This window comes from Lontra canadensis, unplaced genomic scaffold (genome assembly GCF_010015895.1).
Source record: "Lontra canadensis isolate GAN:19392208 unplaced genomic scaffold, GSC_riverotter_1.0 scaffold60, whole genome shotgun sequence".
Classification (NCBI taxonomy): Eukaryota; Metazoa; Chordata; class Mammalia; order Carnivora; family Mustelidae; genus Lontra; species Lontra canadensis.
Genome location: NW_022631054.1, coordinates 4,986,945 through 5,117,005, shown reverse-complemented (window position 1 = coordinate 5,117,005; position 130,061 = coordinate 4,986,945). Strand labels below are relative to the sequence as shown.

Sequence of the window (130,061 nt, the reverse complement as noted above, 5' to 3'; positions counted from 1 at the left end):
CGCAGATCTTTGCAGAGCTAACTCCCTTCAGGTGTTAGCTCACACATTCCTCTCCTCAGGCTCCCTTGCCCACTCGATCTAAAGTCTAGCACCCATTTTCGGGCATGCTGTAACACAGTACCCTGCTCTATTCTTTACTATCACTTTCTCATAGCATGGGTCACTATGTGATTTTTCATGTTTATCTACTGTGTGCCTCACTGCAGTGACACACTAGAACGTCACCTTTGCTAGCCCTACCCATGACCGTACAGCCAGGGCTCAGGACAGAGCCCAGACACCGGAAGGCACTCAAAATATTTTTTGAATGAATGAATGAAACCACAAGCACTGTACAAGCCACTTTCACATATTTTAACTTCTGTAACTCTCATGAGACTCAAAGGTTAAGAGGCTTGCATCAGATCACAGATTGGAGGCTGCAGAACTGGAATTCAAACCCAGGTTGCTGACTCCAAGCCTAATACTGTATTACTGGGAAGGAGCTGCTGAGGACACCGGCATTCTTCCCTGGTGTCTCTCGACCTACTCCTCTAAGTCTATCCCCGCCCCCCTTTTTGGTCCCCATCAAGATCCAGGCTCCATAGCAGCCTTACGTGTCAATGATGTACTTGATGTTGTCATGCAGAGTGATGTCATCCCGGCCCTTGTAGGGTTGGATATGGAAGGCCACCTGCCACAAACAGAGGAGGTACTGGTCAGGTGAGTATCTGCCCACAAGCCACAACCCATAATAAGGCTCATGCTCCACTGGGGCTTGGAGGAGGAGGCTTGGCAACAGTGGGCATAACAGAGATAAAAGCAGCCACTGCCCTTAGGGTCGGAAAAAGAGGAGCAAGAAGCCTGGCCACCTCCCACAGCAGGGCATCTGGGAATCATTCCCATGGGATGTCACTGGATGGCTAATTGGTTTAAGCTTATGTGCCAGCTCCATATGATTGGCACTAGCTATCTGAAACCATGGGAACAAGCGTGCTGAAGCTGTCCGGCGAAGGTGCTCTGATCTGTTAACATGTCAGTGATGGGCTCAGGAATAGGGATGGGGCTCAGCTCTGCTGTTTCTTTTCCTTCACCCCAGGAGAGGGGAATAACTTATTTGGTTCATTTGGGGAAAATAACTGGACATGTTTAGCTCCACCCCATCATCTTGAAAGTGCACCTGCCTGTCTATACTCCCCTCCTTGAGGCCCAGCACTGCCTCCTATTAGGGATCTGAGACGTTTGGCGCTTGCCTGCCCTCTATCCAGAGTCAGGGTCTCCAACCTAACCTCTATCACAGTGATACTTATTCAGTCTTCCCATTTCTCCTAAATTTAGTTTTCCCAGTTTTTCCCCCCAAAATTCAAGAGAATAAGAGGGACAGGTGCTATTTATTAGAACCGCACCCCCAACACCACGCTTGCTGTGTATCTGCCATATGTGGGCTAAAGCCAAAAACTAACCCTGTGGGCAAAGAAGGGGAAATCTCCAGAATGGGCCAAAGAGCACCTGACGTATTCTTGGACACTCACCTGGATGTTGTACTGATGGGCGGTGTCGAGAATGGCGGGTACCAGGTCATCTGAGGGTTCCCCATTATCATCAGCCATACCAGGTGGGTACCAGGACAAGACCAGGACGCCTGAGTCACAACACAGAAGCTACTTCAGAGACACACAGTACCCCCGCAACAGAGATGCATTTCCTCCCAGACTGTCTCCAACTGCAAAATGGTTTCTGAATGAAACCTTGAGCGAGGCTCCTGCCAGCTTCACTTCCTGCAGATCGAATCCCAGAGTCTAGCTTCCCGGAGCTGTCCACGCCCACGGTGCTGAAGCACAGCGCCAGCGGGAACCTTTGCACATCAGGCAGGGAAGGAGCCTGAGAAAAGTCAGGAGGACGCGGGCTTCCGCTTGCATCGGCAAGCAGTAGAACAAAAGGAAATGAGTGGATAATGCCACACCCATCTGGAAGCCACAGTACTCTCTGGAGAAGAAGGACACCTCTAAGTTCCCGCAGGGAGAGGAGCCCCATGCGGAAGTCCCCTCATGCCTTCCGAGGGAAATAACATTTGCCTCGACTGCCTCTTCAGACTGTAAAATCCTGAGGAATAGCCTCTGTGGTACTTCTCTGTGAATACTTCCCACCATTGTCTCTGTCATTCAAACACCCCCTCCCCATTCACTAACCATCTCTAGATAAATTGAAATGTGTTCTAAAATCCAGGAGAATTCAGTGACACAGTCTGAAGGAAGTGAGCTTCCCCACCCAAGCCTGCCTACAAAAGAGTCTCCCAGGGACCTCTTTGCAACCAGAGTACTTGAAGAAAAGCTCCTGCCACCCCTCACCCCACCCCCCAATGCAAACAGCTGGGTTCGTCATGCAATATGGGCAAACTTTGTTTCTGCAGCCAGCAAGAACTGGAAGGGTTGCTGCCCTATCCTGTATCTGGTGTGAAAGCATTGCCATCCTAGGCATGGCTCCTCTGAACCCCATTCCTACAGAGTCAGGATGCCCAGTCCTCACTTACCCAAGCCTAGAAGCCCAAGAGATGAAGACTTTCTCCCTCTCCTTGCTGTCCCTACTTGGGACAGCTCGGAGCAAATGCCTTCTTCCACTGGCCCTCCAGGCAGCTCCGCCCTATGAAAGGGCCCTGCTGTGAGGGGTCAGGTGGCAGAGATGGAGGAGTCTTAATACTAGGAGGGGGGAGGGCGCCGCGTGGTAAGTGCTGAATGAAAATAGAAGGGAGGGAGTAGGAAGCCAGGCTGAAGGGTGAGTGGGACCAGAGTCCCGGTGACAGGACCAGCGGGAGATGGGGTGTGAAAACTGAGGAAGGGTGAGACTGGGGAACAGGGCCTCCCCGGGGGTGGGGGGAACTCACCGATGGCGGCTTCCTTGAGCTGGGTCATGTGCTCCCGCAGCACCTCGGGGTCCCGGGAGCTGTAGGGCCCCAGCTCCGGGTAGAAGCTGGAGCCCAAGTCGTCGGGAGGACTATGGCGGCCGCGGGGATAGCTGGCCGAGATCTTGGGGTCCCAGTGCGGCACCATGACGTGGTCCCAGTGAATGTAGTGGCCCTCACGCCGCGGGCTCCCGTACCACGAGTAGTAGAAGGCGTGCAGGTCCGAGTAGACGCGCAGACTCTGCCCGGGGGCGGGCTCGGCCTCCGCGGGGGCCGGGCCCGGGGGACTGCCCGGGCCAGCGGTGCGGGGCGGCGGCTGCGGCGGGGGCGGCGCGGCGGGGGCGGCCGGGGCCCGGGCGGCGGGCGCGGGGGCTCCCTCCGGGCGTCGCTCAAAGGGCGCCAGCTCCAGGCCGGGGCCCAGCGCCGGCAGTCCGTCCGGAGCCTTGAGCGTGCGCAGGCCCATGAGGGTGCCGAAGGCGAAGAGCAGCACCAAGAACAGCGCGATGCAGGCGCGGCGCCGCCGCCGGGCCATGGCGGCCCCTGCGCTCCCCGCGGCCCGCCCGGCTACCTCCCCGCCCGCCACGCCATGGCTGCCCGCCCGGCTCCCGCGCGCCGCGCTGCCCGCGCGCGTCCCAGGGAGACGGCGAAGCCGAGCGCGGAGCACGGCGTGGGCGGCTCCCCGCCTCTCCCCCGCAGTGCGGGCGGGCCCGGCACACAGCGAATGCAGATGGCGCAGACCAAGTGGTCAGGAGCCGAGGGGGGAGTGGACGAGAGGAGAGGCAGAGTAGCAGAGCTGCGAGTTCCCGGAGCCAAAGGAGCAGGGGCCTGGTCAAGCTGCGCGGCTCGAGGAGCACTTGTCGCCTTTGGGCCCGGGCCAGTGGCGTAGAGGCACGCAGTGGGGAAGGCGGAATGCCCTCCCTCCGGAGCCCAGGAGAAGGTCGCGGCGGCGCCGCCGGAGGGCGTGGGAGCAGGGCCTGGGTGTGGAAGAATGCGACTGTCAGTGTCCGTCTCTCTCTCCGAGGATCTCCTTGCCCGCTTATCCCTCTTCACTGACCACTGACAGCCTCGGTACTGATCTCAGGGACCTCCCTTCCTTGCATTTGGCATCCCCCATCCCTTGGACCCTGTCTCACACCCCAGGCACCCTCTGAAGCTTGCGGCGCCTGGGAAACCCAGGGGTCAGACGTTTCAGACACTGGCTAGTGCGTGGAAAGACGAGGGAGACGGTGACTTGCACAAAATCACATGCACCCGGCCTAAGCCCAAGGGTCGGGACCCTAGAGTGAGATTTTGTCACTGCCCAGACCGCGGGGTCCGAGGCCTGTAGTCCAGAGCTGTTTGTCCTCGGACAAACTCCTAGAATCGGTGAGGACTAAATGAGAGTTACCCAAAGGCCCTTTATACAGGGCCCGACAAAGTGAGCACTCGGTCCATGTTGGCATTCTTTCTGGACTCGGCTCCAGAGGGCAGGCCCTGGGTCGTTATTTACCCTTCTAGATTCCAAGGCGGCGGCTACAAGAGCAGGGTCTGACCCTGAGGTCCCAGGGCTGTCTGCTGCCTGACGACCAGTCTCTGGTCTGATAGTCTATAGGCAGTGGTAACTTTTTCACTCGACACTGAGTTCCTACTGTGCATTATTCCTTATTTCATTTATTCAGAAAATAGTTTTGCTTATTGCCTGCCTCCTTCACTGGTCATAAGAACAGCAATCTTGTTTCAGCAGCTGCTCTGGCCCCAGCGTCTATGACAGAGTTTGGCATAATAGTAAGCACCTGCTTCTTCTTTCTTATGCGAAAGAATTGTAGGAAAACCAGGAAGAGGAGGAGCAAAGTTGGGAAATGTGGGTAGGTCTGGAGCCCAGGAAAGTGAGTTTGAGAGAATTCATAGTAGTAAGTGTGAATTAAGTAGGATGCCTACATCGCCAAGCAGGAGACACCTGATTCAAACTGGCTTATGCAATATGGAAATGTATCATCTCACAGCGCAGGAAATCCAGTGGTAGTGCAGAGTGAGAGGATTTCCCGGTTCAACAATGTCATTAGGAACCTGAGACACTTCCGTCTTGCTGTTCTGCTGTGCCAACCATTGACTTCATACCGAAGCTGGGTCCCCTCATGTCACAGAATGACACAGGGACAACTGAGGCAGTGTTCTCCCCTTTCCTATCCAACAGGCAACAGTAAGACTGATTTCTCTTTCCCAGAAGTCCTAAGCAAGGTTCTCCTTAAATCTCACCAGTTTGATCTGATTAAGTCCTGTTCCTCCCAAACGAATTGTTGCCAAGGGAGATGAAACTACCATAACTAGTTTAGATTAAATGTTTGGAAAGGATTAAATGTTGGGGAGAAGACCATGACATCTGCCATGGAATTAGATGACTCTGGAAATGAATAAGAATGGGAAGAGAAAAAGAGTAAGGATGGAACTTTCAGGAACCCCAACATTTATGCATTGGGCAGAGGAGGGAGAGCATATGAGGGAAGCTGAGGAGAATCAGGAAAGAGGAAGCAATGAGGTAGTTTTTGGTTTGGGGGGGAATGTTGTTGTGCGTTGATGAGGTCCGGAGCCGACGGCCAAGAAGGAATTCTTGACATGTCTTTGGAGCAAAATGGTGGTTTTATTAAAGCACAGGGACAGGACCCATGGGCAGAAAGAGCTGCTCCCTGCTGCCCCGGGGATGTGAGGGGCAGTGATTATATACCTTGGAGTTGGGAAAGTAAAACTAAGGGAAGTTCCAAAAGGACTTTCATATGCTGAAGGAGACTTGCAGGATCCTGGAGGAATGTTATAATCTGTCTATTTCAAGCATTTGTCAACGGGCTGCAGGTTATAAGGACATTTAATTTATCTACATTTCCTTCTGCCTTTGTTCCCCACATCAGTAAGAGAAGTGATAGTGGATGCTAAAGGTTTTAGAAAATGAGTGGAGCTTTCCCCATCTCTCAGTCCTTCCCCTGTTTCTGGTAATGCCCTGCAATATAATGGTGGCCCTGGAGGCCCTGACACACCACCCGGCTGTATGGTTTGATCCAGGGCTAGAACCCTGACCCACAAGGAACCAGTGAGAGTGCCCTGTTTCCCACTGTACCAATCATGGACACCAACCCAAGGGTCATCAATTACAATCCTCCTCTGGGACTTTTCTCTCTGGTGTTGAAGGTAGATTCCATCTTTCTCTCTAAAAATAATACCTTTAGGGAAGGAACAAGAAACAGAGAGGAACTTAGTGGTATTGGATTTGCAATTTCGGTTTTTCTTGAGGCCTGGTTTCAATGTGAAACAGTGAAATAATCTTCTAGTAAATTAACCTTTCGTCTGAGCAAGATGATTTCATGGAGTCGACTTTGCCGGTTGCCCGTCAGTTTCAAGCGGAGATTGATAAAGGGACATAGAAACAGGGTGGGCATTTGGAAGGTAATCATAGGAAACAAGAACAAGGACTTGAGGAGAATGGGACAAAAAAGAAACAAGAGTCAAACAAGGGAAGGGTACATTACAGAGGTTGCTGCTACAGCTAATGGGGCTTTGAGTCTGCCTTCTAAGAAGTGTACAAATGCCTCCCAGAATTAAAAGCCTACAGCTAAAGCAATTATCTACTGGCCCCTGTCATCCACGGGGTGAGTGTTTTCCTCAGGGCTGTTAACTTCCTTGCCCTTCTGGTTGCCTTTGTGCCAGGTAGGCTCCCGTGATGTCAGAGAAGGTCCTGAAGGCAGGCATAAAGACAGGCAGACACATAGTAGGCTCGAAGGGGGATGTTACCAGGTAGAGGTAAGTCCACGCTTAGCAGACCTGTGCACCCTAACTGCACGGTCCAGAAAAAAGGACTAGAGACTTAGCAGCTTCAAACAGCAGGAAAGTGTACTATCTCACAGTTTCTGGAAGTCAGAAGTCCAGGCACAGTGTAGCTCAGCTGGTTTTCTACTTAGTCTCCCAAGACCAGAATCAAAGTGTTGGCAGGACTCTGCTCCTTTGTGGAGGTTTTAGGAATGGATTCTGCATCCCAGATGGTTGGCACGGAAGCTCAGTTCTGTGGAATTGTAGAACTCAAGTTCCCACTTCTTTGCTGGCTGTCAGGTGGGGGGGGTCTTTCTCACCTTCAAGAGTCTGCCTGCATTTCCTGATTTGTGGCTGCCTTCTTCCATTTTCAAAGCCAGCTACGTCAGGCTCAGCCCTCACACACTGAATCTCTCTGACTTCCTCTTCTACTTGTAAGAGCTCCTGTGACACATCAGGCCCCGTTGGATACACCAGGATAATGTCTCTGTTTTAAGGCCTACTGATTAGTAGCCTTAATCCCAGCTACAAAGTCCCTTCCTAGCAGTAACTATACTAGTATTTGGAGAATAACCCAAGGACAAGAATCTCAGGAGCAGGGACATCAGAATTCTTCTTACCTCGGAAACTGTCGCTGGATTCAAAGTGAGCCAAGGCTCTGTGACTTGTGGCTTCAAGGTTGTCGGCTGTACTCACTCTATCAGTTAGAACGAGTTGGGCTGTAAATAAGAAGGGAGATAGCTAAATATGGCTGAAAGCAGTGCTTCTCCAACTTGAACATCAAGTCAGTCCTTGGGGGATTGTCTTAAAATGCAGATCCTGATTCAGTGGGTCAGGAGTGAGGCTCGAGACTCTGCATTTCTAATAAGATCTCAGGTGGTGCTGATTCTGGTAGCCTCAGACCACATTTTTGTCCTTAAAGTACAGTGAGCTTATGACCCCACATTTTTTAAAAGATTTTATTTATTTATTTGACAGACAGAGATCACAAATAGGCAGAGAGGCAGGCAGAGAGAGAGGGAGAAACAGGCCCCCCGCTGAGCAGAAAGCCTGATGTGGGGCTCGATCCCAGGACCCCGGGATCCTGACCTGAGCCGAAGGCACAGACTTTAACCCACTCAGCCACCCAGGCACCCCATGACCCCACATTTTGAAGAGTCTTTAGATAGGGTTGTTTTTGAGATGGTTAACCCAGTGTTTCAAAGACACTGGGGCATCACATTGTCTTCCTTAGGTTTCTTAGGCCTTCCCCTCATGGTTGAAAAAGGATGGCAGCAATTCCAAGCATCAGATTCTGACCTAACAATATCCAGATGCAGAAGAGGAAATGTCTGTCTTATTTTTTCTTTTAGGAAAAGAGGTGACATACCCCAAGGATGTGGAATTAGAATAGCACTGGGAGCAAGAAGACAGGGGAGGGTTGCCTCCAAACTTCTGAGGGAAAATAGCTTTGAACCTAGAATTCTATAACCAATTTAACAAGTGTGAAGGGAGAATAAAGACATTTTTAGGTATCCAAGGTCTCAGTTTTTTTTTCCCCTATGCTCTCTTTCTTAGGAAGCCACCAAAAGATATAATGAGAAGATAAATTTTAAAAGGTAAGGAGAAACTTGGGATCTAGCAAAAAGGAAATCTAGGGGGCGCCTGGGTGGCTCAGTGGGTTAAGGCCTCTGCTCAGGTCATGATCCCAGGGTCCTGGGATCGAGCCCCACATCTGGGCTCTCTGCTCCACGGGGAGCCTGCTTCCCCCTCTCTCTCTGCCTGCCTCTCTGCCTACTTGTGATCTCTGTCAAATAAATAAATAAAATCTTTAAAAAAAAAAAGGAAATCTAAGACAGAAGAAAAGCATGGGAGGAGCCCCAGGTTGACAGCTGGGCAAGTGCAAAGAGCAGTCTGCCCCTATAGGAGTGGAAAGATTCCCTAGGGCAGGTGTGTCCAGGGAATGCCTGAAATTGATAGATATCCTGGGATACAACCCAGTCCCAACTTTCTTCTGTGGCTGTATCATTGTTTTAGGTTAAATCACCAGTAGACACATTATATTCAATAATACTTTCCACTATTGAACCAAATATGAACTATGATTATACTTCCTTTCTTGTATAATTTTTGTTCTCCTGGAATTAATAATTCCCCTTTTCCCCATTATTTGTTTTATATGTCCTTATTAGTTATTTTTCCTAAACTCTTCAACACACTTATAGAAATCCTTTGAATACTGTCTTCTACATAGTTCCCATATGAAGATGTCTGTTAATCAATGACAAAGACAGAGTGGTCAAATGATGATAAGGGCTGTAGAGAAAAGTGAGACATGTACGTGTAGGGGGAGGAAGCCCAGGGTAGAGAAATTATGTAATTTTTGTAGGCTGATCAGGGAAGACTTCCCTACGAGGGTGACCTGAATGGAGAGGGGAAGGAAACTATGCAGGCATTTGGAGAAAGAGAGTTCTGGGAAGAGAGAGCAGCAAGTTCAAAGTCCTGGCATAGTTCTAGGTACTGAACATACAACAGTGAACGAAGCAGGTCAGATCCATGCCTTGATGAAGTTTGCATATAATACCACGGTGACCAGAGCAACTACCAGGGCGGAGGAGGCTTCTGGCAAGTAGAGGTTATCTCCATTTCCTGCTGCCCAGTTTGGTGCAATGGAATTAAATAAAAGACAGGAATTGGAGTGCCTGCTCCTTTACACACACACACACACACACACACACACTTAAATGGCCATTTTGTCTGATCATGGCTTTTGGACCAGTAACAGACCTTTGAACCAAGTTAGACCATCAGATTCCTCCCCCAAGAATTCACCAAAATTGGCTGTGGGGAGGCAAGCGGAAAGGCCATGTAGGCCAGGGACACAGCAGAAGGCAGAGTAGACATGAGAAGCTAGGTAGACCATGAAAAGCCAACATCATGGGGAGACCAGAGTTTAAGAGCAGATGTCATGAGGAGGCTCAGGTGAGCGGTTTGTCTACAAAAGGGAAAATGCAGTAACTATGCCCCAAGAAGAAGAAACCAGAGATAATTTGACCTCAGGAGGAAAGAGGAAGAGAGAGAAAGAAAAGTCCTTTAAAAAAAAAGAAGGAGAAAAAGAAGGAGGAGGAGGAGGAGGAGGAGAAGGAGGAGGAGGAGGAGGAGGAGAAGAAGAAGAAGAAGAAGAAGAAGGAGAAGGAGAAGGAGAGGAGAAATCAGCTGCCTCAGTATCTGGCAGCTTTCAGACCTGCTTCGTTTGCCACCAGGTCATCCAGTTCATTCTTTGTACATATTTCCATCACCTGGTAAGTCCTCTTTCCTTCACTTGAGTAGATTTAAATGTTTCTCTCTGCGGCAGACAGACCGTAGCATGATCCCCATGATTCCTTTTCCCTGGTGTACATGTCTTTCTGAAATCCCTTCCCCCTGCATGTGGGTGGGAAATGTGACTTGCTGCTAACCAGTAGAAAAGAGCAAAAGTGAGAAATTCTGTAGATATAATTAAGGTTCCAGATCAGGGAGTCTGAGTTCACTGAAAGGGAGATTATTCTGACTTAATCATGAGAAAGGCCCTTAACGCAAGGACTGGGTGCCCCTGAGGTGATAAGAGTCTTATAGGCTTGAGGAAGTGAGCAGCCACTTTAGGAAGCTCCTATGGCAGGGAGCTTTGGGCAAGCCTCCAACCAACAGCGAGCAAAAATCCAGCCTCCTCAGTCCTACAGTCATAAGGACTCACACTTTGCCCACAATGTGAATGAGCTTGGAAGCGAACTCTTTCCTAGTTGAGCCTCTGATGAGAATGCACCTTGCCAAAACCTTGATTGTCTGCTGTGAGACCCCGAGCAAAGGACCCACTTAGGCTGTGCCCCATGGAAAATGTGAGATATTATTATATATATTCTTTTAAGCTGCCAAGTTTGTGGTAATTTGTTAGTACAGCATAGAAAAGTAACACACCGTCCTTCCAACCAACTTTGACCAAACAAATGGGCTTGAAATTTTTAATCAGGATGTCCAGTTTCTAATCTAAGCTTTGCAGTAGTTTTCTTGGACCCAGGCAAATGTCTTTCCCTCTCTGGGCCTCAGGTTCCTCATCTGTACAAAGGGCAAGTGGACTAGTGGAGCTCTGATGTCCTTTTCAGATGCAATGCTTTGGTTGTTGTCCCTGACCACTGTCCTCTTGTGGAGTGGTGTATGTTGACTTCATTTTTCCTCTCAGAGGGCTCCAAAACAAAATTACTGCCCCCATCTGGGGGTGTAAATCCTAACTCATTGTTTGGTCTCCCAATTTACCCACAGTCCTTTTGTGAAACCATGCAGCATCCCCCTGCTGGGCCCATTAATATAAATGTTGGGGGGCAGGTAAGGAGTGAGGAAGGGACTGTATTTGAATCATTGTCTATGGTCTATAGTCGGAACTGCATTGTATGAAAGGATACAACTCTTTCTTTTAACCCTTGATCACCATAGGACCTCTTCCAGGAGTTGTATTTTTTTTTCTTCCAGGAGTTTTGAATGAGCTAAGGAAGATGTTATGTAGGAGAGAAGGGAAATAAGAGAGCAAAGGAGAGAGACAGAGACAGAAAGAGACACACAGAAAGAGAGAAATGGATAGATGCTATTTTGTTTTATTTTCATTTTAAGATCTTATTTTTTAAAAATAGTCTCTATACCCAACATGGGGCTTGAACTCACAACCACTAGATCAAGAGTCATAGGCTCTACAGACTGAGCCAGCCAGGCAGCCCAGATAGATGCTATTTTAAAGATAAAACAACTGAGAAATTACTGGGAAGGTAGAAAAAGAATTTTTTAAAAAATCTAACTTAAAAAAAAAGATTTTATTTATTTGAGAATGAAAGAGAGAGAGAGCATAAGAAGGGGAAGGTCAGAGGGAGAAGCAGACTCCCCAGGACTCCAGGATCATGACCTGAGCCACAGGCAGTTGCATAACCAACTGAGCCACCCAGGCGCCCTAGAAAAAGAATTCGTTACACAATTTTCAAGTAATGTCATACATTAATAAAAGACATACAGTTGACTCTTGAACAACACAACTTGAGCTGCATAGGTCTACTTATTCATGGATTTTTTTTCCCTAATAATATACTGGAAAACTTTTTGGAGATTTGTGTCCATTTGAAAAAAAACTCACAAACAAACCGCATAGCTTAGACATATCAAAAAAATTTAAAGTTGGGTATGTCATGTATTCAGAAAACATATGTAGATATTAGTGTATTTTATCATTTACTACCATAAAATATACACACACTTATTATAAAAGTTAAAACTGGGGCACCTGGGTGGCTCAGTGGGTTAAAGCCTCTGCCTTCGGCTCAGGTCATGATCTCAGGGTTGTGGGATCGAACCCCGCATCGGGCTCTGCTCAGCAGGGAGCCTGCTTCCCTTCCTCTCTCTCTGCCTGCCTCTCTGCCTACTTGTGATCTCTGTCTGTCAAATGAATAAATAAAAATCTTTTTAAAAAAAGTTAAAACTTGGGGTGCCTGGGTGGCTCAACAGTTGGGTGACTGACTCTTGGTTTTAGCTCAGGTCGTGACCTCAGTGTTGAGTCTGCTTGGGAGTCATTCTTTCTTTCTTTTTTAAAGATTTATTTATTTATTTTACAGAGAAAGAGAGAATGCAAGTGGGAGGAGGGGCAGAGAGAGAGACTCTCAGGCAGATTCTCCCCTGAGCATGGAGCCCATCATGGGACTTGATCTCAGGACACTGAGATCATGACCTGAGCTGAGATCCAGAGTTGGCCACTTAACCTACTGAGCCACCCAGGCTCTCCATATGCTTGAGATTTTTTTTCCCTTTCCTCTCCCTCTGCTCCTCCCCCTGTTTGTGGGCTCTCTCTCTCTCTCAAATGAATAAACAAAATCTTTTTAAAAAATTAAAACTAATCAAAACTCACACAAACACAGACCATTTGTGACACCAGAGAAATGTAAACAAAGATAAAGACACAGTATAAATCATAACTGCATAAAATTAACTGTATGCATACTGTACTATCCCAATAATTTTGTAGCTGCCTCCTGTCGCAGTGAGCCCAAGTGTTGCAAATATCTGCTTAAAACAGCATGTGATCGTAGAATAAACTCGTGGTTGCCCAAGGAGAAAGAGGGGTGGGGATGGGTAAAATGTGTAAAGGGGAGTGGGAGATAGAGGCTTCCAGGTATGGAACGAGTAAGTCAAAGGGATGAAAGATACAGTATAGGGAATTAGAGTTAATAGTATTGTATTAACATTGTATGGTGATGGGTGGTAGCTACCATTGTGGTGAGCACAGCATAACTACAGAGTTGTGGAACTGTTATGTTGTACACCCGAAACGTATGTAACATTGTGTGTCAACTCTACTTCAAGTTTTAAAAAGCAACATGTGATTGATGCTAATCATCTCTGAGTAAGATTGGTCTCTCCAGTAGATTGGGTATCGCAGTAGAAAATGATCTCTGGGGGCGCCTGGGTGGCTCAGTGGGTTAAAGACTGCCTTCGGCTCAGGTCATGATCCCAAGGTCCTGGGATCGAGCCCCGCATCGGGCTCTCTGCTCAGCGGGGAGCCTGCTTCCTCCTCTCTCTCTGCCTGCCTCTCTGCCTGCTTGTGATCTCTGTCTGTCAAATTAAAAAAAAATTATTAAAAAAAATTAAAAAAAGAAAATGATCTCTGATGGTTCTTGTGTATTTCTTCTGTTTAGGGCAATACTGTAAACTTTGAATATCACTAGGGGACCCAGCCACTAGTGATGCTGGGAGAGTTCCCCAGAAGAAAAGTCATGACATTACAAGAAAAAAGTTGAATTGCTTGATATGTACCGTAGATGGAGGTCTGCCGCTATGGTTGCCCTCCATTTCAAGATAAATGAATCCACTGTAAATACTATTGTTAAAAAAAAAAAATAAGGAAAGGAAATTTGTGGAGCAGTCACTGTAGCTGTGCCAGCAAGCCCAAAAACCTTGCATTTCTTGCAAAGTAGCTTTTTATCTCATATTGAAAAATGCAGCTTTTATGTGAGTGCAGGATTGCTATAAGAAAGTTGTACCTGGGGACGCCTGGGTGGCTCAGTTGGTTAAGCGGCTGCCTTCGGCTCAGGTCATGATCCCGGCGTCCTGGGATCGAGTCCCACATCGGGCTCCTTGCTCGGCAGGGAGCCTGCTTCTCCCTCTGCCTCTGCCTGCCTCTCTGTCTGCCTGTGCTCGCTCGCTCTCTCTCCCTCTGTCTCTGACAAATAAATAAATAAAATCTTTAAAAAAAATAAAAAAAAGAAAGTTGTACCTGTAGAGTCTAATATAATTTGAAAAAAGTGAAGTCGTTAAATGACAACTTGAAGCAAAAGAAAGGTAAAGGATCTTAAGTTGGAGAATTTAATGCCAGCAAAGGATGGTTTGATAATTTTAGGAAGAGGTTTGGCTTTAAAAATGTCAAGATAAAAGGAGAAGCAGCGTCTGCCAACCAAGAGGCAGCAGACAAGTTCCCAGATGCCATTAGGAAAACTATTGAGAAGAAATGGTATCTGTCTGAACAGGTTTTTAATGTAGATGAAAGTGCCCTATTCTGGGGGGGGAGGGGAAATCCACGAAGGACATTTATTAGTAAGAAAGAGAAGCAAGCACCAGGACTTGAGGCAGAAAGGGATAGGTCAACTCTACTGTTTTGTGCAAATGCAGTTAGGTTTGTGATCAGGACTGCCTTCCTATATAAAGCTGCTAATACCTGAGCCTTAAAGAAAAAAGATAAACTGTGATTGCTAGTCTTTTGATTGTACAATAAGAAGGCATGGGCAATGAGAACACTTTCTTCTGGATTGGTTTCATTGATGTATTGTCAGGAAGTGTCTTGCCAGTAGGACTGCCTTTTGAAGTTCTTTTGATATTGGACAATGCCCCTGGCCACCCCAAATCCCTTGAGTTCAATGCCAAAGGCATCCAAGGGGTGTACTTGCCCCCAAACACAACATCTTGTATTCAGCCTCTACATCAGGGAGTCATAAGGACCTTTAAGGCTCATTATACATGGTACCCTACAGAAAGAATTGTTAGTGCTATGGAAGAGAACCCCAAGGAAGAGAATGCCATGAACGTCTGGAAGGGGTTACACCACTACAGATGCCATCCCTGTTATTGAAAAGCTGTGAAAGCCATCAAACCTGAAACAATAAATTCCTGGTGGAGAAAACTGTGCCCAGATGTTTTATATAACTTCACAAGATTTACGAGAGCCAGTCAAGGAAATCATGAAAAAGATTGTGAACATGGCACGGGAGCCTGGGTGGCTCAGTAGGTTAAGCATCTGCCTTTGACTCAGGTCAGGATCCCGGGGTCCACGGATTGAGCCCTGCATCAGGCTCCTTTCTCAGCAAGGAGTCTGCTTCTCCCTCTCTCCTCTACCCCTGCTTGTGCTCTCTCTCAGTCTCTCTTTAAATAAATGGTAGAGTAAACAAATAAAATCTTTAAAAAGAAAGATTGTGAATATGACAAAAAAGGTGATGGGCGAAGGATTTAAACATATGGATCTTGGAGAAATTCAAGACACCACACCAGAAGAACTAACAGAAGATGACTTGATCCAGATCCATACTTCCGAACCAGGTCCAGACAACGGGGAAGACATAGAAGAAGCAGTACCAGACAAAAGACATCAGACAACCTGGCAGAAAGGCTTGATTATCCAAGACAGCTTTTGACTTCTTTCATTACATGGATCTTTCTATAATCCCAGCACCGGAACCAAAGCGAATGGTGGAAAAAAGATTAGCACCCTTCAGAAACATTTTTAGAGACATGAAAAGGCAAAAAAAGGGCTAGACAGAAATTACTATGTATTTCTGCAAAGTCGCACAGAGTGCACCCATCTCCCCTGCATCCCATTCCACTTCCTCCACCCCTTCCACTTCTGCCACCTCTGAGACAGCAAGACCAAGCCCTCCTCCTCTCCTCCTCTCCAGCCTACTCAACATGCAGGCCATGAAGATGAAGAGCTTTATGATGACTCACTTCCACTTCATAAATAACAAATAACCATCATGCTATATAGTTAATAAGCTGATCTGTTGTGTGCATGTGTGTGTCTTTTTAAATTTTTTTTAAAGATTTTATTTATTTATTTATTTGTCAGAGAGAGAGAGAGAGAGAGCATGCCAGCGAGAGAACACAAGCAGGCAGAGCTGCAGGCAGAGGCAGAGAGAGAAGCAGGCTCCCCACTGAGCAAGGAGCCCGATTGGGGACTCGATCCCAGGACCCTGGGATCATGACCTGAGCTGAAGGCAGCGGCTTAACCAACTGAGCCACCCAGGCGTCCCTGCATGTGTGTGTCTTTGTGTGAATATCTATTAACTGTAAGACAGGAGAGTCTTTTCTCTCCCTCTTATCATAGACGTTTTTGGAATGGAGTCATATGCTTGATTTTTGTGTCATTGTCACCATCATCACCTAAGTATCTGTCACATAGAATTCTGCATGCAAGACTTGTGTGGAAGTGGACAGCCTATCCTTATGGAGTCGTATGACCAGTGATGTTTAATATACAATTAATAACATGTTCATTTTCCTCATTGTTTTATAACTTTGCTTTCAAAGAATTACATTATTGTACAGTATGCCTTTCTGTCTCTTGTAACTGGAAAAACTGAGTATCCGCCTATCATAGGTATGTGGGTTTTTAAAAATGTAACAGTGTGTCTAATACTGTATTACGAATATGACAGTGATACTGTATGCCATAAAAATTTTGTAATGATTCATTCATTAGTGTATAGGCTAGGTTACCATGAAGCAATCATATTGATTACACTAGGCTACCATAAAACAATCATATTGCTGCTTCTTCATTATCAATGCATGAATCATTATACCCGTAAATAAATCTGAATGTCTTTTTCACATTATCTTTTCATGTCTAATGTTAGTAAAACATATCATATCTACAGTGTTTATGTCATATAATAGGATATAGATGCAGGTACTGACAGATGATTCATCTTGTAAACAGACAACATAAACTTACAGTATCAATAAATACAGTACAGTTCTATAAATGTATTTTCTCTTTCTTATGATTTTCTTAATAACATTTCTTTCCTCTAGCTTACTGTATTGAAAAAATACAGTATATAATACATATAACATACAAAATATCTGTTAATCAACAGTTTGTGTTAGGGCCCCTTGGTGGTGCAGTCAGTTAAGTATCTGACTCTTGGTTTTGACTCAGGTCCTGATCTCAGGGTGGTGGGTTCAAGCCCCACAATGGGCTCCACGCTCAGTGTGGAGTCAGCTTGGGACTCGTTCTCTCTTTCCCTCTGCCCCTCCCTCCTCTCTAAAATAAATAAATAAATAAATAAGTCTTTAAAAAATACAGTTTGTGTTGTTGGTAAGGCTTCTGGTCAAAAGTTATACACAGATTTTCAGTGGTACAGGGGTTGGCATCCCTTATGCCAGTATGTTCAAGGGGTGACTGTATTTTCCTCTAAGGAGCTGGGGAGTTCCTATAACAGATAGTGTGCCCACCAAATATTCCTTGTGTTCCCCTACAACTCCCATTCTCCTTGAAATAAGAACAGAACAATGTGAATGGACCCCCAGCCAATGATCTTTGAGCAGAAATGACTTGTGTTACTTCTGAGCTGAGAGAGTTAAGAATTCTGCGTGTCTTGGGGCACCTGGGTGGTTTAGTCAGTTAAGTGTCTGCCTTCAGCTCAGGTCATGATTCCAGGGTCCTGGGATGGAGCCCCGCATCGGGCAGCCTGCTCAGCAAGAAGCCTGCTTCTCACTCTCCCACTCCTCCTACTTGTGCTCTGTGTCAAATATATAAATAAAGCATTTTTTAAGATTTTTAAAAATTTTATTTGACAGAGAGAGATCACAAGTATGCAGAGGCAGGCAGAGAGAGGTGGCGGGGAGAGCAGAACCCCCGCTGAGCAGAGACCCCCCCCCCCAATGCGGGCCTCGATCCCAGGACCTGAGATCATGACCTGAGCTGAAGACAGAGGTTTTTACCCACTGAGTCACCCAGGCACCCTAAATAAAACATTTAAAAAAAAAAGAATTTTGTGGGGCGCCTGGGTGGCTCAGTGGGTTAAAGCCTTTGCATCTGGCTCAGGTCATGATCCCAGGGTCTTGGGCTCGAACCCCGCATTGGGCTCTCTGGTCAGCAAGGAGCCTTCTTCCCTTCCTCTCTCTCTCTGCCTGCCTCACGGCCTACTTGTGCTCTCTGTCAAATAAATAAATAAATAAATAAATAAAGAATTTTGTGTGTCTTATACACCTTCCTCTTCCCCCATCACATGTCCTAATTCTACAGGGTCAACATGTTAAAGCTTCTGTCAGTTTCTTCCCCCTGAAGACAGGGAATGAAGCAGAATCCCCACTAAGATACACTGAATATGTAATGAAAGCTAAAAATAAATTTGTTGAATTAGGTCATCGGAATTTGGGGGGATTTATCTGTTGCAGCAGCAAGCAGTTAATTACACCAAGTGATACTCTTTTTTTTTTTTTACTATTTATCTTTATCTTTATTTTTATTCATTTTATTTTTTAATTTAAATTTTAGGTAGTTTACATACAGTGCAATGTTGTTTTCTGGAGCAGAATTCAGTGATTCATTACTTACATATAACACCCAGTGTTCCTCACAAGTGCCCTCCTTAATCCCCAACACCCATCTAGCCCATCCCTCATCCACCTTCCTCCATCAACCGTCAGTTTGTTCTCTATCATTAAGAGTTGCTTACGGTTTGTTTCTCTCTCTCCTTTTCCTCTTCCCTGCCTTCCAGTAAGTTCATCTGTTTTCTTTCTTAAAGTCCACATATGAGTGATCACATACATTATTTGTCTTTCTCTGACTGACTTATTTTGCTTAACATAATACACTTGACCTCCAACCACATTGTTGCAAAGGGCAAGATTTCATTCTTTTTGATGGCTGAGTAATATTCCGTTGTAGATATACAGCATCTTCTTTATCCATTCATCGGTTGATGGACGTTTGGGCTATTGTTGATAATGCCGAGTGATACTCTTGTGCTATGTTCATATCACTGGGTACACCTTTTCTTCCATGTTCATTCTTTTGCCCTAATTCTCTTTTCTCGGATTCCCAAGAATCAGTTTTATACTGCAGATGTGGAGTGTGGTGTGATGTGCTTTTATATACTTTAAGGCTATGTTACTAGGTGTAAACAAATTTAGAATTGTTATATCTTCCTAGTTTATTGACATTTTATTCATTACATAGCATCTAATAATGCTTTTTGCCTTAAAGTCTAATTTGTATAATATTAGTTTTGCTTCACTGATTGTCTTTTAGTTACCACTTGTATAACATGTCTTTTAAAATATCCAAACCCTTATATGTAAGAGTTTTAATATTTCTTTGTTTTTGAGTTTTGTCTGTTTGTTTTAGAGTTTGTTTAGAGAGGGGGTTATGTAGGGGTAGAGGGAGAGGGAGAGGGAGAGAGAGACTCTCAAGCAGGCTCCATGCCCCACATTGAGCCCAACATGGGACTCAATCTCATGATCTTTAGATCATGACCAAAGCCAAAATCAAGAGTCCAATGCCCAACCAACTCAGCCTCCCAGGAACCCCTATATATACAATTTTTTTTATAGCAGTATAGAGTTGCTTTCTAAAAACCAATTTGACAATTTTTATTTTTAATAGGGGTATTTACTTCACTTACATTTAATAGCTATTTATATGTTTGAGTTTCAAGATATTACGGTATTTGTTTTCTTTTTCTCCCACATGTTCTATGTTCCTTTTTCCTCTCATCTTTTAAATCTTTTTGAGGGGCACCTAGGTGGCTCAGTTGGTTAAGTGTCTGCCTTTGGCTCAGGTCATGATCCCAGGGTCTTGGGATTGAGCCCCAAATCCCATCCAGCTCTTTGCTTGGCAGGGACCCTGTTTCTCCCTCTTCCTCTGCTTGCTGTTCCCCCTGCTTGAGCTTTCTCTCTCTCTCTCTCTCTCTCAAATAAATAAATAAAGTCTTTTTTAAAATTTTTTTTTAAGATTTCATTTATTTATTCGACAGAGAGAAAGAGATCATAAGTAGGCAGAGAGGAAGGCAGAGAGAGATGGGGGGAATAGGCTCCCCGCTGAGCAGGGAGCCCGATGCGGGGCTCAATCCCAGGACTCTGGGATCACGACCTGAGCTGAAGGCAGAGGCTTAACCCACTGAGCCACCCATGTGCCCCATAAATAAAGTCTTTTAAAAAACTTTTTTGGATTGGTTTTATTATTCCATTATTTTCCTACAGTAGCTTGTTAGTGATATACATATTTATTATTTTTCCATGATTACCATGGTGATTATAGCATGCATTCTTGACTTATTAAAGTTTAATTTAAATTAATTCTTAAGCCATTTCCTGAACAATGTAAGGATCTTAAAATGCTTTAACTCTATTCGCCCGTTCCCCCAGTGTGTACTATTTTACATATGCTTAAAACTCTGCAAGACATTATTGCTTTATACAGTCATTGCTCATTTACTTTTACCCATATATTTATCTTTTTCTGTTGCTCTTTGTTTCTTCCTGCAGAATCATGCTTCCTTTTGGTCTATTTTCATTCTGCTTAAAAAAGTCCCCTTAGTATTTCTTTTAGTGTGGCTCTATGGATGAAATTTTTTTCTCAGGGTTTGATTGTTTGAAAACATATATCTTTCTTTCATTTTTGAAGGATATTTTCACTGGGTATAGAATTTTAGATTAACCATATTTTCTTTCAGCACTTTAAAGATACTATTCTATCATTTTCTTGATTTTATCATTTATGCTGGGGAGTCAGTTGTTAGTCTTAATATTCTTCCTTTGAAGGTAATGTGTATTTTTTCTCACTCAAGCTGCTTTTAGGTTTTATTTTCTTTGTCTTTGGTTTTTTTTTTAGCAGTTTTATTATGAGGTGTTTAGGTGTTATTTTCTTTGCATTAATCCTGCTTGGGATTGGTGACACTTCTTGCATATATGTCTTGATGTCTTTCATCAGTTTTAGAAATTTTTCAATTACTGTCTCTTCAGATATTGCTTCTTTCCCATTCTCTCTTCTGTCTTTCTAATTCCATATATTGAGGCTTATTCAGCATGTCCTGTATGTCTCCTAGTCTCTTATCTATAATTTTCTATTCTTTTCTCTCTCTATGCACTTCAGTATGGATATTTTATACTGACCGATCTTCTAGTTTATTAACTCTAGAATTAGTTCTGTCTAATCTTACATTAGATCCATCTATTGGGTTACATACAGTTACTGTATTTTTTTAGTTCTAGGATCTCAACTGCATTCCTTTTTAGAATATCCAAATTTGGTGATTAGCTGATACTCTACCACAATCCCAAGCTAATCATTGCTCTTGTATGCAGATCAACCTCATTCAGTTACTCTAATAAAATAGAGTAAATAAAACTAAGAAAATATCATTTTTGTTTAAGCCAGTTTTGGTTAGGTTTCCAGCTACATACAACTGAAAAATCTTTTTTTTAAAGATATTATTTATTTATCTATTTGACAGGGAGAGAGAGAGATCACAAGCAGGCAGAGAGGCAGGCAGAGAGAGAGGAGGAAACAGCCTCCCCGCTGAGCAGAGAGCCTGATGCGGGGCTCGATCCCAGGACCCTGGGATCATGACCTGAGCTGAAGGCAGAGGCTTTAACCCACTGAGCCACCCAGGCGCCCCACAACTGAAAAATCTTACCAAAGTATTGAGATCTCTCTCTTCACCATGTCAAGACGGCTGCTGCAACTTCAGGTGTCAGATGCAGGCATGACATACGGAAAAGTGAGATGTTGCCTGTTACGCAATTAAAAAAAAAAAAAAGATTTCTTTTTTTTTTCTTGAGAGAGAGGGGAGAGTCAGAGGGAGAAGCAGACTCCCCACTGAGCAGGGGCCCCGATGTGGGGCCAAGACTCCTGGGTCATGACTCTAGCCGAAGGCAGTCACTTAACCAAATGAACCTCCCAGGTACCCCTATGCAATTCTTTTTATTAGGAGAGAAAACCTTTTCTAGAATCCCTAATTCAGAAGGCCAGGGTTATATCACATACCCATGCCTATGCTAACTCTGACAAATGGAATGGGATGACAACGATTAGCCAATAACAATCTTTACTCATCCCTGAACTTGGAAAGAGGCTCATCTTCTCTGAGCAAAGGACTATGAACATCCAAACAAAATTGGGGCTTTCTCAGCAATGAAAAATATGAAAGGAAAAAGATATTGGGTAATCAACAGTGTTTACCTCACTAACGACTATATTCATTTTCTGTAAAATTGTGTGTGTGTTCATAGAAAAGATCAGGAAGGGTACATATCAATCTGTTAACAGGTTTAAAATTTGAAATGGGATTATGTGGGGATGGTATATCTTTACTTTTGGATATCTTTATGGATATCTTTAGTTTTTACTTATAAAATTTTTTTAAAACAACTTCATTTTTATAGAGCCCAACTTTGAAAAAGATTTTATTTATTTATTTATTTGACAGAGAGAGAGAGAGAGAGAGAGATCACAAGTAGGCAGAGAGGCAGAGAGAGAGGAGGAAGCAGGCTCCCCACTGAGCAGAGAGCCCGATGCATGCCTCAATCCCAAGACCCCAGGATCATGACCTGAGCAGAAGGCAGAGGCTTAACCCACTGAGCTACCCAGGCACCCTTACTTATAAAATTTTTATGAGTTTATTCTGGTCATTTAAATTTTAAAAGGCTGTTTCAATCTTAAAATGAGCTCATCAGAAATGAAATTAGGATTTTAAAATAAGTCAGAAAAATGTATGTTGACAGATCCCATTCCAAGCCCTGGCCCTTAGTATAGTCACTGAGGTGCCCCTGGCAGGTTTATCCCTACTGGGAATTTGGAGGCACAAGGCTATCAGAGCCTGATGCCGTCAAATATTTAAACCATCCAACTGTCTCCCCTTAAACTCTCAAAGCAACCTTCACATCATAAACTGGCTTCCTGTGAAAATTTTTTCCTACAAGGGAAGAATTTGCTGGACATGGCAATGTGAGAATTCTGACTCTCTTGCAGTTCCATTTCTCATTGTGTATTAATTCATTGGTTCTTTGGCTCAGATAGCAGGATCAGAGCTGAGTTAGTTACGATCTACTTTCCAACCCTCCAACACATAGGTTCTTTCTTAATGCTGTTAAAGTCAAGTTTACGATCCTGGACCATGATTAATTCACCAAATAAGTGTCACCTCTGAGGCCACTTGGCAGCTGGCCAGCCAGCCTTCCCTCATGACGCTCCTGTCTCCTCAAGCACATTTCTTTCAGGATCTTGTGCTTCCTAACCACATTCATCTCAACAGACTGTCTCCTTCTTTATCCTTCATTATTTTCCTCTATGACTGTCTCCCTAATTCTATCTCTCTTTCCTCCTATCTCACCATCTAACCTTCCTTTATCCTTTCCTTTTTTCTTTCTGTTTTTTACCTTAATTAACCATGAGGTTAAATAATAAAATATACCAGAACTATGTGCCAAATGCCACATGCTGGGCCGTACAAATAAATTATACTCTGACTTCACAATAATTCTGAAATGTGTTCATTCTTATTTCACAGAGGAGAAAGTAGAGTATCATAAAGTCTAAATGGTTGTATTTGATAATGAAAGGTTTCTGCTGCTTAATTTTCAAAGTCAATATATTAAATGTTTTACATTTCCTTTATCTTAGAAAAATACAATTCAAACATTTGTATATAACCTCCATCTTATTTTTGCCTGTGAGCGTATTGTCCTAGAAAACAATTCGCCTTGGGTGAATTATTAAGCTTTTCTTAAGCTTGGAAAAGGTGATAGAATAGAAGAGGAAAGAGACAAATTAGAAATGTCCCTTTGAGCAGTAGTGAGTAGTGCTCACCAGTGCTCTTTGCTCCCTCTTTGTCTTCTTTGTTGAGGACAGGACTTGACCCTGATTTCTCTGAAGAAATCTTAGTCTTCTCCATGGAGGAGATGACCTTTTCTGTTCAGCCAGGATGGATGTACTTTCTGGATTTGTGCAAAAAGAAGAGATAAAATGTTCAGCCCCTTAATTTGTAACCTCCAGTAGCTTGGAGATGCTGTAAAGTTGGATTTGCTCCTTGGAAGATCACTTCAACTATTTGGATGTTGAATGAACCTGCTCAACTCCAGCAGGTGTTCTCCACATCATTCTGCAGACAGTGAAGTAGAAGAAGAGAGAAGGATTCTTTCTCTACTGCCTCATATGGGGTTTGGGAGGAGAGGAAGAGAAAATAGGAGTCTCCAGATGGGTTCCAGGTCCCTCCACTCCTACTCCATGGAATAAAGCTGCTTGTCTTCTGGAGGCTCACATGGTTGGATCTAGGTTATAGTCTGGAGCAACACGCAGCAAGCCCTGGACTGAGGATTGGAGCAGGGCAGAGGACAGGTCCCAAGTCCGGTTGAAAATGGAGGGTCCAGACTTTAGTGGGTTCAGTACCATGGACAGAAAATTTAAAAGTTACTAATAACTTAAAGTTATTAGTAACTTTAAGTGCTGGCTTAGTTTCCTTCTAAGGCCCTTTTGAATATCTTCACATAGGTGTTTATTCCACCGTCACCTGGTAGAGAGTCTGCCTTGGAGTATCTCTTAAAGTTTTGCTGGTTTGCATACCTCCTCGTACACTGAGGCTTCTCCGTTCTGGTTTTATTATAAATGAATTGCTCAAAGGAAGAAATAAAAGAATTGTTTCAATTCTTCTTTTCCTCTTCTTTCCCCCATTGCTGGGCTCTCAATCTGGCAAATTCCCCAAGGCGTAAGGAGCTTGCATGTATGTGTGGTGGAAGTGGTGGTGGTGGTGGGGAACCAGACTCCTGACAGCCAGAGGTTTGTTGGGGCATTCTATATGGCTTTCCCCAGATAATTTCCCCCATATGCTTGGCTCCTGGAAGATCCTTTCCAGGCTCACGAGGAGTCTGCATTTTGTATTAGCACATAAAGGTCAGAAGCTCCAGGTTGAAGTCCCTGGCGCTCAGGTAAGAAGCCATAACTAGTGCCTTAAGACTGCATAGGGGATGGGGCAGTGGAGTGAGGACTCATTTTGAAATGAAAGGAGTCCTGGGTCTCTAAGCAGGTTCTAAAAATACCAACTCCCAACGCTGGGGGTAGAGGGGGAGGGGAAAACCAACCGTGAGAAGAATAAAGATGAAAAGAGGTGGGGGTGTGAGAGCCCTTCTTCAGGTAGATCTGATTTCAAAGACCCCGCCTGCATCCAAGAACCTGCTGGATGCCACACCTCCTTCTGCTTCCTCAGCCGGTGCGGTTTCCGAGCCCCAGCCTCTCCTGATAACCTTTCTTTCTACCTACAAAGGAGTCCAGCGCCTCCCAGCCACTCCTACTGGGGCTGTCCAGTAAGTATGTCTGTGAGTGAACAAGTTTTCGTATACACATACTAGATGCGCGTGTGTAGGCACACACACACACACACACACACACACAAATGACACACGAAAGCGGCTTGTAAGTGAGCAGAATTCCACTATGCCACGAATTTTCATAATTCTCCGTGCTCAAGGAGATATGGACTGTGGCAGAGACAGAGATTCACCCAGGTATTTTCAGCACAGAGCATGGCACTGAGGGAGTCTTGGTTGGGAAGGTAGGGAACACACATATACAAAACGCACAGTCAAGCCACGCAGGTCATGGAGACACAGGACTCAATGATTTTCAAGGGTTCTCCAGGTACTTTTGCTTCCAAAGCAGAGGGGCTGGGTCCCCCAAGAAAAGAGCACTGAAAAGCTACAGGGTGGGTGGAGCTTTGTCTGCTCAAGTTCAGCCCAGATGGTGGCGCTCAATAGCCGCCTCCCTCGTCCTGGAGGGCTTCAGCCCTTCCCACCACCAACGCCTTAAACCCTCAGCTTGCACATAAATGACCTTCACTAGATAGAGGTCGTGTTCCACGTTTCCTTGCAGCTTCTCCAGCGCTGGTTGAACTCTGTGAGGCTTGGTCCGCCTGCCTCGCAGGCGCCTCGGAATCTTGGCCACTGAGCTCTTCACGAGTACCCTGGGATGGGCGGAGAGGGATTGTCAAAGGGTGGGGGGTGGGGCACTCCAGGCTCTGAGCAGACCCGGGAAATGGGTAGTTGTGCAGAGTGCTGCCTGTGTGCTGGCAGCAAGAGCAAGAACCCGAGGAACCAAACGTTCGTGCAAAATCTACCACCAACCCCATCCAGGCGTCCACACGTTTTCCCAACCTTGGTCTGCTGGTACGGTGGGACTCCGTCTCCCACTTTGCTCTCCTTTCTCGAGTAGCTCCAGGGTCGGGCTTGGCCCCTTCCTGCAGCCGGTGTGTGTGTGGGGGGGGGGGGGGGGGAGGAGAGAGAAGGAGGCGGGACCGAGCCAGGAGACGCCAGGAGCCGCAGACATAGGAAGAAGCCAAGAGCTGGGAGATTGAGGAACTCCCCTGGGCTTGGGGTCAGGACATCAGGCTTGAAAATCCCTTGCAAGTCCTGGGAACAAGGGAGCTTCAAGGCTAGCTCAGAGGCTGCAAGTGTCGCTGCCTCCCCGAGGTGCATTCGTCCTTAAGCCACGCCCATATTGTCTACTTCTCGGGAATGAGAGGCTAAGGTTTCGCGCTCTGGGCCATCGCCGCGGGCTCATCTTCCTCCCCAGGAGCCAGGCTAGCGCTCAGCGCTGCCCCACCCCCACGTTTGGAGACTGGCGGGACCCCTTCCTTCCCCCTTCCATTTAGCTGTTCCGCCCCTGGCCTATGAAACTCCACCCCTCTACCTTCTGCTGGGGAGGATTGGTGGACCTCCCGCGGCGGTGCCTGGTGATTGGTCCCCGTGGATGATGGTAACCAGCGAGATCCCGCCCCCAGAAGGCGCTAGGGTCTGGGGGCACTGCTCAGCTGTGCTGGGGCTGGCGCGGCTTGAGCCGCCGCCGCACTGACAGCTCGGTCTGCGGACCATGGAGACCGGCGCCGGCCCATATCCGCTGCGCCTGTTCGTCTGCCTGATGCCGCTCTGTCTGGCGTTGCTTTTGGGACCAGGGAGGCCCGGGACGGCTGAGGAAGGTGAGGAGAGTGGTGGCTGTTCTTGGAGCTTGGGATGCCAGAAGATAAGGGGCTGGAGAACTGGGGTTCTGAGGAAAGGAGTCGTATAGAGAGACTGGAGTCTGTATTGGGATTTGAAGCAAGCGGGCAGCAGGAAGCAAAGAACTAAAGAGACAGAGAAAACGGTAGCTAAGCAATGGGAAAGAGAGAGGTATTGAGGAGATCGGGCTAGAGACCTGGGAGGCCAGGGAAGAAAGAGCCCAGGAACCGTGGGAGCCAGAAGCGGCGGTTCAGGGGCCGGTGAGACGGACAGGCTGAGCGATTGGAGGTGGGAGGTGTGGGGGCGGGGAGATGAAGAGAGCAGAGGAGACAGGGAGATGTGGAGGTGAGATCGAAGTACGGGACGACGGTATGGAGCCCGAATAGCGAGGCAGGAGGTGGGGCGCTCTTATCGGGAAGGGGTGGCTGGGGCCGAGAGCAACCCGACTTGCTGGCGAGGGAACTGTCCGCAGTGCTGAATTTGGAGCGGTGACCACCCGACGCGGTCCGCGTTGCTGGGCTTGGGGTTGCCTGCGGTACCAGAGCCCGCGTCTTGCCTCTGATTCTGGATTTGGGGGAGCTGCACACTGAACTGAATCCAGAGGCATCATATCCAGGTGCAGAATCCTGAGGAGCTGGAATTTGAAGCGCTGATCAGGGGGTTGGGGAGCCGGATCTCTGAGGCTTTCCACTATGCAATTCCGATGTGCTGTCAGTTATACCCAAATCGGGAGAGCTGTCAGCGGTCCTGCTTACAGTCTCCGATGCCTCTGAAGCCAACCCTCTTAGAGACCCTCTCCTTGGAGCCCCGCCCCCTTGTTTAAGCTCCAGCTTTGTAATCTTCCAAGACTTCAAGATAGCCAGGGTTCCTGCCTCTGAGCTGTTGTTGTGCCGTCCAGACCAGTGCTTCTTTGGGACTGACACTGATAGCAGAGGAGAGAAGAGATTTTTATTTCTCCTGCTACTGGAAGAGTCTCTCCACTCATTTCCCCTAGAGCCCCTGGGAGTCAAACTAAGAAGGTTCAAGCCTGTTCCATCTTTGGTGACTTCAGATCTCAGAAGAGCCCCTGAATATGAGTGAATTCAGGATGTATGCAGAAATCCTTTAATATACTCACTTTCTCCCTCTTCTTGGCACTCTAGTTGTAATTTAGGGAGCCTAGGAAGGCAGGAAGATGGCTCACTGACAACACCACCTCCATCTTAGAGACAATCTTAGAGTACTTCCATGAACTTTGTGGCAGGCTGAATAATGACTCTCCAAATATGTCCACACCCTAATCCCCAGAACCTGTGAATGTTATTCCAAAAGGCAAAAGACTTTGCAGATATGGGTAGGGATCCTGAGATGAAGAGGTTATCCTGGATTATTTGGATAGCCCCGAGGTAATCACAATGGTCCTTAGAAGAGGATGCAGGAGGAGTCAGAGCCAAAGGAGAAGGCAATTTGATCACTAAAGGAGATTAGAGAGATGCAGTTTGAAGATGGAGGAAGGGACCACAAGCCAAAGAATCTAGGGGCTGAAAATTTTTAGTGGAAATGGATTTTCCCCTCCGAACCTACAGATGGAGCCAGTCCTGCTGACACCCCGACTTTAGGCTAGTGAAGCTGATTTCCAACCTCCGACCTCCAGAACTGTAAAAGAATAAGTTACTGTTATTTGAAGCCGCTGAGTCTGTGACAATTTGTTACAGCAGCTACAGGAAACTAATACAGGTTCCATCCCCAATAGTCATGGCTACATCTTTCTGTATTTGAGCTATATCACATCCCACCCCTTCATGGGAAGATAAGGAATAGGAAAAATTTGTCTCTGTCCCCTCAGCAAATTTACAGTGAACTCACAAAAAGGTCCCTCCCACCTTCCTGACCTTCTGGTTTTCTGACCTCTCTGTTCTTCCTTCTCCATAGTTATCCTCCTGGATTCCAAAGCTTCCCAGGCTGAGCTGGGCTGGACTGCACTGCCAAGTAATGGGGTAAGTGTAAACTTTCTCTCCCTGTGCCAGGAATCTTCTGATGGTCTGGGACTCAAATCCTTTGGTTCCTTGTGGTTACAGAAGCACAAAATGCTCCTCAGAGCATGTGGTCTTCAGCAGCACTGGCTTCATGCCAGAGTGGCCTATTAGGAAACGTTGTTCTTAGTCCAAGAAGAAAAGAAAAGGAAAAAATATATATCAAGGGGTAAACTACCTGTGTGTAGCAACATAAATGTGTCATCTAGATGATCCAATGCTGGACAATACCTTGCATGTAGTAGACCCTCTAAGCAGTGTTGTTGATTGATGGATTGACAGAACAAGCAAGACTTAAAATCCTAAAGGAAGGTTAGAAACTAGGCGTGGGGGTTGGGAGATGTGGCTCTGTGACTGCAGCCTGGTCACTGAATGGGCACCTGGTGGAAAGCCAGGAGACTTCAGGCACCATTCCCAACTTTGGGGCTAACTCACGTTCATATCCAGTCAAATCACTCTTTCTCACTCTCTGGAGCCTCAGTTTCCCCACATATAAAATTATAGATTGTGCTTCGTTGTCTCCAACGTCTCTCCCAGCTCTGCATCTTATAATTTCAGGGGCCTGAGGTGGAGGGAGGGAGAATGAGGGATGATGGGGAGGGGGTTTTCAGCTTTCGTCACTGCCAGGACTCGACCTCCTGGGGGCGCCTTGGCTCTGAGCTTCCCGCATCTTTGTTCTCCTCCCCAGTGGGAGGAGATCAGCGGCGTGGACGAGCATGACCGTCCCATCCGCACATATCAGGTGTGCAACGTGCTGGAGCCCAACCAGGACAACTGGTTGCAAACTGGCTGGATCAGCCGTGGCCGCGGGCAGCGCATCTTCGTGGAGCTGCAGTTCACGCTGCGCGACTGCAGCAGCATCCCGGGCGCCGCCGGCACCTGCAAGGAGACTTTCAACGTCTACTACCTGGAAACAGAGGCTGACCTGGGTCGCGGGCGTCTCCGAGCAGGTGGCAGCCGGCCCCGCAAGATCGATACAATCGCGGCGGACGAGAGCTTCACGCAGGGCGACCTGGGAGAGCGCAAGATGAAGCTGAACACAGAGGTGCGAGAGATCGGTCCGCTCAGCCGGCGGGGTTTCCACCTGGCCTTTCAGGACGTGGGCGCATGCGTGGCGCTGGTCTCCGTGCGCGTCTACTACAAGCAGTGCCGCGCCACGGTGCGGGGCCTGGCAGCGTTCCCGGCCACCGCGGCCGAGAGCGCCTTCTCCACGCTGGTGGAGGTGACGGGAACGTGTGTGGCGCACTCAGAAGGGGAGCCCGGCCGCCCCCCGCGCATGCACTGTGGCGCTGATGGTGAGTGGCTGGTGCCCGTGGGCCGCTGCAGCTGCAGTGCGGGATTCCAGGAACGTGGTGACATCTGTGAAGGTATTCAGCGGACGAGGGGGTGTGGCGTGGGAATGTAGCGAGCGCGCAGGTGGCGACAGGGAGAGAGTGTGCTCTGGCTCAAAGAGGCCGGAGGGGGAGTGGAGAAGCTGTGGGCTGTGAAGCCGAGTCCTGGTCTTCTGTGGAGCTTTCCAGTGAGTCCAGCCAGGATCGTTGAATGAAGTTACTAGGAAGTAAATTTGACTCTATATGGGGGGGGGGGCTTTAGGGGCGTGCGTTTCAGGCACTATGATCAGCACCTCACAAAGGACGTCTCATTTATTCCCGACAATAAAGTAAGTCGCCAGTATCCCTGTTTTGCAGATGGGGAAACGGAGGCTCAGAAAATTATTAACACCTCATTTGCAAAGTTAGTAAATGGGGAATCAGGATTTGAACCCAGATTTGCCCAACTGTCAAGTTCCTTCTATTACACCATACTGCCTCCCTTAGGCATAGGGAAGAAGGATACAGCAACCCACCTCTACTAGCTGACGCATTGGTTACATTATAGAGTGAGCTCCTGTTCCCTGACCATATGCACATTGGAGGCTGGCAGTGGGATTCTTGAGCTGGAGAGAGAGAAAGAGGTCAGGAGTTTGCACTAGATGACCACTAAGATCCCACCCAACTCTGAACTATGAGTCACTGTGCCCCCTGAGGGAGATCCTGGTCATGTGCAGGTTTGGTTGGGTTCTCAGGTCTGTAGGGCACCAGGACCAGACCTCTCCTTTTCTCGCTGATCTCTGGCTCTGAGGACTGAGGGTAAGGATGGAGTATGGATGCTTGCCCTTAATGTAAAGAGAGCAAGGGATGCTTCTTTTAAGCTACATCCCTTTGTGGATGGCAGGACAACAGAAATGAGTCAGGTATAATTTCAACTCTTCAGCAGCTCTACAGATGAAAATGTAAAAATTGGAAAATCACAACAAGGTATTACGTGATCTAACAGAGGGATTAATACAGTGGTGGGAAGACAGAGAAAGAAATGACTAAAGGTCCCCTGTCCTTTGTTCAATCGTCCATTCATTTAGACCTGAGAACTTACCAAATGCATTTAGGAGGGCTTATTTTATTTAGATGTTGTCACCATCTCTTTCCTCAGGGAGAACTTGTGGATTGGTAAGGGACTTGGAGGCATGAACCTTCCTGAGCTCTCTAATTAGGGTTAGGATCCACTTCTGCTCTCCAGCATCCATTGCAGCCTCTATTTCTTGCTTTTTTTTTTTTTTTTAATTGAAGTGTAGTTGATGGCAACCTCTATTTCTGCACTCACCCCATGGTACACAGTGATCTACTTATGTGTGTTTCCACCACTGGACTAGGAACTGACCTCAGGCAATGACTGAATCAGTCTCGCCAGCCTCAGAGTCCATAACAGGATATGGTAGGTGCACAGTGAAAAAGTATTGGGTGAAGGAGTGGTTACCATAGAGTGTGACACATATGAACAGAGTTGAGGAAGCCTAGAGAAGGGAGAAGCCAATTCTAAGTGTGGAGAAGGCCTTTCTTCCAGGCAGCTAGAAGCATTCTCAATTAAGAGATTGTCTGCAGAAACATGGAGGCAGGAGAGAATGTAGCATGACTGGGGCTAGGAGCAAAGGGCCTTTGGGGGTGTGAGGGGTGATGGGGCTGGAGAGGGGCAGGAATAGGTCATGAAGGGCCTTGAACGTTAGAATAAAGAGCTTAGACTTTATGCCGTAGACCGATGCGGAGGATTTAAAGCAGGAATCTGACATGTTCAGATTTATATTTCCAAAAGATCACTTGAGTTGCAATTACAAAGAAATGACTGGGGGAAGGAAGGATTAAAGACTAGAAAAAGATAGTGCAGTAGTCCAGGAGAAAGAGCACAAGGTCTGAACTGTGGCAGAGATCACTGAGACATGAGGATGGGTGGGAAAATGAGACGCATCCACAGCCCCTGGTGACCACGTGATGAGGGAGGAGAGAAGAGTCCTTTTTGATCTGCATGCTTCTAGAGGACTGAGTGGACAGAGGATCATTCACTGGGGTAGAGAACACGGGACACTGACGGACACTGAATTTATGATGTCTGCGGTGCGTTCAAGGGGAGGTAGCTAGAAAGTGAGTCTGGACCTCAGCAACAGAAATACAGGTACCACTAGAAGCCCGTGGGTGTGGCTGGGACTGACCAAGGTGAGGTAGGAAGCAGGAGGGCCAGTGATGGAGTCTCACACAACAGCAGTACGTAAGGACGCGTAGAAGAATTGAAGCCCATAAAAAAGGACGTTGAGGGAGAATCAGAGGTTGGAGGAGATCCAGGAAAGTGTGATCTCATGGCAGCCCCAGGCACATGGAGGGGTCCAGGAAGGAACAGCTTATAGTGTGAGTGAGCACTCAGGTAAGGCGAGCTTTGGACAGTGGCTGCTTGGTGGCCCAGGCAAGAGCAATGGAGAGAGAGAGAGAGAGTAATGAAGAGACAGACAGACAGACAGACCAGGCTCAGTAGGTTGGGGGATGGAGGAAGATGTGGAGTGAGAGTCAGGGAATGTGCAAAACTCCTGGAAGGCTGGATTTGAAAGGCGAGGAGAGGGGGTGGTATCTTAAAGAGGAAACCGGATTGAGAGAAGATTTTGGCTGTAGATAGGAGCCTTGTTTATCTGCTGAGGAAGGAGCCCGTGGGGTACCAAGTGGGGTGTGGTGGGAGCAGCCTGCCCCGGGGGGATGTATTTTATTACTGACATGGTTTAGAATTGCTGATCCTAGCTGCTAATAAAGATCAGGCCATGTTTTAGTCAGCTTTATTGTTTTTTAAAAAAATATATTTCTATTTATTTATTTGAGAGAGAGAATGTACTCATGGGGGAGGAGGGATGGGGAAGAGGGAAAAGCAGACTCCCGCTGAGCAGGGAGCCCAATGCAGGGCTTGATCCCAGGACCCTGGAATGATGACCTGAGCTGCAGGCAGACGCTTAACCTAACCGGCTGAGCCACTCAGGCGCCCCAGTTTTATTGTTTTTTAATACTCTGTAGATAATACCCTCACTGTCTGCACCCGAAATGGACCAATCTTACTGCAGCACTCCCTTGTTCTGTCACTGGGAAGAATAGGTAGAGAAAGAGTGATGTAAGAATTAGGAGCTGCAAGACTGATGGGATATAGTCTGGGAGGCGAAGAAGGGGCAGGACCCAGAGTGGAGGAGGGGAGGCTGGAGGCCTTCAAAGGGAGCTGGCCCATCCCTTCGTATAGGCCTGGAAGGAAGGAGGAGAAGGAAGGTGGGTGTAGATGGAAGTTTGTGAGTTTGATGGCCAGACCTTGAGGGAATTCCCAGCTGACAGTCTCTCTTCTCCCTGTGAGGTGGGAGGAGGGCATCTGGGCCAGTGGGCAGTAGGATCCTGGTCTGTTTTATGCAGTCTATCTCCAGGGCCTCGCTCCAAAGCACCTGGCTCATAGTAGGTGCTAAAAATAAATAAATAAATAAATAAATAAATAAATAAATAAATAAATAAATAAAATAAATCATCCGATGAATGGATCAGGGTCTGGAGAAGAGGGTTTGGATACACATTGAGGGCAATCATGCAGTCATACACACACACACACACACACACACACACACTGAGAAACCCAGTCCCACTTCTGACTTAAGCTGAGACTAGACAAAAGTCACTTAAAATGGCATTGGCTCTGCCTTGAGGAATAGGGAACTGCGGAGAATGCCGGGGAGTGCTTCACAAGGGAGGTATTATTTTGAGCTGGGGTCTGGAGAAACATGAGAGTATGCCAGGAGAGAAGGGGTTGAGGCTCCTGGGTGGCTCAGTCGATAAGCTAAGCGTCTGCCTTTGCCTCAGGTCATGATCCCAGGGTCTTGGGATAGAGGCCATGTTGGGCTCCCTGCTCAGCAGGAAGCCTGTTTCTCCCTCTCCCACTTCCCCCTGCTTGTGTTTCCTCTCTTGCTGTGTCTCTCTCTGTCAACTAAATAAATAAAATCTTTTAAAAAAAGATAAAAATAATGTAAAAATTTGTAAAAAGAAAAAAAGAAAGAAAGAAAGGAGAGGAATGTAAAACCTTATAGGACAAGAGTCAGAAGTGTGAAAAGAAGAGTTTAGTGTGGCATGGGTGGGGTGGTTGGCACTGGGGAGTTGACCCAAGCAGACACTCTCTAAGTCTCCACAGGGCACACAGATGCCTTTTGATGGGGTGGCATGAGGGGGGATTCCAGACAGAGGGGCCAATTTGGACTCAGCATAAGGAAGCCCTTTCTCACTGCCAGTGCCATTCAGCAGGGGCACAGAAGAAGGTGGGCTCCCCATTTCTAAGCAAAGATTGTGGCTCCTGCTAGGAAAGCTGCTGGAGGACCTGGTCAGGGGAGTGGAGCTAGGTGATCCCTGACACTTGATTCTGACCTTAAGGAAGAGAGGGTGGGGCCAGAAGTCTGGAGGCTTTGTGAGCCTGCCCCTCAAAGCGAACCTCCTCTATGCAGAGCCTGTCAAAGTAGAGATAACCACTGCTGTCTCTGCTGTGACACACATCTCCAGGACCCCAAGTGTCCACCAACACATGGAGAAAAGGAGCCTCTGGTCCTTTTTTCCGACCGCTGTGAGACCTGCAAACAGATCCCTGCTCTGACTTCACAGCGGAGGCTGGCAGGCCGTGGGTTTTACCCCCACCTGGCTGATGGTTTCTTGAGGCCAGAGAGGCATAGGGAGTGGCAGAGTCAACATGGGAACCCAGGCCACCTGTGTCCCAATGGGGGCTGCTGCCACCCGCCAGACCACGATGTTAGTGAGTCCTTGCTCTTTTCTGAAGGCAGAGAGTTCCAAAGCCCCTGGGGCTTCAGAAACCCTGCCCAAAGCTCTGCTGCCCAAGCAAGACCGAGCCTCCCCAGCCTAAAGGCTTCCAGATCATGGAGACCCTCAGTCCACTCCCCTCTTCCTCACACAGCCCGAACATTCTTCCTGAGGGCTCCTATGCATCCCTTCTACTGTACCATGTCTTCTTGGGGCTTCTTGGGGCCAGCCTTCCAGAACCAGCTGAACTAGAAAGAAGGCCAGGCGGGTGGGGGCAGGGATCAAGGTGAGAATCACTGGGACTCCCAGAGGAGGGCCCCCAGAGCCACTGCCTCCCTCCCGCCTGGCCCAGCTGGTGAGCAAAGTTTTCAAGTGGGCGTTAAGCAATTTCCACTTCAGGCCTGTGATGGAGGAACAGTAATTACTACCATGGTTGTGAGCATGTTGTCTGTGCTGGGCTAAGCGGCTTACACTTCATCTCAGCTAATCCCCCATCAACCTTGTTGAGGTGGGTATTCTGCGCAAGGCTCAGAGAGGTCAAGAGATTTGCCCGAGGCCACCAGCAACTAAGGGGTAAAGCCCAGCTGCAAACCCAGGTTGTCCAGATACAAAAGCCTGTGCTCTCAACAGCCTGTGTCCTGGATGAGGCCAGAGAAGCAGAGAAGTGAGAGAAGCAAAGTCACTGAGGAGGGTGTCAAGACTAGAACTGGGGAAACTTCACCCTCCTCCCTCTACTCCCCTCCATCTGTCTGTCTCCACTTCTAAACTGCAACCAAGTGTGTCAGTTGAGGATCTGTGATGATGAACCCAAATGGTAGTGGTGGGAGGTTGGGCTCCGACAACAGTGTGAGTGCGCCTGCGTGCGCATAACGAGAAGCCTGTGGGTGTCTGTCCCTGGGGAGCTGTGACACACCCCTCGGAGGCACCTGTCTTCTGGCTTCACATCAAGAGGGGAAGAGTCTGGCTTATTTTCTTTCCCCAGTGGCCATTAGGGTAGGATGGTGTCTGCTTGGGTTGGAATCCCACCATTTACCAGCCGTGGGACATTGGCCAAGCTACTGAACCTCTCTGAGCCTTAATTTCCTCATTTTAAAAATGAGGATAAAATACATGCCTCACAGGCTGTTGTGAGGGTTCAGTGAACTACTGAAAGTAAAATAGTGTTGAGCACACAGTAAGCACTTATTAAGGGTCAGGTAGTACTGGGCGGTTGGGTCCGGAGCTGCTACCGCTTGGGGCAGTGCTGGAAGAGGGGAGACCCCCTTTCTCCGCACAGTTCCGGGATCTAAACTCACCCTAATGGGGCAGGCAGGACAGTGGGGGAGGGAGGAGCTGTGGAGGACACCCCTCCTCACGTGGCTTTGCCCCGCAGCCTGTCCCCCAGGGTTTTACAAGTTGTCCTCGCGCCGGCTGCTCTGCTCCCCGTGCCCAGAGCACAGCCGGGCCCTGGAAAACGCCTCCACCTTCTGCGTGTGCCAGGACAGCTACGCGCGCTCGCCCACCGACCCGCCCTCGGCCTCCTGCACCCGTGAGTGCCCCCCTCCAAAGCGTTGGGGGGGGTGGGGGGCGGATCAGGAAAGGCCTGGTGGAGGGGTTGCCGAGGGCAGGGGGCTGGCACTGGAGAGCGTGGGGAGCCTGGGGACTAGCGACCCAGACGGCGGGGTGGAGGGAGGGGACCCTGGGATGGGGATTGGGCCGGGGCCTGGGATTGGAAGAACCAGGAAGAGGGTCCCGAGACCGAGGTCAGGCTTCTTGGTTGGTCCTGGAGTGGACTGCCCCTCGTCCCCGCGCCCCCCTCCCGCCGTCACCTCACCCTGCGCCCCAACCAGGAGGGGGACTCCCGCCCCGCAACTCTGTTCCGTCGTGAATCCTCATCCCCTTCCCCTCGCTACCCTCCTCCGCGCGCTGGCCCCAACGGCCCCCTTCCCTGTCCCTCCCGCCTCACTGGCCCCACACCACCCCGTCCCTCCTCCCCACTCCCGCCGCGTCTCCTCCTGCCCCTCCCCCTTCACAACCCCCCGCCCCGCCTCCCCCCGCTCACAGCTCCCCCTGCCCCCCTCCCGTCCCCCTTCACAACCCCCGCCCCGCCTACCCCCGCTCGCCCCGCTGACAGCTCCCCCTGCCCCCCCTCCCGTCCCCCCAGGGCCGCCGTCGGCGCCGCGGGACCTGCAGTACAGCCTGAGCCGCTCGCCGCTGGCGCTGAGGCTGCGCTGGCTGCCGCCGGCCGACTCGGGCGGCCGCTCGGACGTCACGTACTCGCTGCTGTGCCTGCGCTGCAGCCGCGAGGGCCCGGGGGGCGCGTGCGAACCGTGCGGGCCGCGGGTGGCCTTCGTGCCGCGCCAGGCCGGGCTGCGGGAGCGCGCCGCCACGCTGCTCCACCTGCGGCCCGGGGCGCGCTACACCGTGCGCGTGGCGGCGCTCAACGGCGTGTCCGGCCCGGCTACCGCCGCGGGAGCCACCTACGCGCAGGTCACCGTGTCCACGGGGCCCGGGGGTAAGGCCGCCCGCCCGCCCCGCAGCCTCCCGGCACCGGCCGCCCTCGCCCTCCCGGCTTAGAACGCGCGCCCCGCGTCTGTCCAGGAGGCGAGGTCCCCCCGCCAACCTCCCGGACCGCGGGGACCCCCGCCGACTGCCGGCCCTTCCGGGAGACCCCGGCGGGGGTGGGGAAGGGAAGGGACTGAGGACGCGGTGACTCGAGCGGTGGCGAGCGCCTCGGGGGAGGGTGTGGGAGAACCCGCTGGCGCCCCGGCTCGCGACCTGGCAGAGAGCCCGGCACCACGCCCCGCTCGCAGCCACTCCTGCCTCTCCTCTCCCAGGGCAACCAGGCGGACAGCCCTGCAATCTTTTGCCCGCCCTTTACAAAAATTTCAGCAGGAAAAGCAGAATCGTCCCTCCTCTTGTCCTGTCTCAGAAAAAGGGGTTCTGTCGTGTGTCCCCCAGCCTCCATCCCTGCCGCATCGGTCACCCTCTTCCCCGGTCTTGGCAGAGAGCAAGGAGGCACAGCAGGGCCAGACTCTAGGGACGCCAGAAGTCACTGGCCAACCCGTAGCAGTCTCGTTTCTGAGTCTGGGATAGAGATGAGGAAATAAAGACCTACACTCCTTCCGTGCTACACCTTCCCCTTTACTGAAACTGACTTTTCATTTGTCTTTAATCCCAGCTGGGGTACAACACCTTCAAGTAATCCTTCAAGGATCCTTTGCAAGAAAGATAAGTGAGTGGTAGGGTTTCCGGGTCTTTTCCTGTCTGAGACCCGATTGGTTTGTACTTCCCTGTCTTCTCTGGTAGCTGTGTTGCAGAAAGGTCTGAGGCCAGGATAACTTTTATCCTTGTGTAAGTAGCTTGGGCGTGTGTATTTGTAGAATTCTGTCACCTACTAGTGAAAATAAAATTTAACCACTATTGATCTCTTTTCATTGAGTTTGGCTGGTACCTAGCAAAACGTTTGATCTGCACAGTTTTTTATTCCTGGAAAAGAACTTTTTTTTTTTTTTCTGTTATTGCTTTGACTAGAATTTCTGATAGCTCCAATATCTCTCTAAGAATCTCTCTAAGCCTTAGGTTGTACATCTATTTTCTGATTCTCAAATCTTGTCACACCCTTTATCATTTTTAGCTCTTAATCCATTTTCTCTGCCTTTTGGGAGAGATTTCCAATTTGTCTGGTTTTCTGGAGTAACACTTTTGTTCTTTTTTTTTTTTTTTTTTTACTATCTCTACTGTGACTTAACATTTGCTATTGCATTTACATTAAAAAAACATTCAATATAGGAAAAGAAAAAAGTACCCATAATCCTGTTACCGAGAGCTACACAACTATTAATATCTTGGAGTATATTCTTTCACATTTTTTTCCTATCTCTATATCCATATCTAGAACCATCTACTATAAAATCCCTTTCATATAATATATGTGATATAAGATTTTTATCTGGTGTTTCATATTAGCAATCCTGTTTTTGATATAGATGGATTTAAAAATTCTGTTGAGGAGATGCTGTTTCCATTTTACTAATAAAAATACTAAGCTTCCACTGATTGAGTGCTGCTCTGTGTTTGGCATTGGCCCTATGCAGTATGATTTTCTACATTCATTCATTTAAATGGAATGATAATCATCTTTCAAATAATGAAACAGGCCTGAGAGCCTCAGTGAATTGTCCAAGTGAATTGTCCAGTCACCCAGCTAGGAAGTAGAAACCCTGTGCTTTAGCTCCTTGGCCATATAATGCTTTCACTTTTTACTGAACTTTAAAAAAAAAATCAGGAATGGATGTTAATTTTATAAAATGCTTCTTAAGCATCTTTCAAGATGACCTCATGTTTTTTTCTCCTTTGACCTATTGACATGATGAATTCTATTCATGGATTTTTCCATGTGAGCTCTTTTTGCTTTCCCAGATTATACCCTACTGGATATGAGTGTATTATTCTTTTAATATTTTGCTAAATTAATTTGCTTATATTTTACTATTTTTTTTCACATACATTTACAAGAGAGAATAGTGCTTTTTTAAAAAATCGTATTCTTTGTCAAGTCTTGCTGGCTTTGGAAAAGGCATCAGGAAAAATTTCTTCTTTTTCTCTGTTCTGCAACAGTTTAAATACCATAATTATCATTCTTTGAAGGTGTGCAAAACCACTTTCGGGGCCCTGCGCCTTCTCTGGGGAAAGCTGGATGATATTCTCAACCCTTTCCATACTTTCTGAATTAGTTCTGTTAATTTGTGTTCTTGTAGCAAATATTTTGATGACCTTTTTCTTATTCAGTAACTTAGAAATGTACATTTTAAAACTTTCCTCAGGGGCACCTGGTTGGCTCAGTCGTTAAGTGTCTGCCTTCAGCTAGGTCATGGTCCCAGGGTCTTGGAATCAAACCCCACACCAGGCTCCCTGCTCTGGCGGGAAGCCTGCTTCTCCCTCTCCCACTCCCTCTGCTTGTGTTCCCTCTCTCGTGTGTCTCTCTGTCAAATAAATAAAATCTTTTAAAAAAAGAAAAAAACTTTCCTCAGTATCTGTAGCTAACTTTTCTTTTTTCTTCATGTTATATGTTTGATATTTCCTTTTCATTAATTATCCTGGCTAGAACTTTATTTTACAGGTTATGATAAAGAATCAGGTCTTGAATTTATCAATTTCAGTGTTCTGTATTTTTGTCACTTATTTTTTGGTTTTACCTTTATTGATACCGTCTTCTTATTTCCCCGAAGTCTTTTTCTAGATGAGTTCAGGGCTTAGTTTTGTTTTCATATTTTAAGCCTATGAATTTTCCTCTGAGTATAACTTTGGTCACATCCGTATGTTTTTATACAAAAACATGATCATTTTGGGGGGGATATATTCACATACCCTTAAATTTCACCTACATTTTAAAATGTACAATTCAAAAAAATTTAAAAAAATAAAGTGTACAATTCAGTGCCTTTTCATATATTCACATAGTTATGCAACCCACACTATTTAATTCCAGAACATTCTCATCACCTCCAAGAGAAACCTAATAATAGTTACTCCCCATTCCTCCCACCCCCTCGAGCACCTAGTGACCATTCATCTACTTTCTGTCTCTATAGAATTGTCTGGTCTGGGCATCTCATATACACAGACTTATACACTATGTGAACTTTCGTGTCTGCCTTTTTTTGTTCTTCAGCATAATGTTTTCAAGGTTTGTCCATGTTGTAATGTGTATCACCACCTCATTCCCTTATATGGGTGAGTAATATTCCATTGCATACCACAATTTTGTTTATCTGTTTATCAGTTTATGGGCAGTTTTTCTACTTTTTGGCTATATTGACTAATGCTGCTATGAATAGTCATGTACACAGTTTTGCAAAAACATGTTTTCGTTTTCTTGAGTGTAAACGTAGGAGTGGAATTGCTAGGTCCTATGAAGTTATAGACTGAATTGTATCTCCCCTAAATTTGTAGGCTGAAGCCCTAACCCCAGTGTGATTGTCTTTGGAGACAGGGCCTTTAGGGAAGTAAGGTTAATGAGAGCATAAGGGTGGGGCCCTAAGCCCAGAGGACTGGCGTCCTTCCAGGAAGGGAAGAGAAACCAGAACTCCCATGTTCTCCCTGTGCCTACGCAAAAGGAAGGCCAAGACAGGACACAGCCAGAAACAGCTGTCTGTAAGTCAGGAAGAGAATCCTTACCTGAATACTAAGGGTACGAATCTGTAAACCTCTCTAGCTGGGAGTTCTAGCCTCTAGAACTGTGAAAAAAATCCATTTTTGTTGTTTGCGCCACGGAGTCTGTTGTGTCTGGTTATGGCAGCCTGAGGCCACGAAAACATTCAGTGGCTTTTCATCTTTTCGAGGAACCGATGGACTTTCCGTGGAAGGGGCGCAGTATTCCAAAGCGGCGGCCCCACCCACGTTCCTGCGGGGGAGGGGCACAAGGGTTCCAGTCTCTCCACCTGGCCCTAGAAACCGGTTTCTGTCTTTGTTGGTTGCAGCCATCCTCGTGGGTGTGAAGCGGTATCTCCTTGTGGTTTGGGTTGAACTTCTTGAACGTCTTTTGGGTTGAACTTCTTGAACGTCTTTTCATGTGCTGGATTTTCTTTTTGTCCTTGAGTTATGAGCTCTTTCTCTTTTTAAAAAAATCTATGTATTCTGGATATTAGGTCTTTGCATTTTTCTGAGTTTTCTAAGGCCTTTCTAGTTTTCTAAGACTGCTGTAACCAAGTACCAAACATTAGATGGCTTAAAACCAAAGCAATGTGCTGTCTCGCTCTCAGAAGCGGGAAGTCTGCAGTCAAAGCAGCTGTGGAGACTTGAGTGCTCTGGCTGCTCTGGGGGAGGATCCCTACTTGCTTCCAGGCTCCTGGGTTTGCTGCCTGTCCCTGTTCCTCGTTGGCACGTAGATGCACGTTCCAGTCACGTGACCTCTTCTCCCTGAGTGTCTTCGTCTTGTCTCCCCTCTGTGAGGGTCTGCCTCTGTGTCCAAATTTCTCCTTTCCCAAAGGACATCATTCATTGTGGATGAGGGCCCACTTGAGTGACCTCATGGGAACTTGATTACCATTGGGAAGACCCTAGTTCCAGAGGAAGTCACATTCTAGAGGGGCTGGGACTTCAAATTCTTTTTGGGGGACACAATTCAACACATAATAACCCTGACCAGATATAGGACTTAACAAAATTTTTCCCCTACTCTGTGGATTACCAGTCACTTTCTTAAAAAATTGAGATATAATTGACAAATAATATTCACTTGGGGTGCGACATCATGATTTTTTATTTGTATATGTTGTGCAATGATCACTGTAGGAAGTCTAGTTAATGTCCATCACCACACATAGTTAGACATTTTTTTTCTTGTGATGAGAACTTTTAGGGTCTACTCTCTTAGCAACTTCCAAAAATGCAACATGGTATTTTTTGGAAAAAGATTTTATTTAGGGGCGCCTGGGTGGCTCAGTCAGTGAAGCGTCTGCCTTCGGCTCAGGTCATGACCCCAGGGTCCTGGGACTGAGTACTGCATCAGGCTCCCTGCTGAGCAGGGAGCCTCCTTCTCCCTCTCCTCCCAGCTGTGCTCTCTCTCCCTATGTCAGTCTCTCTTTCTCAAATAAATAAATAAAATCTTTAAAAAAGATTGCTGCTGAGCTGGGAGCCCAACGCGGGACTCTATCCCGGGACCCTGGGTTCATGACCTGACCTGGGTCTCTCACCTTGAGTCGTGTCTTTTGAAGCTCCGAATTTTATGTTTTGGTGAAATCTTGGGTTGCCTGTGCCTTTGGTTTCCTATCTAAGAAACCACTACCTGGTTCACGGTCATGAAAATTTAGACCCATGGTTTTGTTCTCGTAGTGCTGTTTTGCCTGAATTTATTTTAGAGAATGTGCTTCAATTTCTGGGTGATTTGCTTTTTGTTTTTGTTACTGATTTTACTGCTTAGAGAAAGAGGTTTGTACACGTTTTCCTTTTTAAAGTCACCACTGAGGTTTTCTTGGTTGTGAAAGGGAGGGTCAACATTTTAATTGCTTCATGGCTCCTTGAAGGCGATGTCTATCATTTCCATGCCGCATGCTTGCTCTCAGGGTCTCCATGAATCAAGTAAACTTACTCTTCATTTCTACTGCCTTCTTCTTGTCTACCTGATGTTCCCATCCTGCATGTGATTTGGTCAAAATTCCTTATGTTTGCAGCACCTTTTCTTTTAAATATTTCGGTTTTGCTAACGCACCTGTGGTTTCCCCACAGGCCTCGCTCACCCTCTCTGCTTGTACCCACCCCCCATCTTCTTTTCTTCTCCGCCTGTTGTCCCTTTGTGGCCTTCTGCTCCCATTTTCAGGAGGCCGTGTTTTCTCTCCTCTCCTTGCAGATGACAGACAATCACTCACTTGTTTCTCAGTCACTAAATCCCTCGGAAGAAGCTGCTCCTCCTGGAGCTTCAGAATAATTTTACTGTTCATTTATTCTGAAAGGTTTTCTTCACAAGCTCGATTTCTTGGTGTTTTCTGTTTCCTTGTTCTTGAACAAGGAGATAACTAGCATCTGCCAAAAAAGCCCAATGTGCGACTTGTCCCCTGGGTTGATTTGTAAGGCTTTCAGGTGTAAGTAACAATAAATCTCAATCCAGCTGGTGTTCACCTAAAAATGATTTCTTAAAAGATTTTATTTATTTAACGAGAGAGAGAGAGAGAGAACAGGGGGAGGGGCATAGGGAGAGAGAGAGAGAATCCCAGGCAGATTCTGTGCTAAGCACAGGGCTCCACACGGGGCTTGAGCTCACGACCCTGAGCCAAAATCAAGAGTTAGACACTTAAGTGACTGAGCCACCCGGGTGCCCCCTAAAAATGCTTTCTTAGCTGCGGGTGGAAGTAGAGCGTGGCTACTTCAGCAGTTCTCCAGGGTCCTCAAGGACCCAGGTACCTTCTGTCTTTCTATACACCTTCCTTATCACATTGGGCTGACTCCCTCATGGTGGCAAGTTGGATGCAGCAGCTCTGGACATCGCATCCTTACCATCCAGAGCAGAAGAAGAACTGTTTCTTCCTTGTAGGTGTCATTTAAGAGCAAGAAACCTTTCCCAGAATCCATCCTCCCTTTAGCTGATTTCTCTTGTGTTGGCCAGAACTGGATTACAAGCCCGACCCCAATCACTGGCCTAGAAAATAAGTGTGCCCAGATATCTTAGAACAATCAGAATTCACCTGAGTGCCATGGGGGGAGACAGTAATACCCTGAATCAAAGGTTGGACTCCATAGGCAAGGAAGGGGGACATGGCTGTTGAATGGTTTTCCAGCAGCATCTGCCGTGCTCTTGGTCCTGCTTGGACGCTGGCCAAATTTCCTCAGTGATCTGCAGCGGGAGAGCAGGTGCCTGGGCTCGGTTTTCAGCTCCATTCTCAGGATTTATCAGGCTTTCATCTAACATATCTCGTGGGGTTGAAATGGAACCTTCTCCTACCTCTGTATCCTGGCCCTCTGATGCTTTCAATAAACGTAGTTCCAAAAACTGACATTCCTAGCCTCTTCCTATCTGTGCTGTCTGTCTGTATCTGCAGGGGGCTGTGTCTCCTCCTCAGATGCTTCCTCACTCCTCCCCTCTTGAACCCATGTCTTCTCTGTGAGCTACCATCTCCAAGTAGATTGACGCTGAGAGGCACTCCTGGGGATAGGGAAGAACACTTTTCCTCTGGAGCAACTATGCGGGAGAGTGATGGCTGTGCATTGTCCGGTTGACAAAGACCTTGCCTTTTTTTAAGGGTCAGACAGTGGGAGGAGGGATAAAAGATCTTTCAAGTTATTTTTAGGTTGGGAGGCAGGGTCACTCTGTGGGCAGCATAAGCTGGGGGTCCACTACAATTGCACTTTCAATCTAGTTCCACTGGTTTTCTCCCAGGTGGAGCTATGCCCCTCCACCCACCTCTCCCATTCTGGCAATCAGCCGTCAAGACTAGGTTATGGTGATGTTTTGGGTTTTCGACTCTTTCTGTACCTTTATGTTTGAGTTAGAATTTGGGAGAGATGGGAGGTGGGGACTGCTAGATGGTTGCCATTTAGAACTAGAAGCCATGTTCATGCACTTTTTAAAGAGTGAGTTACATACATCCTGTCTCTCCTTCCTTGGTGCCTTCCCCCTGGTATCTGCTTCCCTCAGTCCCCTGCAGTCACCAAGACCCTCCACATCGTTAAAGCCAGAGGGCACTTTGAATGGCAGTCTTACCCTGTCTCTTCTCAGCATACGACACTGCCGCCCGCCACCCACAGGTTCCTCTTGTCGGTTAGCTTGCACAGCATGCGTGCTCTGTGTCAGGTATTGTTGTTCTTGTTTTTTTTGTTTGTTTGTTTGTTTTTTTTTTGAAGATTTTATTTATTTACTTGAGAGAGAGAGTGAGTGAGAGCATGAGAGGTGAGAGGGGAGGAGGTCAGAGGGAGAAGAAGACTCCTTGTGGAGCTGGGAGCCAGCCCCACGTGGGACTCAATCCCGGGGTTCCAGGTTCATGATCTGAGCCAAACACAGTCGCCTAACCAACTGAGCCACCCAGGCGGCCTCTGTGTCAGGTATTGTGCTAAGGTCTTCATGACTTCATAAAATTCTCATAGCCAGCCTAATGAGGTCCTCATTCTTCCTATTCTGCATGTGAGGAAACGGAGGCTCTTGCTCATGGACCAATAGCTTATGAGCGGAAGAGTCAGAAGGGAACCTTCTTAAATGCTCTTTTCCCTGGGCTTCTGGGATCTTATTTGCTCCTGATTTTCCTGCTACCTTTCTGGATCCTCATTTTTTTAGCTCCTCCCTCTTCCTTTACGTGCCTCTTGAATTACAGCTTGTTTCCTAAATGCTTTTCTTTCTCTTTCTCTGATGGCTCTTGGATCTCCGTCTCATTCCCAGATGACTTCTGTGAGCCCCAAAACCACCTATCCAGCTGCCTGTCCGGTATCTTCTCTTGGAAACCTCTCTGCTCAACACACCTAAGTGAGGCCATGATCTTGCCTCCCAGTAACGTGGTGGTCCCTGCCTCAGATCAGGCATTACTACAACTTTTTTCTTTAAATTCAGTACTGTCTATTCAACATGATCTAGACTCATGGTTCTCAAAATTGTCTGCACATTGGAATCACCGAGAGGATTAAAAAAAAGAAAAAGATACCAATGCCTGAGTCCCACTCTACAAAGATGATTTCATTGTTTTGGGTTGTGTGACCTGGGCATCAATACTTTTTTATTGTAGGGGGGAAAAGCATATAAAATTTACCATCTTAACCATTTTTAAGTGCATGGTATGCAGTAATGTTAACTATAGGCACATCCTTGTGCAACAGATCTCTGAACGCTTTCATCTTGCAAAACTCATACCCTGTACCCACTGAACGAAAACTGCTCCTTGCCCTCTTCCCCTCCATTCTGCTTTCTGTTTCTAAGCTTGAAGACTTTAGATGCCTCATATAACTGGAATCATGTAGTATTTGTCTTTTTGTGACTGACTTATTTCACTTGGCGTCAAGTTCATTCATGTCATAGCCTGTGATAGGATTTCCTTTTTTTTGTTGTTGTTGTTGAATGATATTCCATTGTATGTCTATATCACATTTTCTTTTCTTCCCCTCCAGCTTTATTGAGATATAATTGATATGCAACTTGTGTAAGTTTAAGGTTCCATTGTGATAGTTTGGTATATGTATATATTGTAGAATGATTACCATGATACATCTGTCACCCCACAGAGTTACCTTGTGAGTGTGTGTGATGAGATCACTTAAGATCTCTCTTACCAATTCTGAAGGATACAAAACAGTATTGTTGGCTAGAGTCACCCTGCTGTATATTAGATCCCTAGAACTTTTTCAGCTTCTAACTAGAAGTTTGTATCCTTTGACCAACTTCTCCCATTTCCCCCAGCCCCTAAGCCCTTGGCAACCACCAGTCTACTCTCTGTTTCTATGAGTTTGGCTTTTTCAGATTCCACATATAAGTGAAAACGTACAACATTTGTCTTTGTCTTTCTTATTTCACTTAATGCCCTCAAGGTTCATCCATGTTCTCAATGATGACAGGATTTCTTTCTTTTTTATGGCTGAATAGTATTCCTTTATATATATATATCATTTTCTTTTCTTTATTCATTCATCCATCAACAGATACTGAAGTAATTTCCATATTCCGGCTATTGTGAATGATACTGCAGTGGACACGAGAGTGCAGATATCTATTCAAGATAGTGATTTCATTTTCTTGGGATACATACTAGCAGTGGAGCAGAGGGAGAGGGAGAAGCAGACTCCCCACTGAGCAGGGAGACAGATATAGGGCTCCATCCCAGAACCCTGTGATCATGACTTAAGCCGAACACAGACACTTAACCAAAGAAGCCACCCCAGGTGCCCATGTCTCTCTACCTATTTTTAAATTGGGTTATTTGTGGGGGCTTTTGTTGAGTTGTAGGAGTTCTTTATATATTTTAGATATTAACTCCATATCAGATATGTAGTTAGCAAATATTTTCTCCCATTTCATAGGTTGCCTTTCATTTCGTTGATGGTTTCCTTTACTGTGGAGATGTTTTTAAGTTTGATGTGGTCCCATTTGTCTATTTTTGCTTTTGTTTCCTGTGCTTTTGGTGTCATATCCAAGAAATCATTTCCAAGTCCAACGGCAGGAAGCTTTTCTATGTATTTTCTTTCTTTTTTAAAATATATTTTTAGGGGTGCCCAAGTGGCTCAGTGGGTCAGAGCCTCTGCCTTTGGTCATGATCCCAAGGTCATGATCCCAAGGTCCTGGGATCGAGCCCTGTGTCAGGCTCTCTGCTCATCGGGGAGCCTGCTTCCCCCTCTCTCTCTGCCTGCCTCTCTGCCTACTTGTGATCTCTGTCTGTCAAATAAATAAATAAAATCTTAAAAAATAAAATAAAATATATTTTTAAAATTTATTACTTGAGAGGGGAGGGAGAAAGGGTGAGGGAGGGAGAGAGAGAATCCCAAGCAGACTCCTGGCTGAGTGCAGAGCCTGTTGTGGGGCTCGATCTCATGACCCTGAGATCTTGACCTGAGCTGAAATCAAGGGTCAAATGCTTAACCAACTGAGCCACCCAAGTATCCCTTAAATATATTTTTATTATTTCAAGTAGCCTCCATGCTAGACATGGATGAGGGCCTCAAACTCACAAACTCAAACTCACGACCCTGAGATCAAGACCTGAACTGAAATCAAAGAGTTGGACACAAGGGCACCTGGACACAGTTGATTTCACCTCAGGTCATGATCTCAGGGTTGTGACATAGAGCCTTTCATTGGGCTCTATGCTCAGCAGGGAGTCTGCTTAGGAGTCTCTCCTCTCTCCCTCCCTCATCCTCTGCCCTTCCCCCTGTGCCCCCCCACCACTAAAATAAATAAATAAATCTTTAAAAACAAGTAAGAGTCAGACTGAGCCACCTAGGCACCCCTCCTCTATGTTTTCTTCCAGGAGTTTTATAGTTTCAGGTCTTACATTTAGGTCTATAATTTATTTCATGTTAGATTTTGTATGTGGTATAAGGTAAGGGCCCAACTTCATTATTTTGCACGTGGATAATCAGTTTTCCTAGCACTGTTTGTTGAAAAGACTGTCCTTTCTCCATTGTGTCGGCTTGGCACTCTTGTCCAAAATCATTTGGCATATGAGAGGGTTTATTTCTGGGGTCTCTATTCTGTTCAGTTGATCTGTATTTCTGTTTTCATGCCAGTATCAAACTGTTTTGATTATGGTGGCTTTGTAATTTTTTTTTAAGATTTTATTTATTTATTTGACAGACAGAGATCACAAGTAGGTGGAGAGGCAGGCAGAGAGAGAGGGGGAAGCAGGCTCCCTGCTGAGCAGAAAGCCCGATGCGGGGCTCGATCCCAGAGATCATGACCTGAGCCGAAGGCAGAGGCTTAACCCACTGAGCCACCCAGGTGCCCCTGTAATGTTTTTGAAGTCAAAAAGTGTGAGGCTTCTAGCCTTGTTTTTCTTTTTCAAGATTATCTTGCTATTCCTGGTTCTTTGATTTTCCATATGAATTTTAGGATTTCTTTTTCTGTTTCTGCAAAGAACATCTTAGGGATTTTGATGGGAATTGAGTTGAACTTGTAGGTCACTTTGGGTAGCACGGACATTGTAACCATATTAAGTGTTCCACTCTATAAACACAATGTCTTTCCATTTATTCGTGTCTTCTTTAATCTCTATCAGCAATGTTTTCTCATTTTTCGTTAACTTTATTTCTAAGTATTGTATTCTTTTTGCTACAATTGTAAATGGGATTGTTTTCTTCATTTCCTGTTCTGATTGTCCATTGTTAGTGTGTGGAAACACGGCTGATTTTTGCGTGTTGACTTTCTTTCTTTCTTTTTTTTTATTAACATATAATGTATTATTAGTCCCAGGGTTACAGGTCTGTGAATCGCCAGGTTTACACACTTGCGTGTTTACTTTATTTATTGCATCTTTGCCGTCTTTGTTTATCAGTTCTAACGGTGTTTGTGTGGAATTTTTAGGATTTTCTATGTATATGTCACCTGTGGAGTGAAATAATTGTACTTCTTTCTTTCCAGTCTCAGTGCCTTTTATTTCTTTCTCTTGCCTAAGCTCTCTGGCTAGGACTTTGGTACTATGTTAAACAGAAGTGGCAAGCGTGGACATCCTTGCCTTGGTCTTGTTCTTCAAGGGAAGGCTATCAGTTTTCCACCTTTGAGCATGCCCACTGTGGCTTTTCATACATGGTCATTATTAGGATAAGGTAGTTTCCTGCGGTGCGTCCAGTGCGTCCTAGTGCGTCCAGTGTATTGCCTCTTAACCAGACCGTTAGAATAGCAAAGTAGGTTGTTTTCCTGCCTCCTATGCTCTTTTTTTAAATTTTTTAAAAAGGTTTTATTTATCTATTTGACAGACAGAGATCACAAGCAGGCAGAGAGGCAGGCAGAGAGAGAGAGGGAAGCAGGTTCCCCGCTGAGCAGAGAGCCAGATGCAGGGCTCAATCCCAGGACCCCAAGATCATGACCCCAGCCGAAGGCAGAGTCTTTAACCCACTGAGCCACCCAGGCTCCTATGATTTTTAACGTCTCCAAACCACAGAGTGTGTAGAAAGAACCTGGGGGATTAGAACCAGCCACCACTAGGGCAGCTGGAGGGCAGGCGGTGGGCAAGAAGCAGGTGGCTTGGCCTTTCCCCGCCGCAGAGACAGGAGAAGCTGAGAGCTGCGGGGTGAGAGTGGTCTCTCTTCCCTCTGGTCTCAGGACGCCACAGCTCAGGCCCCAGGACGCCATAGCTCAGGCCCCACCCCTCAGGAGCTTCTGGCCTCGCCCCGCCTCTGGCCCCACCCCACTCCCTGCATGCCCCGCCCCGCCCCTCTCTCTCTGCATGCCCCGCCCTTCCAGCCCCTACGCCGGCCCTGTCCCACTGGGGGATCCCGTGGAGAGCCCCGCGTTACTTACTTTCAGCGCCCTGGGAGGAGGATGAGATCCGCAGGGACCGAGTGGAGCCCCAGAGTGTGTCTCTGTCGTGGCGGGAGCCCATCCCCGTCGGAGCTCCGGGATCCAATGGCACGGAGTACGAGATCCGGTACTACGAGAAGGTGAGACGCGGTATGGGCGGCACATGGGGCTGGGTTCTGGGGCAGTGGTCTGTCTCCATGCAGCTGCTTCCTTTTCTACCATCTCGCCGCAGAAGTCCTCCTTACTTTCTTCGTGAACATATCCACCGACCTTCTAAGGCCTGAGTTCCTTCCTGTCCCCTCCACTCCGTGCCTGGACTCCAGGGTTCCTCCGCTGTCCCCGCTCTCTGCTTCGTCACCAGTCATCAGCTCCATTGTCGCCGCTTTTGCCTGGTGCTTACAGTTGACTCAGAGCGTTCCCTGGGGGCTGATCCAGATCTTGCTGTGGCCAGACCAGACATACAATTTGCAGCCCCTTTTAAGAAAAAGAATGCAGAGGGGCGCCTGGGTGGCTCAGTGGGTTAAGCAGCTGCCTTCAGCTCGGGTCATGATCTCAGGGTCCTGGGGTCGAGTCCCATATCAGCTCGGCAGGGAGCCTGCTTCCCTCTCCCTCTCTCTCTGCCTACCTCTCTGCCTACTTGTGATCTCTGCCTGTCAAATAAATAAATAAAATCTTAAAAAAAAAAAGAAAAGAAAAAGAATGCAGAAATACCATACTGTTTCAAAATTTACAAATTTTGAAACAAATTACAAAATGTCTGACCTAGGTCAAGTGGTCCACTGGAACTTAGGTGCTCCTAATATTTAACTGCCTGCTCTCCTGAGCAATGCCTGGATGGATGAATTATTGTTACAGATTTACTGACATACGGGATGTGTAACACATGGTTTACAAATAAGAAGAAAAGATATACAGTGTCCTTATTGTAAACTGCATCTAGCTGAATGATCCGTATAGGAGGTTTTTGCCGATTTTTGCTGACTGCTCGTATCTGTTGTCTATCTATGGTTGCAGTTCAACCTTGACTTGACAAATGGAGAGATGGCCCAGTCCACTATCTCTTTTCTCTATAAATGCATTGTCTTTAAATGTGATCTGTAATCTGCTGTTAAAATGTTTCTCACCTTGGTGCAAATTTTATTCATTCAAGCGAAACCTTGCTTTCATCTTCAGCATGTCATGTCAGAACTTCACTCACCCCTTAGTGACTCGAGGGACTTCTTGGCTGAATCAGATAATAGTTTTTGGATACTGGAAGTCTACTGAGAGCTGTGGGTCGGGGGATGGGGGGTGGGGAGTGAACACGGAAGAGGAGGGGCTCCTGAGTCACTGCTAGGTGATCTAGGGGATGGGGAGCCACCCACGGAGGAGGAGGACCAGGTCTGGGTTAAGAGGGTGAGCTTGGGTTGGTCCACGCAACGTCCAGGGAGTCCCTGGTACATCCAGGTGGGTTTGGGGGTCTGGACGCTCAAGGGAGAGGCCTGTCCTGGAAAAAGAGAGGTGGGGCCTTTCAGCATAGGGCTGGGAGCTGATCGAAGCCAGGGACTGGAAGGGAAGGCCAAGAAGGACCATGAGAGTGACAAGAGCAGCGGAGACAGAGTTCTGAAGAGCCCTGAGGTTAGGAGAGAGCAGAGGAGGACACGTGGAAGGAGCTGGGCACGTAGTCACTGCTCACAGAGGGCTCAGTGAACTGATACCCCAGGGGGTCAGATCATAAGAGACAGAGTCCCGAAGCTGAACTGGGTGGGTGCTCCAGACCCCAAGGGGGTATGAATTTGCAGGGAACTGAAACCCTTGAAAAGAGGAGCCTATGCAAAAGGAGCTCGGTTTGAAAGCCTTCAGGGGCATCGCAGATCCAAGTCCTGGAGGCATGGTGCTGCTCATCTGCCCATGTCTGTGCACACCAGTCCCTCATCCCCTGCTCAGGGGCTTACTCAGGGCATCTGATGGCTGCCCCGCCCTGCCCCTGCCCTTCCAGTCTCGCTGCCTTTCCCTGGGTCGTTCGGATACCTGGAAGAGAGATTCCAATTGGCCCAGTTTGGGTCAGAGTCTGCCCCATTCCTGAATACCATGACCAAAGAACAGGGCCACATGATAATCAGCTGTGGGCATGACTGGGGCTCTAATAAGGTGGGAGGGTGGGCAGAGATGAAACAATGGCCACATCTCCAGTACATGCCATTATCAGACGTGCTGGGGAGCAGTATGACATAGAGATAAAGCACGGGGCCCGAAGGAATCAAGACGGTGTCTTGATTCTGATCCTTCCTTGATGTGACCATCACCTATAAAAGAATGAAATGCTACTGCGAGCACTGTAGGTAGCGAGGCCTCTGAAAGGGTCTAGCACAGCAGCTGGCAGTGAGCCAGCCCTCACTCCATGATAGCTGCCACTGTCCCCGCTGTCCAGCCTCAGGCGAGTCTCTCCACCCCTCTGTGCCCGATTCCTTGTCTGTGAATCCGTGCCTTGCAGGACATCATGAAAACCAGATGACAGAGAGAAGGAAAAACTTTGTGAGCTGACAGGGGCCAGGTAGGTGTCAGGGATCATTCCTATGAGGCATCAGCCCCAGCTCACCCTTGGGACCATCAGGCCCTGATGTCCGTCCCCAAGAAGGGGGATCTAGCGTCTTCTCTAAAGTTTCTCTTACTGTTCTTAGCCAGAAGTACCACTGAGTGTAGGAGGGAACTTGGGTGCAGAGAGGGGTTGGAGAGCCTGTGGAAGAAGCCTTTGGGGCTCTCCCCACATGGTCCCAGTTGGGCTTTCCCACCTGGTCCATGCTCGCCTCAGGGTACTTCTCCAGCCCCCTACTCCTTGCCCCTCATTCTTCAAGTTGCTCAGGTCTGGTGCTGGATCTGGGCCTTACTTCTTGGTCCTTCCTCAGGGTCAGAGTGAGCAGACTTACTCCACGGTGAAGACAGGGGCACCTGCGGTCACTGTCACCAACCTGAAGCCGGCTACCCGCTACGTCTTTCAGATCCGGGCAGCTTCCCCAGGACCCTCCTGGGAGACCCAGAGTTTCAATCCCTCCATTGAAGTGCAGACCCCAGGAGAGGGTAAGTGATGTGTATGCGGGGAAGGGTTGGGTAGGGAGACCAACTGGGGAGGGGGTGGTTATCCGTGCGATTAAGGGAACCTGCAGAACAGTTTAATTATAACCTAAATAATTTATGAATTTGGAATCCACCACCAAGGGCCTATTCAGTGACATGAATTAAATGGGGGGCCTGTCCTGGGGGAGCTCACGGGAGGGGCTCATGAAGAACCATAAGCCACATTTCAGCTGGGGTCTCCCAGCCTCCCAGGACCTCCCGTGTCTTGTAGAAACATCCCGTGCCCTCTCCAAGATTCTTGACATTTTTTTTGGGAGGAGCTGTTGTCTCACAGACACTCCTTGCTCCAACGGGTAAATTCTTTCCCATTCTGCTTCCTTCTCTCTGTCCTGATGGAGACTCAAACATGGGATGGGATGCCGTCCCTTTCCCCACTCAGCCTTAGAGTGAGAAGCACACTTCACTGAAGCTTGGGGACACAGAGGAGTTGCACCACAGCAATAAACAAAACAAAACATGGCGAGCTGTGCATGTTCTGGGGGGGGGGGGGATTGTATGGTATGGGAACCATTTCCCCAACAAAGTTGTTATCAAGACAAAACAACAAAACAAAACAAAAGCTGAACATCAGATACCCTGATTCTAAAACAACACTGGCTTGTCCCCCCCCCCACCCCGCCCCCTTCGTGGTATTCTGCTATCTGCTTCCTCCCTTCCCCTCCCTCCCCTGGCTTCTCTCCCCCGCCCCACCCCCAAAGTCCCTTTTGTGATGAGAGAGGAGCAGCTCTAGCTGTGGCTTGGGCGGTTTTGCCTGCTGCTAACCCTGCCCTTGGGGTCTCACCTCTATCTACCCTGAGCAGTTCACGAAAAGTATTTTCCTGGACAAAGGCAGTTCGCCCTAAGAGGCGTTCTGACACCAGCTGTCAAGATAATAATTCTTTCCAACCTGCTACACGAGTCTAATCCAAGATAGGAAGAGCTCGGAGCCCAAAGGGAGGTGGAGATAAAATGTGGAGGGAGTTTGGGTTCTGGGAAGAGAGACAGCACTTCTTGCTCGAATGCCTGTCTGTGCCAGGCCCCGGCCAGGTGCTGGCAGGAGGGGATTAGAGCTCTGTGTTGAAGGCTGGGGAGCATTTGAATGTGTGGAGATGGGCAGGGAAGGCACGTGGGGTAGACGAATCCATCTGAACAAAGGCTCACCGGTTTGGCTGGAGTGAGTGCAGTGGAGGCGGGAGCTGGGATGGGCCGATGATTTCTGTTCATTTGGTGCTTCTCAGTGAGTAGACCCTGCTTGGTCCCCCGGCCTCCTTGGCTGTTGCCCAGGCTCTGGGGGAATTGGTCTCCCAGTCTGCGGAGCACTCCTTCTGCTGAGCTGTGACCCTGACTCAGGAGCACGACGAAGGACCCCATATCAGCTACCCATTGCTTATAACAGATTACCCCAAAGCAAGTAGCTGTGAACAGCCAACACTTGTTCTCTCATGAGTTTTGTGGGTCAGGCACCTGGGTGCTGCTTAACTAGGTGCCACGGGCTCAGGGTCCCTCCCAGCTGTGGTCCCTCAAGGCTCGGGTTCTCGCTGGCTCTTTGCCAGAGGCATGGGGTACCCTGCCTCTTGGGCTTCTCCCTAGAGCTCTTCGTCACCCAGGAACGCGATTCTTTCGGAGACTGTGAGTGAGAGAGAGAGAGGGTGCCCAGGACAAGCCTCAGGCTCCTGTCTGTGACATCCCGCCCCTTCGGAGGCATTCTCTTCATTAGAAATGAGTCCCCATGTCCAGCCCACGCTCAAGGGGACTGAATACCAGTTTGGGGAATCCAGAGGGGCACATCTCGGAGGCCACCTGGCACCATCACCCCGTCTCCGTTTCCGTGTCCACGTGGACATCTCATTTCAGACATTTCTCAGCAACTCCGCCCGCCTCTGTCCTGGCCAGACCCTGGGTCCTGTTCCCACCTCTGGAACCATGGGCTCTAAAATCCCCTCATTGACCTTGGCCTTGTTGGCCTCTAACTCTCCTTTCCTCCTCTTTCTCTTGTCACTTGACTGTGCATCCTCCTTACAGGCCTGGGGATCCGACCTCATCTCCGAGGCTGTGAGCCCCTCCTGGCCCCATGTCACCCCAGCCACCGCGGATCCTCCCCGGGGAAATGCTCTCCAGCCGTGTTGGTTCCCACTCCCTGGACACTGTGCTGCACCCGCCCTGCTCATCTCAGAGCCTGGAGCCGGGAGCCGGCCTGAGTCCTGTGTCCCACACCTCGCCTAATCTCAGCTGAGTCTCTGGGGCTGCGTGGCATCTCCCCCACTCTAAGTAGTTTTCCCAAAAGGCCTCCTCTCTCAGGCACTTCCTGTCCATCCCTGCTCCCGACAGATGCCTTCATCCCTTTCCCCTCAGTCAGGATCTCTGTCCATTGTTCTCTGTCACCCTCAGGATGAAGTCCCTGCTCCTTGGGACTATTTGAAGGGGATTTAGCTCCTTAACTCATTAAATGTCAGAAGGCATCCCAGGCCTTTCAGGTGCTGTCCACCTCCCCCCTCCCTTTCCCTTTTTCCTCCTACTTCCATCCAGCTTCACATCTGGACCCTCTCAGCCCCCACACGGTCTGTTTCCCAGCCCCACGGGATGGCTTGCCATTTTCCAGACCCAGCTTGTGCTCCCGAGCAGCACCAAAACCTTCCCGAGCTCTGAGGCCCGGTGCAGATGCCACGGCTCTTCTGTGAGGCCTTCCTCACTGGCTTTAGGAGGAAAGGAGCCTGTCTCTGCTCAGCTGTCCGCTTCTGTTTTCATTCTATAGTTGGAATTCTGTTTCTGTCTTCCCCACTGGTCTGTATACTTCCCGGGGCGGGGATTCTGACTTATTCATCTCCGTCTTCTGAGGGCTGGTGGCAGCCTGTCATACAGGTTGAATGGAGGGATGGACAGATGGATGGATGGATGGATGGATGGATGGATGGGATTGGGAGTCTGGGGTCCTCCTGGCCCCTCTCTTGGGGAAAGAGTTCACAGTAGAGGCTTTTGGAATCAGGTTCGAATCTTAGGTTCACCATGTATTAGTTGTGGGACCCTGGGCAGATTGCACAACTTTTCTCAGTGTCGGTCTCCTCGGCTATAAAATGGAGACACCACTACCTTACTGGCTGGTTGTGACCGTGAGCGGCGTCATTTAGTTAAGGCACGTGGCACAGTATCTTGAATGGAGTAAGCGTGCATTTGGTGTTCCCTTACTGTGATGCCAGCCGGTCTGGTTGGGGCTAGGGAGCTGCAGGGAGAGGCTCTTCCCCCTGCAGAGCTCCATTAAGTCAGTGCCCAACGGAAAGGCACAAAGGGAGGCCCAGGCATGCCTGTCTGGACCCTGCGGGGGTCCTCTCTCTCGCAGAGCTGGACTGCAGGGAGAGCAGGAAGCTCCTCGTGCCACTGCAGGCCCTCAGCTGCGGGGGGGCGCAGCAGGGGCAGGGGTCGGCCCTGGGGCCTGGGGCAGGCCCTCTGCCTGCCTCAACCGTGTGCTTTACCCCCAGCTGCCTCAGGGTCCAGAGACCACAACCCTGCAGTGGTCATCACCGTGGTGACCGTCTCAGCCCTCCTCGTCCTGGGCTCCGTGTTGAGCTTGCTGGCCATGTGGAGGAGGTAGGTGGCTGGTCTCAGCCGGGCTGACTCCCAGGGGGTTGGGTCCCTGGGCACCCTCATGTGCATCACAGTCCCTCTGTCTGTACCTGCGTTTGCACATGTGCAGATCTGTGCATGCAGACATCTTGCTGTGTAGACCGAGGCTGGGCTGGCGAGCTCGCAGCCCCTCCCCCCACTTCCCGCTCCTTGCGGCAGCAGCCGGCACCGCAGCTGGCTCAGCCGCTGGGGGATGAAGGGGATTTAGCTCCTTAACTCATTAAATGTCAGAAGGCATCACTGAGGATGGAATCAAGCCCCGGCTGCTCCAGTGTGATTAGGATTCTCCTGAGGCGCTCAGAGGCCCCCAGCCCTGGCCCGCAAGGGATCCTGAGGCCCTTTAACACAGGCAAGGGGAAGAAAGGCAGAAATTGTGTGTGGGAGGGGGAGGACAGGGAGGGGAACTCATACACCAGAACCCTCCACCCCCACCCCCAGCAGGAGGACGTTTGCAGGAGAGTGGGCAGAGAAAGGGAATGCGAGGAGGGGGAAGGATGTGGAGCTTGAGTTTGGTTCAGAGAAGATTCCAATTCTTTTGCACGCGGCAGAAACCTCATAGCATGTATTTCTGCCTTCTCCCCAGGGCCACACTCTGCTGCACGCAGAGATACGAGGCTGGGGCTGAGGTCAGCAGACTTGAGGGGTGGAAAGTCTGCATGTGATGGGCTGGCGGGTTGGGGGGGCACGGTGCGGGGTGCAGAGGAGAGTGATGGCTGCTCCGGGAGCTGCATTCCCAGCTCATCTCAGCATCCTGGAACTGCCTGTGGGCTGGAGGGGCAGGGAGCATTCACACGGCACTGTTTTCTTGGCCTTGAATGGAGCGCTGAAAGTGAGGGGAGAGCCTTGGCCTGGGGGTTTGGGAGCCCCTCTGCCTGGGCCAAGATGGTAAGGGAGGCAGGACGGGAGTCGTGAGCTCCTTTCTGGTGCTTAGATGCCCACACTGGACCTGTTAGGAAAATAGGACAGGATTGGACAAGAGCTGAGAGCCTCTTGTCCTGGCTGGGAGCTTAGGGGTGTGAGGAGCTCACCTCTGGGGAGGAGCTGTGCAGGACAGGGTTAGCCGCCCAGGAGCACCTCGGAGCAGATGTGCAAGGGCAGGTAGAGTAAGCCAGGGCTCACTCTCAAAACCTGCTCAAAATCCAGGGGCACAGAAACAAGGAGAAGCTGCCCATCAGGTGCTGATGGGCTTGTCCAGCTGGCCGCACGGGCTGACGGCTCTCAGGGTCCCTGCCGTACTTGCCCTCTGCAGGGTCTCCTCCCCTCCGCTCTCCCTCCCCATCCCACCCTGGCTCATCCCACTTGTCACCAGAGGGTGTCCGTTTCTCTGCCCCTCCTCCATCCATTCGGCCTTGCTCCCTTCCTCTCCACCCACCTTTCCTGGATGTTGCCCTCATTCGTGGGAAGTCCAGTCACCACACTGGGTGACTTCAGTGACCCTTGGATAACCTCCCATCCCTTGGCTTCTTGGTCCTTTGACTTGCTCAGTCCCAGGGACCTTCTGTTCCGTTGCACCTCCGCCTCCCTCTCCCGTGTCCTGCCATCGAGCTGGCCATCACCCCAAATACTGTGTCCGACTGGCTCTTCCACTTACGCCCTGCAGGTGCACTGTCCTTATGGCTTGTCCCCTTGGCCACGTCTGCTGCACCTGCTCCTTCGTGCATCCCCAAGTCTGCACACCTGCCTGTCTCTGCCCCCATCCTCTCACCTCCCTCTGCTCTAGAGTAGGTGCCTTCCTCCTAGTCCATCCTGCTGTGTTGTGTACCCCACCCCTTCTCACCATCTCAGGAGCCCTACTATTTGTAACGTCCCCCTCTGCCCCACATAATAGCTGACATTTAGTGAGTGCTTTGTAAGCTCTGTGCAACCCTGCTGTATTGGGCGGGGCTGTCTTTATCCCGATTTTATTAAAAAGAAATCTGAGCCCACCCAGCCCTGCTGCTACCAAGTGCAGGAGCTGGGAAGCCAGTTCCTGCATGAGGTTCCAGAGCCCGTGCTGCTAACCACCATCGTGACTACTTCAGCTGCCTTTCCCATCCATATAGAAACATCTCCCTAACTGCCCCCTTCTCCGAGCCTCCATGCCATCACTCTCCCCTGAACCACTTTTTCTTTCCTTCCTTCCTGTGCCATGGTCACCCCTGATTTTCCTTCTGCTTCCCTTTAACTCGTGATCTCCTCTGTGGCCTCTTTCTTCTCTACCTGGTCTCTGAATGTCGGGGTGCTCAGACTTGTCCACAGTCCCACTTCCCAGGCTCTGTCCTCTGCCTGGACGGTGCTCACAGCTCCCCAAAGAAGACGTCTTCTCCATCCGCCCCTCATTTCTAACTCCCTACTCCACACCCCTCCCTGCTCACCCCGTGAGCTCTGCAGATTCCCACCGGCTCAGCGCGAACCTCTCCTCTCCCCGTCCTGGTCGATGGCACCACCGTCCAAGGCTGGGCAATCCAGAACATGAGAAGTCATTCCTATCTTCTCCTTCCCCTTTCTGCCTTCCAGCAGTCCTGTCACCTAAACGTCACTTGAGTCCTCTTGCTTTTCTCCAGCTCTGTGCTCCCCCTGCATCCCAAGGCACCACCGCCAGCTCCTGTGGGTGCAGCCCAGCAGGATCTTTCTAAAAGGCAGCTTGAGTCATGGTCTCACCTGCTCAGCAGTGCCAGGGGCTCTCCTCCGGGCCAAGAAGGCCCTGCCTCAGGGCAGCTTGGGTTCAAAGTCAGGGGTATGGACTTGGGTGCCTCTGGAGTTGCAGGAACGTGCATTGCGTCTCCGAGTGAAAATAATTAGGAATGGGGATGGGGATGAGGGGTTAGGTCTGGGGTTAGGGTTCTGTGTCAGCTGTGGGGAGGATCTTTCAAAACAGGACGGGAAGGTCCCTCCCCAGGGCTCAGATCTTCCTGGCTTTGAAGGGTTAAGGAGCTGCCACCCTGGGTGTGGTGAGATGGGCGGGGCTGGGGCTGCCTCCATCCAGGAATGCCTCTGTGCCTCCCCAGGCCCTGCCCCTATGGCAAAGGAGGTCAGGACGCCCACGATGAGGAGGAGCTGTATTTCCACTGTGAGTAGTCACCTGGCCCCTGCTTAGCCCTCTTCCTTGCTGTCCTTCATAACTCCGCCCCCTCCCCCACCCCCGGGGCCAAGGAACCCCTTCCCCTCCACCCCCCCACTCCCCACCCCCAACCCTGGCCCATTTCTGTCTCTCTCTGCATTCCAGTCAAAGTCCCAACGCGCCGCACATTCCTAGACCCCCAGAGCTGTGGGGACCCTCTGCAGGCTGTTCATCTGTTTGCCAAGGAGTTGGATGCAAAAACCGTCACCCTGGAGAGGAGCCTCGGAGCAGGCAAGCTGGGCCCCTGGGAAGCCTTGTCTGTCCCAAGAGCCCCCTCTTCCCTACCCTACCTCAGCCCCCCAGGCTTTCCCCATTTCTGGAGCCCCTGCCTTCACCCCAGTCCCAGCCTGTCCAGGAGGCCCCAGCTCCACCCCAGATGGGACCTCTACCCACCAGGTTCCAGGGAAGGAGATGGCGGAGGGGGTCTGTGATCCTGCCTTCCTACCCTCTCCCCGACCCCACGGTCACCGAGACCTGCCCACCCTAACCCTTTCCCCACTGGCCTCTGCAGACTGCCCCTGGTGGGAGTGTAGTCCCAAGCCTTCATGGAGGGGGCAGTGGGGAGGAGAATTCACAGACTTGGGGACCAGACACCCGTGAGTTCTAGTCCTGGCTCTGCCGCTGACCAGCTGTGTGACCGAGGGCACATGGCTCTCCTGCTTGGAAAATGTTCCTTGTCTATGAAATGGGCATGAGAACTGCCTCGTCGGGGGGACTGTGAAGCCCATGTCACGTGGCTGATTCTCAGTTTACTGTGATTTGAACTTGGGAGCCCCGAGCCCCAGGCCAGAAATGGCCCGTGATCCAGAAGCTGCTCTCTCCACTACTCACCGAGCCTGGGTTGGCCAGGAGGTGACCCCCAGAGGACTGTCTGAGGTGCTCTCTTCTCACAGGGCGGTTCGGGGAGCTGTCCCTCGGCTGCCTGCAGCTCCCTGGCCGCCAGGAACTCCCCGTGGCCGTGCACATGCTCAGGGACGGCTGCTCTGACTCCCAGAGGCTCAGCTTCCTGGCTGAGGCCCTCACCGTGGGCCAGTTCGACCACAGCCATATTGTGAGGCTGGAAGGTGTGGTCACCCGAGGTAGGGCCGTGTGTTCTGCAGCTATGGGGGTGGAAACGGGGTGGAAGGTGGAGTGCTCCTATGTCCCCAGGCCCTTTCTCCAGCCATGGGAGGGAGTCCCTGATCTGCTCGGTATGGAGAGAAAGCCTCAGCTTTTCTTTCACTGACTCAGGGAGGGCCTTTTGACCTTGAATGACCTTTCTGACCTGTCATGGCACTGTCGGGGGGTGGATGGCTTGGACCTTGGGTGATTTTTTTTTTTTAAAGTCCATGATGAGTTTTTTTCTTTAAAGATTTATTTATTTATTTGACAGAGCTAAAGAGACCACAAGTAGGCAGAGAGGCAGGCAGAGTGAGAGGGGGAAGCAGGCTCCCCGCTGAGCAGAGAGCCCGATGTGGGGCTCGATCCCAGGACCCTGAGATCATGACCTGAGCCGAAGGCAGAGGCTTAACACACTGAGCCACCCAGGCGCCCCTTGGGTGATTTTTCTTAGTGAACTTATTGCAGTTCCTAGATCTTGGTCATTGTCCTCCTCCCTATGCCCCCTCTTTTGTTCTTTGGCATAGAGGGTCCTGGGTCATGCAGGAGGGTGGCCCGGTTGGGGAAACTTCTTTCTGGCCATCTTGGCCCAGGCTGGGGCCCGGGTTGGGGGAGCATGTGTGCACGTGGAGGGGAGCTGGCAACTTAGCATGTGTGTCCCCCTGCCTGGCACAGGAAGCACCTTGATGATTGTCACTGAGTACATGAGCCATGGGGCCCTGGATGGCTTCCTGCGGGTGAGTGGCCAGGGTCCCAGGCTGGGGGTACCGCTCACCATGTGAGTCTTCATCCCTCACTTTTCTCTTTGGTGGGACTTGTACTTGGCCTCATTCCCTAAAAAGGGGCCCCTTGGCCAGGCCTACCTGGTGGGTCCCAGGGCAAACCCAGAGATGGGTATGTGACTTCCCTGAGGTCCCACAGCCCCCAGAACTGAGTGTTCCTCCCACAGCGGCATGAAGGCCAGCTGGCGGCCAGGCAGCTGTTGGGGCTGCTGCCCGGGCTGGCGTCAGCCATGAAGTATCTATCGGAAATGGGCTACGTTCACCGGGGCCTGGCGGCCCGCCGTGTGCTGGTCAGCAGCGGCCTTATCTGCAAGATCTCTGGCTTTGGGCGGGGTCCCCGAGACCGAGCAGAGGCCGTCTATACCACCATGGTGAGGATTCCCTTCTCCCAGGCGGACCTGCCCATCAGACTGCACCAGGTTTCCATCACCCACTCCCGCCCTCTGCCCTGCCTGGTCAGGGCCACTCTCCCTACGGCCCCGCCCCTCCCCCCACTGGGCCCCGAATAAATGCCGGTGTGGGCATCATTGTGTGCCTTCCTGAGAGGTGCCGCTGGGAGGACGGCAGGTGGGGCTGGATCTGGGCTCCATGGGGTGGGGAGGCCTGGGTGTGCTTGGGCCAGTCCCTTCCTGTCCCTGACCTGCTTGTGTGTCTGCAGAGCGGCCGGAGCCCAGCGCTGTGGGCCGCCCCTGAGACCCTTCAGTTTGGACACTTCAGCTCTGCCAGTGACGTGTGGAGCTTCGGTGTCGTCATGTGGGAGCTGATGGCCTTTGGGGAGCGGCCCTACTGGGACATGTCTGGCCAAGACGTGAGTGACTCAGCCCCCAACTCCCTGACCTCTGCCCATTGACCCTTCACCTCTCAGCCCTAGGCCCCTCTTCACTGTCTCCTTGCTCCCTGTCCTGCCTGGTCACATCCTCCTGGGGGTGGGAGCTGTGTGCATGTGCTGGAGGGACTTAAAGCTTCCCATCTGCCCCTCGCCCCCATGCCCAGGTGATCAAGGCAGTGGAGGACGGCTTCCGGCTGCCCCCGCCCAGGAATTGCCCAGCCCCCCTACACCGGCTGATGCTTGACTGCTGGCAGAAGGACCCTAGCGAGCGGCCCAGGTTCTCCCAGATCCACAGCCTCCTGAGCAAGATGGTACAGGACCCAGAGCCTCCGAAGTGTGCCACAACCAACTCTCCCAGGTATAGCTGATGCCCCATGTGTCCTGGATACACTCCCACCCACCCGCCCCAACCACCAGATACAGCCAACCTCTCACCTCGCCACGAGTGGCCTCCCAACATGGCCCGAGCATAACTGCCCCACCTGCCTCACACCTGTCCCTCCAACTGTCCCCACCCCCCCTGTCTCCCCCCCCCCGTCCCCCCCCCCCCCCCCCCCCCACCTGCCCCTCCCACCTGTCCCACGCCACCTGTCCCACCCTTACCTGTCCCACCCCACTCGTGCCCCCCAACTACTCCCCTACCTGTCCCACCCCACCTGTCCAGGTAGGACTGCTCACGCAGTTGCCCTGGATAGATCTGCTACTCCTGCCTCAGACACATGGATGTTGTCCTCCATCTTAGTCACTCTACTTGTCCTGGGTTTTGCCTCACACGTCCCAGTAAAATGACCACCGACTGGGTGAATGCGTGTGGAAATAGTTCTAATGGGTCTGTAGTTGCAATAAATAAGTGAAGTGAGTATTGTAGTTGTCCCAAATATGACACGGGTCACCCCCCAAATCATCCTAGGTGTGTCCTACCCCCCAAGACTGTTCCAGATACTCCCAGTACCTTTAGCTGGCTCAGATGCAACCCGTTCTCTACCTACCTGCCTGCGTATCTTGAAACCCATCCCTGTTCTGATGATGTCTCGTACTCCGTGGGGCCAGGTCCGCCCTGGGGCTCGGTTGCTCTCCCCTTCTCCTGTCCTTTCTCAGCTGGCCTCTCCTCAGGAGGGTGGCCAGGTCTGCTGTTGACTGACCATAGCTCCTCTGCCCCCCAGGCCCCCCACCCCCCTGGCGGACCGCGCCTTCTCTGCCTTTCCATCCTTCGGCTCCGTGGGTGCATGGCTGGAGGCCCTGGACCTGGGCCGCTACAAGGACAGCTTCACTGCCGGTGGCTACGGGAGCCTGGAGGCCGTGGCTGCCATGGCCGCCCAGTGAGTTAGAGGAATGTGTCCGGGAGGCCTGAGCCTGTCCCATTTCTGGGCCCTTCCCTGTCCCAACGGAGGGAGGGAGAGCAGAAGAGGGTTGGAGCCAGTGGGGTCTGACCAGCCCTTCTTTCAGGGACCTGGTAAACCTGGGCATCTCGTCGGCAGAACATCGAGAGGCCCTCCTCAGCGGGATCAGCGCCCTGCGGGCATGTGTGCTCCAGCTGCAGGGCCAGGGGGTGCAGGTGTGAGCTGCGCCGGCCCTCGGGGGCCGGACCCCAGCCCTCACAGGGACCCTGGCCCGCCGTGCCCCAGCGGGGTCGGAGTGAGCGCGTGTTCCCTGCATTTGGGGCCTGGACTGTGTCTGGGACCACAGTTCCCCTCCTTTCACTGCCTACTCCTCCCATTTTCCCTGGTCTGGACCCCTTGGCTGACTCAGCCCCCTGGCCAGAGGGTTCAAATCCCTGGGGAGAACCCCTGAGATAACACAGGAGAAAATGCAAGGTCCCAGAGACCATGGCGGGTGGGACGGAGAGGGAAGATGTAGCTTTAAATTGCCTGGTTCGTGTTTTCCTGTCTTCCATACCCACTGGGGTCTGGGGCCTACCCCAGTGGGTGCCCCTTTTCCCCACAGACCTATTGGCCAGTTGGCAGCATGGGTCCCTAATAAGCTCCCAAGAGACCTGGCAGGGACCACCGCTTCCTGGCCGCCTGTCCTGAAGGGTCCCAAAAAGGCGAGGTCCTCAGCTTCCTGCACGAGGGCTCGGCCCTGTCTGTAAACTGGTCCCGGGGCCCAGGCAGCAAAGGTGGTGCTGAGCTCTGGGCCTGGACCCTAAGGGCCCCAGACTTGGAGTTGATTTCTGCCTCCCCTGGCCTTGGGCTGGGAGTTCAGGGTAAGGGAGAGGGTCCTGGCTAGGCCATTAAGGTTCTGGTGCTCCCCTGAGGCCCAGTGAGGCCTCCCCTTTGCATTCCTTTTATAAATTCACTGGCCTGGACATGGGAGACAAGCATGAGGGGAGAGGCTTTCTACCCGAAAGACCCGTGAGCATTGCTGTCCTGCCACGGGGGATGGTGAAGATGTCCTCAGGGTGGACCTTCTCTCTCCGACAGGCTCTGAGCCACACTGTGCAGAGAGGAAAGATGGAGGCTGGCGGAGGAGTGAGGGCCGGGGCTGGGGTTGGAACCCACGGGCCTACCTCCCAGTCCGGGGCAGTCCAGAGGTCGGCTCTGGAGAGAGAGTCCCTGGTCCTACCTGTACCCCGTGGAAGCCCAGTGGTGCTCTGAGGTGACCACCTCTTGCAAGCGCTGTCTCCTGGGCGCCACTCAGCCTCCTGGGGGCACCTTTGCCCTCTGGTTTCTGTGGGGCTCCAGCAGGAGCGGCCACACTGAACTAACTCCAGAGTTCCTTATCCGGAAGGGCTTCCCGGAGGTGGTGGTGATCGTGAGGCCAGGGCTTTCATAGGACGGCAGGAAGGCAGCTGGGTCTGGACAGGATTCCAGGGGCTGCGTTTGTCCAGGTCTCCCCTGCCATATGCCTACTCTGGGCTTGGCTGTGGGGTTGGGGTCGGGGGGAGGAAGAGCCGAGGGGGAGACAAAGGAGGTGGATGAGACATCGAGCTGGCCCATGGAGGGCTCAGCCTAGGTGGGGAGACAAGCTCAGGCACTGAGAAGGATGACAGGGGCGCCGTCCAAAAGTGTTCTGGGCCCCACAGGAGACCTCTGGGTCTGTGGGCCGGTGGGCCTGAGGGGAGGTGGACACTCTTGTGATTTGTGTATATGGAGGTGTGTCTGGAAAGGCTTCTTGGCTGAGAGGCTGATGCATAAGTTGAACAGGCTTTGAGGGTAGGAGTGGGGGCATCTCTCCTTGGGGTGGGTGGAGTTTTGCACAGGCCAAGATGGAGGGCCTAGGACAAGAGGCATCCAAGCAGAGGGGCTAGCATGAGAAGGAGCCGGAGGGTGGATGATGTCGTGCATTTTGGGGAGCACCCGCGGTGGGGGACAGTGCCTCACATCAGTGCCTTTGGCCTCACCCTGCCAGCAGCAGCTCATCTGCCCTTGAGCCCCTCCCTCTGCTCCCCACCTCCTAGGCACCTGCCTTAGTGACTTTGAGGGTACCGGGGGAGCTCGAGATGCTGCTTCCACCCTTGACAGGGCTGGAGGGTATGGTCCCTTGCCAGCTGCCCTCCAGGCTCGCCCCCTCCCCCCACCCAAGCTTGGAAAGGACGTGGTGGGGAGGACCAGTGTCCCGTCTTGGGTGGAGGGAGGCTCAGCCCCATCTCCAGCACATCAGTCATGCTCTGAAGGCCCAAGTTCCCTCCCCATCCCCCGGCTGTTCTGCAGAGGGGGCTCCTGGCTGTGCTGGCAGGACTTCGGTGTCCAGGGTAGACCCCCCTCTATGGAGGAGTGAGGTCCCAGAATCCTGAGGGGTCCCAGACCTCTGCCCTGCATGAATGCGGGCTGATGGCTCTCTGGGAGCCCTCTACAGATCTATTTTTATATGGAACTTGTTCACTGGACAGAGGGAGGTGGCCTGCAACCCTCCGGCTCCCCCATCTGAGCCCATTTGGGGAGGGAAGGGGCTGGTGGTGGGGAAGGGGGTGGTTCCTTTGACTAATTCTGGAGATGTTTTTATATTTCGTGGGTTCTATATGCAGGACAAAGTAATAAAAACTTGTCTGTGATATGGTATTTCTTTCAGTGACAATGGCTTACCATTAAGATCTTATGTGGGGGGGTTTCCACCATCCCCCACCCGCCGTGGGGTGTCTCCAGAGTTGTGTCTGAGGTCTCTCTGTGTAGACATGAACTGAACGGCCCTTGGCCATGAAATGTCTCCCAGTCTAGGGAGGGTGGCCTGGGAGCAGAGAAGGAGGTCTCAGAAGTAGTAAACCAAGGAAAGCTTCTCTCTAGCAGGTAGCACTCGGGAGGTGGTGCTGTTTTCTGAAGTAGACAGCACAAGGGGAGGGGAGCAGGCTGGGTAGGCGTTGGGGCGAGAAAGGCGGGAAATGACGCGCTTGGTTTTAGATTTGTTTGAGGCGTGCAGGTGGAGAGATGCCTAGGAGATGGGTGGGTGCTGGGTCTGGAACTTGGCACAGATGCGGGCTAGAGACGGAGCTCTGAGAGCCACGGTGAGAAGGAGGTCACCCTGGGCCAGCCCGGGGAGCAGAGGGAGCTCTGGGGCGATCTCCGGGTGGAGAAGAGCAGGAGACAGAGCCTGAGGGGAGCCATGGAGAGACGCCAGGAAGCAGTCAGCCATCTAGGCGAAGGAGCAGTGAGTGTGGATGTGAAATTCAAAGAAGCCGCGGAGCCTGGCTGGGGGCGGCCGTCAGGGGCTGTTATCTGAGGCTGGGCTGTTCCCAGGGAACCGCAACTCATGCTTCCCACCTCTGAGCTCATCGTCCCACAGTCCCCGGGGCGAGAAGTCAGAGATCCAGGTGTTGGCACGGTTGGCTCTTCCCGAGGACTCAGGGAAGGACTCGTCCCAGGCCTCACTTCCGGGCACTCAGCCGGCTGGCTTCTCCCCGCACAGGAGTCGCCCCAGACTAGCCCATCCAAGTGACCGCACTTGAACTTGACAAGCCCTGTAAAGACCTTGTCTCCGGAACAGTGACTTTCGGAGGTCCCAGGGTTAGGACTTCCACACAGGAATTTTGAGGGAACATAATTCAAGCCCTAACAGCGGCCTTAATGGTGGGGGGCAGAAGCCAGGTGAGAGGGTTGAGGGCTGGAGTGTGGGAATCTTTTGGGACCAGTGGCAGAAGAAGGAAGGCGGGTTAAGACCGTGACGGGGGCGGGGTGGGGGGAAGCAGGCCGAATGCTGGAGCGCTGCCTGAGGGCTCACACGTGTGAACGCTTGGGCACACGCACACACACACAACTGTACCTCGGAGCCCTTGCTGTTTCCGGCTTGCTAGTGCTTCCACTCTCCCTGCACAGAGCTGTTCGCGTTCACAGCTTGGAGGTGTATTTATTTGCTTAGGCCAGGGGGAGTGCATGGGGCTGTGGCTGGGGCGGGGCGGGGCGATAACCCCCCTTTCCTCCTCCGTTCCTGTGCTCAGAATCAAGTGAGTACCATTCCCTGGGACCGAAGAAGCACCCGGTCCCGGCTCCTTGATAAGGCTGACTGGAGAATGTTGCTTACCACGTTTCTTCGAATCTAAGATGCTGTTGAGTGTGAGATGCACCACGAAGAAAACATCACAGCCAATTCAACGGTGTCATGCCATCTGGTCGGAAGATGCATCCCAATTTCCGAGACGTTAACATGTATGAAATGTACATCTTCGATAAATGAGTTGTGCTGTAGTGGGATCGAAGTGCCTTTCCCTGCATTAGTCCCACCGAGTCCCAGGCAGATCCAGGACGCGGCAAACTTGCCTTGCCCCTGTGGGACAAGCCAGGGGGCGCCATTTCAGCAGGTTATCCCGTTCCGTGAGTCACTTCTTCCCCAGCAGGCTGGAGGGAGTCAGTTGGGGCCGTCCGAGGTGTGGCTCTGTGGAGGGTGGCCTCAGTGGAGGCAGAGGCGGAGGAATGGGGGACCCCCACCAACATTTCACGCTGCCCGCACACAGTAAGTGCTCACTAAAAGTACGATTAGCAAGCTGTAAGGCAGCGGGTAGATGTGCAGTATGTGGTGGGGGGTTGGATGAACATTCCTGGCAACAGGGCTGCTGACGCTGTGACCCGCTGTCTGGCCATTCAGGGAACCCGGCTCCTAATCTGTAGCGCACGCTAGGAAGTTAGGACCTCATGGCCTCATGGGGGAGTCAGTTAAGTAAACAGCATGAAAGGTATAGCCATAGGGGTAAATCCTAGGTGTTGTGGGAGTTCAGTGACCTTCCGCCCGACCGAGTCCCTGGGGAGATGCAGGAGGGCGCAGGGTGGGGCAGAGGGAACCGTGAGGTGTCTTCACTGTCCTTGCCAAGCATGACTGGGTTCTGGACTCAGCTCTTCCCGTCGCCCCCTTCACACCACCCAGGACTCCAGTCAGACTACTCACTGTAAGGAGCGCTCCCTTTCAATTCCTTGGTGCCCTTCGACATCTTGAAGGAACCCGGCCGGTCTCCTCAGGGTTCCTCCCTGGTGCCTACCAGCACCTTGCAGGCAGAGTATAGTTATCTCAAGCCTCGCTCCAAGCAATGTGCACTAAGACTGCCTCTGGACGTTGAGGAGAAAAACTAGAAAACCAAAATGAGATGTTTTCCCACTGCAAGTACCTCCCACCCTCTCCCGGACAGGCTGCACTTTGCCCCTTCCCCTCCCTTGACAGTCTGCTGGGGCGTGGAGAAGAGAGCTGAGACACTGGACCTTTGAGTCCCATTTTAAGGGGTGTAGCCATGGACAGTGTCCTCCACCTCCACCCTGATGGCCCTTAGCGCTTGGTGGCATGGGGTCCTGAGAGTTAACAGCTGGGGAGCTGGGCTTTCCCCAGGATCTTGGTGCCAAGGGCATCTTCTGGCCTCCACCGTCTGCATCATCTGTGGATCGGAAGATGCCTACTCTAGAGACCGCGAGATCAACTAAGGGAAAGACGATGGCAGAGTGTAGAAGGCAGGTGCAGATTACAGCAGAGGGAGGGAGGGAGGGGAGGATCTTGTGTAACCGGTGAGGTGATGCAGGTGGGGGAGTGGGGGCTGGGGGAAATGTCTCATCCTGTGATGGGGGAGGCACCCGAGCCAAAGCAAATTGGATTCCAGACTCCCCTGGAGCGCAGAACCCAATGTGACCCCAGTTCTTATCATGATCTCTTCTAGCGTCTCCAATGCCTCCCATTTCTGAAGCCTCAGGGATGATCTGCTAGTAAAACCTTCAGCACGTGTGTCATGTTGTATTTTAGGTGCGGGTCAACAGCTGTCAGTGTGTGAAATTAGAAAGGAAAACACTTCCCAGAGTTTGTGCACACGTGGGCGCGGAGAGTTTTCCATCACACACAAACTCATTGGTGGGAATGGGGATCGCAGTTCCTTTGAGCTACAAAGTGTGTCTGACGCCGCGAATGAGCAACACTTAGGTGAGGTCCTACCATTCACACCCCGAGAACTAGTTCTTCGTAAGAATAATCTAACCTCTTTGTAAGGCCGTACGTTTGGAATTCTTTCCACGGGAAGCCCCAGGTAGGGCTTCTGGAAATATCAGGAAGCCTGCAGGGCAAAGAATGAACCCGGTATTTATCAGAGCCCTAGGGCTCTTGGTGGCTGCCTCAGGTGCCCTAGTGAAGGGGAGGACTCGGTGCCCCATGCTCCCTTCAACCCAGAGCAACTCTGCTTTTCTTCCAAATACTTCATCTACACAGTAGAGGGTACAAAGTAAATTGCCTTCCAGGGTGAGGCATGTAACAAAGGGAAGTGATCTAGCAGGGGTTATTTTGAATGGGGAGAGGATTCTCTAAGGAAAGCTGCTCTCAGCTCCAGCTGGCTGTGTTACCAGATCTTATTTTTTGGAGGCTAGCAATCATTTTTGCGAAATCTCACAATTTTAAAATTGTAACTAATTTGAGAAAAACAAAATCCAGTGAATGTGTATCTGTTTGGTTTGTGCGCTGGCAGTAGAATTTAAATTTTCTTTGCGACATCCCAACTCTGTGATAGTTCAGCCCATGCTTTCAGTCCTGGGATGGGGAACTCATTACCCTCCACGTTCACCCCTTATATGGGACGAAAGACTCTCGATTTTCATCACATGACTAGCATCTATTAGGCACCTGTTACATACTACACATACCCTACACCTGGGTTCATTTAGGCGGTGGTGCTAGTGGGATAAAGTAGGGTGAGGATGTCTCCGTGTCAAGCAGGTTGGGTCCTAAGTGTGTCCTTGATGCCAGGCTCTTCCTGACACCGCACCAGAGGATGAAGGAAAGGGGAGAAGCCTCAGGTTTGGTGACAAAGTCCCTTGAAATGAGTAACCTTTATTTCAGAGCTGCCACTGACCACGGGACCCCTCCCCACCCATCAGTGTCAGTGCCAGATGAAAGGGCTAAATGATGACCCATTCTGCTCTTCTGCCATCAGGTGCATGGGGATCATTTTCAGTGCAGAAAGAATTTTAGGCAGGCAGATCTGCCGGAGCTCCGGAACTCTGGGAAGTGAGAAGCATGAAAACTGTATTATCTGTGCTCCTGCTTTGTTCCTGACCAACAAGCCTTGACTCAGTGGGTGAACTGCGCATAGCCTAGATTTTGTCCTCCCATGTGTCAGTTTCTTGTGAACAAAGGTGTCGAGGGAAACCTACTTGGGATAGGTTACCTATGGCCTGCAGGTTGGGGTGAGGGGCCCCTTCTTCAGGTATCAGAGAGATTCTGCTATGGGAGAGGTTTCTGTATCTTCTGAGGGAAGCAGCTGCTCAGAGCCCCCCACTCCGACAGCTTCAGCTCCCAGGCAGCCTCTAGTCCAGGTAGCGCAGCTTGGAGAGGACAGAGAGGCTGAATATTGATTAAAAACAAACCAATCCACAATTTATTGAAAACGGGTACCTTTCAGTAGCCCTAATTACAACAGCTTAAAAGATGCCATTAATCAGGAACACAATATGCACAAAAGTCTCAGGAAAGGGAGAATAAAACAACTTGAAAGGAATACAACTGCAACAGGACTGGGTTGCTAGGAGGGTCACAGAGCAAAGTGACATGGAGTAGAACACAGAGCCACACAGGAGGACACGGGGCCGTCGAGCGTGGGGCGGGAACTCCTGAGTTTCCGTACCTTTGGACCACATCTCATGACTCGTCAGGACGGAGGTGCAGGCTGGAGCACAGGGACCACGGGGCGGACTCTGAGTAGCTAGCCGACGCCCGGAGCACAGGCCAAACACGTGGAATGAGGCCACCAGGCAATTCACACCTGCCCCCCAGTGAACCCCGTAAGAGGAAGTGCTCTCTGTGAAGTCTGTGGACCTGGCAGGGACCACTGGACCACGGAGAGCTTAGAGATAGTTTCTCTGCAGCTGGTCTCGTAAAACCCTAGACTAAACTAAGCCCTAGAATTCTCTTATCCAAATTCCTACCATCTAGAGAGGTAGAGGTGCCAGACGTGGAAGCTGCCTCCAAACCAGTTTTTGGTCTTCGGTAAAGGGATAAATACAAACCCCGGTTCCACAGTCAGCTTGGGAAAAACTACTGCGCACAGCGGGTGTAAGATCCTGAAGCCTCACTGAGTATCCACCACCGCAGAAAGCAGGGCTGGGGCCGGGCTGAGATGGGCTCTGCTGTGTCTACTGCTGGGACACGTCCCATTCTGCTGTCCTGTCCCCATCTGCACGGTTCCTCCCAGCTTTCTGGGTCTGTCCTCCCATGGCCCAGAGCTCTCACTGCTTTGAGCCTAAAACTCCCAGCCTCAAGCAACACAGAGCAGAAATGCCGGATGCAGAGGGTTCTCTGAGGAGGGGGAGCAGGTGGTTTTCCTGGGAACCTGAGGTTCTCTCCCGCCACCTCCACTGAAGTAACGGCAGGACGGAGAGGAGGCTGGGTTACAGGAGGCAGACGGCAGCAGCTCTAAGAGCAGGAAGGAGAATTCTGCCAGGAGAGTGACAGGAGGTTTCGACTGCATGGATGCAGCAGGAAGTCGGGTTGGGAGGCGTGAAGAGCAAAGCTTAGTCTAACGGATGGGGGAGCAGTGTGTCTCCCCGCTTCCCGAATTCTCCCAGAGGAGCACCACTCCCTGCTCTGGAACTTTACACTCAGACAGTAAGCCTGAAGGGAAGAGGTCTCTTCAGGGTCCCGGAAGTGCCCGCAGAAAGTCCATCCCGTCAAGCTCGGTTGCGTGGGACAGCAGCCTCATTTGTGAGTCCGTATGCTGCTGCAGATCTGGGCAAGGCGGCTCTACAAAGGAATGGGGCAGGTCACTGAGAGAAAAGGCCACCAACCACACGTGCCTGGTAGCCACTTGACAGTCATGTCGGGGGACCCGGATTTGGGGTGGACAGGACCGAGTGGATCTCAGCCCTCTGCACTCTAGCTGGATCACAAACTAAGTAACTGTTCCGAATGCCCACTCCTCATCTGAACGCGGGAGTAAAACAAGACCTCAGATGAGCCAGTCGTGCTGTGGGTGCAGAAGAGAGGATGAACGTCACTGGATCTGGGTGGCTAGGTATGTGTGGGCCCTCGACACCGGGCCGTGTGCCCTGGATGTACCCTTCACAGACCCCTCCCCAGAAGGGGGGTCCCATCCACCACCCGAGACGGTGCTGACTGGACCACGGAGACCCATCTGACCAAAGCTGAATCAATTTACTTTTCCTTCTGAGAACTGAAGGGGTGACAAGAAGGGGACAGTCAGTGCTGGGCATCAGAGCAACGAAGTCCGAGTTGGGAGTGCGGCTGCCAGAAGTCACAAGCAAGCCAGTATTGAAGGAGAAGGAGCGGGGACCCAGAGCCCCGGGGAGGAGGTCCTCTGCCGAGAGGGAGGGACGGAGGAGCGTTGGAGAAGCGCATGCGTGGGCTTCACACAGAGAGGCTACGGGAGCACCAGAATGGAGCTCCACACACGGTCACTGACGGTCCCACGGCTCCAGGGGCCTGGCTGTCCCACCGGTCTCTGGTTCTCCGGGACTCCTCGGAACAAGCCCCTCCCTCCCTCCAGGAAGCTTCCTTCCCTGGCAGTCAACCACGCCCTTGCATTCGGCACCAACTGCCCCAACTGAGGCAGAAGGCTGAGTCTGCCGTGGAACTTCTGTGGCAGCAGCCCGGGAGACACTGAAAGGCAGCATCAGTCCAGGGACGGAAGTGCTGCGGGGTAAAAACAGCTACAGTCCCTTGGGGGAAGAAGACAGCACAATGCTAAGTGTGAAGCCCAGGCAGAAAGACAATCCTAAGTATAGCTGAACTGAGCAAGCAGAGGGTTACGAGACTCACAGAGAGTTTCTTGATGTTTCCCAAGGCCTCGGGGTCCAGCTGTGCGATGTCCATCCTCTGCAGGTCACTAGCCAGCAATCGCATGCTCTGTGTGGAGAGCAGGGTGCGCTCAGTTGCCATGTCCCCTGGGGCAGGACCCTGCACTCAAGGGACCACTGTGCCCCAGGGGTCCCTTTGATATCCTGCACTTTGGGCAGGGGGAGCAGGGGCAGGCAAGGCAGTTAGGAGAGGTGCTTGCCCTGAGGAGATAACAATAGCAGTGTTTCTCACTGGCCCGCGGGGACTAAGGGCAGGGACATGAGCTTAGAAGTGCCCTGCAGACACAACTGAGACACACCTTCCCTCCCTCCTGGGAGCTGACATCTGCAACTAGTTCCACTCAGCTCAGGGCAACCGGGCTCAGCCCGAGTCAGAACCCCTCTGGCTTTTCCAGAGTGGGAGACACAGTTCATGCTCCCCTTTCTAGAGCACATACTCGGATGCTGCCTTCCTATGCACTCCCTTTAGGGTGTCCCTTACTGTCCATGTCACGTGCCACTAGACTTGACTGTGAACCTATCTCGGCTACTGAATGCATTCTCAAGAGCGGGAAGCACGTCGTCTACACCGGGGGGAGCCACAATGCAGGTGGGCAAATGTCAGCTGATGAACAAACGGAACACGGAGCCGGGCAAGGAGCCCAGCCTGGGCGAGAAAACTGGTTCTGAGTCCTGCGGAAGTGTGCGCGTCAGGACCCATGCAACCCAAAGGACTGTGGGGGTGAGAAGTGGGTGATGGGCCAAGGAAAGAAATGCCCAGGGAGCTGCGCATGGTGGCCCGGCCGCCCTGTGAGACGCTCACCTCTCCACCGCCCACCGGCACCGTGAGGAAAACCTCTCTGCTGTCAGCAAGAGGGCTGCCATTCACAGAGACGTTGTAGATCCGCTCTCTGGCTGCTGGGGTCCGTAGGCCCGGGGTCTTGAAGACCCTGTGAAGTGGGAAGATCTCTGTCAAGATGCTTGGCAGAGTGAGTGACACAAGGCGCCATGAGCTCTTCCAACCCCCATCTGGCCTCAAGCTGTAGTTTTCAAATCCTGTATTTCTAAGAAGGCGAGTTCTAAATTTAGGGCAAAAAGTCTTTTTAAACAGTAATGACTACACACAGCTGGAGAAGGGAGCTTGTAATGATCAAACACGCATCTAGCCAAAGTCAGTTCTTATCCATGGAAATCTTAGGTCCCAAGCTCTGCATGGACACCAGTCATCCATCCATCCACAGAGCCAGAAATAAACTATGGTTAATGCACTTCCAAGAGTGGCTAAGTGCTTCCAGCAAGAGGAATTTTCCAGGGTCAAAAAAGGAAGATTCAGAGATTACATCATTATATTAATTCCCAAATGAACTTTCTCAGACAGTTAAAATCCTGCTACCTGTTTTTCTCTAAATGTCCTTTGCTTTACGTGCATATGAAAAAACAGTTCAAGACTGGGAATTAAAAGAAGTCTTTCTCCCTCCCTCTCCTCACCCCAGAGATTCTGACTTTCAAATCCTTAATGCCTTCCAGAAATATCCTCTGTATAAACACAAATGGGATCACTTAGGACACGCTGTCATGCAGCGTGCTGGGAGGTGCCCGTGGCCACGACGCTGCTCCGTCAGCACATAGAATCGCCTCTTTCTGGCCCCAGAGCATCTCCTGTCCAGTTGACCAGTCGGTGGAAGAGATCAGCTTCCAGCCTGGGTCACGTCAGTCTCCCTAGCGTGACGTGGTGTCCATCCGCACTCTCACCAAGGATACAGGAGAGTACCTACCCATTTCGAAAAAGGCTGAGCAAGAGTCCCTAGAGGCCTCCTAGTCCTCAGAGGCAGAATGTTCTCTGCCTCTCATCAAATAAAGACTTATTCTGTTGCTGAAAACAGGTGAACCTGCACTTTGGGAAAAGGCAGATGCTCAGAAGCCCAGACGGCTACCCTCTTCCAAGAGGCCTTGCGGGGCCAAGGAGCCATGTTTTCCCACTAGCTCTTCTTATGGACTGAGGCGAACTGGTGGGCTCCCATCAGATGCAGGGGCCGCCCCCATTACTCACCTTGAGTCAAACCTGGGGGTCAGGCCTGGGGTTGGCTTCACCATAGACAACTCCAGCCGGCCCACAGCTGGGGTGACAGTGTTATAATGGCTTGACCTGTGGGTAAGAAGTGGCCATTAGGGGCGCCTGGGTGGCTCAGGAGGTTAAAGCCTCTGCCTGCAGCTCAGGTCATGGTCTCAGGGTCCTGGGATAAAGCCCCACATGGGGCTCTCTACTCAGCAGGGAGCCTGCTTCCCCCTCTCTCTCTGCCTGTCTCTCTGCCTACTTATGATCTCTGTCAAATAAATAAAATCTTAAAAAAAAAAGTGGCCATTACGTCCATAGGTCACACGTGGAGGGCGCTGACCATGCGGCTACGTCCCGAGCGCCTCACATACGCCAGCTCGTGCAGCCCTCCCAACAACCTGAGACACATAGCAGTGATCCTCGTTTTCAGCCACAGAAACTCGAGCATACCGACTCCTGCAACTTGGCCAAGATCACAGAGCCAATGAAGGGGGGAAGCCAGAGCTCTGAAGCTGGGCAGAAAGCCTCCAGAGTCTGGCCTCCGAGTCAGACTGACAGAACAGGAGGAAGGAGACACCTTCTCCACAGCCCGAGGGCCCCTTAGCCGGAGCTCCTGCCCTCTTGCTAGGCAGCCACCATTGCTCAGGGAGTGTCCTTCACAGACACACATCCCAGCCACTACTTTCTAAGCTTCTTGAGATGTGGCCCCCCGTTCCCCATCCTAAATGGTTTAGCAGGGCCCAGCATAATCAGTTCAAGTCCATGGTGATTCTTTACTGATTAGGAAACAGGTGGACCATCTCAAGGAACAACAGTAGGCAGGTGAGTCACTGTGACTGGCCCCAGGGTGGGGGGAGGGCTCTGCACGTGGGCTGTCAGGCAAATGCACAAAATATACAGTCCTTATGATAGGTTTCTGGTCCTCACTCTCCCTGGTGCGATTAAAACAAACAAAAAAGGTAGGGGAGGATAGAGAACATGGGCAGAACTGGAGAACATGTTGGGTCAGATCATTCCTAGAGGCTCCTCCAGCTTGGAGATTCAAGTTCTATTTAAGCACAGGCCACAAAAACCCTTGCACCTCGTCTCTGCCGTGATGGATGGGGCTCTCCAATAAAACCAAAACACACACGGACATTTAGAAAAGCCGTCACCTTTTGCTTTTGCCTCTTCCTTGTATGGACTGGGTTCTCTTCTTGGATGGAGGACACCTTTTGACCTGGATTCACAATCAAATGACACTGTGGTTATAAGAAGCCTCAAAAAGGGGAAAGCGAGAGCAGGTAAGAAAAGGAGGGGAGGGGGTCAAGTCTGGAAATGTGAATTGATGAACATGAGCTCTATCTCCGGGAAGTGAGTGCCGTAAGTAATACAGAACATGGTGGGTGAACTAAGGACGTCCACTGCTTAGGTCTTCAAAGTGGACAGTTTGGGCCAAGATTAAAGGTAAATCTCTTAAACTGACTGTAGCCTGGCCAGCCCCCATCACTCCCCCATGCAATGCTGCTGTGAAGGTCACTCAGGCCATCCTGGGGTGCCCAATCTTCCCCGCTGCTCTGGCTGTCCCTGCACAGGCTGCTGTGTAAGCTCCTCTTTCCAGCTTCCCTCCAGGCACCTGTCCTCATGCCTTCCCCATACGACCCCATACGACCTCATCGATGCCCACGCTAGGAGTCAGTGTGCCTCTCAACCTCCTACTTCTCCCTGAACTTCAGGCTGAAATTTCAGAAAAGGATGGACCCCTCAACGTGTCAGGTAATTAGCACCCCGGCTGCTCGCCTTCACCGGAACCCAGCACCCTCCTGTGGGCCGCTTTCCATGGATGAGGGGCACCTAGGCTAGAAACCGATCGGGTATCCCTGCTTCCTCCCTTCCTCCACCGGTCCTGCTCACATTTGTCAAAACTATCCCTTCTGGGGCGCCTGGGTTTCTCCGTGGGTTAAAGCCTCTGCCTTCGGCTCAGGTCACGATCCCAGGGTCCTGGAATCGAGCTCCGCATTGGGCTTTCTGCTCAGCAGGAAGCCTGCTTCCCTTCCTCTCTCTCTGCCTACTGTGATCTCTGTCAAATAAATAAATAAAAATCTAAAAAAAAAAAAAAAAAATCCCTTCTCTGTGTATAGCATGAGGGCCTCAGTTTAAGAACTACAACAGCCTCCCAACTGGTTTCCCTGTCTCCGGTTTTTCCCCCTCATCCATTTGTCACTCAGTGTGACCAACCTGATGAAATGCAAACTTCTGAGCTCCGCACACAAGGCCATTCATCTTCAGGCCCTCCTGTAGGCAGACCACCTGCAGCTTATAGCCCTGTCATCCCCAATGGCTTCCTGTTCTTTAAATGGAACTTGAGGGAACGTTCCTATCTATCTCCTCCTGGGCTTCCCCACCCTTTCTTCTTCAGCTAGTGAAATCCCCCTCACTTTTAAAATCCTGGGTGTACCCTAAGCAGGGAGGTAAAATTTGATCGCTTCCTCTTCTGCCTTCTATGTGCTGTGTACCCACTTCTCTGAGGGCTTTCATGTGAGCCATTAAAGTGGTTATTCTCTGTGAAACAGTGAACGCTGGTGGGTCAGGGTGGGGCACGGGGATGTTAGGTATTTTTGTGTTTCCCTGTCCCCCGTCAGCTCCCAGCCCCAAACACAAGTGCCTATTTACTCTTGAAGTTTGAAGATTCTTTTTCTTATTTTCTTCTTCTTCTTCTTCCACTATCATTTCATCCAATTTCATTATCTTTCGTGCTGTAAGAAACAGTTTTAACAGAGTCATCTTTCTCATAGGAGTAAATTTTCATGCATTCATGTTTCTTGGAGGAAATAAAACGTATGAAATCTTTGGCTGTAATCAAGAAATAGACTTTGAATATAAACAAGAGGACTTCTTTTTTTTTTTTTAAAGAGGGTTTAGACAGAGAAAACTAACCAGACTGATTAACGAAACCCACATGATACCCAGCATTCTGCTGAGAGTGCAGACGCTGGACTCAGCTAGACTTGAGCGTGAGGCCCGGTCCTAGCACCGCCCAGGTCATGGGGCTTTCACTGCGCTGCCTCAGTGTCCTCATCTATAAAAGGGAGTAGTCACTTCACAGGGACAGTGAGACCTGGAACGTGCTCTGCAAGAACAGCATCTTTGCCATTTTTGTTCCTATTTCCTCAAACCCTAGAATTGTGCCTGTCAGTGTTTAAGTGTCTGTGGAATGCATGAACATAGAGCCCCCCCCTTTTTTAAAGATTTTATTTATTTATTTGAGAGAGAGAGCATGAGAGGAAAGAGGTCAGGAGAAGCAGACTCCCTATAGAGCAGGGAGCCTGATGTGGGACTCGATCCTGGGACTCCAGGATCCTGACCTGAGCCAGAGGCAGTCGCTTAACCAACTGAGCCACCCAGGTGCCCACATAGAGCCCTTTTGACAGTACGGGACACGTGTCATAAGAATTATTTATGGGGCACCTGGGTGGGTTAAGCCTCTGCCTCCAGCTCAGGTCATGATCTCAGGGTCCTGGGATCAAGCCCCTCATTGGGCTGTCTGCTTGGCAGGGAGCCTGCTTCCCGCCCCCCTCTGCCTGCCGCTCTGCCTACTTGTGATCTCTCTCTCTCTGTCAAATAAATAAATAAAATCTTAAAAAAAAAAAAGAATTATTATTCATTACAATATTATTATTTACATAGATTAGAAAACTTTCTAAGCACCACAGCTGTTTAGTGATGGAAGTTAGTGTCTCACGCTAGCTCTGTACAAACCCGAGCCAGACAATCTTGAGCAGGGATTCCAGAGATAATTCAGGCATCTGATCATGGGGGGTAGGGTCTCAGATGGGACAGCTTTTTAGCTTTTTACTTTCTGACACATTAAATAATATATTTATCTTTTTTTCCCCCCTTTTAGGAACTAGCTTATAATGTAGACAAAGCCCAATGGTTAAGAGGGCACAAAACCAAGTTTTACTGTTGGTTGACTTGGATCCTGGTGTGTCTGTTCCCACAGGTGAGATCAGAAGACCCCCTCCCCCACCACTTGAGCAAAATTGTGGAATCCAGAAGAGAAATCAGTATTCCCCAAATGTGGAGACAACCCAAAGTGAATTAACACACTATAAATATGCGGCCAAGGATCTCCAGGAACACCTGAGCCCAATTCTGTCATAATCTCACCAAGGCAGCACTGGAGTGTGACACCAGCAAAGTGAAAACTCCTGCTCTCTTCGTGCTACGAGGTCATTCGACGGAAAGCAAAATGGACTAAGAACTGGGCCGTGTTTCTGGCCCTCCCCAGTGGAGAAGTGCCCTGGTCAAGATCCAGGCCCTGGGTCAGGCCTCACCTCACAAGATGTGGATGCACTGAGCTATGAAAGCTTAATGACAGTGACACAAAGTCTGTAGTAGGGCTCATCCTGTCCCTGCTCCATGATTCTCACAGGTCACGACCCGGTTTCCCAAACATGTTCCCTCTGGGACAGCATTTCTCTGAGTGTGGGGTGTGAGGGAGGGATGATTTTCCGCAGCAGGTCACTGAGTCCAGGAACGTGGGATGGCGCCCGGAGGATACTGGTCCTTTCACAATTCTCTCTCAACGTTTCTGATCACACAGGGGTGCCTTGGCGGGCCTCACCATGTCCCCTAATGCCCCTCAGTCCTGCCACCCTCTAACTGGCGGAGCCAGGGGCAGTCATGCTTCCCACACAGCTTTCCCTCTCCTTCCACTCTCACTCTTGCCCCCACAATGGCCGGCAGTTTGCTCACTATCAGTCCTGCATATGATGAACTCAATGCAGCAGCCAAAACCACATTATCGGATTTGCAAGACCGAGGACCAGGCATTAGAGGGAAGAGTCCCTACCACTGAGGCTTCTCTGAGCTGCCGGCCTGCCACCTGGCCTCCACTCTCCCAGTTCAACAAGGGGTTTTGGAAAGTACTCACTTTTGGCAGATTTCAAGGGTGTCTGAATAGCTTCTGCTGTTAGTCGGTTTATTTCTGTGATATCCAGGTCCGCCTGTTGCCAACACAGCCAGAAAACACCAGGCATATTCCATCAAATATGGGGAATATTTTAAGACTCAAAACAATTAATTTCAAAAACATATTATTTATTACTTATAAGACTGTTACGTATTAGTTATAACATGATTTTAGTGAGCTCCTATAAATGCACTATACAACCCAAGATCTAAAACATTGCTGATTACTTGCTTCTAGCTCTGTAGTCTTTCCTGCTCTGTTTCCTTGTCTTCTCCCAAAGGTGACCACTATCATTGCATCTGCTTAAAGGAAAGCATGTTTGTGTGGGTTTTTTTTTTTTTTTTTTTAACAAAGGTATATGTGGTTAAATATTTTATTTGGATTCGCTTCTGCCGCTTCTGGCGTAGTTTGTTTTCACTGTCACATAGCATCCCACTGTGTGACTCTTTCACAATTAATTTCTCCAATCTCCTGTCAACAGTCTTTTGCTACTCTAAACAACTTCTTCATGTGTCTGATGCACATGTCCAAGTTTCCTCTTGGCTGTACACTCAGGGAAAGTGGTTGCATTTGATTATGTCCCATTGGCAAACAATACAGGTTGCTAATGACTCACGTTCTCTGCACTTGGTGCTGTACTAGACTTTTCTCTTTTTTAAAGTCTAGAGAGTCAATAAGGTTTTCTGTTGCACCCACAGGCCCTTCAAAAAGGTTTCTAGTCATCACCATTCTAATTAAATGTGCTCCCATTGGTGACTACCTCTGTGAATGAGAAGAGCTACGAGCAGGCATGCTTCTCTGCCTTTTCTGGCAGGACACATGTAAGTATCAGAGGAGGTGTTACAGACTAGGGATGACAGGTTTCATCTCCAGACTGGTGGGGAGTCCTGGGAGTGCTCGAAGGAGCATTCTGAGGCTGTCCAATCTCAGCAAGAGACAGTGCTGTAGGAGCTTAGTAAGGTCTGGAGTGGTCGATGGAGTGGATAGTGGCCAACTAGGTGCCATCTCTAGAAACAACTTGCATGTTATGAAGGTGTCAGTGGTGGCAGGCCACTGATTATCTTTGTGTAGAAGAGTTAACAGGCCTAAGACCGATATCCATAGAGAGGCCTATTTGCATGCAAGGGCTTGCGGCTTGCATGAGAACTTGGATTTCAGGATTCCCTGGTTAGAATGGCTGTCTGGGCCTAAGCTTTGTACAAACAACATGGCTCATGCTGCATACCTGTTTTCCTCCTGGAAGTCTGGAATTTTGGTACAACACCATTTCACGTGTGTTGAATTAAGGTGTCACATGTGACTCCACTGGGAGAGGACTCTTGGGAGCTTACACTTGGTTTCCTCTGAACTTTGGCCCAGGCACCTTTTCCCTTTGTTGATTTTGCTTTATATCCTTTCACGTAATAAATCACAGCCATGAGTAGGACTATATGCTCAATTCTGTGAGTCTTCCTGGGAGTGGTCTTGGGAGACCCCCACATACCTAATCATTATGAACTTTTGTGCCAAAGTATCATTCCTTTCCTGAGTTCTAACGCATATTAGCTAAGGCTACAATTCTCTTGATTTGGTGTGATGACACCGGCTATTTCATATTACACTAGAAGCTCTCTGATTTGTAGTTCTGTATGTCTAATTAATTAAAATGAGGGTGATGCATTAGCTAACGAGTGTAATTCATCTCAGAGGTAAGTCTTTTGAAACACCAGATCCGGGTGTGTGGAGGCGGGAACATGTTACAAAGAAAGAGAAAGCCAGAACTAAGAATGTTTTACTAGCTCTTGATTTTACTTTTCAGTGATCCCCACTCCACTCCTATAATATTCATCTCCAAACTCTTTTTCCTGACTGAACAACTGGCTCTGAAACACCTTTAACTTCTGAGGCAGGTGGAGATCTGCCATTCAATGCTACCATGTACCCTGTGTAGTCAGGTCCCTTCAAACCCTGAGATTCCAAGAGATCCTAATAACGCAGAAAAGGAGGTAGATTTTTGGGTTCACTCTATAAACCTGATGAAGGTTATAATAAACATTCTCTCCAGAAAGATAACAAATGCATGTATGCATGCGCATTGTTTTTGTCTGATTTTAGAGTGCCTAGGGTCTCTGTGAAGACCATGATGGACTAGTTCCCAACACTGTATAACAAAACTTTCTGTAAGGGTAGAAATGCTCTATTTCTGGGCTACCAATACGTAGTCACTAGTCATGTGTGGCTAGTCAATATTTGAAATGTGACTAGTGTCTCTGAGAGACTGAAGTTTTAATTTAATTAATTTTAATGGATTAATGATTTATTTATTTAATTAATGATTAATTAATGATTGATTTAATTAATTCAAATTGATTGATTGATTAATGGTGGCTATTGTATTGGACAGTACAGATCTAAAATGTGAACTCTTTATTTTGCTTCCCCATCTGTCTTCAATCCTAACGCTGATGCTGGGATGAAAGAGGTGAGAGAGGGTGAGGAATCCTGAGAGTCCCAAATAAGAGCAAAGCTTCTAGAGGATGACATGATAAAACAACAGTCTCAGGGCACCTGGGTGGTGCAGTTGGTTGAGCGTCCAACTCTTAATTTTGTCTCGGGCTGTGATCTTGGGGTGGTGAGTTCAAGCCCCATGTCTGGCTCTGCGCTCAATGCGGTGTCTGCTTGAGTTTTTCTAACCCTCTCCCCCTCCACCCTTCTCTCTCTCTCTCAAATAAATAAATCTTTATAATAAAATAAAAATAAAACAACAGTCTCTGACACCTAGCAGACCAGGCCGTCAGGTAATGACCCAGGGGCTTAGAGGGACTGGGCTTGAGGCTTTTGCTTTGCCTGAGAGGTCAGGGTGGAGAGCTATAAGGAACCTGCCTAAAATAGAATGCCTCCCTCTGTAGAACTTGATAGTATTTGGGCTTCACAGACTCAGCCTTTGACAACCACAGTTTTGCAGTTGGCCCAAACAGGTCATGTTCCCTAGGAGCCCTCTTCCATGGTAAACACCCACTGGTTGGATTTTGTGATGGGATTAAACTTAAAAACTAACCATAGTTCCAAAACAGGACAGATCACTTACTGTTGCGGCCTCTTCCAGCGCCTGTTTGCTTCCTCCAAGGGCTTTAAAAAGAACATTTTATTTAGTTACTATCAGATCTTAATGATAAACCATCTTCCCATTAGCTGTCTAAAACTGGACTAGATTAAGCCCTGGCTTCAACACTCAAGGCCCTTTGTAACCTCTTTTTTCTCCACACCTGACTGGCTGCCTTATAGCATATTCTAGGTCCCACCACACCAAAGTCCTTATTTCCCAGATGTGCCACCGTCTCCCGTGCCTCTGCCCCTCCTTGCTTATTATTATTCCCTTTACTGGAAATGCACCTCTGCACCTGGAAAATTTCTAATTCGTCTTTCGAAACTCAGTTCAAACCCAAAAGTCTTTATTTTTCTATGACAACAGGTTGTGGCAAAGTGCTGAGCTAGTTGCTCAATTCTCATCATACCAAACAACGACTCAGAGCTGTTTAAGCATCCCCCCATCTGCTGCCTTGAACTAAACTCCTTGAAGACAGTTTTGGGCATAAATATGGCGTAGGGTAGTTATGCAGCCAGTGTGTGTTGAACGAAGAGGTCTGTGTAAGATTTAGATGTAGAATAAAGTTAAGTTAATACTCCTTCTAGAAACTCTCATAGTGTCCTGTAGAACTGTTAAGAATTCACGCTTTGGGGCGCCTGGGTGGCTCAGTTGGTTGAGCAACTGCCTTCGGCTCAGGTCATGATCCCGGACTTCCAGGATCGAGTCCCGCATAGGGCTTCCAGCTCCTTGGGGAGTCTGCTTCTCCCTCTGACCTTCTCCTCTCTCATGCTCTCTCTCAAATAAATAAATAAAATCTTTAAAAAAAAAAAAAAAAAAAAAAGAATTCACGCTTTGAACCAGACAGAGTGCTTAGGTTTAAACACCCTCTGCTACTCACTAGCTTATGAGACCCTGAGCAAAGTAACTAATCTCTCTGTGCCTTAATTCTGTCACCTGTAAAAGAGGAGCAATATTAACAATGAATACCTTTGTTGTGAACATAAAGTCAGTTAACACATGTAACACACTCAGTATAATACCTGTCTAGCACATATAAATGTACAGCACTAGATAAATGTACCTACTGTCCCCTACTCTTTCCCTTTTATGGTACCTACGATTTTGACTATCTAATCACATGTGCATTTTTAAAACGACCCTCCTCTACTAACTTGTAAGTTCCTGAGGGCAGGCAATGTCTGTGTTATTTTCCAAAGCACTTTCAGCCCCTAGCACTGTGACTGAGACATGCTCAGTGAATATTTGTAGAAGCGTGCCAATAAAAGGGCAAGCCAAAGAATCATTAAATATCTATTATTTGAACAGAACATGCATTTCTATTCAGGAAGGAGCTGATGTAATAGATAATAATTAGGAAAAGTAAGGGTAACCCAGCAGAACGGAAAGCCTCTTGCATGTCCTTGGATTTTTAACAAGGGAATGGAGAACAGGTTGCAATTTTTCTCCAGCCAGAATAACTTGAGCCCTTGCATGTCACAATTTGATTTGCTCATTTTTTTTTTTTAATTGACAGGTTCTATAAGATGCAGAAAGCACTGCTTGGGGGTTATCCTCCCATCTGAGCTCTGGTAACAAACCAAGTTATTCTTTTATTCGTCTTTAAATGATTGTATAATATAGAGAGTGTTTTATGACACATGAAATTCACACAAAATTCACATATCCATGTGTCCATAAATACATGTTCCTTGGACACATACATGCCCATTCATTACAGCTGTTTTGGACCTAGAACAGCTTGAGCTGAGTACCTGCAACAGAGAACCCTCTGGCACAGAAAGCCTAAAGTATTTACTAGACAGTAAATTCTCCTTTAGAGAAGATGTTCGCCTACCTGGACGGGGTGTGTGTGTGTGTGTGTGTGTGTGTGTGTGTGTGTGTAGATGACGTCTATGCACAAAGGTAAAGCAGGGAAGAGAGATAAGGAGCGGGGGAAGCGGTAAGGCTGCAATTTCCTAAAGTGATCATGAGGACTTCACTCAGGCGACCACAGAGGCGCCCCAGGGCCGAGGCCTGCGGGGACGGCAGCAGCTCTTACCGAAGTAGTCTAGCCAGTTCATCTCGCGCAGCGCCTTGGGGAGCCGCAAGATCTCGATGTTGTACAGGTTATCCATCTCCTTGAGGAGGTTCTGCCTGTCCGACTGAATTTGCTTGGATCGTATTTGCACTGCGAGAGGGCAGAGCCGACAGAACACGGGTCACCGGCCGGTGAAGGGGGCCTGGAACCCTGCTGCCGGTACCCCAAGCCACCGGCACCCAGAGATCGCCCCGGGCTCCGCCCCTACCTTCGCGGTCGAAGTCCCGAAGAAAGGAAGCGAGCTTCCGGCTCCGAACCGAGTTCGTCTTGGCCACCCGACTGCCGCCCTTCCTAGCCGGAGCCATGGCGCTTGGGTGGAGGCTGCGGGGAGCGGGGGACGCAGCCACTTGGGAGGTCAGCGGCCGAGGTCGGGGAGGGAGAGTAAGGAGGCCGCGGAGGAGCGGGAAAGGGCGGACGGGCGCCCCACGGAGCTAGTGGGGGCGCCCTGCCTTTGAAGGCCCGAGCATAAAGGTGTCGCGAGGCACGTACCTGCGGGTCACCAGACGGGTTGAGAAAGATCTCGCCGCTCCAGCTGAGGGGAGGGAGCAGCTTGGTGCCTAAGCGGACGTGCGGCCGCCGCCACCAAATTCAAACTGCCACAGGCTGACGAATGAGAAGTCGCCGTCTTAGGAGGGTCCCACAGCATCCAATCACAAGGAAGCTCCGCGGCCTGGCAGCCGAAGCACACGTAGGACTACAGGACCCAGAAGGCACTGCGGTCTACGACATACGTTCGCGACTCGACAGCTGTTCTGCGGGCATGCGCAGAGAGACCGCGGGCTCCTGGTGGCGGCCCTGACGGGTCCTCGGACTTTGATGGCATTAGCTTTAAGTTTTCCTGCTGGTTTAGGGAAAGCGCCCGGCAGTTTCCAGGAAAGGAGACAAGAGTCTGGCTCTGGAAGTACGGGTTCGGAGACAGCGCTTCGGCCCGGGGAATCCGCAGTCTGAAACCGGAGACTACCCGAGCCGCGGGCGAACCGCCTCCGAGGTCTGATCAGGCAACCCTTCAGGAGGTGGGAAACCGAGGCCCTCTCTCCGGAGCCCCCCTAAAGGTAAGACAGTGCCTCGCGTCAGGACGCCCTCTCGGAAGGGATACACAGCCCCCATCGTGAGGAGACCCTGGTTTAGCGGAACTTCACCTGCGCGCGGTGATCACTGGACTCGCTACTTCCCCTGCCGAGTTAAGACCCTAATGCTTCTCCCCACTCCCCTTTCTCTTTTTGTCTCGGCAGATGACTCAAGACCAACCTTGGCTTGCTCTGCAAGAGGCCCTGAGGAAGTGCTTTCCCGTGGTGGAGGAACAGCAGGGCCTATGGCAGAGCACCCTGGGGGACTGCCAGCCCCTCCTGGCCTCCCTCAGCAACCTGGCTGAGCAGCTGCAGGCAGCGCAGAATCTGCGGTTTGAGGATGTGCCTCCACTTCGGGCCTTCCCGGACTTAAAGGAACGGCTGAGGCGCAAGCAGCTGGCGGCTGGCGACACTGTCTTGGACAAGTTAGGGGAGAAGCTGTAAGAGTTCAATGCCGCTCCTTCTTGGCGGGAAGATTGAAAAACTTGGTGTTTAATAAGTAGCTAGGATCCCTCAGCAGTGTTTTTCCCTTTACTTGAGAACACGGTATTTGGAGGTGTCTCAGCCTTGCCTCCTTTCCATTTGTTGCAATGGGACCTCTTATCAAAAAGTCATTTTATGGGGTACCTGGATGTTGCAGTCAGCTGGGCTTCCGCCTCTTGGTTTTGGCTCAGGTCGTGATCTCCCGAGGTGAGTTCAGTCCCCCCACTGGGCTCTGCACCCAGTGCGGAGTCTGCTTGAGACTCTTTCTCTCTTAAATAAATAAATCTTTCTTTGAAAAAGTTATTTTATGGCATTTCCCTTGTCATATGGCATGACAGTGGTGGTCTTAGTAGAAGTTACAGTGGAAAAGAAAAGCAATCGAAAAAGCGAATTAGTCCCTCTCTGTAGTCTTCTTTTGTCAAAAGCAGTGAGGAGTTGTACTTTAAACTTAGTAGTGCTAGAGCTAAGGGTTTTATGTATATATTCTCACGTAAAATATTTTCAACATCTCCGATTTAACCTTACTTAATCCCATTTTGCTGGTGAGGAAACTGAGGGCCAGATTGCCTATGGTCACACAGCTAATAAATGGTAAAGCTGGAAGTCTAACTCAAGTTTGCCTGCCGCCAAGGCCAGAGTGTTCAACCACCATTACGTTCGTGTCTCTGTGCCAGGCATAGTATGTCTCTAAACTCTTAGTATGTGTAAATGAGACCCTCTATTTTAAAATTATAAATATCGAGGATAGACAAGAGACCTGGCACATAGGCTTGCTCTTTCTTTCTTTCTTTCTTACTTACTTATCTTAGAGAAAGAGCACCAGTGGGGAAGGGGGCAGAGGAAGAGAGAGAATCTCAAGCAGATTCCCCACTGAGCACAGAGCCCCACCTCGGGCTCCATCTTATGACCCATGATATCATGACACGAGCCAAAATCACAGGTCAAATCCTTGAGCCACCCAGACGCCCTGCACATAGGCCTTTCCTTGACCAGAACAAAAGAAGTTTCTGGTGTATATAGTCTGTGCTGTAGACTAAGGGGAAATGGGTGTATATGGGGACTTTGTATATTCATTTGTACAAAATAAGCACCTATGGGATGCCAGGCACGAGGTGCTGGGAATATAACGATGAACCAGACTTAGTTTCTTAGTTGATTAGAAGAGAGATGATTAGCATCAATTAAATTACGTTGCGGTGTGCTCTGAGGTAGTGAACTCTTATTTCAGTTGATGACCTATTTGTGTGTGAGTATTGGGCCGTTATTTTGTATAATTTTTTACCTGTGAGTCAAAGCCACACATTTTGAAAGCCACAATTATAGGTTAGGGAATGCTTTGCCCTTTGGGAAGTTGTGGCCTTCTTGGTGGCTGGGTCCCTTGGAGTCACCAGCGGAATAATAACTATTGACCGTGAGTTAGGCACTTCCCAAAGCACCTTATGAGCATTATTGCATTTAATCTTCCTAAGAACCCTTTCATTGATTCATTCATTGTATTTGTCATTCTATGTGCCAGTCTTTGTGTTTTAAGTACTTAGGGCATGCAGTGAGCAAAACAGATCATTTTTATACGTGACTGAGAATAAATAACTTTCCTAAGGTCCACAGTAGTTATGTGCACCCAGAGCAGTTTTTCCCGTTGGGACATTTGGCAGTAACTGGAGACATTATTGATCGTCACAACTTGGTAAAGATGGGGGTGTGGCGTGCTCTTGTCATCTAGTGGGTAGAGGCCAAGGGTGCTATTCAGTGCCCTAAATGCACAGGGTAACCTCCCACCACAAAGAACATCCAGGTTGACATGTGAGTGTGCTGAGGTTGAGGAACCCCGCCTTAGGCCTTTCTCATGATGTTGTCTAACAGGAGACTTTTTCCTTCAGAGCCACCCTCCTCAAGGTGCGGGACACCATCAGCAGGCACGTGGAGCAGGTGTTTGAGATCTATGAGCAGCATGCAGACTTGATTGGCATTGATGCTGTCCTGCAGGCTTCGGTGCTGAGCCCGTCTGTGGCTGACATGTTGGAGTGGTTGCAGGATATCGAGAGACATTATCGACATTCGTATCCTTTGCACCCGTTTCAGACAGCGTCCAGAGCTGCTTCAGGAAGTCTTTTTAATTTCAGTTTTCATGAGATTATACAACTATGGTAGGGGTCAGTTCTCCTTGGTCCCTGAGCGTAGAGAAAAATAAAGCAGGCCGAGTGGGGAGTGAGGGTGGAGTTGTGATTTTAAATAGGGTGGTCAGGAGAGGCCTCACAGATAGTGAGTGACATTTAAGAAAAGACCTAAAGGCGAGGGAGAGAATCAGGTGTTATTTGGGGGAAGTGTGTCCCAGGTAGAAGAAACATCACATGCAAAGGCCCTGTGGTAGTAGCGTGCCTGATGTGTTCTGAAAATAGTGCGGATGCCGCTGGGCTAGACTAGAGTGAGGAGGGGGACCCTATTAGGAGACATGGTCAGAGGGACAGGGCCAGACTTTGTAGGGCTTTGGAGGTCTTTGAAAGGATTTGACTTCTGCTCTGAGTGAGATGGAAAGCTATTCAGAGGTTTTGAGAAGAGGAGTAACATAATCAGCCTGTGTTTTTCACATAGCTGCAGCCAACAGTACTGAGCACTGACTACACGCCATGCCAGGTGCTGTTCTAAGAATGCCCACATAGCCACTTGTGAGGTGCTTTGATTCTGTTTCCTGGGTGCTTCTTGGATTTTCCTTCTCTATCTGTACTACCTCTTCCATAGTTTCTCGCCTCTCAGAGGTGGCCCATTGGTCTGTGCAGCATCTTGACGGGGTTCTCTCTCTGGCTTCTTTGCCTCTGAGCCAGCTCCAGCTAGTGACCTCACTGCATCCTGAAGACATCTTCATTCTGCCTGTCGCTTACATCGAGTTTTCAGCAGCTTCCATGGTTCACAGGCCAGAAACCCCACTTTGGTCTTCAGTGCTCTTCGTGTTCTGGTTCAACCTGCCTTCTCAGCCACCTTTCCTACTGCTCTACACACTGTTCCTTCCCGGCCAGATTGGAGGATTTCCTCAGCGCTGAAACCAATCCATGCTTCCCCACTTCTGTGCCTTTGCTTATGCTCTTCCTACCAGCCAGAATCTTCCTGCTGCTAAGTGGGAGGTATGCATCTTCTGAACTGCCACACGGTGTCCTCTTTGATGTCACTGACATTCTCTCTTTTCAGTTCCTGGTTTTTCTCTCACCACAGTGAGATCCTAGGTGGTTGGGGCCATGTCTCATCCCTCCGGCCCCGGAGCACTGTGAGTGAGGAGGTGCTCAGTAAAGATGGGTGGCATAGGTGAGTTCTGCCACCTGATAAATGGAATGATAGCCCCTCTTTCACTCTTTGAGCTTCCCATAGCTCTCCCCAGGGCATTTTCCCCCTTCAGCACATTTCATTTGCTTTTTTTTTAAAAAGATTTTATTTATTTATTTGAGAGAGAGATCATGAGCCGGGGGAAGGGTAGAGGGAGAGGCAGACTCCCCACTGAGCAGGGAGCCTGATGTGGGACTCAGTACCAGGACCCCAGGATCATGATCTGAGTCACAGGCAGATGCTTAACCGACTGAGCCACCCAGGCGCCCTCATTTGCTTTTCGAGCAGTCAGTCCTTAACTTCGAGGAAGTTACCTAAAGAGAAAGTACCTCCTGTCCTCGGTCCAATGGGGAGACTTGGCAAATATCCAAGCTTTGCCCGAGGCCTGGAACCAAATTTCAGAAGATGAACACCAAAGCCTTGTACAAGGTATTGGTTTTCGTTTACTCCATGTCTGCGTTCTGTGTGTCTCACTTCTTTAGAAGCATTACAGAGATGCCTTTGCAGTGCCCCTGTATTTTTTATAAATCGGGTGTTTTATGTTCTCTGGAGAGGTGATATGCCAGTTTTTCTCTCTTCCTATTCCAGATACCCTGTTGAATGTTTCCTTCTTCCTGGAAGAGTAAGGAAGCCACGTGTTTATCAGCAGACTAGGGGGACACAGTTGAAGACCGACATTGGTGCTTTCTGGTATGGTAACCTGACATACTTGAAAAATCAGTGCCTAGAGCCTGAGGACTGCCTTCTGATGCTGGGGCCTCTCCCTGTGACATCACGGCTGAGGACACATGGGCCACCCCTTGCCCTTTCGATGCTCGGCAGTGGAAGGAGGTAGAGAGAGAATGCAGGAAAGGTGGTGCAGAACAACAGGGCAGGAGCCACCGTCGCAGAAGTGGTAGGGAAGGAGAGGGCAGGGAAGGGAGTGTGGCACCACCCTCAGCACCATCCAAAGCTCTGAGCTTGATTGACACCCGGGCCTGTTCTGTGTATTTGTGTCCGTACCTGATTCCTTGATGGAAGATGATTATTCTTGATGATTTAAAGGAATAAAGGTGATAATTGATGGAAGACAGTACAGATCTTCCTGGACTTACAGTGAGGTTATATCCTGATAATCCCTTTGTAAATTGAAAATATTGTAAGTCAAAAATGCATTTAATACCCCTAACCTACCAAACATTAGCCTAGCCTACCTTAAATGTGCCCAGAACACTCACATTAGCTTACAGTTGGGCAAAATCATTTAACACAAGGGCTTTTCATTTTATTTATTTATTTTTTTGAAGATTTTATTTATTTATTTGTCAGAGAGAGAGCGAGCACATAAGCAGGCAGAGCGGCAGGGAGAGGCAGAGAGAGAAGCAGACTCCCTGCTGAGCAAGGAGCCCGCTGTGGGACTCGATCCCAGGACCCTAGGGTCATGACCTGAGCAGAACGCAGCGGCTTAACCACCCACTGAGGCACCCAGGCGCCCCAGGGGCTTTTCATTTTACAATGAAATGTTCACTATCTCACGTAATTGACTGAAAACAGAACAGCTGTTCGGGCTTCAAATGGCTGTATCGGTCGTTTACCCTTATGATCTCTGGGCTGACTGAGCTGCGGCATGTGGTGTGCGCTGTTGGTGCCCAGCATCGTGAGAGAGGGGCACGCTGCATGCCGCCAGCCCAGGAAGAGATCCACATTCAGTATGTGAAGTATGGTTTCTGGTGGACGCGTATTGCTTTGTGCACTGTTGTAAGAGTTGAAAAATCCCAAGTGGAACCACCGGAAGTCCCGGCGGCGCATCCCTGTTTTCCAACTGCTGTGGCTCCGAACCCTCAAGTCGACTTCAGTTTCCAGAGCCCACCAGCAGGGGGAGGTGGTGCAGCATGAATTATGCTCAGAGCTTTGTCTTTGAGGAGTTGCCCCTCTCTTCCCCACCCTCCTCGAGTGGCTGGGGAGAGACTGCTAAAATGACAGGGGTTTTAACCAAAGCTGGTGCCTGATTTGCCACATTCCTTTGATCTTGGAGTAGCTGCACAGTGGGAGAAGACCACCCAGAACTGGGGCATCAGGGTTATGTTTCTGAAGCCCAGTGCCTTCATCTGTGAAATGGTCGAGCACTTCCAGACCTGTCAGCTTCGGGGCTGTGGAAGAATCTGGGTCACTGGATGTAAAGAGGCTTAATAAAGAGTATAGATATTTTTAAAATGAAGATGACTTTTTTCTTACTACAAAAGTGATATTAATGCTTTTTTAAAAAAATCATAGGAAAACTGTAGAAAAAATGTAACTGTAGAAAAGTATGAAACAAGCTACATCAGAGATATTTTGATATATACCCTTTCAATGTCCATAATCGCACATTTTAAAAGACCCAAATATAGTATCTTTGACATATACTGTTACTTAAATAATCTTTTTTTTTTAAACATAGTTTGGCCATCTTTTCATATCTGTAAAAATAGCTCAATGTAATTACAGTAGTTACCATTACACACATATACCGTTTTATGAATGTATTAGAGCTTTTATTTTTCCAAATTTGTATGTTTCTACCTGTCAAGATAATACATTGTGATTGTGAAAAACGAAAGGATTACAGAAAGTGGCAATGCACACTGTCTACTGTTTTTAGCAATATGATAGGTATTCTTCCAGGAATTTGAAAAACATGTATCACATCCATAATAATTGTAAATAAAACTTAAAAACATTTGGGTATCAGGCCTTATGATGTGCTCTGGGGCAGATGAAGGAGATCCCTAGAAAGGTTTATAGTTAACCAGGGAAAGATTTAAACCAGTGTCTCTTAAGTTTTAATGTGTATGGAAATCACTGGGCTCTTGTTAAAATGTCGATTCTGATTCCGTAGGCCTGGGGTGGCAGCGCCCTAGATTCTATGTTTCTCACAAGGCCTCGGGTGCTGTCAGTGCTGATGATCCCGGGACCAGACTGAATTGAAGAGATTGAAATTGTAAAACAATAATGAAAGTATTTTCAGGGGTGGGTGGAGTAAAGGGTACAAACCCCTCACTTAGAAGTCACAGGAGGGTAAAAAGAAATAGTGAAAGTGGTATATTTTACATTAAACAAAAGAGAGGGGGCACCTGGGTGGCTCGGTCAGTTCAGCAACTGCCTTCGGCTCAGGTCGTGATCCTGGGGTCCTGGGATCAAGTTGCGTATCCCACTCCTTGCTCCGGGGGGGCCTTCTCCCTGTCCCTCTGCTGCTTCCCCTGCTTGTGTGCTCGCTTGCTCTCACTGTCTCATAAATAAATAAAATCTTTAAAAAAGAAGAGGAGGAAGAGAGGTGATAATTGCTTGTCAGAGTACTTCCTAGTGACAGTGATCTCTGAATTAGGACTTGGGGATGGGGAGGAGTGGCGGGGCATCCCATGCTGAGGGGACAGTCTAATGAGCAGAGGCAGTGTTTGAGAAAGATTGGAACCCAGCATGGATCAAAAGTTTGCTGTGTACCAGGCACTGCGCTTATTTGCTTTTATCTCCTAAAACTGGCAAATATGAATAGTCCCACCAAGCAAGTCACTACGGTTCTTAAAGGGCTGGAGGCATGGCTCCCTAGGGTGGACTGGAGCCCAACTGTGCAAAGCCCGAAAGGCCTGGCTTGACAGTGTGTATTTTGTTCTGCAAGTGGGAGGGGTGTGTGTGTGTGTTACAGAGCTCTTTAAGTCCTGACCATAAATAGATACAAGGATTTACAGTGCTTCATAATAACTATGTATTACTTAAATATCACTGTTTCTATTTTGTTCATTAGTTTTTTACTTTTAAAATGCTATCTTTTTAAATTGTCCTTTTAAAATTAAAATAGATTTATCTTTGGAATAAGTGACACATTCACACTGTGCAAAATTCAAAAAGAGTACAAGAGCACATTCAGTGAAAAGTTCTCCTCTCCCGGTTACTCACTTCCCTTCCCTGGAGGCAACCCGTATGAAATGTTTCTGATGTATTCTTCCAAAAATATTCTTTGCTCATATCCACACAATGGTTAGAGTCCTCTAAGATAGCCCCCAAGGGTCCCACCTCCGGTATTCATGTCCTTGTGTACCCTCCTCTCCTTCAGTGTGGGCTGGGCTTACAGATTGGCTTCTGTGAACAGAATATTGCGGAAGTAGTGCGGTGTTACTTCTGAGACTAACTGATACAAAAGGACTGGAGCCTCCAGTGTGAGCCCATCACTTACTGTCAGATTCCTCACCCTCCAAGAAGTCAGCTGCAGGGCTCCAAGGCAGCCCTGTGGAGTGCTCATGTGAGAGACTGAAGTCAGCCAGCCACCATGTGACTGAGCTTGGAAGCAGACCCCCAACTGCCCACACTCCTGCCCACTTGAGCCTTCCATTGAGACCACAGCCCCAGCTAACAGCTCAGCTACAACTTCACGAGGACCTCAGACAAAGGCAACCAGCTAAGTTGTGTGCAGATGCCTGACCCATGGAAACATAATGTTTGTTTTAAATTATTAAGTTTTGGGGTGAATTATCCCACCGCAATAGATAGCTAATACAACAAGCTAATGGGTTTTTTTGTGTGTGTGTTTTCTCCCTGATTTTGCTACAGCATGCTACAGACTCAGCTTTGCACCTCCCCCACCACCGTTACTGTATCTTTTTTTTTTTTTTTTTAAGATTTTACTTATTTATTTGACAGAGATCACAAGTAGACAGAGAGAGAGGAGGAAGCAGGTTCCCAGAGGAGCAGAGAGCCTGATGTGGGACTTGATCCCAGGACCCTGGGATCATGACCTGAGCCGAAGGCAGAGGCTTTAACCCACTGAGCCTCCCAGGTGCCCCCCAATTAATGTATCTTAGAGATCATTCTACATGAATATACAAAGAGTTTCCTTAATTTTTTCTAAAATGGTTCCTTATTTCTCTGTTGTTTGGGTATACCATAGTTTATTTAACTAGCCCCGTACTGATGGACATTAGGTTTCCAAAGGCTTAGTGTCCTATAGGTTCCTGCAACCCTCCTGTGCTCCCACCTCCGTCCATTACACCTGTTTTCCTGGAATTTTTCAGTTACCTTATCATACCCCACCCACTCATCCAGTGAAGAAAGAACTCTGTTGATATTTTTACTGGACTCGTATTTATAAAGTAAGGAGAATCATCATAGTGAGAAAACTTCCAGTGCTGCTGCTTTTTCGTTAAAGATGTTATTTATTAGCAAGCGAGTAGGGGCAGAGGGAGAAGGAGAGAAACAGAATCTCAAGCAGACTCCCTGCTGAGTGCAGAGCGCGATGTAGGGTTTGATCTCACAACCCTGAGGTTATGACCTGAGCTAAAATCGAGAGTCAGATGCCCAACCAGCTGAGCCACCCAGGCATCCCCCACCATGCTCCTTCTTTAAGCATGCCATAGCTATTAGATGTGAGCTCTTTTCTATCTCCCTCTATTGGGGAAATAGATTCCTGGTGGTCAGAACCCCTTCCCTGCTGATGAGACAATCTGTTGGGATGAAGTGAAGAATTTAGGTTTCTTTCCTTCCTGTCCCTATGCCACCCACGTTTAGAAGTTCACCTCAAGGGCACCTGGGTGGCTCAGTGGGTTAAAGCCTCTGCCTTCAGCTCAGGTCATAGTCTCAGGGTCCCAGGATCGAGGCCTGCATTGGGCTCTCTGCTCGGCGGGGAGCCTGCTTCCTCCTCTCTCTGCCTGCCTCTCTGCCTACTTGTGATCTCTCTTTCTCTGTCAAATAAATAAAATCTTAAAAAAAAAAAAGAAATTGACCTCAAAATTCTCTTGGCAGAGTAGCAATTTTTCCAAATCGGTGAGATCCTAGGCTCCAAAGAGGAGGAATTCTGCCTGCCCAAGGAGGGTCCAGATTATGTGGTGACTGTGTTATGTCTAACTTTAATCTGAATAATGGGGGCCAGGTACCATCTTCAACTGTCCAAGTGTTCAGTTGCTTACAATGCCTCCACTCTGCACATTTGCATGGGAGGGTGCACATTTGGAGGAGGTTCAGGGAGGAAGTACATCGACTCAGGAAAACTTGCTAACTTGCAAGTGACCCAGACCTGGGTTCAAGTCTCAGCCACTTACCAGCTAAGTGACCTTGGGTAAGCCATCTTTCCTCTTGGTTTTAGTTTCTTCTTGTGTATTGATGGAGATGATGTTCTACCGCTTACAGGATTGTACAGTTTAAGTGAGAAGAGATATGTGAAGGGTTTTGGTAAATTTGGAAACATGGAGGGGTTGACATATACTCCAGACTTACTGGTCACCTACTAAGTGGGCAGCCATGTGGTGCTCTTGGGCACCTTCAACACTTAGCAAGCAGTGCAGCAAGCGTGATTCAAGAGACTGGGTTTCCTATGCGCCCATAGCTCATCATTGACAACGCCACAGTTTGTACCAGGGTGTTGGTGGTTCTGGTGGAAGGAGTCTCCCTTTCACCGGTTTCCTCTCTGCATCCTTGATGCCCACTCTGCTGTGACAAGAGTTGGGTTTCCTGAAGATCCAGTCCTGCACGGGACAGGGTTCCTCCAAACACAGAGGTGAGTGGAGCGTGGCCCCCATCTGGCTGGGCAGTGGCACATGTGGGGCTCTCTCGGGGCAGCTGCAACCTTGCCAGCTAGCTTCCCCCTTGGGTCCCATGCCACAAGGGCTGGAGTGAGTCCTCAGGCTGCCTGCCAGAGTCTCACACCTCTGCCCTTAATGCCTGGGCTGGGAGGAGATAGGCAGTCCTTCTCAAGGAATGACAGGGGTGCCCTTCCTTGCACTCTCCCTCCCCATCATTCCTAGAATGTGCTTTAGTTTCTACAGAATGTGAAGGAAAGCCATTTTTTTCTGAGACTGGGACCTGGTCCAGCGCTTGAGGCCCCAGGCCCAGAGTTGCAATCTGGCACTTTTGAGGAGGGGCTGGATACCTGCGTTCTTATCAAGGACCTTCATTCTGTTGCAGGGCATAATCCTAAGAAAAAGCAGCAGAGAGGGAGCTGGGTAGATGAGCCGCAAAGATCTCCCTTCTCCGGGGAAGAACCTAGACTTAACCGCTCCCGGATTGCCCCTCTTATTCCCTCATTGTTTCTCAGCACCTGCTCAGTCCTCAGTCCCGAAAAGCACCTCAGTTCTCCTCCCCTAACCCCTTTGTACCGTTTAGAGAGGGGTTGTAGTCACTTCTGTATGGGGCACCTTACAGTCTGCCACATCCACATTCATTCATTCAAAGGCCTCCCCGTGTGCCCCGCACACAACTGATTCTGGGGGATTCAAAGACAAATAAGAGAAGTACACGGTCTGGCAGGCCAGACAGACACGAAAGCTCAGGTCAGAGCTGCTATCATAAAGGAAGTGTGGGGAAGGCGGTGGATGGAGAGTGACAAATTCTTTCTGTGGGTTTTAGTGGGAGGCAAGGAAGAGGAGTATAAGAGTAGATCCGCGGCAACTGAATTTCGGGGAGAATCTTCCTCTGGTCTCTACTGGAGAAAGAAGCAGGGCATGGGTGATCACGGGCTGCTTGCCATCATGTGAGCCGGGAGCAACCCCAGGTGCTTGCTCGGGCTCTTCCCTCCCCGATTCAGACGTGCGCACTAGTTCTTAATTTGCACAAAGAGCCCAGACCAATAAATCCACCACTCAATTGAATCCCTGCAGTGTGTTTAAAGGCAGCAGCCGACTTTTATCAGCTAGTTTGTTCTTTCCTCTAAGCAGAGTTTTATGAGGGGTCTCCTGAGCTGGCTCATAACGTGGTGAAACATCTACAAAACTTTGACCGTAAATCCCCAGCGCCCGCCAAGCCAAGGACGCTGTTCTCCAGGCACATTTTGTCCAGCTGGTGGCTCTGTCCCCTTGCCCAGTTTGCATTTTTGCACTTGTCTCTTTAAACTTGGATTTGTTTTCCAGCTCTCTGCGGCCTCTTTAAAGGCAACTGAAAAATGAGGGGTAGGGAAAAGGAACTAGAAAGTTACGTCTGTGCTAAAAATGACCCCTGGCTTATGTTGCTCTGAAAGCTGGTTCCCATCCCACTGCTGAAACAGAGACATCAGGTTTCCTGGCCACACGAAGCCCAGGCGGGGGACTGGAGGCCAGCGCCAACAAAGCCCATTATTGATACTCGCCCCTTTTCTAGGCCGTCACCCTTTGTTTTGCCATCCTCGGGTGTCCATTCCATAAACGAAAGGAACAGCTCCAGACGCCTTTTCCCCAGATGGGCTACAAACACGACCTCTTTGCCCAGTACTTTGAACTCCCCCAAGACAGGGATGAAAGTCGAATGCCTCCCTCCTCCAAATAAGGAAGGACCTGGTCTGTGGGTGCTGGTTGGCTGAGGGGGCCTGGGCACTTGGGGCCACAGATGGAGAAAGCTGTCCGTCTAGGAACTGTTAAGTATGGCCCCCGAATTTCTTACCTCTGTGTTTACAGGTTCTCTTCATTTTGGTCAGGATATCATGAGGGCCAGGAGAAGACCCCTGCGGCTGCCCTTCATGGGGCCTCATCCTTGGCCTACTCTCCCCTAGATCCCTCTTAAGGATGGCCTTTCCGGCCTGCGACCTGCGCTTAGAAGGGTCGCCCAGCTTGGCTTCATGCTCTGCCGTCGCCCTCTTGACATTCTTAATAGTTTGGGAACCAAAGGGAGGATTTCCGTTTTGCACTGGGTCCTGCCCAGCTTCCTTCTGGACGTACTGCAAATGGCCACCCCAGAGCTGGGAACAGACGCTCTCCTCCCAGGTCCGAGCCTGCACAGAGCCGATGACTTGCCTGTGGGTGAGGACGCTGGCCTCGCTCCACTCACAAAGGCTCCAGTTGCCCAGTCTTCTGGTCACAGACAGTCCCCATCATGCAACCATGTTTCGAAAAGCCCTGAAGAGGTGCCTCCCAGTCCCGACCCATGTTGTCAGCCGCTCCTGACACAGTATCGCCTTTCAGACCAGACTTCTGGTTTGTGCACGCCACCAGGAGGAAGCTGGAGTCTAGGAGCTGGGTGGGGTGATGGAAGCCAAACAGGGCAGCAGTGGACACCCACCCCCAACAGAGAGCCTCAGACCAGGCCAGCAAGGCATCCTCCCTTCCCTAGCCCTGCCTGGCATGGGTTTCCAGATCCACCCGGCATTGCTACACCAGCGGAAATGGCGGTCACTGTCCCAGCCAAACCCTAGGACTGTGGTGACAACCCGGAATGGGCCCAGCCACCACATCAAGGACACAGCTCCACCCTCCTCTCTGCACTCCCTCCCACCTCGGGCTTCCCTGCCTCTCCCCTTCCCAGGAACCCAGGGTGTAACCTCTGCTTGGGGCCAGGGTTGGTCATGGGCCTTTGCAGCTGCTGTGTTGGGAGAGAATATTTTAGACACCTCGGGACTCGGGACATCTGCCACTCACCCTTGTGGGACCTGAACAGGTGACTTGACCTCTCTGGACCCCACTGTCTTCATCAAAAAGAGCAGAAATAAAGTGGGGTGGACAAAAGTTTCAACTCATAGGGCCACTGTGAAAAGTAAAGGGGTTGATACGTGTGAAAGGGCTTTAAATTGTATAGAAAGAATTTTCCTCTGGGAAGCGCCAGGGCACGATGGAAAGAAGGATTTGGGAACCAATAATAATAATAATAATAATAATAATGATATAATGACTACTTATTGAGCAACTTCTCTGCTTCATGCTTATACCTAGAGCTTTTATACCCATCACAGCAACCCTGTGAGGTAGGCACTATTTCCCTGCTTCTGCAGACATGGAGCCCAGGTTAGGAAGGTCACGTGACCTCTCCAAGGCCACAGCCTATCTTCAATTTTAATCCTCCATGAGCTCCACGTCCTGACCCACTCCGTAGCCATCTGAGGCAGACCTGGCAAGGTGTCCCCAATCAAGACATCTAAACCTCTCTGTGGCTTAGTTTCCTCCCCTGTGTAATGAAGACCATGATGTCCCTTTGACAACCTCCAGGATGAAACCAGCCCATGTCTGGCACAGTGCTGGGCGCATTTTCTCTCCCCAGCAGCTCTAGCCTCGAGAGCTGCTTTGGGCCAGATGATGGCCGACTCCAGGCCGGAGCAGAGGTGCCCAGCCCAGGTTCGGGTTCGGGTGACCGCTCAGCGAGGGAAGCACTGCTCACGTAGGAGGCAGGAACGTAAGGTGTGGCATTTCCTGGCTGTGCCTGGCTACACTTCAGAGGCAAGGGTGGGGGATGTGAGACTTCCCCAGGCCCAGGGCAATCTGGGCACATGCCCCATTTCTACGTCTACCCGCTGAAGTCACCATCAATCTCCATGAGTCACCAAAACACCAGAATCCCACACCGCTGCATGGGAGCCAGTGCGCCCAGTGCAGGCAGCCCTGCAGACGATTGTGAGAGTAACCAGCACCGCCGGTTCGAGGTGCAGACCCCATCGCTTTGATCCAAGGTCCGGGATCCAAGGAGGGCACTCCTCCCCCATGGAGGACTCTGGCCTAAGAGCTTCCTCCAACCTGTTGCCCCTACACCTGGTGTCCCCAGGCAAGACAAGGAGTTGCCATGACTTCTGCCCTGTGTAACTCTGACCAAGGGAGGAAGAATCAGTGTCTCCATCAGTGAGGATTTCAGGATTTAGACCAGTGGTTCTTATTCTTGGCTGCACATCGGAGTCCCTTGGAGAGCTTTACAAAGCACCAGTGCTTGCATCTACCCCAAGATGCTGATCTAACTGTCAGGGATTCGGGCATTTTAAAAGCACACCCCTGGCCCCTTGGCTTCAGTATGTAGCCAAGGTTTGAAAACAACTCATTCTTTTAGAATGTCTACTGTGCATCAGGCACCATGCTGGGCTCCGAGCTGAACAAGAGTCAGGACTTCTACCTGCATGGGGTTGCATTCTAGTAAGGAACAACAAAGGGAGCGAGAAAATAGGTAATTTCAGATGGTCACAGGACTGGGATAGATTGCCCTGGGGAGGGAATAAAAGGGGCAGAAGAAAGGGCTTTCTGAGAAAGTGATGTGTGCACTAAGACCTAAATGAAGAGAAACAGACAGATGTGTATTACCTCATGCAGCAGTTCTCAGTGTTGTCTGGGGAATTCCATGACCCTGTCAGGGGATCTGCAGGTGGAAACATTGTATCACATGAAGACACTCTGTGTCATTTCTACTGGTGTTCTCTCAAGAGTGTACAAGGATTTTTGCCACACCCAGGGATAGGTAATGACAATATTGCTCTGACCGCTAATAAGACAGGTGCGTGTGTACTCTAATGTTTTATTTTTTTTTCCTTTGCCAATATGGTTTTATTCATTTATTTCTGTTATGTTATACATATTGCATCATTTATATCATATTCATTTATATTATTCATTCATTAATCATTCATTGCGGCTTTATTCATTCATTTAATAAATATTTACTGGTACTCTAATGTTCCAAAACATTCTCAGATTTCAATTCTATATTGGCAAATATGGATTGATATAACCCATATAAATGCAAACAGAAGCTCTTTCAGGGCCTCAATTTTAAGAATGGGGTCATGAGACTAAAATGTTTGAGAACTGCTGATCTGGTGGAAAAGCCTTCGAGAGGGTCCCAAGGTGGGAACAGGAGCAGGAAGTTTGGGGGGATGGTGGGAGAAGGGAAAGATGTCAGTGGCAGATGCAGTGGCGGGGAGGGAGGCCAAGGCCAGGCATACAGGGACCTGGGGAGAGGACTACCCCAGTCAGAGGAGGACAGAGATGTCTGGTGTGAGATAAAAGACCAAACCAGGACTCCAGCAGGGGAGATGGAGAGCAGTGCATTCCAGAAAGATTTGGAAGGAACCTGGTAATAAATGTAGGGAGTGAGGAAGAGAATGGCTTCAAGTTGCTAACCATCCAGCAAGGTAGGGGCCATAGGAACTAGAAGAGTTTTGGGGTAAGTGGTGGAAGACAGAATATGGGTAGTGTCAAGGATGGGGGACATCCGGCCGGTATCGAGACAGATAGGTTTGGATATCACCAGAGGCATGGGCAGCAGAGTGATAAAGCTTTGGGAGAATGTGTGCAAAGAGAAGAAGAGGCATCTGATGAATCTTGCTAGGGATTCTCATCCCACATGACACTGTCCAAGTTGATGTCAGAAAGGATCCGAGCAGAACCGGAAGGTCCTGGGGGCCAGGAGCCAAGGAAGGAGTGTTCCAAGAAGAGAAGCAGGTCTGGTCTGGTAAGAGTGCAGAGGGCTCTGGTAGGGTGAGGATGGAACCATGCTGGCTGTGACCTCTGTAAGAATTTCCTGGGTTGTGGGTGAGCTAGCTTGCACGTGCTGAGGGGTGACATGGGATGAGGTTGTGGAGGGATGAGTGCAGATTTTCGAGGGGGGGGAGGACGTAGAGCTTGAAGGAGATGTGGAGAGTCTTTTAGCCTGGGGGACATAGCAACCATTCTTGAAGGCTGAGAGGGGAGCCCCAGAGCAGGGGTGGAGAGGATGGCAGAGGACCGGGGCAGGGCAGGATGGAGAAGGCAGTCACAGCGGGTTTGGGGGGAGTGTAGGAAGTGGAGCGAGTGTCATCTGCGTGGCAGGTAGGAGGCTAGGTGGTGTGCTGGGGGGATCAACCAGAGGGAGCTTGAAGGGAGACGGAAGTGGACAGCCACCAAGGAGGCTGGGTGAGGAAGCTGGCAAGCCTGGCTTGGGACTTCCCTGCCCCTGCATCCAGAGTGGCCCAGGGGGCTCGGAAAACACCACAGACTGGCTTGAAGAAGTGCTTCCCTTCAAAGAGCTTCTGGACCTTCCTTGAATGTTTCCCAGTTATCTGGTCCATGCTGGGAGGAAATGGATAGAATAGGGAATGGGGTGAGAATTAACCTCTCACTCCATGTGGGGCAATGGATGCTGAGGGAAGGCAAGTCCTCACAGAACTTCTGAAAGCAGCCAGAGCTATAGAGCAGCTGTCCAGGTTCCCCAAGTGGGGACCACTTGGCCGTGGGGGTCTTCAGCAGAATCCTCCTGTTCCCTCCCCCCAGGGCCCCTTTCCCGGGCTCCTCCTCTTTCCTGCCTCCTTATTCCCCACCCCACCCCACTCCAGTTTGTGGTCCCAGGGTGGTGACGGCACTGTCCATCCTTGTCACAAATCTGTCCTTTCCTTTCCTGCTGCCTCTGCCCCACCCCATTCCCCTCCTTCCAGTCTACCCTCCACCAAGAGGGTCTCTAATATAGAGCTCTATCCATGGGGTCCTCTTACCCCTGAAGTCTTTCAAAGATTCCCAGAGTGTCAGGTAGAGACCTAACACTCTTCCTGAAACCAGCATGAAATTCACAGCCCCTCACTAGCTTATGGACCCCTGTTCATCTCCCAGCACACTCCTCAGGTCTCCCCAGTCCCCAGGCACCTGTTCACGTGGTTTCTGTTGGGAAGAAGCTGAGCTTCTCTCTGTATCCCCCCAGGGGAGGTTCGATTCGCTTTCACGGCTCATTTGAAACCTCACCTCCTCCTTGAAGGCTGCCTTGACCACCCAGGCCAGGTTGCTTCCCTCATCGGAGTCCTCCTAGTATCACACACTCCAGGAGGACAGCCCATCCCACCCTGCAGTAACTGGCTATTTGTACATCCATCTCCTTTCCTAGGATTGTGAGGTCCTCCAGAACAGGGACCAGGTCTGATCCTCGGTTATGCCCCAGCAAGAGGACCCGAGTTGGGAGGCTCCTGGGTGCGGAAATGAATGAATGAATGAATCAATCGATCGACCGATCGGTGTTCTCATGGATCTTGCCTCATCAGTGTGGGAAGCACTGCTAACAGCTTGTCTTTGGATCAAACAAACCCAATGCGTTATCTGGTTTTTATACAATCCAAAAATATCTAGAGGTCCAAAGACCCTGGGAGGGAGCTCTGCAGAAGGCATGGAGGAGGCCTTGGGCCCTGGGGAGCGGGAGCGAGTACAGAGGACGGTGGCCGCCTACTCCCAGGTGCACCCACCACCCCCTCCCCTGCGGAAACCCTCCAGGAGGCCATTAGCCAGCACCCCCTCGGAGTCACACCCAGCCAGCTGGGCCTCAGGACAGCGCAGGCCCAAGGAGCGCCCACGGCCAGGAGGCCCTCAAGAGCCAGCACTCCCGCCTCCGCTCAGGCTGGCACAAGTCTGTCCGGCCCAGAGGCAGGGGGCTGCACGGAATGAACCCTGCCCTGAGAGGCCCTGGCTCCCCAGCCTGCGTGACAGCCCGGACAGTTAAAATGGTTGTGCGCAGTCACATCTGCAGGTAATTTCTACATCCATCTGCATTGGAATGGAGTGCAGTCAATTAATTAGAACAACACCCTCTGTCCCAGCGCCATCTCTCGGGAGGGAGGGGCCCCACGTCCCCTGGAGAGCACGTTGCTCCGGCTCCGGGTTGGAACCCACTGTCTCCTAGTGGGCTCTAATTGCATTAGGAGGAACCGTGAGGTCAGCGGGTATGCTCGTTCCCGGCGGCCTGGCCTCCAGCCGCCTGGGTGCGTGCGCAAGGAGCTCCCCGGCCGTGCCGCCTGACATTTGCAATCGTTTAATCGGAACAAGTTCCATCTTTGAGCTCTGCTCAGCCTTTCATACAGCAGCCAAACTGTCCGCCCTGGACAGGACATAAATCCTGCCGGCGAGTCACTGGCCAGTTCTCCTCCCGGAGCTGCTTCATTCCCGGAGCTCACCAGGGGCGGCTATTTGCACCCCAGTTTGGGAAAGGCCCCAGCGAACAGATGGGGTGCAGAGGAGAGAGCCCTGTGTTGCGAGCCAAGGACAGCATGCCAGGCTGGGCAAGCTACTTCACTCTCAGAGCTTTGGTTTTCTCGTTTGTAAAAGAGGATGATAACCTGCTCCTTGGAATTATTCTAAGAGCGAGAGGCCCCCACTGTGCCCGACGGCCTGCAGAACACAGGAAGGCCTTCTTTCTGTACGTCCTCGCTGTGTGACCTTGGGTGAGATAGATCACCACTCTGCGCCTAAACCCCCTCATTGGCAACATGAGAGACTGTGGTGGGGTCCAGCCCATACGGCGGTTACAAGGCGAGCTGCGGAGGGCAAGCGGAGCATGATTAGAACGGTGCCTGGCACGTGGCACACACGCAGAACACGTCACTGCTCGCTCAGCACAGCTGTCGCTGTCTTTACTCCTTTGCAGGACACGGTGCCAGGAGAAAGACCTGGTAAACACATTTCTTGGGATGCCTTAGAGGTTAATCCTCTCCTGGTGGGGTTCTGAGTTGAGACAAGTTGTAGTTTTGGAAGAGAAAGGGGGCCAGTGGGAGGGCTGAGTTCCAGACTGACCAAATGTCTCATTTGTTTAACAAATGTTGATTGAGGTCCTACTGTGTGCCAAGCACTAAGCTAAAAATACACAGTGGAGAGGGATGTCTATCCAGGTTACTGTCAATCAGATGATCTGGTGATTTCATTTTTTGCTTTGCGGGGCTATCCTTTTTTTTTTTTTTTTTTAATCACCCATGAAAGGGGAAGTTTCCCTGATACCAGCCCAGCGGAGATTTTGGGTGTGTCTCAGTGGGCCCACGTCCCAGGCTACAGCATTCAGGGTCTTCCTCTGCTTGGGGCCTTCCCTCTTTTTTCTAGCTCAGTCTCTCTTCCTTCAGGAAGTCTACCTGGTTCCCCTCTCAATGGGCTCACATGTCGTGTCATTAGCTACTGATCCTCTATCACTGACGATGTATATCTCAAAATTGTCCCGTTCCTTGTCCATGACCTGGGATGGATAGTCTCCATGTCTCTCCTTCCCTGCTCTTCTCCAGACCCTAGTAATGCCCAGCACAGAGCAGATGCTCCACAAATATTTATCAAAGGCGTGAAACTCAGCCTTTGGGCCTGTGGTCAGGTGTAGGCCTGGGGCCCCTAAGAGGTGACCTACCTCCACCTTAGGCAGCCCCCCAGCCTTTCCCTACACCCAGCCCCCATAGAATGTCTCCAGGGCCAATGATTTCATCATCTTCCTCTGGCTTCTGTTCCAGCTGTGAAGCCCCTGTTGGTCAGGAAGTCCTTCCCAATGTCTGCCTAAATCTCCAGGAATAGCTTAAGCCTGTCGTCCCAGAGCCAGGCAGCATGGAGGCAGATGGGTGTCCCCCTGAAACACCTCTCCTTGCTCCCCCAAGGAAGAAACTGCACCAGGGACCAGAATAGGAAAGCGAGTGGGGGCAGGGGGAGGGGTGGAAATGGAACAGACGAATGTCAAGCACATGTTCCCGAGGAAATAGAATGTAGTTATGGTTAAGTGGGGCTTGGCAAAGCAGGGCTGTGTCCAAGCACACTCTTAAGGGCTTCCCTGTTGGAGAAGGCCTTGGCAGTGAAGTGGGGCGAGTTCCCGAGCCATGGGCAACCAGGCCTCCTGGAGCATGGCAGGTGCTTGCTGGGGGCTGGTGTGCTGCAGCAGGGATCTGGGACCGCCTACAAGCCTGGAGTGCAGGAAGCCGTGGGGTGGGGGTCTCCAGGACCTCAGCCTTCCCAGGCTGGGTCTGAAATGAGAAATGCAGCCTGGCCTGGGCGGAAGACTCCAGACCCTAGGCCAGGACTGCTCCCCACCTGGCAGGCCAGCACAAAGGGGCCTCAGGCAGGAGTGGCTCTCCAGGCACGAGCAGCTCCTACTATCGCCTGACGCAGATGGGCCACTGCATGCTCCCTGCCCTCCACGCCAGTGCCCACTGTCGCCTCTTCAGTGCAGGCCTTGCGCCGGCCCAGAGAGAAGAAACAGCTTCACAAGGGCCGGGAGTTGGGCGGGGGTGCATGTGTGTGTGACTGCAACCCCCACTCTCCTTCCCACCTCCTCACTCCTGAAAGAAAGATTTGTGGCCTCTCTGGTTTTCCTGAAGTTCTGGTGGTTTCTCCAGCAGAGTGTGGGGGGACAACTCTGGACCAGTAGGCAAGCAACTTGCAGTCAGCTTCCGGTCTGCGTAACCTTGGGCAAGTCTCTTCTCTCCGGGCCCTGGGCTATTTCAGCTGCACAGAGTGGGTGAGGGCAAGGACCTCGAAGTGCTTTTCGTTTCTTACAGTAGTGCACACTTCAGTATTTGGAGAGAAAGCCAAGGCCGTGTGTCCACAAGAAAACCAGTAAAAGGGGAGCAGCTCTGGTGGGAGTGGGGGAGACTTGGGGTCCCACTGTGCCTCTGTGCATCTCCCCCAATCCATGACCAGGAGCCATGGGACTGTGTGGTCTCTAAGCTGCTTGTTCTCAAGCTCAATGGGGCTTCTAAGCAGTTGAGGACGGGAGGTCTAAGGGCAATGCTGTGGGCTGGAAGGATGTCCACAGCCAGTTCAGGAGTGGGGACAGAGGCTGTCAAGACCCTTGTGGCATGTTCACCAAGAGGATTTTTTTTTTTTAAGATTTTAATTTTTTATTTGACAGACAGAGATCACAAGGAGGCGGAGAGGCAGGCAGAGAGAGAGAGAGGAGGAAGCAAGCTCCCTGTTGAGCAGAGAGCCTCATGCGGGACTTGATCCCAAAACCCTGGGATCATGACCTGAGCCTAAGGCAGAGGCTTAACCCACTGAGCCACCCAGGTGCCCCACCAAGAGGACCTTTCTTACATGGGACTAGGTGCCTGGGGATGGTCCCTGCTGCAGCGGAAGGAGCAACAGAACTGTCTCGCTCCTGACACTGTGCGTGGAGGGAGACACGGATGTTCCTTAGGAGGCTACTGCAGGACACACTGCCCAGAGGCAGGAGGCCAATTCGATGACCCCTGGAAGCCTGCACCGTGGGCAGTCACAGCAGGGAGCAGGTGTGGAGGAAATCTCAGGGCATGAACCAGCCCCCCACTGGTGCCCCACCCCAGGTCTAGAAGTACCTTGAGTCCTTGTGTCCAGCCTTGTTTTCTCCTGGGGGAGCTAACTTTGAGAGCTCCAGGCCAGCCCCTGCTTCCAGCCTCTGTCTCCAGCCTCTGTCTCCAGCCCCTGCCCCGGAAACCCCCTCATTCCACGCTATCTGCTTAATCCCTGTTAACAGTGGGCTGACCTCCCGCCTCTGTGGCCTCACATTGAGCCTGCCCCTGTCTTCACAGGCCTCCTTCGAAAAAATAAATAAATACTTTCTCCATTATCCCATTAGCAGCTTCACAGGTTTTTTCTGCTATTCCCAACTCCAGTGAAAGTAGAAACACGTGTCCTGAAGAGCCTCTGCTTGCTCACCAGCCACCGTGGGGCGGGCTCGGAGCTCCAGGTGGGAGCTGGGCCTGTCCACCTGCAGCTGCCCTCTCGGGAGAGACGGGTTCCCAGCCAGCCTGGCTCCTCATAAGTTCTGCCAACGCCAGTAGACACGGGGCCGGCGGGGGGTGGGTGCTCCACACCCCAGACAAGGAGCCAGGGGAGGCAGCTTCTACACACTGCTCCTTACCGGCTGTGTGCCTTCGGGCAAAGCTCTTTACCTCTCTGGGCCTGAGGTTCTTTCTTCAAGTGGAGAGTATGATTCCTCTCTGGAAGGACTGGAGGACCAAAGCAATCTGAGAGAATAAGGGTCTTAAAAGGCACGAAGTGCTTTGCCAGTGGGGGCGGGTGTTTGGGAAATATTTTAATTTTCTGGCTTTTGTGTCTGCGGATTTTTAAAAAAGATTTTATTTATTTATTTGTGAGAGAGAGAGAGTACGAGAGTGAGCACGAGCAGGGTAAGGGGCAGAGGGAGAGGGACAAGCTCTCTCCCTGCTGAGCGCAAAGCCCCTTGATCCCAGGACCCTGAGGTCATGAGCTGAGCCAAAGTCAGATGCTCCTGCAGATTTAGAAAGGGAATCAGCCAGACCTTTCCTCACCATGCTGTCTGACAGCCCAAGAGAGGGGCCTGTGGAAGCTCACATGCTCTGTGAGTTGGCCTGTCTGCCTTCCACTCAGTGCCTACCTCCACTTATCATGGCCACAGCTCTCTGAGAAGGTTCTAGAATGCCAGACTGTTGGCTCCTCAAGGTGGGGCAGGGAGCCGCCCCACAGGCTCGTCAGTACCCACCGTGGGCTCTGGCATAGAGCGGGATCAGCCTGGGAGCTGCGGGTGTGTTTGTCTCCCCATCTCTTCCATCTCTTGGCTGTTTCTCCCTTCCTCTGCCCATGGCCCCAGGTGAGGGGCCCAGAGAAAGGCAAGGTGAGCCCTTCGGCCCAGGTGTGCGGGGGTGTAGGCTGTTTCTGGCTGCCCACTGGGCACCGGGGAGGGCAAGCTGCCAGGCAAGCAGGTGGGTGGGCTGCTCTGCTAGCCTGAGCAGAGCCTGACAGCAGCCAGGATCAGGATCTGTCGACAGTGTCTGTGATGTCACCATATCACTGCTCTGCCTTCCTGCTCCTCATGAAGGTGGACTAGGTCCCAGCTGAAGCCATCACTGAAACCCTCGTGTTCTATCTTGGCTCCCACCCTTGTGCCCCTCCCAGTCCCTCCCAGAAGCCAGTTCTACTTCACTTCTGCTCTGGCGTGTGAGTTCCTTGAGGCGTCAAGGGTGCCTCGTTATCCCCGCTCAAGCAGCGTGCCCAGCCCTTGGAGTCAGCCATGCTCCAATCAACACCTTTCAATGCCGAGCTTGAATTGTGACTCTTCTTCTTCTTTTTTAAGGTTTTATTTATTTACTTACTTATTTATTTGAGAGAGGGAGAGAGAATCTGAAGCAGACTCTGCACTGAGCACAGAGCCTCACGTGGGGCTCGATCCCACAACCTCGAGACTGTGACCTGAGCCGAAACAAGAGTCGGACCAGCTGTGCCACCCGGGTGCTCCGAGTGGTGACGCTTCTTGATTGGCTGTGCGACCTTAGATAAGCGACCTAACTGTATCTGTATCTCTGTTTCTCTCCCCTTTAAAGTGCAGACAGCATGTGGCTTTGCTTTGAGAAGCTAGTGAGCATTACTGCAGTGCCGGCCGCTTTGCAAGCCCTGCAGAGGAGAAGCTATGGTTAGGATGCTCCCTCCGTTCCTGGGGGGCTCAGCTGCAGGAATGGCAGAGTGAGCCCATGAGTGAGTGAATGCATGCTCAGTCCTGGGCCCCAGCCCTCGGCCCCGCTTCCCCCCAGCCCCTCCTTTCTGCTCCTGGCCAGGTGGGAGATGCTGTCAGCACTGCCAAAGTGCAGTTTCCCGATGGACGATGGACGAAGGTCTGTCCAGACACCTGGGAGCAGCAGGATGACTATGCCTGGGCAGCCTCAGGGCCCTCAGCCTCCCTGGGCAGACAACACCCAGGAGCACATTCCTGGCTGGCGAGCTGGACTTGCCCACCTGTGCCTTTGGACTTGGCCTCACTGTTCTGTCTGATGAGTTAGCCTCATCCTACCAATCCCACTGCTCCTTGCTGTGGGTCCGTGTCAGCTGCATGCCCACACCTGGCCTTCCTTTCCCGGAGATGGAACCAGGCTGCCAGGCTGTCCTTCCACCCTTGGAGGGTGAGGTGAGCCTGGGGGAGGCCTGTAACCTATCTTGGCCAATGCTGGTCCTCAAGGCGGTGGAGGGGAGGGCCCAGGCTTCTGCCTCCTAGGATCTTGGGCTCTCTCCTGTGGGGGTTGGGGCAGTTGGGGAGGGTCTTGGAGTCAGCTGAGCACTCTGGCATCAGGTTCCTCACAGGCTGGGATGGGGGTGGGCTGGCCCAACCCCTTCTTGCCAGACATTGGTGGGGGCTGGGCACAGCCTTGTGGGGATCTGGCCTGGACACGGCAGGGGGCTGGACTGCCTGACCTCCTGGGAGTCCAGAGGCTACAATTCATGAGAGATTCTCCCCTCTGAGCAGCTCTCCTGGGAAAGCAGGCAGGTCTGGGTCAAGGGGAGGGAGTCTGGTATGGACCATATTCAGGGGCGGATTAGCTGGGGGAACTGCTCCCACCAGCAGGGAGGGGAGAGATAAAGCCTGTGAGCTGGAGAAGGGGGCCCAGCACGGAGACATTCCCTCCCCTGACCCCAGGCCCGTGCAGAGCCGGTGTCTGTAGTGGGGGAGGGGGCCGCCCCCTTTCCCAGGGTACTGGCCGGGGGAGCCCAGCACTTTCTCAGGCCCTTTATTAAATTTCTCAGGAGCAAGAGGGGAGGTTATCCCTCCCCCTCTTCCCTGAACTCCCCTCCTTTTGTCTCCCTCCCCAGGAGGGTCGGAAAGGAGCTTTTCTCATTATTGTGGTTATTAAAAAATAAATGAGCCAGAGACACACACACAGAGACAGAGACAGAGACAGAGGCAAGCAAAGAGAGACAAAGAAAGACAGGCAGATAGAAGAGGGAGCTGGGAAGACAGAGACGGAAGGAGGTAGACATAGAGACTTCGAGAGACAGAAATAGACGATGGGCCATTGGAGGCAGCTTGGCAGACTGGGAAGAACGGAGGCAGCTTTGGGCTTCCACCTGTTTCTAAAGCCCACCCGGTGTGCAGTTGTGTGACCTTGGCCAAGCTCCTTCATCCACTTGAGTCTCTGTTTCCTCATCTGCAAACTGGAAATCATAATTCTTACTTTGTAACATCACTCCAAAATGCAGAAAGAAGTCCTGTACGAGGCTGTGTGCAAAGTCTGGAATGTAATAGGTGTTCAGAACACAACTTTAATATACACTGTATATCGGGAGAGAAATAAATAAATGGATGTACAGTCTAATCTACCTGTGGGGGTGTGGGGGGGCAATGGCAGCGAGTGCGGGCAGGGCCTGGGGACACCTCCACTGCCCCCTAAGGGAGGCAGCAGCCCTTCTCTGGGGAAGAACTGTTTCGGCTGTTGCCCCTCCTTGTTCCTCACCTCACTTCTGCGTGTCAGCTCTTGGCTACCGAATGGAGAGCCAATGGGACTCAGAACATCCTCTCGGGTTGTCTATCTGTCTGTTTTTTATCTCCCAAATGAAAGGACTTGAATACTAGGCTTTGGAAGCAACCAGACCTGGCACTGAATTCCAGAAATTTCCTGTGAATTGTTCTGAGCACAAAAGGGATACTAATGTTCACCATAGAGGTTGTTTTTTAAATAGCTTTTTGGAGGTACGAAACTCACTTGTAAAACCCACTGGCGTTAAGCGTACAATCCAAGGCTCCTCAGTGAATGTACAGAGCTGCACGACCAGCACCACAGTCCAATTTAGGATGCGTCCAGCACCCCCAAAATACGCCTTGTGCCCGTTTGTCGTCCCTCCCTGTTCCTACCCTGAAGCCCAGGCAACTACGCATTTGTGTTCTGTCGCTGTAGGTTTGTTTCCCTGGATGTTTCCTGGGAGTGGAATCCTACGAGATGTGGTCTTTGGTGTCTGCCTTCTGTCCGAGGGGTCAGAGGGCACTGAGGTCCGTCCCCGCTGTAGCATGTCACCTCACCTCCCCGCTTTCTAGAGCTCAGGCCCACTCTGCTACAGGGGCACCTCCTGTCTGTCCCTTCACCAGCGCATGGACATTTGGCTTGTTCCTCTGGCGTTTGAAGTGTTAAATACCATACTACAGATAAAGTGATTAGATCAGGGACGCTTGGGTCGCTCAGCTGGTTAAGCCAAGTGTCTGCCTTCTGCTCTGGTCATGATCTCAGGGTCCTGAGATCGAGCCCCTGCTCAGCAGTGAGTCTCCCTCTCCCTCCCCTGCTCATTCTCTCTCTCTATCTCTCTCTCAAAAAAATAAATAAAGGGGCACCTGGGTGGCTCAGTGGGTTGAGCCTCTGCCTTCCGCGCAGGTCATGATCCCAGGGTCCTGGGATCGAGCCCTGCACCCAGCTCTCTGCTCGGCGGAGAGCCTGCTTCCTCCTCTCTCTCTGTCTGCCTGCCTCTCTGCCTACTTGTGATCTCTGTCTGTCAAATAAATAAATTTTTAAAAAATCTTAAAAATAAATAAATAAATAAATAAAAATCTCCTCCCCAAAAAGTGATCAGTAAATATCAGATGGCTTTGAATGGATTGAGAGAGGGAGAGAGAAATTTCTTTGTGGGCTCGCCCAGGGCCAGGCATCTTCAGGAGCCCTTTATGCTACTTTACATCTGGGGTAGCTAGGGCTGGGATCCGCTGCGCTTTACAGAGGAGGAAATCCCGGCTTGGACAGGGCACTGGCTCCACCATGGTCACACCTGGTCACCACAGGCAGGGACGGAGCCTGGCAGTTTCTCTGGACCGCTCCCTGGTGGAGGGGTCAGGACCTGCACATCGCTCACAGGGAGCCTGGAGGACACAGCTGGATTTCCTACAGGCCCCTGTCTGAACACAGCTGGATTTCCTACAGGCCTCCTGTCTGAACTGTCTGGCCTCCACCCACAGGGCCTGCTGCTTCACGACCTAAAAAAATAACCCCGCTACACACACACACACCCCTGCATCCTTCCCCTCTTCTTTCTGTCCGCATCCCCACATCCCCACATCTCCCAGGGGTCTCCTAGCCTAAAGCAGCTCCTGCCTTGGGCACGGCTTAAGAGTTGTGGAGTCCATGATCTACTTCAATCCTCGGGCAACCCCTCAGCCTGGCGATGCTGGCAGAAAGGCTCAGAGAGGTCCAGAAACTCACCCAAGCTCGCACAGCTCATGTGTGAATGGTGGAGCCCAAATTCCAGGGTATCTGTCTGTTTGGTTCCAAAGGCCATTCTCCATCTCTCTCCCTCCGTTCCCCTCCCTCGCAGAGGCTGAAGCTCCACATCTGGCTCCCAAATGACCCTCCCTACCCCAGGAGAGAAGGCAAAGGCCTGGGGTCCCTGTTGCTGGGGGAGGGGGACAGGGAAAGGGGGCTGGAGGACAGGGGAGGGGGGGCTGGAGGGGATGGGCAGAGGAACTGGCTGGCCTCCTTCCCTCTGGCTTGGAGGCCCTCCCCAGGGCAGCTGGGTGCTGAGCTGCCCTCTCCTCTCCTAGCTTTTTCTGGGAGACAATGTGCTTCTCATTAGGCTGGCGTTGGGTTTTGCAAACCGCACGTCTAATTGTGAAGGTTTGGGATTGTGAGTAACTGTGATCTCGTGTGAGGGGAGAGCCGTCAGGCCTCTCCCACTTCCCAGAGTGAGTCGGGGCTGTGCCCCCCAGCCGTCGCGGCCCCAAGTGCTTGACCAAGGGGCCAGGGAACAAACAGGCTTTTTGAGGGGAGTCCTTTAAAGCATGGTGCTGGTGGGGTCTGTGACCAGATCACACTGCTTTCATCCTTTCGTCCTTTAGGGGGACGGAAGAAACATCCAGCTATAGGCATCTCTAGCACCCTCCCTCTGATTAGGGCTCCCTGAAGGCAGGGCTGGGGACCCTCATCCCTTTCCAGGACTCCCTCCCTCTACCTTTCCCCACACCCCAAAGGAGGACATGGGGGGAGGGGCAGTGGCTTTGGAGCTGGTAGGGGTGGGGGACAGGCATCCTGCCCCACCCCCACAGGGCTGGGTTCACAGCAGAGAAGCTGCGTAATGAGCAATGAGCCTGTAACTGAGTTAGGCCCACGGGAGCCTCCAAAGGCTCGGGTTTCTTCCCCACCCAGCGGGTCTGTCTGGGTGACTACAAGGGGCCGGGATGCCGCCTTCTCAAAAGGTCCCAAAGCCTCTGAGTCCAAGCCAGGCTTCCGGAGGCAACGGGGGCAGGGTGTGAACGTCAAGTTGCTGGAGCTCCTTATCCCTTCCCAGGGCAGACCAACTGGCCTCATCAGAGCCCCGTGGGCACACAGGGGCCTACGTAGACACTTGGAGTCACTTACACCCTCAAACACGCTTCTGGAGTCACATGCTCAGGCATGCGCACATAGTCACACTCTAAGACACACGTGCTGATGCTTGTTGCAGACACACTCAGACGTGTCCTCATTCTTAGGGCAGAGCTACGTGCAGTTCCAGTGCTACTGGAACCTAGAGTTCCAGTGCTGGAAAGAACCTTGAAAGTGTATCATCCAGCACCCGCTGCCCCCCTGCCCCCACCGCGGCAGGCTCTCCCCAGGCATCCCCAGCTGCAGCATCACCCAGGCAGAGACCAGCTCTTGGTCCTGGCTCCAAGGTCAAGGAGTTCTCATGACATGACATGAGAACTTGGGTCAGATGGATCTTATTGCTCTGGTCCTTTGGGAACCACCTCCAGTGACTCAAAACCTCAGGTGCTACAGCCTGAGGCGGGCTTTCAAAAAAGAGATGGGGCTCTGGGGAGGGGTGGGCTGGTAAGGAAGATTCACAGGGAGCCCTTGCCAAAGGGAAGCATTGGTTTGGATTAGGGAGGACACCTTGTCCAGTCCAAGCTGAGAACATTTGGCTTCTTTGTTTGCTTAAACAAAGGAGGAGGGGCAAGAAAATCAGGCCCCTGTCCCTACGGTGATCATGACCGATGGCTAATGCCCTTAGCAGACAGGAAAAATGTGGGGGCAGGGACCAAGGCAGGGTGGGTCAGGAAACCCCAGCAGGATAGCCAATTTGGCCCCCCAAGTCTGGGCAGGGGCTTAGCAGGGAGGAGCAGGGCCTTGGGCTTTGAGGTAGGGGAGAGGCAAAGGACGAGGGTCTTGTGAAGGAGGTGGCGTCTTACCCTGTCTGGGGCCCAAGGGACCAGAATGAACACCTTGAGAATGAGCTATAACCAGATTTGCCTCTATTGGGCCTAAGACCTAAGCTCCAGGTTACCCGGGTTCCATTAATTTACTCCGCTCATTCATTCCTGGGTTAGAGCTTTCCTCTAACCCAGGTGGGAGGGTGGCGGGCTTGGCTTCTGGGGCTCATTCATTTATTTACTCATCGTTCTTACTGACTGTCGAATCTGCAGCCATCAGTTATCTTCTCTAAAAGCTAAATAGTAAGAGCACCCTCCCCAAGGATTGTTAAGATTGAGCGAGTTATTGTAGGTAAACTCACAGCACAGCAATGGGCACACAGTCAGGGCCAAGTAGATGTTAGCAGAAAGAAATTGACAACTGTGGGCCACACCCTGATAGGTGCTGGGAATACCGCAACCAGTAAGGTGGACCAGTGTCTGCCCTCAATGCGCTCCAAATCTTGGGGGTTAGAGAATAGAATGGTGTGTCCTCCTTGATCCTATAGTCCCAGTAACGTGCAATGCCTGCTGTAGTGGGTGAAGGCAGGTTTTTAGGGGAGCACGAAGCAGGGGGTCCTCACCTAGGCACTGGATTGGGAAGGGTCTTCTGAGGCAGGGAAGTTCAAGGCAAGATATGCAGGGTGAGTAGGAGCAGCCAGATGAGGAGTGGGAAGAAGCGTATTGCAGGCAGAAGGAACAGCAGGTGCAAAGGCCCAGAGGCCAGGATGACTAGGTCACTGTAACAAATTCCAGCGTCGAGGGCAGAGCCTGGCCCAGAGTAAAGCCTTAGTCAACAACTTTTAAGCGGAGCGAGGATCTTTGCCCAACTCCTGTAGTGGGCACTCATATGTCATCCACTAGAATCTTTGTAGAAGCCTTGTGAGGCAGGGCACCCCTACTGTACAGAGACACACTGAGGTCCAACAGCTTACAAATGCGATCAAGGTCACGCAGCTGGTGGGTGAGTGGTGGAGTCAGGACCCTTTACCTTCTTTTCTGTTTGGCTTTGATGGATCTGGGGAATGTTTCTCCGCTGCTCCTGTAGAGACCCCATAAACAAACACCCAGCCATGAAATGGGGACTGGGCCCTGAGGCCCTTTCTTTGATCATGCAGCCCCTGGAGTTTCTGAGACAAATTCCCCAGAGCCCCCATTTCTCAGATGCCTTTGTCCATTCTAAGCCTGGGGTGTGACCTCCTCCCACAGCCAGCCTCTTGATGGACTGGACCGGAGTCTTCCACTCAGTGGCCCCACCTCTGCCCATCTCTCCTTCCCTGGGATTCCTGGGTGCCTCATCCTGTCAGGTCGAAGCCTCTGGGCCTCCATTCCCAGGGCAGTTCTCAGGAATGTGTATCTGCCGTGGCAGACGTGAGGCCTGCCAGGACACCCCATGTTGTACACCCATCTCCAGACCCCTGCCTGCCTCCACCAGTGCCAGCCTCTGTGGTTTTCTTAGCGGACCCTTCAGACCCACACCTCTGGGGGCAGGAAGGACAATGCACCTTCCTCTGGAAAGCTCAAGTCCAGGAGGAGGCTTTGGTGTGCCTCGCGGGGGGTGTAGAAGGCAGGCCCAAGAAGCTCCAGGCCAGGGGGTGAGGGCATCGATGTGTCTGTGGGATTGCTTGGGCCCAGCGTACGGCCTTCAGCATCACGTGTGGTCCACTGTCACCCTGTCTCCAAGTTAACAATGTTTCTTCCTCTGGGTGCCAGGTTTCAGACCCCAGAACTGACACCAAGCCCTCCGTGCAGATAGAAAAACCAGGCTTGTGCTTGCCAGGAGGGGCTGGGAGCAGCCGTTCCTTCCCCAGAGTGGGGAGGCCAGTCTGTCTGTCCTTCTGCCCACCCGTCCTTCGGCCACTCTCAATTCCCAGCCCCTCTGGATGCTCCCTGGAGCCTGTCCCCAGCGACCCCCTTCCAGGGAACGTGATGAAAGGTCTATTTATTATACTTCAGCTCGGACAGTTGTTTCAGATGTTTCCAATTCGTTAGCCTCTCAGACATCTGTTCCTGGTTGAAGTCAGTGAAGAGAGAAGAAAGGAAAACTGGGGTTTCACACACCCTCACTCCAATGCACATGGACTTGCACACCCCCTTTTCTCTCTCCCCCTCCCTGTCCCTTCCTCTCCTCCTCCTCCCCTCCCCCTCCTGGAGAACCCAGACCTTCCGGGTCCACTCCCTGACCCTCCCCGCACCCAGGTCACGTTCACCTCCCCTCTACCACACGTGGGTGTGCACACCACCGTGGTGCCTCAGCTGCCACAGAGGCGCTCGAGTCCACACATGCTGCCCGGTGTGCCCAGCCTCCTGCCCACGCACCTGTCCCCCTCTGGGGGCCTCCCACACAACCCCCCCCCCCCAGGTCCTCCCCTATCTGAACAGCTCACCAGTTTCAGGTGAGCCCTCACACGCCAGAGGCGGGCCCAGATGCAGTCTTGGTTGCAGTCTGGATGCTGAACCTCTGAGCCATGTGACCTTGCCCTTTTCCCTCTGCGAGCCTCTCAGTTCCCTTGTTTACAAATCGGGTAGGCAAACCTTCCTCACTTTGTGGGACTATTGTGTGGGCTGAAGTCCTGTATGCGAGCACCTGGCCTGGTGCCTGGCAGCCAGCTGACGCTCCTGGAACAGAGCCCTGGTCACTGAAACTGTTAGTATTCCCTCCTTCCCTTCCCCGCAGGCACCCCCACGTGCCTATTTGCTCCTACACTAAAATGCAGGGGCACAGGGTGGGATCGGAGGTTCTCCAGGGTCCCTGGGAGCCGTGAGGTTCCGTGATCCCGGATTCCACACCACCCCCAACTGACAGAGCGGCTCCTGCCTGTGTGTTCAGCAACCCAGTCTCCCACAACACAGACACACATAGGAACGAGGGTACGCACCCTCAGAAGTGAAACTCCCATGCCCACGCTCCTCAATGCACCCACACTCTCCCACACACTCACGCACACTTGCACGCTCAGCTCATCCCCACATTCCCATCCAGCTCCCCTTGCTGGGAGGCCTGGGGGAGGGGCTGGGGATTAGATAGGTGGGAGGGGTTGCTGGGACCAGAGGTGGGTTTGCTGGGATGGGGGCTGAGGGAGGAAGTCAAACGTTCCCACTTCTGAACATTACTGTAGGGGGACTCTGGGGGCCCGGGGTGGGTAGGGTGGGAGATGATAAACACCTCTCCTAATACCTAGCAGGGCTCAGCCCAGTCACACACACACACACACACACACACACACACACACACACCCTGGGAGAACTCTCCAGAAGCTTCAGGTGAAAGGGAGGTTCTGTTGGGGGAGAGACAAATCATTAGGGTGAAGGCTCAGAGTGATGACTCCCCTGCCCCAATAGTCCATGGGTTGGCACCTCCTGTTCACCAGTCCTAGTTCTCAGATCTGAGCCATGAACTTGGAAACAAGAGGCCCCCCTCTCTGCCCTCCCACCTACCCCAGTGCCTGCCAACCACAGGTGGCTTCCATCACAGCTCAGTCAGACCAAACCAGACAGCTCCCACTTGGGGCGCTCCAAGCAGGCTCACGACCCTCCACCAGTCTCCCTGAGCCCCTAGGAGGTTGGCCATTGTGGTGGGCTGCTATGGGGCTGAGGAGCTCTGAGAATAGGAGGAGAGTAAGGAACTGGGATCTCCAGGCTCACCTACCTCCCTCAGCTTCCCCCACACTCACCTTTCAATCTATGACTCACAGCCATTGCTCCCCCAGACCAGACCTCTAAAGCAGGTGGGAGGATTTTCCTTGTTTGATCCCGATGAGCCCAGAGCAGCTTGACCCCGATGAGCCCAGAGCAGCTCGGGAGCTCGCACACGTGTTCCCTGGGGGCCCAAGTCGGAGCCCTGCCGTCAGAGGCTCCCCCAGGGCTCCAGGGCCCCTCCCTTCCCTGCTCATACTCTGGACTCTTAGGCAAACCAGGGGCTCCTCCTCTCCTCTATTCTTGGAGTCAGAACAGATCCAAGTTCAGATCCTCTCAGCCATTGGCTTGCTCTGTGATTTGGAGCAAAACATCTCACCTCTCCAAGCCTTGGGTTTGCTTCCCTGCAAGATGGGCTTTGTGGTGAGGACCCTTTGATGTCAGTGGCCACCAAAGCACCTGGCCCTAAGCGGGTGCTCGGTAAAAGCTTGACTCTGTCCTGAAGCCAGGTGACCTGTCCCCCCTCCAGGGTAGGCTGCACCCTTGGGAATTCTCTCCTTTGGCAAACACTCCCATTTGGGCCTTCCCCTCCGTAGAACATCATCCTGTCCTGGGTAGGGTGGGGCAGCCGCCTTTTCTGGCCCTTACTGTTTTCCTGTCGCTCTCCTGAGTCTTCAGGACCACCCGTCCTGGGGAAAAGAGGGGTGCGGCAGGGTGGCAGATGGTGCTGGTGACGCTTGGAGCTGCCCTGATGGGGACCTCTTCTCCTAGCTGCAAGGGGGGGCAGTGAGGACAGAAGCCCATCTTCCCCTCCCTGCCCCAAGGCCAAGGGCAGCCCTGGTTACTGCTGGGCTTTCAACTGCTGCCCACCTGCAGGGTTCACAGCCTTTCCCACCCTGTTCCTGCCCTTGAAGGAGGCTTTTGCAGGAGTCTGGCCTGGAGTCAAGAACTGCCTTGCCCCTCAACTGGAAATAAAACCAGGTGGGAGGAAAGGGCAAGAAGAAAGCATTTGTTGAGTACTTACTGTGTGCCAGTCATTGCTTCAGGACAATGCACATATTAGCATGTACATACCACAATGCAACTCCACGCGGGCTGAGAGTTTTCTCAGCTCTGGTCAGTGTTGTAAACCCAGGGCCTAACATCGTGCCTGGCACATGGTAGGCACTCAGTAAATACATGTTGAAGAAATGAGTTTGTACCCGTCATGCTCTCCTAACTCTAGGAGGTAGGTACAATTATTCTGTTTGCCTGAAGCTCAGAGAGGTTAAGTGACTCTCTCAAGGTCACACAGCCAAGGAAATAGCAGAGCTGGGCCTATGCAGCCCTTGCTCTGTCCACTTCCCTGCTAAGCAGGCCCAGGTGACACAGCTAGTCCATGTGGGTAGGTGTGCTAGCATGGATGTATCATATGATAGGGTATGTTGTTCCCACCCCCAGTCTCAAGGACACACAGAGAAATCCTTACCTGTTCTTGGGATGCCCGTGAGGGCTTCCATGGATATTCTGTGTTCAGAAACTGCCTCTACCAACCCCAGCTTCCGCTGACCTAGACACCCCCTGAATAGGGACCAAACATGGGACATCGGTTGCAGGACACAGCCCACGGCACCCAGGCCTCCTGGGGGCACACTGACCCAGCGGGTTCTTTCCGTCTGTCCCTTTGAGCAGTGTCTAGACGATGTGAGTGTGTCTGCCTATTTGCACTCATATGTGGCATGCATGTGTGTGCACACATGTCTGAGTGTGTGTACATCTTGGGGATGTGTGTGCAGGTATGTGAGTCTGAGTTGCTTCTGCCTCAGCCTTCAACTCTTCCCAGACAAAGGAGGGTCCTGGGAAGCCAGCGCAGAGGAGCTGGAAGAAGTCAGCATTTGGCCTGGTGCCCTGGGGCGGCAGTGTGTCACAGAGCAGATGGCTGGGGTGGGCATCAGGGGTGGAGAGTAATGCCTGGGCTGGGGCTAGCAAATTCAGACCCTCCTCCCCACCCCCAGAAGAAGAGCGACGTGTCCGATCTAGAGCCAAGTGCAAGCAATACACACTCAGACACACACAGTCCCACACGCACACACAACCTGGGCAAGCAGTTGCCCGTAACCACTGATCCCCACACATCCAAACACACACGTGTGGACACACACACACACCGACGTGGGCTCACATCCCCCCGGATGCAGCTTCATTCGCAGATAGTGGTTCACACACACGTCCGCACACGCCAATGACAAGCACGGAGATCCCGGACATACATGTCATGAGGGACAGATTCACTCTCCTTGGAGGCGCTCCTGCCTGACTCCTGCACCTGCCCCAACCACCCTGTCCCTCTCCTAATCCCCGCTGTCCCCACTCCTGAGCTCGCTCAGGCCCTGAACCGCACTGGAGGGCTCATTCTGCAGGATGGCGAGGGGCTGTCCGTCGTCCCCTCTCTCCAGAGTTCACGGGCCCCAGAGCCTGACCATGATGCGCTGTGTGGCCTGCCCTGGGTGACCGCTGTCTGAGGCAGGCTGGCAGGAGGAGGGGCCGGCATGAGCCTCCATGCACTCAGACTCAGGCCGCCCCCCAACAGCCCTGTGTATGTAGCATCTTCTCTGGGGCTCCCCCTTCACAGTGTGGCTTGGGCATCTCCTGCTTCCTGGGGTTCTCTGATGATTACTCACCTTCGGCTTCAGGACTGCCCCTGTGCTCTTGCCCTCGACACAGACCTTCCCTTCACTCTTAGTCTAACCAGCTTGTGCTCTCTGGGCCCATCTGAGAGTCACTTTCTTTAGGACCCTTTACGGCTTGTCCACCTTGCCCAGGGGTCCAGCTACCTCTGATTCATCCCAAAGGGAGCACCATTCCCCTGAATTGTGACTGCTACATTGCTTGTCCCTCTCCTCCTCTGGGCTGCCCTCAAGGGCAGGGACAAAGTCTGTTTTGTTTGCCATTGCTGTCTAAGTTTGTTCGGTTTCAGTTTAAAAATTGGTATACAGTACATCTTCTTATATACGAGTTGAGTAAATGGAAGGAGCAAGAGAGTGAATGAGAGCTTCAGTCCTGTCTCCTTACAGACACCCTGGTGTTTTTGGAGTTGCTGGGTGGTTAGGAGATGGGGGCTTCAGCTGGGAGTTGGGACACCTGGCTTCCAGGCCCTAAGTTGTAGTGTGACCTTGGGCAAGTCACCTGCCCTCTCTGGGCCTGCTTCCCTCCTCTGGGAGGTGGAGGAGCGCTGATGGCGAGGCATTCCTGAGGTTTTGCCAGCTCTGCCACCTCCCTTGGGCTTCCACACCATGGGCCCTGTAGTCTGGGCGGGGCTGGCCTTTGTTTTCTGGGAGGGGTGGGGATATGGATGGAGAATCTGAGTATCCTTTACAGAATAAAGTCTTGAGTCTCTGGTTTGGCATTCAAGGCCTTCCACAATCCATTGTCAGCCCCATTCTCTTCCTTATTTCATTCCCTTCCTTCCTCCCATGCCATGCGCGTGCACGCACCGCGCGCGCACACACACACACACACACACACACACACACGCAAAGAGTCATGAACACTGGGTAAAACAACAGCTCAGTGGAAGCTGTGAATCCAACCTGCAAGAAAAAGGCCTTTGGGGCCTAGACCAGCTGCCAGTTGTTGAAGTTGTTGCTTTGATCTCTCCCAGAATCTTGGTGTGCCGGAGGGAGCCTGGACACGGAGCCAGACGGTTTGAATTCAGATCCAGACTTGGCTGCTTACAATCCATACGGCTCATGGGCAGGTCACTTAGCCTCTCTGTGCCTCATCAGCAAAATGGAAATGGTAATCCCTTCCCTGTGGGGGAGCCTTTGATCGAAAGAAGTGAGAGTGTCATTAAAGCACACGAAACGTCATGTGACCCCAGAGAATGATTTATTAGAAACCTGCTTTGTGCTCAGGCTCCTGACAAGGATCCGAGAGATGCAGGGAAAGTCGGAGGTGCACTGCTGCCCGCTTTTTTTTTTTTCCCCCTTTAGAGTTATTTATTTATTTGTTTGACAGAGACAGACACAGTGGGAGAGGGAACACAAGCAGGGGAAGGGGGAGAGGGAGAAGCAAGCTTCCTGCTGAGCAGAGAGCCTGATGCTGGCCATCCCAGGACCCTGGGATCATGACCTGAGCCAAAGGCAGCTGCTTAATGACTGAGCCACCCAGGTGCCCCCAATTTTTTGTTTGTTTGTTTGTTTTTGGAGAGAGAGAGAACATGAGTGCAGGGGGAGGGACAGAGGGAGAGAGAGACTTTCAAGCAGGCTCCACACTCAAGAACCCAAGGTGGGCTTGATCTCAGGTCTCTGAGATCATGACCCTGAGATCAAGGGCCAGCAAGAGGTGGAGGGAAATAGTTGCAATGAATAGGGTAAGCAGATGATTCATATTCTGGCTCTGTAACAATCTTACACAACTTAAAGGGGGAAAACCCTACAAAGACCCCAGTAGATTTAGGGGCAAATGATGTGGATGCAAAATTCACAGGAGAGAAATTAGAGACGTTGGTAAAACATATTCCATCTTATTTGTCGTCCAAGAAATGCAGGTTGAAGCAATGAGAACATTACAAATTAGCAGTTTTTTTTCTTCTTTAAGAAGAGACTTCTTCTTTAAAGAGACTAGCCGGTGTAGGTGATGTGATGAAAAAGAAAAATTCTGTCACCTGTTTCACTTGTCAGCTTGCTATTTCTCAGGCGTCCACCATGTGCCAGGCCCTGTCCGGGTGCCGGGAAGCATGCTGGCAAGATGGGCGAAGAGCCTCAGAAGCCTTCACGCCAGTGAGGCACGAAGGAGTGTCTGTGGCCTTAACTGATGTGGTGGAGAGGGGGGCCGTCCACACAGCTGTAAATCCAGACCCCAAGCATGTCACGGGCCATTACCTGAACGGTCAAGCCCTGTTTCCTTGCCCTGCACAATGAGGATAATAACGTCCATTCCCAGCACTGTCTGAGCACGAGGGCAACGGCAGGTGTAAACACCAGGCTTCCAGCGGCAGAGCTCGGGGAGGGATCCTGTACATTGTGTATTATTTGTCACAGGGGCAACCCTCCCCGCAAGTGCCTAACAGTCAATGGGGGGTAAGTATGTGTTGTTAACGCTCACAGCTTTGCCGGCAGAAGCCATTCAAATGATATTTCAAAGGACCTCTAATGGCCTAGCCCCACACTTGCAAGGTGACAATTGATACAAACTGTACATGATGAGTGACATGACTGCTGCAAAACAGAGTACCTGGAAGGAACGAATTCTACCCCAGTGGGGGGATTAAGGGCCATCCTAATCCTCCTATATGTTTTCTAAATAATCGTCATTGCTCTTATAACTGGGAGCTGGTTAAGTATAATTAATGTTATACAACATAATGAGCAGTTCCTGTATTGCCAGAAGGGCCTTGTCAGGCAGGAAGTCGAAAGGCTATTGTCGTGAGTGTCGCAGATCTGTCAGGAAACTTTGGGTTTCTTAAAGCCAGGGGACTGTGTCTTACTCATCTTTGTTTTCCTGGCCCATTGCTAGAACCTAATCAATCACTGAGAAAAAATGCATATGTCTCCTGTCTGTGAATTATATCAGTTCTCACCTCGGTCCTATAAGGCAGGAACTATCATTATTAACATTTTACGCATGAGGAAACTGAACTTGTCAAGTTCAAGAGACGAAATGAATGAGCAGAGCTGGCCAGAGCCCAGGTTCATCTGGTTCCAGACCATCGAGCTTCGCCACTTTGCTCTGCCCTGCCCTGCTGTGGGCGAGCATGGACATTCATTCTCAAGGGATAAAGACCAGGGGTCGGAAGGAGACAGCGATGCTCCGGGGGGGGTGGGTAGGAAGGCGGGCACCATTTCCCAGGCCGTGCGATGGGTGAAGGGAGATGCAGGGTTTGGAGTTTGTCTGAGTCTGAGACAGAAGAATTGGGAATATGAGCCAATTTTGGGGGAAGAGGAATCTGGCTTTTTCTTTTTCTTTTTTTTTTTTTTTAAAGGATCTTATTTATTTGTCAGAGAGAGAGAGAGAACAAGCAGAGGGAGCAGCAGAGAGAGAAGCAGGCTCTCTGGTAAACAAGGAGCCCGATGTGGGACTTGATCCCAGAACCCCGGATCATGACCTGAGCTGAAGGCAACTGCTCAACCAACTAAGCCACCCAGGTGCCCAAATCTGGTTTTTCTAAGCTGAATTTGAAGACATGGTAGGCAGCTTGAAGTTTAGGCAGGTGTGAAGAGAACCAGGCTGGAGACAGGTGTATTAAGAAGCCAGAGAACTATGGGCCTGTAAAAACGGAAGGGAGGTGGGAAGGGGAGAACGATGAAGACACACTAGGTATCAGAGTGTGACAAGCTCTCTGCATCATGGCAGCTGTGTTTTGGGGGTGCCTGCCTGGTCACGATGCTCCTTTCTTTGGAATTGTTCCCTGTCCACGATCACTCCTGAAGGCACATGCCCAGGCAGCCACACATGTCTCATGACCTCATCATCCTGCCTACAGGTGATGGCACCAGGGGTCAATAATGGACTTTCTTCAGGGCAATTGGATGCTCTCTTTCTGGAATGGGCTTGGGACCCTGAGAAACAGAAGTGGATCCTGGGCAGCTACACTGTAAGGTGGCAAAGAGTTGAGGCTGTGCTGCGCCATGAGTGGCCATGTGGAAGCAGAAGAAGCAGGTCTTCAGAGAGAAGTCACCATTGAAGACAGAGTGGTGACGAAGGACCAGGTGGCCTCATAGAGGAAGGGATGGAGAATGATGACCATCTCCTCTCTAGTCCCCAGGAAGCAGCCCACCTCTCCTATGTTTTTTAAAGATTTTATTTATTTATTTGACACAGAGAGAGATCCCAAGTAGGCAGAGAGGCAGGCAGAGAGAGAGGGGGAAGCAGGCTCCCCGCTGAGCAGAGAGCCCAATGTGGGGCTCGATCCCAGGACCTTGAGATCATGACCTGAGCTAAAGGCAGACGCTCAACCCACTGAACCACCCAGGCACCACCCCCCTATCTCTCCTATTTTTGTTCCCTCTCCTTGGATGCTTGCAGATCATGGGTTGAAGCCTTCCAATAACCTCCTTTCCCTTGAGTTGGCTTGCCACCGATGACCTTGAACTAAGACATGAGCATTCTATGTTAAGGGTGAAGTCCCTAGGGCAAGGCGTGACTCATTAAAGGCTGCAGAAAGTGGTAGCTATCATTACCTCATTTACTCCTCAAAAGAATCTGACAGTGGAGCGCCTGGGTGGCTCAGTCTTTGAAGCATCCAACTCTTCCTTTCGGCTTGAGCACCACATCAGGTTCTGTGCTCAACAGGAAGTCGGCTTGAGGATTCTCTCTTTCCCCTCCCTCTGCCCCTCCCCCCACATTCTCACTCTCAAACAAACAAATAAAATCTTAAAAAAAAAAAAGGTGATGAAACAGAACGTATGATTATTGGGAAAACAAGGAGACCAATGCTTACTGATACATTCAATGAATACTAGTTGAATTCCAGGACCGGTGACACTGGAGTGACAGGGTCCTAGCTTTGAAGATGTCAGTATTCTAATGGGGAAGATGGACAACCAACAAACAAATAATCAACAAGAGAACATCAGGCCAAGATTAAGGGCAATGAGGAAAATAATTCAAAATGGCCCGTGAGCGCTACTTTGGACTAGAGAACGCCTCTCTGAGGAGGTGACATCCGAGCAGAGGCCTAAATGACAAGAAGGAGCTGAAGAACACTGAAGGAAGAAGGGAAAGCGTGTTTGGGGCACGCAGGGGACAGCAACGTAGCTGCCACAGCAAAGTAGGTGAGTAGGGCCAGACCCCAAGGGGTTTTGAAGTGGGGGGGGATATCTGTCTCTAATTCTAAGTGCAGTGGGGGACCCACTGGGAGGATTTAAGAGCTATGCTAGACATCCCCTGAAGGTATCTATATCTGAATCCCTAAAAACTGTGCATATGTGAAGGACCTTGAGATGGGGACACTATCCTGGTTCATCCGGGGGGCCCATACAATCACAAGGGGCCTTGTAAATGGCAGGTGGGAGGATCGGCATCAGAGAAGATGTGGTGATAGAAGTGAAGGTCAAAGTGATGCAAGGAGGGGTCATGAGCCATGCACATGGGCAGCTTCTGGAAGGCGGAAAAGGCACGCAGACCCAGTAACCCATCTCAGACTTCTGACCTCTAGAGCTGTGAGATGATACATTTGTGTGTTTGAAGCCACTGAGTTGGTGATAATTTGTTACAGCAGCCATAGCAAACTTATACAAGGGCTATGATATGATTTATGTTCTCTAAAAATCAGAGTGATTTTACAGATCGGTCTGGCTGCTACAGATTGTGGGGTAGGAGGGAAGGTGGGAGACAGCACCAGTGGGCAAGTGCTAGCAGAATGGATGGAGCCCAATGTGTGCATCCGGGAGACGCTGTGGGGGTGGAAGGGAAACAGCTTATTGTGGGATCAGACCTGGGGAGTAAAGGAGATGCCAGCCAAATCTCTGGGGTTTTACCTCGAGCAATTGGGCAGCTAGAGTTCCTGTTTAATGATACAAGCAAGACCGGGACTTGGATAAGAGCATCCACTCAGCCAGTGGCCAACCTGGGACAAAGACTGGGGCATCTGGACTCTCAGACCCAATGGGCTTGGATCTGTGAGAGTAATTTCATTAAGGAAAAGAGTATGGGAGGGTTTTAGTTAACATTTAGTCATCGCTTAGTATATTAGCGTTCCCAGGGAAACAGAACCAATAGTGTGTGTGTGTGTGTGTGTGTGTGTGTGTGTGTGTGTGTGTGTATTTTAGGGAATTATCTCACATCATTGTGGAGGCTTAGCAAGCCCAAAATCTGCAGGGTAGGCTGGCAGGCTGGAGACCTGGGGAAGACTTGGTGTTACTGTTTGAGTCCAAAGGGTGTCTGGTGGCAGAATTCTTTCTTGCTCAGTGGACTTCAGTCTTGGTTCTATGAAGGCCTTCAGCTGATTGAATGAGGCCCACCCACAGCATGGAGGGTCATCTGCTTTACTCAGAGTCCACTGACTTAAATGTTAATCTCATTTAAAAACTACCATCACAGAAACATCTAGAATGATGTTTGTACCATGGCCTACCCAAGCTGACATAAAATTAACCATCACATTTACTTCTCTTACTATTGGATATTATGCTTTTTATCTGTATTAGTACATGGTTGAAGGGAAGGGCAGAGGGCCGGGGATAACCTTGCATCTGCCTACAGTTAGGACCTGGACGAGAGGTGGGCAGGAGGGCAAGAAACTGGAACCAGGATGGCGGAGAGAATCATTCCAAGAAGGAGGGGGTATCAAGGGTTGCAGAGAGCTAGAGAGAAGGAGAAAGACATAGAAGTTCTTGAATATGGTGATTCAGAGCTCGTTGGTGACCTTAGCAATGTGTCCTGCAGGGCGAGATGTCTGTGAGAGAGAGGAGGGCTCTCCCACACACAGGCACCGGGAACCCTAAGCTGTGAAGGGAGCAAGCAGGAGATGATTACCAAACATGCACCCAATAGAACGAAAAGGAGAAGGAGGTAGTGGTTGGGAAGGATGGAGGAGCTACCGAGACCGAGTGGTCAGGATGGCCCTTTCGACAAAGGGATGTTGAAGCTGCCCATCTGAAGAGCTGTGCAAAGGCCCTGAGACAAGGAAGTGGTCAAAGACTTGAAAGAAGCCCAGTGAGGCTGAAGCCAAGAGAGGAGACAGATGAAGCCGGAGGGATCCGGCCTTATAAGGGATGGTGTTTGGATTTGATTCTAAGTACGATGGAAAATCACTGGAAGGTTTAAACAGGGTTGTGAGTGATGGGATCTGCCTTATAATTTTTAAGATTTTTCTCTGGCTACTGTGTGAAGCCTGTGCTGGTTGAGGGGGGAGGGGGAATGAGCGGAAGTAGAGGGGACAGTAGGGACGCTTCTGTGCAGGCCAGGTAAACAGCAGCAGTGAGGTGAGCAGTCCCTGGGTTCGGGGATGGTCCACAGGTAGCTCCAATGGTATCTGACAATGGAGTGGTATGGGAGGGATGAGGGGTGAGAATGGAAACTAAAGCCAGTTTCCTGTTTATCAGGTTCCCTGCTGTTTACCAAGAAGGGGAATGTGGGGAGAAAGAGGTTCTGGGTTCTGAGTAGGATTCACGGGTTAGGGGTAGCAGAAGGAAATCGAAGGAGTCTCCTGGCTGTCCCAGCTGTCATGACCAGGGTGGGGCCCCGGGTGGCTTGAGGGGTCCACACTGATGGCCGAGGGT

General features: G+C 50.6%; 4 protein-coding genes across 10 annotated transcripts in view; 2 read left to right on the top strand and 2 right to left on the bottom strand.

Moving 5' to 3' along the window:
* MANEAL (mannosidase endo-alpha like) overlaps window positions 1-3,505 on the bottom strand; it is a 6,379-nt gene extending 2,874 nt beyond the window's left edge. The window contains exons 1-3 of one of the 3 annotated variants that reach the window (XM_032877306.1): window positions 2,861-3,505; window positions 1,512-1,621; window positions 597-673 (exon numbers count right to left, since the gene is read on the bottom strand). In XM_032877306.1, coding sequence (XP_032733197.1) covers window positions 597-673; window positions 1,512-1,621; window positions 2,861-3,410 — 737 coding nt within the window. In that variant the 5' untranslated portion in view covers window positions 3,411-3,505. Of the gene's footprint in view, window positions 1-596; window positions 674-1,511; window positions 1,622-2,860 lie in introns of those variants that run through there. The other 2 variants (XM_032877305.1, XM_032877307.1) reach the window with 2 other exon arrangements.
* A 22,981-nt stretch (window positions 3,506-26,486) lies between these two features.
* Window positions 26,487-65,076, top strand: EPHA10 (EPH receptor A10). 3 transcript variants are annotated; one of them, XM_032877303.1, is made up of 17 exons: window positions 26,487-26,658; window positions 28,589-28,653; window positions 29,378-30,056; window positions 36,181-36,336; window positions 36,952-37,302; window positions 50,218-50,351; window positions 53,190-53,268; window positions 56,778-56,886; window positions 59,910-59,971; window positions 60,128-60,253; window positions 60,916-61,101; window positions 61,796-61,857; window positions 62,070-62,273; window positions 62,561-62,710; window positions 62,896-63,089; window positions 63,895-64,050; window positions 64,178-65,076. In XM_032877303.1, the coding sequence occupies exons 1-17, from the start codon at window positions 26,553-26,555 to the stop codon at window positions 64,290-64,292; spliced, it is 2,934 nt and encodes a 977-aa protein (XP_032733194.1). In that variant the 5' UTR covers window positions 26,487-26,552; the 3' UTR covers window positions 64,293-65,076. The 3 variants fall into 3 exon arrangements, with proteins under 3 accessions (XP_032733194.1, XP_032733193.1, XP_032733195.1); XM_032877302.1 differs by having other exon boundaries at window positions 53,097-53,268; XM_032877304.1 differs by lacking the exon at window positions 36,952-37,302 and having other exon boundaries at window positions 53,097-53,268.
* A 6,702-nt stretch (window positions 65,077-71,778) lies between these two features.
* On the bottom strand, window positions 71,779-86,679 carry CDCA8 (cell division cycle associated 8). Of its 2 annotated transcripts, none has more exons than XM_032877297.1 (11): window positions 86,573-86,679; window positions 86,292-86,404; window positions 86,045-86,173; window positions 83,986-84,026; window positions 80,880-80,952; window positions 78,617-78,699; window positions 77,119-77,183; window positions 75,959-76,054; window positions 74,732-74,858; window positions 73,892-73,978; window positions 71,779-72,856 (listed from the first exon to the last, which is right to left on the bottom strand). In XM_032877297.1, exons 2-11 carry the CDS (start codon window positions 86,386-86,388, stop codon window positions 72,812-72,814), a joined length of 843 nt encoding a protein of 280 aa, XP_032733188.1. In that variant the 5' UTR covers window positions 86,389-86,404; window positions 86,573-86,679; the 3' UTR covers window positions 71,779-72,811. The 2 variants fall into 2 exon arrangements, with proteins under 2 accessions (XP_032733188.1, XP_032733189.1); XM_032877298.1 differs by having other exon boundaries at window positions 86,292-86,429; window positions 86,573-86,674.
* Window positions 86,680-86,857: 178 nt separating this feature from the next.
* On the top strand, window positions 86,858-92,248 carry CUNH1orf109 (chromosome unknown C1orf109 homolog). 2 transcript variants are annotated; one of them, XM_032877299.1, is made up of 5 exons: window positions 86,858-87,135; window positions 87,316-87,590; window positions 89,514-89,693; window positions 91,259-91,377; window positions 91,537-92,248. In XM_032877299.1, the coding sequence occupies exons 2-5, from the start codon at window positions 87,316-87,318 to the stop codon at window positions 91,572-91,574; spliced, it is 612 nt and encodes a 203-aa protein (XP_032733190.1). In that variant the 5' UTR covers window positions 86,858-87,135; the 3' UTR covers window positions 91,575-92,248. The 2 variants fall into 2 exon arrangements, with proteins under 2 accessions (XP_032733190.1, XP_032733192.1); XM_032877301.1 differs by having other exon boundaries at window positions 91,255-91,377.
* Window positions 92,249-130,061: the final 37,813 nt, after the last annotated feature.

What these genes read in the sequence shown, in the direction of transcription:
- EPHA10 (XM_032877302.1), top strand. Translation starts at nt 26,553, where the DNA reads ATGGAGACCGGCGCCGGCCCATATCCGCTGCGCCTGTTCGTCTGCCTG. An exon ending in TTGCTGGCCATGTGGAGGAG is followed by an intron (nt 56,887 to 59,909) that starts GTAGGTGGCTGG and finishes GTGCCTCCCCAG; the next exon opens with GCCCTGCCCCTATGGCAAAG. An exon ending in GCCACAACCAACTCTCCCAG is followed by an intron (nt 63,090 to 63,894) that starts GTATAGCTGATG and finishes TCTGCCCCCCAG; the next exon opens with GCCCCCCACCCCCCTGGCGG.
- CDCA8 (XM_032877297.1), bottom strand. Translation starts at nt 86,388, where the DNA reads ATGGCTCCGGCTAGGAAGGGCGGCAGTCGGGTGGCCAAGACGAACTCG. An exon ending in CGCTGGAAGAGGCCGCAACA is followed by an intron (nt 80,953 to 83,985) that starts GTAAGTGATCTG and finishes TGTTGGCAACAG; the next exon opens with GCGGACCTGGATATCACAGA. An exon ending in ACCCTTGAAATCTGCCAAAA is followed by an intron (nt 78,700 to 80,879) that starts GTGAGTACTTTC and finishes TGTTTCTTACAG; the next exon opens with CACGAAAGATAATGAAATTG.
- CUNH1orf109 (XM_032877299.1), top strand. Translation starts at nt 87,316, where the DNA reads ATGACTCAAGACCAACCTTGGCTTGCTCTGCAAGAGGCCCTGAGGAAG. An exon ending in GACAAGTTAGGGGAGAAGCT is followed by an intron (nt 87,591 to 89,513) that starts GTAAGAGTTCAA and finishes TTTTTCCTTCAG; the next exon opens with AGCCACCCTCCTCAAGGTGC. An exon ending in ACACCAAAGCCTTGTACAAG is followed by an intron (nt 91,378 to 91,536) that starts GTATTGGTTTTC and finishes TTCCTATTCCAG; the next exon opens with ATACCCTGTTGAATGTTTCC.